The sequence below is a fragment of the Myotis myotis genome, unplaced genomic scaffold, assembly GCF_014108235.1.
Source record: "Myotis myotis isolate mMyoMyo1 unplaced genomic scaffold, mMyoMyo1.p scaffold_m19_p_2, whole genome shotgun sequence".
Classification (NCBI taxonomy): Eukaryota; Metazoa; Chordata; class Mammalia; order Chiroptera; family Vespertilionidae; genus Myotis; species Myotis myotis.
In genome coordinates, this window is record NW_023416324.1 from 98,713,252 (window position 1) to 98,841,151 (window position 127,900).

At 42.3% G+C, this 127,900-nt stretch overlaps 1 protein-coding gene across 8 annotated transcripts; it reads left to right on the forward strand.

The window, feature by feature from the left end:
• The first annotated feature begins 1,222 nt into the window (after positions 1–1,222).
• On the forward strand, positions 1,223–115,972 carry EIF2AK3 (eukaryotic translation initiation factor 2 alpha kinase 3). 8 transcript variants are annotated; one of them, XM_036347591.1, is made up of 17 exons: positions 1,223–1,346; positions 16,001–16,130; positions 42,870–43,064; positions 45,040–45,170; positions 47,342–47,573; positions 49,158–49,320; positions 53,434–53,574; positions 54,629–54,751; positions 56,046–56,275; positions 56,630–56,739; positions 59,661–59,783; positions 64,790–64,939; positions 83,783–84,560; positions 91,158–91,325; positions 104,448–104,549; positions 112,775–112,837; positions 114,806–115,970. In XM_036347591.1, exons 3-17 carry the CDS (start codon positions 42,885–42,887, stop codon positions 115,010–115,012), a joined length of 2,901 nt encoding a protein of 966 aa, XP_036203484.1. In that variant the 5' UTR covers positions 1,223–1,346; positions 16,001–16,130; positions 42,870–42,884; the 3' UTR covers positions 115,013–115,970. The 8 variants fall into 8 exon arrangements, with proteins under 8 accessions (XP_036203484.1, XP_036203480.1, XP_036203483.1 ...); XM_036347584.1 differs by lacking the exon at positions 1,223–1,346 and adding an exon at positions 1,488–1,798 and having other exon boundaries at positions 114,806–115,972; XM_036347585.1 differs by lacking the exon at positions 1,223–1,346 and adding an exon at positions 11,611–11,743 and having other exon boundaries at positions 114,806–115,012.
• The last annotated feature ends 11,928 nt before the right edge of the window (positions 115,973–127,900 follow it).

Consider the following 127,900-nt stretch of genomic DNA (forward strand, 5'->3'; position numbering starts at 1 on the left):
GTTTTGTTTAGCTTCTATATTTGTAACAATGTTTCAAACTGCAAACTCAGAGGCCAGCAGTGGCAGTGGGGAATGTTGGAGTCCTCCGTCACTGAAGCAAGCAAGCCTCATGTTCCCTTCAAGCTGCCTGGCTGCCGGCCACCATCTTGGCTGGCAGTTAATTTGCATATCGCCCTGATTAGCCAATGGGAAGGGTAGCGGAGGTACAGCTAATTACCATGTTTCTCTTTTATTAGATAGGATAGAATATATATATCTCTAGATATAGATATATAAATAGATAGATGAGATGAAGACTGAGAATTGTTGTTTGAATGAGAAATGGAGGCCTCAGCAAGAGCAATCTGGTGGATTCTGGGCATGAAAGCCTGACTCACGTGTTGAGAAAAAACTGAAGGCAAGTTGTTTAGAACAACTTGTAAGTTTTGCTGTACTTGTAGGAGCAAGAAAATGTGGTGGGAGATGGAGGGGGGAGTGGGCTCCTTTTGAATACACTGCTGACTAAACCACAACTCTCATCCTTTCACGCCTCTGCTCAAAAATCTTCAGGGTGTCCTTAACTGCTGCATGAGGTTCCAATTCCTTAGCTGAACAGTCAAATCTTCTCCAGTTTTGACTTTTGCAGTTTTCTCTCTTTCTTCTCCAAAGTCCAATGCCACAGCAGGGTCAGAAGGCTCAGGTTAAAGTCGCGATTCTGCTCCGTGAGGTTGGACCGGAGGGGAGGGGCGTGTGGAGTAGACAGGATCACCTGTTAGATCGCAGGCATCTCTAAGAAGCCTTACCTCTCAGCGCCCTAGGGACTGCACACAATATGGTGTTCTAAAACCGCTTCATCCCTTTCACTTCTAACCACACGAATTGTGCAGTCACTTATGTTTCCCGCCTCGCTTTTGCCTTTCCAAACACACCAGGCTTTAGAAGAGCCACTGTGGCAGCTCCTTTAAGGGCTTCCGCCTCGAAGCACCCGGCCCTCGCTTCCAACTCTTCCTGTCACTAGGGACTGACCTCTCCACAGTCAGAATTGGCCACGTATTAAGTGCCGCTTCCAGCCAATCAGGAAGAAGTTATCTCAGAGCTTTGAGGGGCATCCGCTTCCACCAATGAACTTCAAGTTTTCTCTGGCTAAGCGCTTCCGGAACAGGGCCGGGCCTCGGAGGGGACAGTACGATTTGATTGGCAGGCGTGATGTTGACAACCGGGGAAAGCCCACCTTCTGCAACAGGACCAGCTTGGATTCCCGGAGTGGCAGTGACCGCAGCCAATCGGAGAGTAGACGCGCGGAAAGTTTGCTCAATCGGTGATGTCCGAGGGAGACTGTCACTCAAGTAGCGGTGGCTGAGAGCGAGGTGAGACGTGGCGGGAGGACCGGGCTGGCTGTCAGGCCGTTGGGATCCGCAGCTCATCCCCGGCTGCTCGGTGGCTCAGGCCGGCAGGAAAGCGGGCGCCGGCGACTTCACCTCCATGCGCGCGCGCAGGGCCGGCCGCTGATGGAACGCGCTGCCCACTCGGGGCGGCTCGCGCGGGCGCCGCCGTCGCTGCTGCTGCTGCTGCTGGGGCTTGCGGCGCTGACGGAAGCTGCGGGGCGCGCCCGCGACCTACCCGCCCCGGCGGCGGAGGCGGCGTTCGGCCTGGGGGCCGCCGCGGCTCCTACCTGGGCCCTGCGGGTGCCGGCGGCTGGGGCCTTGACGGCGGCTGAGGTGACGGTGGAGGACGCCGAGGCGTTGCCGGCGGCCGCGGGCGAGCAGGAGCCGCGGGAGCCCGAGCCCGACCAAGAGCCAGAGCTGCGACCGCATGGCAGGTGAGGGGCGCCCACTCGGGGAAGCGGCTGGTTGGCGTGCGCGCGCCGCGAGGGTTCGGGGGCCGGGGTCCCCTCGGCTGCGGCCTCTCGCCGGCGGAGGACTGGCGGCGGCTGGGCGAGCGCGGGCCGCCTTCCCGTCGGTCCTGGCAGGTGTCTTAGGATGATCTCGGAAGAGCGCAGAGATGGGAAAGAAACGTTCCTTTCCCTCGATTGTTTTGGGCTTTTTTCTTACTCCAAGGAACTTTCAGCCCCCACCCCACCCCACCCTCTTTTCTTTCTTTCGTGAATCACCAGTTATCTGTGCTGGTGTGACAGCTGTTTTGGGAGAGGACTTTACGGAGAGATTTCTACATTCCTGTTTTTATTTTTTAAAAAATATATATTTTATTGATTTCAGAGAGGAAGGTAGTAGGAGAGAGAGATAGAAACATCAATGATGAGAGAGAATCACTGCTCGGCTGTCTCCTGTATGCCCACACTGGGGATGGAGCCCACCACCGCGCATATGCCCTTACTGGGGGTCGAACCGTGACCTCCTGGTTTATAGGGCCACGCTCACCACTGAGCTGTGCCAGCCGGGCTCTACATTCCCTTTTAGACAGAACCCTGTCGCGCCCCGGAGCAGGGGTAATGTCAGTGTTTCTCAGATTGAGATCTGGGGAAACCTGCATCAGAATGCCTGGGGATGCTAGTAAACTCCACCCCAGAGCCACGGAGTCAGTCTTTTTCTGGGTAAGAACCTCGAATCTGCAAATTGAACAAGCAAACCAGACAATTTTTGAACACACTAGACAAAGTTTAAGAGCTATGGGTAGATTCTTGAATTTTGGCAGTTTTGATATGTAGAGAATTTACCATATAAACATTTAATATAGGGCTGTCTTGGTTGAGTTGGTTAACCTCCTTAAAAATGATACTTAAAGACACATGTTTTAAAGCACTTTTCCAAGTCTGGACACAAATGTGAGGCACTTTAATGGTAAAGTATTTTGCAGACAGCTGTCTGAACACACCTGGAGAGAAAGTGATGTCCCATTTAGCAAATGGGATGATAAAAGCAGTGTTAGGTAAATTAAACCAGGGAGGGCTACAATTGTAGGTCACAAAGTATTGTAGGTTTATAACATACTGATTACTAGATCATAACAAATAGGTTTAATTTTCAGTTAATTATTGGAACCTTGATCTACGTACCTGCAAACTATAAATAGGATAATAAAAGTCTCACCACTTGAATGTTTATATGTAGATTTTTTTTTTTTTTAAATAGCAAATGTTTGACAATTTTCATAGGCTTTGCTAATTAATTAACTTTCCTGGAAGAGTTTTATCTTGAAACTTCTGAAGTGCCTGCTCAAAGTAAGTTCTATGAATTAATATGTTTCATTTTTCTTAGATTACAAATCCACTGCAGCAGGTACTTGTGGGTACTTACAAAGGCCCGCACAATGCTCTGGGGTTCCAGAGCATGGGCATATCCAGCCCTCCTGGAGGAGTGTAGAGTCTCGCCGCTAGGATTATGTGAGATGACCCATGACATAGAGCAGAAGCAGTGCAAATTAAGTGCCACCAGTGTCTGGAGGTTTTTGTGGTTTTCAGGAGGTTGGGTATAGGCGATGAGGTAGATGAGAAGATAAGCAAAAGCTGAGGCAGAATGAGGTGGTTCCTAAAAAGTGGTTAGAATTGTGATGGGCAGACATGGGATTTGAGGAAACAGCAAAGAGGCACGAAAGCTGGAAAATACATTTAGGGAAACTTTTTAAAAAAATATATTTTTTATTGATTTCAGAGAGGAATGGAAAGGGAGAGACAGAAACATCAGTGGATGAGAGAAAATCATCGATCTGCTGCCTCCCGCATGCCCCCCACTGGGGATCTAGCCTGAAACCTGGGCATGTGCCCCTGATCTGAAATCGAACTGTGACCTCCTGGTTCATAGGTCATTGCTCAGCTACTGAGCCACACCCCACATCGGCTGAAAGCAGGTATCTGGTTTGATTGGGTCCTATAATCGAAACACTGTTTCAACTCCAGCTCTGAGATCCCAGCTCACTGAAAGCAGGTTTCTGGAGTTTTGTTTAGCTTCTATATTTGTAACAATGTTTCAAACTGCAAGCTCAGAGGCCAGCAGTGGCAGGCGGGGAATGTTGGAGTCCTCCGTCACTGAAGCAAGCAAGCCTCATGTTCCCTTCAAGCTGCCTGGCTGCTGGCCGCCATCTTGGCTGGCGGTTAATTTGCATATTGCCCTGATTAGCCCATGGAAAGGGTAGCGGATGTATGGCTAATTACCATGTTTCTCTTTTATTAGATAGGATAGGATAGGATATTTCATGCCAGTCCCTTCTGGCCTACAAAATTTCTTTTGAGAAATCAGCTGACAGTCATATGGGAGCTCCCTTGTAGGTAACTAATTGCTTTTCTCTTGCTGCTTTAAAGATTCTCTCTTTGTCTTTAATCTTTGGCATTTTAATTAACAAGAGGTGTGGGCCTCTTTGGAATCACCTTGTTTGGGACTCTCTGTGCTTCCCGGACTTGTAAGTCTATTTCTTTCACCAGGTAGGGGAAGTTTTCTGTCTTTATTTCTTCAAATGTGTTTTCAATATCTCTCTCTCTTCTCTTTGTAGCACCCCCATAATGCAAATGTTGGCACACTTGAATTTTTCCCAGAGGCTCCTTGTACTGTCTTCATATTTTTGGGTTCTTTTTTCTTTTTGCTCCTCTGATTGGGTGTTTTTTGCTTTCTCATATTTCAGATTATTGATTTGATTCTCAAAATCCTCTACTGTTGAATTCCTGTGTATTATTCTTTATTTCAGTCAGTGTATGCTTAATTTCTGACTATCCATTTTATGTTTTCTAGTTTTATTTCTATATTTCCTATCTTTTTAAAAAATATTTTTATTGATTTTTACAGAGTGGGGGTTGAGGAGAGAGAAAGAGAGAGAAAAGTGGATATGAGTGCCTCCTGCATGCTCCTCACAGGATCGAGCCTACAACCTGCTCATGTGCCGCAACTAGGAATTGAACCAGCAACCTTTCAATGCATGGGACAGTGACCAACCAACTGAACCATAATGGCCAGGGCTGTTTCCTGTCTTTTTTGTTTATTTGTTTTGTTTTTGTTAATCCTCACTGGAGAATATTTTTTCCATTTGCTTTTCAGAGAGTGCAGGGGAGTGAGGGACAGGGAGAGAGAGAAATATCAATGTGAGAGAGCCACATTGATTGGTTGCCTCCCACAGTGGGAGCTGGGAGTGAACCCCCAACCCAGCTAAGTGCTTTTGACTGGGAATCAAAATCATGACCCTTGGGTGTGATGGACAAAGCTCTAACCATTGAGAAACACCAGCCAGGGCTGTTTCTTATCTCTTTATTGACATATTCACTGAGATCATTGAGGATCCTTGTAACCAGTGTTTTGAGCTTTGCATCTGGTCAATTGCTTGTCTCCATTTTGTGTAGTTCTTTTTCTGGAGTTCTGTTCTTTCATTAGGAACATGTTTCTTTGTTTTCTCATTTTGGCAGCCTCCTTACGTTGGTATTCACGTGTTAGGTGGAGCTTCCACATCTACCAGACTTGGTAGAGTGGCCTTATGTATTCGGTGTCTTGTAGGGCCCAGTGGCACAGCCTCTCCAGTCACCCAAACTGGGAGCTCCAGGTGCAACCCCCGCTTCTCCCACAACTGTGGGCTATGTATACCTTGTGGTGTAATTGAGCCTTGATTGTTGTTGGCACATCAGTGAGAAGGATTTACCAGCTACTTCTAGTGTCAGGCCTGGGACCACTAGCGAGAGGTATGGGGCAGGCTGGGGCTAGGTGCTGCTTGTTTGAGAGATTTTAGGAAAGTCTGAAACATAAGCCAAGCCAGGCCATTTATATGGAAACTAGTGGTCTGGTGCATGAAATTCATGCATGGGGGCGTGGGCGTTCCTCAGCCTGGCCTGCACCCTCTCTAATCTGGGACCCCTGGAAGGATGTCCTACTGCCAGTTTACAGGGATCAGGCCTAAACCGGCAGTCGGACATCCCTCTCGCAATCTGGGACTGCTGGCTCCTAAACGCTCGCCTGCCTGCCTGATTGCCCCTAACCACTCTGCCTGCTGGCCTGCTTGCCCCCAGATACCACCCCCACCAGCCTGATCACCCCCAACTCCCCCCCTGCCAGTATGCTCACCCCCAACTGTCCCCCACTGCCGGCTTGCTTACCCCCAAATGCCCCCCCGCTAGCCTGATCACCCCCAATTGCCCCCCATGCCAGTGTGCTCGCCCCCAACTACCCCCCTTGCTGGCCTGCTTGCCCCCAACTTCCCTGCCCCTGCTGGCCTGCTTTCCCCCACCTTCCCTCCCCACTGACCTGCTTGCCCCCAATGGCCCCCCTGCTGGTCTGCTCACTCCAAACTGCACCCTCTACAGTCCTGATCGCCCACAACTGACCCCCACTGATGGCCTGCTCACCCCCAACTGCTCCCCCGTTGGCCTTGTCACCCCCAACGGCCCTCCCACGAGCCTGATCACCCACAACTGCCATCCCATCATGGCCTGATCACCCACAACTGCCCTCCCCTCTTGACCTCTAACCGCCTGTACCTCAGCCCTGCCACCATGGCTTTGTCCAAAAGAATGTCTCCTGGAAGGTCTCCCAGTCTAGTTAGCATATTACCCTTTTATTAGTATAGAGGCCTGGTGCATGGGTGGGGACCGGCTGGTTTGCTCTGAAGGGTGTCCCAGATCAGGGTGGGGGTTCCCTTGGGGTGTGGGGTGGCCTGGGTGAGGGGCTGAGGGCTGTTTTCAAGCTGGCCACACCCCCTTCAGGGTGGGGGTTCCCGCTGGGGTGCCTGGCCAGCCTGGGTGAAGGGCTGATGGTTGTTTGCAGGCTGGCCATGTCCCCCAGTGAGGACTCTCACCCCATGGGGGCATGGCCAGCCTGGGTGAGAGGTTGAGGGCTGTTTTCAGGCTCGCCATACCCCCTTCAGTGTGGGGGTCCCCGCTGGGGTGCCTGGCCAGCCTGGGTGAGGGGCTGATGGCTGTTTGCAGGCTGGCCATGCCCCCCAGCGGAACTCTTACTCCATGGGGGTGTGGTCAGCCTGGGTAAGGGGCTGAGAGCCATTTTCAGGCTGGCCACAGCCCCTTCAGGGTGGCCATGCCCCCCCCCCTTACCCCCCCCCCCCCCCGCGACCCAGGCCCTCAGCCCCTCCTTGAGCGGCTGCCAGGGCAGGCTGGAAGCTTGGCTTCCTCCATCACCAGGGACAACCCAAGCCTCCAGCTTTGTGGCTTCCGCCATCTTTGTTGGGTTAATTTGCATACTCGCCCTGATTGGCTGGTGGGCGTAGTGGTGCCTGCGTATGCACTCCAGCCAGGCGGGAGCTTCCCTGGCATCTGTGCATTCAAGTGGCCATGGGGAAGCAACTTCCCCACCTTCTCCATGCAGCCCCTGGACCAGAAGCAAAAACCAAGAGTGCGGGGAGCACCAGGAATGCTGGGAATTGTAGTTCTGGTGGCAGACACGTTGTGGGATTGCCTAGACCAGTGGTTCTCAACCTGTGGGTCGTGACCCCTTTGGTGGTTGAACAATCCTTTCACAGGGGTTGCCTAAGACCATCCTGCATATCAGATATTTACATTACAATTCATAACAGTAGCAACATTACAGTTATGAAGTAGCAACAAAAATAATTTTATGGTTGGGTCACAACATGAGGAACTGTATTTAAAGGGCCAGAAGGTTGAGAACCACTGTCCTAGACACTAGAGCAAAGTGAGCCTGGAGCAAGTTACTCTTGCGGGTGGGGGATGGAGGGAAAGCAAAGGTGAGAGACATAAGTAAAGTCAGAGTGTCAAGGAAAAATTAAAAGGAAGATATCCTGCAACTTCTAGGAAATCTCCACCAATGGACTAAAGGGAAAAAAAAGACCTCTCTGTTCTGTGAGCACAAAACCAAACTGGGTTGGGGTCTCATACAATTCGCTCATATGATTGCGAAGACAGACAGAAACTCCCGGATTGGAGAGGGCTTCCCTGAGGGCTCCCAGTTTGGAGAGGGTGCAGGTCCCCACCGTGCATGAATCTTTGTGCACCAGGCCCCTTGTTCGTTTAGAAAGGAGAGTCTTGGCTACATCAAAAAAAGATTTAACCAAATCACTTAAAAAATTGTTTTTTCTTTTTGTTTTTCAAATCACATTTTTAACTTTGTGGATTTTTTTCCTTCCCCCAAAAAGGAAATATGAACCTTTAAAATAAGCAGTTGTTAATGTAGAAATTATCAAATCAACATAATGTTCTTGTGTCACCTGCCTGGCCATTGCATGGGAAATTTCTGCAGATAAAATTATTGTACTGAAGGAATTCAGCATGTACTTATCAGACTCTGATAAATTGAATTTAAATAGGCAGGTGTTCTGGGTAATTTAAGTCAAAGCAACCAGTTTTTTTAAAAATATATTTTATTGATTTTTTTATGGAGAGGAAGGGAGAGAGAGAGAAACATTGATGAGTGAGAATCATCGATCAGCTGCCTCCTGCACACCCCCTACTGGGGATGTGCCTGCAACCAAGGTACATGCCCTTGACCAGAATCGAACCTGGGACCCTTCAGTCCACAGGCCAACGCTCTAACCATTGAGCCAAACCAGTTAGGGCACAAACAGTTTTTTTTTTTTTTAATTGGGTGTTCATTTTGGAATAAGGTTAGTTTTGCTTAGTTGAGGGCATTAATCTGAACAATAACAGGATAAATGGCATCTTCATGAGATGTCTGGAGGAAATAAAAGCTGCACATTATAGTATGATAGTAGTTGCCACGTATATAAACTTACAGTTAACAGCATGATAGAATTATTGTTAGAAAACCTACATTTACACTTTAAAATTCTGTTCAGAACCTCTTATTTGATGCGTGACCTTAGACAAGCTAAAAACTTTTCATATTTTTCCCAGCTTTCTTCTTGTTTTTGTTTTATGTGAATACTAGTAATAGTATCTGCCTTATCAAGATTTGTTGATTCAACAAACATTAATTGCATTTTTATTTATTTATTTTATTAGGGGCTAGGCCAGGGGTGGGCAAACTTTTTGACTTGAGGGCCACAATGGGTTCTTAAACTGGACCAGAGGGCCGGAACAAAAGCATGGATGGAGTGTTTGTGTGAACTAATATAAATTCAAAGTAAACATCATTACATAAAAGGGTACGGTCTTTTTTGTTTTTAGTTTTATTCATTTCAAACGGGCCGGATCCAGCCCGCGGGCCGTAGTTTGCCCACGGCTGGGCTAGGCACTGTTAGGTGCTGAGGGTAAAAAACATGGACCACTGGGCTTGTCCTGAACTCTCAGTCTGACAGAGAGAATGCATGTTAAACAACTAACTATAATGAATGGATAATAGTGACATAAGAGCAGTATGAGAGTGAAAAGAATGGAAGTGTCAAGTTAGTGAGTTCTTGACTGTGATGCTCAGGACACTCTAGGTAGCAGGGGTGATGAAAGTGAGGGCACAGAGCAGTGGTTCCCAAGGCGGGGCTTCTGGACCTCTATGGATCTGCCAAAGTAAAAACGGGAATCTGTGAGAGATCAGTATTTTTAAAATAACCTGATGGAAATTGGACATTCATTTCATCTGTTTCTTCTTGCTTCTTGCTGAGGTTGTCGATTTTTTCCTCCATCCGGTTTATGCACTCTAGGACCCTTATTCATAGGCGTCAATCAGACTGGCAGGGGAGTGGTTAGGGGGTGATTAGGCTGGCAGGCAGAAGTGGTTAGGGGCAATCAGGCAGGCAAGCAGTTGGGAGCCAGCACTCCCGGATTGTCAGAGGGGGCGTTTGGGCTGGCAGTCAGAGATCCCCTAAGGGGTCCCAGATTGGAGAAGGTGTAGGCAGCGCTGAGGGACACTCCCCCCACACCCCCCAGTGCATGAATTTCATGCACCGGGCCTCTAGTATGTATGTATGTATGTATGTGTGTGTGTGTGTGTGTATCCTATCTAATAAAAGAGAAACATGGTAATTAGCGTATGACTGCTACCCTTCCCATTGGCTAATCAGGGCGATATGCAAATTAACTGCCAGCCAAGATGGCGGCTGGCAACCAGGCAGCTTGAAACTAACATGAGGCTTGCTTGCTTCAGTGACGGAGGAAACTAACGTTCCCCGCCTGCTTTGCAGGCCTCTGAGCCTGCAGTTTGAAACATTGTAATAAATATAGAAGCTAAACCAAACCCCAGAAACCTGCTTTCAGCGAGCTGGGATCTCAGAGCTGGAGTTATACATTGTTTCGATTATAGAACCCAAACAAACCAGATACCTGCTTTCAGCAGCAGAGAGAGGCCTCAGAGCTGGAGCCAGAGCTAAAGCTGGCCCAGAATAAGAAAAGAAAAAGAAAAAAAGGAGCAGTTGGGAGCTTCAGTCACCCGCGAGCCTGAAAACAGCCCTCAGCCTCTCACCCAGACTGGCCAGGCACCCCAGTGGGGACCCCCACCCTGAAGGGTGTGTGACCAGCTGCAAACAGCCATCATCCCCTCACCCAGACTGGCCAGGCACCCCAGTGGGGACCCCCAACCTGGTCCAGGACACCCTTCAGGGCAAACCAGCCAGCCCCACCCATGCACCAGGCCTCTATCCTATATAGTAAAAGGGTAATATGCCTCCCAGCACCGGGATCAGTGAAGCCGCCAGGCCTCCCAGCACTGGGATCAGTGGAGCCGAGAGGCCTCCCTGCACCGGGATCAGCGTGACAGGGGGGAGCGCCCAAACCCCCTGATCGCCCTGCTGCTCTGTGTGTGACAGGGGACGGGGCCACAACCTCCCTATCTGCCCTGCTCTGTTCGTGACCGGGGAAGGCGCCCAAACCTCCTGATCAGCCCTGCTCTGTGCCTGATACGGGGGAGCTCCCCAACCCCCTGATCGCCCTGCGGCTCTGTGTGTGACAGGGTGCGGCGTCCCAACCCCCTGATCGGCCCTGCTCTGTGTGTGACAGGGTGCGGCGCCCCAACCCCCTCACCCCTACGGGCCCTGCTCTGTGTGTGACAGGGTAGAGCCATAACCTCCCCATCGGCCCTGCCCTGAGTGTGACAGTGGTGGCGCCCCAACCCCCTGATAGGCCCTGCTCTGTGGGTGATAGAGGGCGGCGCCCCAACCCCCTGATCCGCCCTGCTCTGTGTGTGACGGGGTGGTGCCCCAATTCCCCTATCGGCCCTACTCTGTGAGTGATGGGGGAGCTCCTCAACCCCCTGATGGGCCCTGCTTTGTGCGTGATGGGGGGAGCTCCCCCACCCCCTGATCGACCCTGCTCTGTGCGTGACAGGGGGTGGCGCTGCAACCTTCCCATAGACCCTGCCTTGAGTGTGACAGGGATCAGTGCCCCAACCCCCCAATCGGCCCTACCCTGAGCGTGACTGAGGGTGGCATTGCAACCTCCCAATCCACCCTGCTCTGTGAATGACAGGGCGCGGCACCCCAACTCCCTAATAGGCCCTGCTCTGAGCCCGACCACGGGCTGCACGTAAGGATTGGGCCTGCCCTCTGTCACCCGGGAGCAGGCCTAAGCCAGCAGGGCGTTATCTCCCGAGGGGTCCCAGACTGTGAGAGGGCACAGGCCAGGCTGAGGGACCCCCCCCTTCCCCCCCGAGTGCACAAATTTTTGTGCACCGGGCCTCTAGAGTACATATAAAAGACTAGGTGTCCATCCATCTGACCAGTAGCTATGACATGCACTGACCACCAGGGGGCAGATGCTTAATGCAGGAGCTGCCATGATGCACACTGGTCATTTAAAAATAAACAGCACCACAGACCTGGTGCTAACAAACCAACATTCGGCTTTCCCCAAGTGGAACACAGGCCCTGCCACCACCCCGGAGCAACACCCCATCAAATCACAGCCAATGCTGCCAAGAACCCATGGTGCAAAATGGGGCCCACAGTACAGCCGGAAAATGGTCCCTGTGGGTGCCAGGTAATGACGTCATGTAGCAATGCCTGGTTTTCTCTCCTTAGCAATTAGCCTCCTTAGAGTTTCTTCAGCCCAGGAACCCGACTTGCTTTATAGCCAGGTGCAAACATTTCACACTTTAACCAAATGTCTGTGAAGCGTTTTCACTTTCCTCATCTCATTTGATCCTCATAGAAGTCCTGGAGTATGTAGATAAGAGACTCGATGGAATCCTATTTTCTTTTCTTTAGTAAGAAAACGGAGATTTAGAAAGCTTAGAAACTTGACCTGACTGAGAAGAAGTAAGAAATGGTGGACCTTGAAAATGACTTCAGGTTTTCTCACTGTGCAGAATATAGTCAAACACTGCTGCAGTTAAATATTTTACCCTTTATTCTCCCTGCATGATCTACAATAATAATCTGCTTTGTGTTGATATTTACTGCTGTGTTGCTGACAATTACCTGAAAGAGAATTTGGGGTGCTTCACTGGGCTGGAAAAAGTTTAGCTAAATCAGAAAGCAGGTCTAATTAAGCAAGTTTATTCTATAAATATAAAAGGCTAAGTTGACTCGCACATGCTCAATACATATAAAGCTCTCACTGGCGCCAGTCACATGAGTGTGTTTCGATCTGTCATTGTCGATCATAAATTTGGTTGTCCCTTCTATTAAAGAGAAAGGATGAATAATGACATTATAATATTTCTTCTAGTTAATTTCCTTTCAGTGTGCACAAATCCGTGCACTGGGACACTAGTATTGTAATAAGTATGTATGGTAGGTACTGAAAATATCGGGGGAGCACTTTGTGAAGTATATGACTGTCCACTACGCTGAACAGCTGAAACTAATACAAAATTATATTGAATGTGAACTGTAATTAAAAATAAAATTTTTAATTTTTTTTTGTTTTTTTAATCCTTACCCGAGGATTTTTCCATTAATTTTTGTTTTGTTTTTTAGAGAGAGTGGGAGAGGGAAAGACAGAGAGAAACATATATCTGAGAGAAACAGAGTGGTTGCCTCCTGCATGAACCCTAACCAGCAGGGCCCAGGGCAGGGAGGAGCCTGCAACCAAGATATGTGCCCTTGACCAGAACTGCACCTGGGACCCTTTGGTCTGCAGGCTGACGCTCTATCCACTGAGCCAAACCAGCTAGGGCTAAAAATAAAATTTAAAAAATATATATCACCAGGAAAAAAATTTAAAGTCAATGTTTCTTTGCTTTGAGCTGAATTATATCAAACTTAATATAGTAATTTTAGCTACTTCTTTCCAGAAATCTTGAATATTTTGTTTGGTACTTATATATTTCCCGTAAAGATGTGGGAATTCAATAGAAGTGGTGTTTATTGGGCAAATGAAATCATTTAAGACTTGAGACAAAATAAATTAACAAAGGAACTTTGTTGAAAAGGTTAGAAACGTGTGTGTGTTGGGGTAGGGTGTGGGGAGGGGGCAGGCAGAGCTGTGGGCCATACCTAGGCATGTGGACTTTATTTAAAGGGCAGATGGAGCATCAGAAGTTTACATGGTTTCTTTTGTGGAAACAAAACTGTTGGAAGAGCAGAAGGGAACGAGAATATGTCAGAAAGGCTTTTAAAGGTATTCTAATGATTAATGAGACTCTGTTCCAGGGCAAGGGCAGTGGTAATGAATAAGAAGGGAAAGATTTAGAAGAAGCTAAAGTAATAGAATCAAGAGTACATGATTGTTGTTTAAATGTAGAGTGTGAGGGAGCAGGTAGAGTTGATGTAAATGCCAAAGCAGGGTTGGGAGAGAGAGGAGCTGTAAATTCTGTGTGGGAGCTGTCATGTAATAGGTGAAGCTGTGGGCGTTGGAGAAACCTATAATTCCATGCCTGCTTGTTCATGATTGAGAGCAGGAATGCGAGTGAGGATGGGTGCAGGGGCTGGTGCTGTGGAATCCAGGGAAAGAGGAATGCCCAGAATGAGGAGCCGCACATTGTCACCTGCTGCCACAGGGACACATCTTACTGGGAGAATGGATCTGGCCATTGGGAGAGGAGGTCGCTGATGACCTTTCTGGAGAGGACCTAACAGTGCTTATTGTTCAGTCATCCAAACACTGCCTTAGGAAACTAAAGCAAGGTTAGGTGAGAGAGAGAGTTTACTGACAGAGTTGATCAATATGCCTTCTTCATTCAGGTAATAATAATATTAATTTCACTCTAAGAAAATAGTCCTTTCAGCTAAATCATGTTTGCCAAACGGGCCTTAATATGAGACTCACCTGGGGTACTTGTTAAGATCCTGTGGGTCTGGAACCTTTACTGGTTTGTACAGGCACTCCGCCTGACTTTTATGATCAGGGGTATTTGCCTTCCTCTAAGCTAGGTGAGCTACCCATACAGGCAGACCTGGGAGATTTTACGGGTTTAGTTCTAGACCACTGCAATAAAGTGAGTAACACAGTAAGCAAGTCATAATCAGGAGAATATGGTGTTCTGGAAACCGAGCTAAGAGTGTGTTTGATGGTGGGCAGGAGAAGTAGCTGATCAGAGGTCAAGTGAACTGAGACCTGACCACGGGGTTTTCAATGTGAAGGTGATAGGTGACTCCGGCAAAAACCTTTTCAGTGGAGTGGTAGAGACAAAAACTTGATTAGAAATAGTTGGATTTGGAGACAGAGTATATAACAACTCTTTCAAAAAATTTGCTCCAAAATGGGCAAGGAATGAATTGGAAGCTAGAGGGGGAGAGTGGTTGTGTGTAATCTGGGTTGGTTTTTATGTTGGAAGAAATCGTAGCAGATTGGACTACTGAGAGGAAAGGTCTGGTAGAGGAGAATAATTGATCTGGGGGCAAGAGGAGAGATTTGCAGGTGTGAGTCCTCATGTATGCATGAGGGAGAGATCTCTTGCCTAGGTGGAAATGGTGGTGGGGTGTGGGAGTGTGGACTGTTTCCCACAGTAACCGGAGGAGAATACTTGGGTCCAGGTGCAGATAAATGGATAGATGTGATGGTGTGAAACAGTCTTATTGGATTATTTCTGTTTTTCTCTGAAAAATAGGTAGCATAGTCCCTGAAATGCATGAGCTTGCAAGAGCAGGTGTCAGAAATTTGAGGAAAAATGAGAAATTTAATAGTCAACCTAGGACAGTGGGCAAGTGGATAGACCAGGGAAATGTCATATGATTGTTGAGCATCAGTAATAGCCCCTTTGAGGTTTGGTGATCATAATTAAAGTGAGACCAGTCAGCATGGTTATGTGTTTCTTTAGCCACATCCAACTGCACAGATGCAAGAATGAAAAAAGGCAAAAAGTTAAATTTAATGAGGGTTGGAGTTCTGCCAGTCAAGTGTGACATGCAGGAGAGGAATAGCGGTTGAAGGTGTAAGAAAGGAAGTGCTTAAAATGAAGGACTGTGGAATTTCAACTGGGTAAGAAAGAAGTGAAAGCATAATGGTAGTGAAGGTAGGTAATAGGATCAATATGGTTTGTAGGTTTGGTGCAGTCAGTGGTTTGTAGGAGTCAGGAAAGTAGGAGGTGAGTTGGAAAGGGGTTGTTGGCTCGGGATGTGATGCTTGAAATTTCATTGGGACAGGAAGTTGTGTTTGGCAATGATAAGGACAAGGGTCTGAACTTGGGAGTGACTGAGGCAAAGTAGACAGTTCACGAAACTGAAAGAATTTGTTAATAGTGACAGTAAACCAGGACCTAAAATCCTCATGGAATGGGGCTAGTGACCTGAGGGTCAGTAAACAATTGCTAGAGGGATAATAGTTGGAATAGTCTGATCCTGAGGATTTTTAGAGAGGAGAGAAAGAAAGTAGTCTGGGGACGGTGACAAGGTGCAAGGAATACACCTACCCTACCACTAGACGCAGCGGTCAAGGGTGTGGAGAAAACAGTTAATTGCTTCCAAAGCAGTGTTCTCAAGGAAAGCCAGATTTCATTAGAGCAAGAAGGAAAGTGAGCATTCAGGGAAGACTTCAGGATTGGGGAAGATAGAAGAGAACAGAGCAGAGAATGTTGAGTTTCATATGGGGATTACAGTGTGGGAATGAGGGGTTCCCTAGTAGTTTGAGACTTTTCATAAGTGATGTAAACAGATAAAGGACACAGTGCAATTATCTTGGAGGCTAAAGGCAGATAGTAGTGGCAGAACAGTAAGTGATATGAGGAGGTGGGCCTTGCTTCTCTCCTGCAAGTAGAAGCCTGGGAGGGGCTGGTTTTCTTTCAAGTGTGTGGAGTAGGGGCTCAATATCTTAGATATCTTTTAAAATTTTTCCCATTAATTTTTAAACTTACAGATCATTAGTGATTATCAGCACTTTAGATGGGCGAATTGCTGCCTTGGATCCAGAGAATCATGGTAAAAAGCAGTGGGATTTGGACGTGGGATCTGGCTCCTTGGTTTCATCCAGCCTTAGCAAACCAGAGGTAAGAATTTTCATTTAACAGAAAAACTCAGTTGTAATGAGCAATTGCTGATATTAATACTATTTATTTGCTTTTAGAATTGGGGCTCAGGGCCCCATTGCTTAGGTGTGAGGCCTGTATGCCTCTTACTATGTCCCCTTGGGGCAATTACTTTTTTGTTCCTCAGTTCCCCTGTTGTAATGAGGTAGATGATATTGATCACCTACTTCTTAGGGTTGTTTTGGACATTAAATGAATTAATCATATAAATGAATAACTAAGGATACTATCTGCTATATCAGTATAGCTCATTATTTGAGCTGTAACATGCTCATTTGTTATTCTCACATAGTCCCTAAATAATAAAATAAATATAAGTAACTTAACTGTGCTTTAATAGTTAGAAATACGAGGGTGGAACAAAAGTAGGTTTACAGTTGTAAGTATGCAAAACAGTTTCTTCTTTTTTTTTCAACATCGGTGTATATTGATTGGTTGCCTCTCACGTGTGCCCTCATCAGGAGTTTGAACCTGCAGTCCAGGTGGGTGCCCTTGACTGGGAATCAAACCCAAGACCCTTCAGGGCATGGGCTGATACCCTAACCACTTAGACACATTGGTCAGGGCCAGAGTTTATTCTTCATTATTTTCTATCTGAACAACTGTAAACCTACTTTTGCCTCTCCCTATACATGCTGCAAAACCTCATAAGTGATTCTTTCTGTACATTTTCCCTCCAGCGTGCATCCTTATTATAAGCATAATTCATCTGAAATTTTCTTGGAATGTAATTTTAGACAAATTTGGTTATTCCCAAAAAGAGGTTTGCTTCCAGAACTACTCTGCCACGTGACTCTAAGACTTGGGTAGGTGGCTTAGCCCCTCAGAGTGTTAGTGTCCTCATCATGAAAGTTAGGACATTGCCTGCCTTGAGGAGGTTAGGGGAATGCATAAATGAGGCAAGTATTTTCTCATGTTTAGTCTTGACTCTGATGGATTAGTCTCTCTTTTTTGGAGCTTTATTCTCCTGTTTAAATTATTTAAAACTAGAGGCCTGGTGCACAAAATTTGTGCATGGGAGGGGTGTCCCTTAGCCTGGCCTGCACCCTCTCCAATCTGGGATCCCTCTCACAATCCAGGACCGCTGGCTCCTAACTGCTCTCCTGCCTGCTTGCCCCTAACCGCTTCTGCCTGCCAGCCTGATCGCTCCCAACTGCCCTCCCCTGCTGGCCCGATTGCCCACAACTGCCCGCCCCTGCTGTGACCTGCCTTCTCCACGCGAGGTGGTGGAGACGCTGGGACCGGCCTCCTTCACGCCATGTGGAGCCACGGGACCCCTAGGCCTCACCACACAGAGCTGCTGCCTGGCCCCGCTTCTGCTGTGCACATGGCCATCTGGTGACGGCCATCTTATGGCGGCCATCTTGTGATGACATCGCTCGCGAGGACACAAGGACCACCTAGTCCCATGGTCGGCAAACTGCGGCTCGCAAGCCACATGTGGCTCTCTGGCCCCTTGAGTGTGGCTCTTCCTAAGCCTTCCGAGCACCCTAATTAAGTTAATAACAATGTACCTACCTATATAGTTTAAGTTTAAAAAATTTGGCTCTCAAAAGAAATTTCAGTTGTTGTACTGTTGATATTTGGCTCTGTTGACTAATGAGTTTGCCGACCACTGGTCTAGGGCAATGTAATAACCATTTTGACAAGTGTGACGTGGTATCTCACTGTGGTTTTGATTTGCATTTTATGATGATTAGTGATGTTGAGCATCTTTTCATATATCTGTTGACCCTGTGTATGTCTTCTTTGTAGAAATGTTTCTTCATGTCTCCTGCCTACTTTTTGATCAAATTGTGTATTTTTTTATTGAATTGTATGAGTTTCTTATATATTTTGGATATCAACCCCTTATTGGATATATAAGATGTCCCAAAAAATGTATACACACACTTTGAATAATTAAATACATCTCATTGAAAAAATTGGTCTATCAGCTATTAAAGTATATATACATTTTTTGGGACACCCTGTAGTATTTGAAAATATATTCTCCCATTCACTAGGTTGTCTTTTTGTTATGTTGATCATTTTCTTTGCTCTGCAGAAAGCTTTTTAGTTTGATGAAATCCCATTTGTCTATTCTTGCTTTTGTTTCCCCGATTTCAAGTAGTTTATTACCTATGTTTTATTCTAGGAGTTTTGTGATTTTAGGGCTTACATTTAAGTCTTTAATCTATTTTGAGTTTATTTTTGTGTATGGTGTAAGACAAGCATGTCAAACTCCCGGCCTGCAGGCTGCATGTGGCCCACAACGGATATATTTGTGGCCCAGCCAATATAACTTAATTTTTACAATATCCTGTTATACATAATTATTAATAACTAGAACTACAACATTCGCTAATGACTGATTACTATAATCATGTTGCATTCATTTCCCCAATGCACAGGCATACCATGTCTCTTCACTAATCCTAGCAGCGAATATTTTAGCAAAAAGCTCACTGGCTACCTTCTATGCAGAAGAATCCCAAGATCTCTTTGTATTATCGAGACTTAAACTTTCTACCTCACAGAAAAGAAAAAAGAAAATCTAAAGTTATTTAACCATTTGTGATAGCATGATGGGTTTACTACATTTTACTGCTGACCTGAGTTTGTGGAAGCATTTCTTGAGACTGTGTTAACTGTGTAGACATGTTGATGACAACAGCATTGTTCCCAGCAGTGTAATATAACCTGATGTACTGTACAGGTTCAGTAGTGTGATCCTTACAGGGATTTTCCTGAGGTGGGTGTTGTGGGTCTCATTTTGTAGAAGAGGAACGTGGAGAAATTAATTGCTTGGAGTCGCAAACAGATTAGGTGATAAAACTGGGATTGAACGTAGGCTTGCCTGACTGCATCCCATTCTGCCTGCTCTGGAGCCTTTTCCCTTCCCTATCTTGTCTGTACCTCCTTGCATAATCTTAGGCTGTTCATCTCGTACAGCGGATCTCAAACTTTATGGTTTCCCTTTACATTCTTAGAAATCATCGAGGGGTCCAAAGAGCTTTTTATCCCCCAGATTATATCTGTCTGTACTTAAACCATCTTAAAAATTAAAACATAAATTTTAAAAAGACTTACTTATTAATTCATTAAAAAGACCGTGGGCCCATTGTATGACAGCATAAACAGCATATTTTTATGGAAAAAAACCCTATATTTTCCAATACAAAAAATTTAATGAAAAAAGTGGCGCATTGTTTTACATTTTTGCAAATCAGTTTAATTTTTGGTTTAGCAGAAGAAAATTGGATTTTTGTGTCTGCTTCTGCATTTACTGTGTTGCATTGTTGTTTTGGTTGAACTATATGAGGAAGAAAATCCAGACACATCCTATATATTAAAAGGCTAATATGCAAATTGTCCCCTCGACCAGGAGTTTGACTGGAAGTTCAACCAGGGGATGGGGATTGTGGCCAATCACCCACGGCCCCTCCCTCCAGCCGCCCCCACCTCCGAGAGGCCCCCCATCAGGGGCGGGGCCGGCCAGACCCTACCTGTGCACGAATTTCAGGCACTGGGCCTCTAGTAAATATGAGTGGCCAGATTATTATGACCACCTGACGTTTGTAGGCAAATTAGCCGTACACTGCATTGTATGGGATATGGAAGCCGAAGGCCTGTTTGAACACCTTTGCTGTCTGCAGTTACCAAGATAAAACATCTCCAATTTGCATAGGAACACAAGGATTGGACAGTTGAGCATTGGAAAAAAGTCATGTGGTCCAATGAATCATGTTTCCAGTTGTATCATGCAGATGGTAGAGTGGGAATTTGGCAGAAACAGCATGAAAGCATGCACCCCACATGCATGAGTATAACCCTTCAAGCTGGTGGGGCAGTGTTATGGTTTGGATCATGTTTTCCTGGCATGATTTGGGCCCTTTAATTCGTGTGGAACAACGTCTGAATAGCACAACATACTTAAGTATCGTTGCTGATCAAGTTCATCCTATCATGTTGATGGCGTATCCCAATGGAGATGGCTTCTTCCAACAAGACAATGTGCCATGCCACGGTGCTCATATTGTGCAGGAGTGGAGACTGTACCTTGCTTAGGTGGCCCCCACAATCACCAGATCTCAATCCAATTGAGCATTTGTGGGACGAAGTTAAAAGAGCCATCAGGCAACTGGTTCCATAACCATCAAATCTCACAGAACTGGACAGTGCTATTCATCAGGCATGATGTCAGATTCCTCACATCACCTTTCAACGTGTCGTCAAGTCAATGCCAAGCAGAATCACTGCAGTATTGAAGGCAAAGGGTGGCCCAGTGAAGCACTGATGGGGTGGTCATAATAATCTGGCCACTCAGTTTATGTATATATCCCACATTCAAAGGCTGTTAAATCGCGTTGTTTACCCATATCTTCAGAAAAAAATTATTTCTGTCATGGCAAACAACTTGCCTCCCTATTTATAATGGTCTGGCCCTCTAAGAACTTCAGTGTGAAATTATAGCTAATTTGCCTACAAACATCAGGTGGTCATAATAATCTGACCACTCAGTGTGTGTGTGTGTGTGTGTGTGTGTGTATATACACTAGAGGCCTGGTGCATGAATTCGTGCACGGGGGGTGGGTCCCCTCAGCCCAGCCTGTACCCTCTCCAATATGGGACCCTTTGGGGGATGTCTGACTGCTGGTTTAGGCCCTATCCCAGGGATTGGGCCTAAATCGGCAGTCGGACATCCCTTTTACAATCCTGGACTGCTGGCTCCTAATCGCTCACCTGCCTGCCTGCCTGGTCACCCCTAACTGCCCCCCGCCCCCCACCGGCCTTATCGCCCCTCACTGCCTCTGCATTCCGGCCTGATCGCCCCTAACTGCCCCCCCTGCTGGCCTGGTTGCCCCTAACTGCCCCCCTGCTGCTGGCCTCATTGCTCCAAACTGCCCCTCCCCCACTGGCCTGGTTGCCCCACGCAGCCTGCTGTTCAGTCGTTTGGTTGTCCCTCACTAACCCCCCTGCTGGCCTGGTCATAGGAAGCCATCTTGTGAGGGTGTGAAGGTTAATTTGCATATTGCCTCTTCATGATATAGGAGGATGTAGGAGTTGGAAAAGGAAGGAGTATTTTTTGTACCCTTTTCAGATGATTTTGGTCATTTTTTTGATACTATATAAAAATAAGTGAAAGTTTCTTAAAGGTTAGTTGCACTATGGAATCTCAAACTGTATTGTACATTTTGTACTCTGTTGCATTAACATCCTTTGGTCTGTCTTGCTTTTTCCTCTTGCATGGTTTTCTACCATCATTTGGAAAATATTGATGGAATTACAAAGATCTTTTGAATATTGAAATATTTCCTCATAGAATATTTTAAAAAGCAGATTTATTACTCTCACCCCTGATCTCATCAAAAAAATCTTTTAAGTACTGGGAAGCTGTCAAGCTCACATTGGTGGATACAGGTTTTTCAAAATTCTAGTTTTTGTTAAAACTTGAATTTTATCATAAATGGTTTTGAAGTGAGACATTCACTTTATTTTTGAGAAAATGTCTGGGAAAAGTCAGTCTTATAACCATAGCTTTTCTCTCCAATGTCCAAGTGAAAATGGAGCTCCATGCTTTCCTCATATCTGCTTGAGTGTGTGGCCCACACTTTCTCATTAGTCAGCGGAAGGGTGAAATGTGTGTTCAGGTCACAATTTAATGAAATTGCTAACTGTTATTTCTTTGTAAGAACATTGTGAGCTAAACTGTCTTTTGTCTTCGTTTTTTGCTGTGTGCGCATGGAACACCAGGACTACTAGTTGGTGCTGGATCGAGTCGGGGCGCCAACAGTTTACTAGGTGTACCGGGTAATAATAGCGGATTTTGTAATCAAAGAAAACAGGATAATTTCAAGAGAAACATCAAAAGTGCTTTATTCAAAGTAATGTCCATCACTAGCTACACATTTCCCGCATCTTTCAGGTAATTTGTGGATACTGTCCCAATAGAAAGAACTTTCCTTGTTTTGAGTCAAACCATTCAGAGACCCAATTTTCCACTTCTTCGTATGTTTTGAAGTGCTGCTCAAAGTGTGTGTGCCATCCATCAGAACAAGTGGTAATCTGAAGGAGCACAGTCTGGTGAATACAACGGGTGGGTTAATACTTCCCAGACAAGATCTTATAGCATGTCTTTTACTGGTTTTGAAGTGTGTGATGGTACGTCATCATGAAGCAAAATTACTTTGCTGTGTCTTTTGGCATATTCTGGTCATTTCATGATCAAAGTGTGGTTCAAATTGATTATTTGTTGTTGGTAGCGATCAGTATTAACGGTTTCACCTGGTTTTAGAAGCTCATAATATACCACACCTTCCTGATCCCACCAAACACAGAGCATTGTCTTCTTTCCGAAGAGATTTGGCCTTGCAGTCGATGTTGACCTGGATCAATCCATGATTTTGTGCATATGGGATTCTCAAAATAAATCCACTTTTCATCGCCAGTCACAATTTGATGCAAAAAAGACTTCCATGCTTTTGAAGCAACATTTTACTGATGACTTTGTGGTTTTCTGTTTGTCTTTCGTTCAGTTGATGTGGCACCCATTTCCTTCCTTTAAAATCTTTCCCATTGCTTGTAAATGATCAGAAGTTGTTTGCTGAGCAACATTTAATCTTCTGCAAGTTGTTTTTGAGTTTGACACACATCTTCATCCAATAATGCTTGTGATGGTTGGTCTTCAAACTTTTTCGGTTGACCTGGATGTCTTTGTCTTTCATTTTAAAGCGTTTAACCAGCATTCACAAGTATCTGGAGATGGAGCATGTTCACCATAAGCTTCCCGAAGTATTCAGCAGAACTTTTCTTCAAAATAAAGTAATGAATTAAAACTTCCCGCAAATGCTCTTTTTCTGGCACGAAATTCGACATTTTTAAGTGTAAAAATATCTATGATGTTAACACCTTCAGCAGATTTGACATATGAAGTTTTGAAGCTTGTCAATACAACAAAATAGCATACATATCAAATCGCATATATATCAATATATGTGTAACTCCATCTATTGAAAAAAATCCGCATTATTAACCGATACATCTAGTAGTCACCATTGCTTTCACTCTATACAAATGTCACCACAGTGAAAATGCAAATGACAGCGTATTAAAACTATTTTACCTCTAAAAAAAATAAAATAAAAAAACCCCTATTTTACCTCTGCATCTCTTAAAGTGTCCACAGACCACACTATAATAAGTGCCAACTAGTATATAATCTACACTAATAATAGACAAATATGTAAATTGACCATACCTTCACAACACCCCAAGCCAATCAGGAGTGAGTATGCAAATTAACCCAACAAAGATGACGCGGCTGTGGGCAGTGCGCATGCGTGCAGGCACCAAGTGGCCTGGGGGTGGGGTGATGATGCAGGCGTTCCACACCACCCCAGCCTTTCCAGGCCTCTGGGCAACGTGGGAAGGCGGAAAGGTGACTCTGGGCTGGAGCAAAGGCAGAAAGGTGTCTCTGGCCAGAGAGAAGGTGGTGCCGGCAGCCAGGGGAAGGAAGGCCCATTCTTGCACGAATCTTTGTGCATTGGGCCTCTAATAGAAATGATAAAAAGATTTGTAATATTATGAACATGTTAACAGGAGAGGAATGTATTGTGAACTTGAGTTATCTGTTATTCAGCAAGGTGTGTGCTGCTCAGCATCTAGAAGTTGTGTTCAGAAGTTCGACAAAATACCACAAAGAGAGGATCAAAAGCTACTTTGGATGTATAGAGTAATAACTTTCTAAATGCATCTGATAAAATATTTTAGGAAGGTCTCTAAATTTTTGTGAGAAATGGTTAAGGGGTTGACTTTGTCTTTCTGAAGCCCAGCATTTGGTAGGAAAGGGTGGTGTAAGAAGGAGGGCTAGTTGCAGCAGGCAGAAGGAACTGGTGTGGGGATATAAAGGGGCTACCCAGGTGACAGTAAGTAGACCCTTGGCTTCATGTGGAGACTCTTGTATTAGAATGTCAGTTCCTCAAGAGTGGTATGAAGATAAAACTGATCAAACTCAAAGATGTATTCTCTGTGCAGTTACTAACTTAATGAGAAGCTGAAGGGTGAAGAATTTTATAGCCTGCAGCATGATTTCCAGCCCTCAGTGATAGAGGAATTGGTTATGGATTGCTTGCACTTTTGCAGAATTAACAGTCAAAGCAGTGCAGGAACTTTTTAGGTAGGAGTGACTAGAACTCAGGAGCTTGAGTTCCAGTGCGATTCTTCCTCTAACTGGCTTATGACCTGTCTAAATTATTCTTTAATTTCCTCATCTGTAAAATTATGGGATTGGGCTAATTCTCTAAAGATTGTTCTAACTTCAGGAATCAGCTGTCATCAAATACAGGAACACCCAAATAAATTATCTAGAGGGATTTTGGAACTTCCCTTTTTAGTACATTTAGGATTCTTTAAAAAGTAAAGTACAAATTCATTAGAAATTACCCTTAGGTGCACATCTTACTGCCTCATGGCCTACTCTGTTGTTGTCCATAACCTTTTCTGATCCAAAGGGCATGTGAAAATAGTATATCATGTTACTTTAGTGGTTATTTTGCTTATGTTAATAAAGAGTTCCCAGAGATTGATAGAGATTGACAATTCTATTAAAAACAAGTATTTTACATTATATTTAGAATGAATTGTGTACTGCAGGAAGTTTGAGATGCCTTAGGACACAGATCTGAGTTTAAATTTTTTTCTCTTAAGTAGGTATTTGCAAACTTCCTCAAAAGAATACTGGTATAAACTAAGCTAAAACTGTGTGTGTGTGTGTGTGTGTGTGTGTCTGTGTGTGTGTGTGTGTGTGTGTATTAGAATAAATGCTGAACCTAAGGCAGTGATTTTTAACCAGTGTGCCGCAAAAATTTTTTAAGCATGAATACCTGACTATTTAGTCAGAAGCATTGACCTTTTTTCTCTTAGGTTGTCAAATAGGAAAATGACAACAGCCAATAGAACAATAGCCATCTGGTGTGAATAAATCAAAATTATATCTATTTTTCTGTCAGATTGGCAAAAATATATATATTTTTGGTGTGCTGCAGATTTTAGTAATTAGTTTGTGTGCCTTAAGAGGAAAAGGTTGAAAATTGCTGACCTAGGGTGTACTCTTATTAGCATTTACAGATGTGCCCTAGTTTCTAGGCCTAGTACAGTGGGCCTTAACTTACGAGTGTCCCGACTAACGAGTTTTTTGAGATACCAGCTGTCTCTCAGCCGACTTTTTGCATTGAGTTGACAGAGTAATTTGAGTTAACGAGCTCCTTAACGAGCTCGGTCTCAGAACGAATTAAACTCGTAAGTCAAGGCCCCACTGTACTTTAGATAGTAGCTAAGAATTTTGTTTTTAATTTTCAGAAGGACCACCTGAGATGAAACCTGATTATCTTTCCTCTGGTAATTTATATGTAGATTCAACCTTCAAAAAGCATTTAGATTTGGCTATGGTCTTAAATTTTATTTTGTTTTGTAACATATCAGCATAGTTTTTCTTTAGGTCTCTGGGTGGCATTTGGACCACACTTTACCAAATCTTAGTAGGTACAATCTCCTTGAACTGTTTACTTCTCTATATCTTGGAACACATTCATAAATACAAAGATCTTTCTTATATTTACTTAGAATGCATATTATAATTATGTGTATATAACAAGTTTTTCCTTAGATGAATATCTTTATCTTTTCCTTTATGTAGAGATATATTTGTTTTTTGTTTCAGTTTTCTGTTAAATTGCCTGTCTCCCCTCCCCCCCTCTTAAAAAGAACAAACAACTCTAAGTCTATAGTTAGAGTTTGGGGGTTTGTTTTATTTTAGACTTGTTCCTCCCCAAGGGACACTGTGTTTCTGTTTCAGACAGGTGCAGAAACAGATAACCATGAAGCTGGAGCTCTCCAGCCTCCCCACCCACTCAGACTGCATTCATTAAGGGTCTTCCTGGGTGGGGGAGCCTTTGGAAAGAACACACTTTTTATGGTTACTGATTCATGGTTCACAAAAGAGTCCATTTAGTAAACCCTTTTGAGTATTGCTTTATTAAAATAAGTTTTTAAAGATTCTCAAATTTATGCCCTGGCCAGTGTGGCTCAGTTGGTTGGGCATCGCCTCATGCACTGAAAGATTACTGGTTTGATTCCCAGTTAGGACACAGGCCTGGTTTCAGGCTCAATCTCTGGGAGGGGCGTGCAGGAGACAGCCGATTGATCTTCTGCTCTCATATTAATGTTTCTCTCTCTCTCCCTCTCCCTTTATCTCTCTGTAAAAATCAATAAAAAAATCTTTAAAAAGAATGATTCTCAAACTTATACTGAAAGATGCCAGGTCATTTTACAGTTTTTATTTGTACATTAACTAGCATATATTCAGCCTGGCTATGTTATGTATGTGGTGGTTTATTGTGAAAAGTCAATGTCAATCATGTAGCAAGCCCATATTTAAATAATTGCTTCAGTTAATTGCTTTTTTTTTTAATTATAGGAATGAAGCATTGCTTTGATTCAGTTTTGTTTTATTAATCCCTTAGTGTGGCTGAAAGCAATGCTGTGAACCAAACCAATTTATTCAAGCTATAACCAAGTGAAAAATTGACTTCTCATGTACATTGCTTTTGTACTTCATAAATGTATATTAGTATAAGTAAAGGCAAAGATAGTTTCTAAAATCTGAATGTGAAAAGTATGCTTAAGAAATTTTAGTCTGGTAATTTTCCTTGGGGATTTTGTTTTGTAGGTTAAGTATAGGTTAAGGAAAGAAAGAATGAAACAATTATTTACTTGGTATTTCACTGCTCTTGGGCATTAATTAACAATTTTTGAAGATAATAAATACTAAATCACTTAATAGTTTGTTTTTTTCTTCTCCATTTACTTCTATTTGAAATTTACATTTCCTTTTAGGCATATCACATAGGGTGACTTCTTGCAGCTAATATTCAGATCTGCTAAAAGCTCTCATAAACCTGTATATTAGATCATCTTCCTCAGTCTTTGAGGTATGATTTCCCAGGAACACTGTTCTTTTAGCAGATAAACCTCCCTTACTCTCCCCATCATGGTAATTTAAACGTTTTCAGGGAAATAAAAAAAGTATTTTGTCAACACAATAATGTTGGGACTTTTTTAAAATCACAGCTAGTCAATTCTGGCATCTAGTAGTCTGGTCAGTTGCTCATTTTGATTTATTAAGAGTTACCATTTTATGTTGTATTCATTGTACATCATTTTTGAAGAATTGAAATATACAAAAATATGCCTGTTAATTTTCTTTCATATTGCTTATTTTTATGAGAAAGTACTTTATGATCCAGCAGAACATCTATATTATAATCAAAGGAGAATATTAGGGCTGATAGAGATTTCTGGTAAATCAAAGACTGGTAAAAATTTGATAGATTTGATTTTTTAAAATTGTTTTGAGACAGAGAGAGAGAGAGAAACATTGATTAGAATCATCGATTTGTTGTCCCATGTATTTATGCATTCACTGGTTGAATCTTGTATGTGCCCTGACTGGCAATTGAACCCTCAATCTTGGTGTATCGGAACGATGCTCACCAAATGAGCTACCTGGCCAGGGCCTGATATATTGAATTCTTACATTGAATTCATCTTTGTTTAGTTTTGAGTTTTTGTTTTTAAATGGATGTTGTGGATTCAGGGTTGGGAAAGAAATAATCGACATGGCATAGTTAAGCTTTCTACACCTTGAATTTACTTTTGGAGCAGCTATTTGAATTCTACAAGCTTCTTTTGAAATGTTTGAAATTTGGTGTTAAGGAACCATAGTTATTTTCTGAAGTTTTCTTGTAGGAAATAAAAGAAGCCTCGTGATGAATTTATATATTTTTGTTTTAATACTTTTGCTTAATAAGTATACATATACTGTATATGTATATCCCACGTTCAAAGGCTGTTAAATCGCGTTGTTTACCCATATCTTCAGAAAAAAATCACTTCTACTGTCGTGGTAAACAACCTGCTTCCCTATTTATAATGGTCTGGCCCTCTAGCAACTTCAGCACGAAATTATAGCTAATTTGCCTACAAACATCAGGTGGTCATAGTAATCTGGCCACTCAGTGTATATATCATGTACATATATATACATATATGGTATACACACACATACACACATATATGAAGTACATTAGAGGTTCAAAATAACAGCCCTGGCCCTAACTGGTTTGGCTCAGTGGATAAAGCGTCGGCCTGCAGACCGAAAGGTCCCAGGTTCGATTCCGGTCAAGGGCATGTACCTTGGTTGCAGGCACATACCCAGTGGGGGGTGTGCAGGAGGCAGCTGATCGATGTTTCTCATCGATGTTTCTAGCTCTCTATCCCTCTCCCTTCTTCTCTGTAAAAAAAAACAACAATAAAATATGTTAAAAAAAGATAACAGCCCTGGATTATTAAATGACATAACAACTATTGTTTGATTAGCACGTTATAGTTTGCTGAGTGATAGCAAACCATTCTTATTTAATCCTTAACATATCCTCATAAAATGTTCTTATTAACTCCCATTTTTTCAGAAAATTAGTCTCAAAATGGTTCAGAAATTTGTCTGACGGAGTAAAGGTGAGATAATGCTGGTGGGTGTTTCTCGGCATCTAGAAGGGTTCAGTAATCTGGAGAAGGCGCTGTGTGTAAATTAATCAAGAATCCAGAGACAAAACATAATTTTGGAAGGCATTTTGGGGAGCCAGAGAAGACTTAGCTAAAGGAACTAAGTTCTTCTGTCTCCTGGACCTCTTGCTTTTTATTAACACAATTTGTCCTAAGGCAATGGTTGGCAAACCGAGGCTCGCGAGCCACATGCGGCTCTTTGGCCCCTTGAGTGTGGCTCTTCCACAAAATACCACGTGCGGGTGCGCACGTACAGAGAACGTTGTGGAGTGAAAGAAGATGTAGTGTCGAGGATTGAGAAAGGTATGTTGAGATGGTTTGGACATATAGAGAGCATGAACGAAAGGAGATAGACGAAACAAGTATACAAGACGAGTGTGGATGGGAGAGTTGGAAGGTGTCGACCTCACCGAACGTACCTAATCAGATTGAGGACGTTTTTAGCAAAGGCCAGCTTAAGAGTACCCTAATTAAGTTAATAACAATGTACCTACCTATATAGTTTAAGTTTAAAAAATTTGGCTCAGAAGAAATTTCAATCGTTGTACTGTTGATATTTGGCTCTGTTGACTAATGAGTTTGCCGACCACTGTCCTAAGGCAAGGTAGATAGATATACACATCAAAGACCAGGGTTTAGTATACAGAATCCATTGTCAGATTGGAGGAACTGCCTATGGCTGTTCAGGTGTTTGTCCAGCAGGAGGCAATAACATGTAGATTGAAATGCCCTCAGCTGTCTGGCAGCAAACAATCATTTATACATCCTTTTCAGGTTTGGGGAAATCCCTTAGCCATTTCCAACAGGCAATAACATATATGATTCAGCCCTTGCTGAGTCCCCAAGTTCCATCAACCTTTTGATGAAACTCTTGCATTTATGACATGCTGGAATTAACTTCTGGCAGTGAGATTCATTGGACTTATGCTGGGGTCCAACCCCAGCAGGTCCAGGGGTTCCCAAAGGCGTAGACGGAGTCGGCGAAGAAGGAAGGACACGGAGACAGTGTTCAGTTGATCATCATAGCGAGGTTCTCTAGCCAGGTTCTAGCCAGGTTCTCCAGGCAGGTTCTGTTACCAGGTTCTAGTCAGGTTCTCTTGCCAATTTCTGTAGTCAGGTTCAGTCCAGGATCTTTTGCCATGTTCTCTCCAGCGAAGTTCTTCTGTCTCTAGTTCTGTGTTCTAAGCTCTGTATTCTAAGTTCTGTGTCTTGCTGTCTTGTTGCATCTGTATTTATACCAGTTGATTCAATCCTATCAGTCTCTATTACAAAGGTTAGGGCGTTTCTTATCTTCATTCCAGGGAGTAAAGATTATGTAGCTTAAGCACGATTGTTCGTAGTTAAAGTGATTAATTACCCGCCTGGCACTTAGTTAAGAGGTTTTATTCCCTCCCTAACTTCAGGGGAAAATCCCTACCTGGGGAAACAACCTTTCTCAGAGAGGAGACCTTGGTTAAAACACATAGTGCCAAGAAGGTGAGCAAACATATTAAGAACAATATGCCATATATTCCAGGTCCCTTGAAACAGCAAGGATGGACCGGCTCCCGGCAGACTTATTGATCTTTTGACTTATTTCTTATTTTCTTTACAATATTTTATTTTTTTTGAAATATCTCAATACTTACCAATGTATTTGTATTTCCTGTACTAATAATTATAATTCTTAATGTACTTTATCAAGAATAATTTCTCAGATACATCACATAGATAGCATGTTGGTGTGTGAATACTTTATAAATACTTATAAATACAAATACTTCCACAATTAGAAATAACTGGCTTATAATGCAAATGCCTCACTGAAACTACCCTTTGATTCATCCATCTGTCTCATTGAAAGTTTCACAGTAAAAGAGAATATCAAAAACCCTCTCTGGTTTTTTTTGTGTGTGTGTGTGTGTCTTTTCTTTTTTTTTAAATTTCAGAGAGGAAGGAAAAGGAGAGAGAGAGAAATATCAATGATGAGAGAGAATCATTGATCGGCTACCTCCTGCAGGCCTCCCACTGGGGATCAAGCCTGAAACCTGGGCACGTGACCCTAATTGAACCCTGGACCCTTCAGTCCTCAGGTCGACACTCAATCCACTGAGCCAAACCAGCTAGGGCTGTTTTGACTGTGGAGGTGTTGGGGGAGCAGGAAAAGGAGTGTGGGAAAAGCAGCAGGCCAACATATCACCAAAGTGGTAGAAATATTAATCAGTAATTTGGGGACCAAAAGACATAACCTTTTAAAAAAGTTGTGGAGACTGATTTTGAGGATTAAGTACAGTAAATTAATGTGAAGAATTTTGTAAAACGGTCAAGTGTTAGTTTTATTCCAAGGTTACATAGTGGCTGACAGAGTCAAGGAGGGGATCCAGGAGTGCGGTGGGAGGGAGGGGTCTGTGGGGTGATCATCTCGCTGTGGACATGTCTCCATTTCATATGTTGGATGCCTGCTGTTGCCTCACCACCTCGATTTGCAAAACCTTTTAACTCTTACTGCTTCTTGGCTTATACTTGGGATTTGGCTTTTATAACCATCAGCAGAGTGTATTCCTTTACCCTCCTTCTTGGTTAGGGAATACACTGGATACAACTTGTTGGATTTCAGAATGTTTAATGTTTGAGTCACTATTTGAGAAAATGCAAATCCAGCTTCCAAAGTGGAATGAGGAAAAGTTCTTTATAGAAAAATTCTAGCTAATAAATGTAGAAAGGATGATAGAATTAAAAATCTTTACTTTATCCCCTTTATTGAACTAGTAATCATCAATTGATACTAAAATGGTGAAAAGTTGATGGGACACTTTAAAAGAGGGAGCAGACTGACTCCCCTGAATCCATTGATTAACAGTAACAAATATGACCTAACACAGGGGTTGGCAAACTTTTCTGTAAAGGGCTAGATAGTAAACATCTTGGGCTTTGTGGGCCACATGATCTCTGTAGGTGTAGAATAGTCATAGACATAAATGGGTGACTGTGTGTGTGCCAATGAAACTATTTACCAAAACACACAGTTGATTTTGGTCCATGAGCTATAGTTTGCTGACCTCTAATAATAGTAGGAAGTTTACAGCACCATGTATGAAGTAGTCTTGTCAAAAAAATTGAACCTGCATCAGATCAAAGCTCCAGGGCGGATCTCACTTTTCTACAAATACTGGGATAAAGGAACCAGTTAAATTACATGCAAAATCTAGACTGGGACATTCTAGAGGAGGACTAAATATCTTTTCTCAAGTAAATCAGTGCACAAAAAAGGGAGTGGAAAGTGCTCTTTAGAGGAAAAAATTAATGTTAATTCTATTATATGTAATGTTGGTATGATAGTTATTTCTCAGCAATTAAGTATGTATAGGAGAAATAACATGATGTCTGTAACTTTAAATAAAATAACCTAGTAAACAAGTATATGGAGTGGCTAGGTGGAGAATAATTGAAATAATTAGCAAAATGTTGATAATTGTTGAAACTGGGTGATAGATACATAGGGGTTTATTATATTGTTATTTGTATTAAAATATTATGCCTTATCTGGTGTGGCTCAGCTGGTAGGAGTGTAGTTCCATACACCAAAAGGTCATGGGTTTGATTCCCGGTACCAGTCCTGGTGCTTGCCAGAGGCAGTCGATTTATGTTTCTCTGAGTCTCTCTCTCTCCCTCCCTTTCCTCTCTCTAAAAATCAATGAAAATATGTCCTTGGGTAAGGAAAATAAATGAATAAAATATGTATTTTATATTTTATATGTTTAAAATTTTTTATATAAGTTAACATGAAGTTGCATATACCCTGAAAAATGTATGTGTGGATGGTATGTGGGCGGGAGGTGGTGGGTTGCATGGTTAAAGGAATTTTTGTTTTTATTGCTGGTTATATTCATTTTAGTACTAGTACTTTCTCTATTTTCTCAGTTGAAGTTCCTTCTGCCACTTGAAAATAAGAGTTATTTTCACGTTCTGATTTCAAATAGTAGTCCCTGGTTACATGTGCCACTGATATTCATTGTGCCATGTAGATCTTGTTCAGAAACAAATTCAGTTTCTTTACCAAGTTGATTTGTGATTGCATGAAGATCTTGTCAGACCTTTTGGTACTAGTTTGCTAGCCAATGTGACAAACCTCTTACTTTAAAATTATGAACAGAAAAAACAAATGGGAAAAACACACAGAAAACAAGAATTTATGTTTATAAAATCGTTGACTGGGGAAGCAAGTTGCACAATTAGTTTGAGATGCAGAGCAGCAAATCAGAGCAAATAACTGCTTACAGGGACCAGTCTGTGGAATGTGAAAATGCATCAGGGTAACCTACATTTTGTTCCACCAAGGGATTTGCAGCTGACTATCTGGGTGACTCATTCCTATACTGGGAGAGTGAGGTAATGCTCTTGTGAGGGGTGATGTCATCTCTCCACCTGAACTGAATTCATGTACTGCTTCCTGTGGCTCTCAAGGAAAAGCACCATCTGCTTTCACATATGTAGCCTGCAAAATTCACACAGATTGGTGCAAAGGTTAGCATACGTGTGTATAACTTATAAGTGGCCAATTAGTGAAGAGCGGTGCTTTAAGGGTGAACTTTTAAAATCATAACCCAGATATACATGATGAATCAGCATTGAATCATAATGCTTTTTTGTTGTTGGTTTGGGTTTTCTACTTTTCTCATTGATTTAACTTTTCAAATAAGCCAATTTTTCACAATATGGTTTATCATATAAAATATCTTGGTGTTGCTTGGCTGGCGTGGCTCTGTGGTTGAGTGTCAACCTATGAACCAGGAGGTCACGGTTGGATTCCCAGTTAGGGCACATGCCCGGGTTGTGGGCTCAATCCTCAGTGTGGGGTGTGCAGGAGGCAGCCAATAAATAATTCTCTCTCATCACTGATGTTTCTATCTCTTTCTCCCTCTCCCTTCCTCTCTGAAATAAAAAAATATATATTTTAAAATCTTGGTTCTTTAAACCATATTTTTAATTGTAGATAAGTTTTCTTTTATATTAGGAGGTATATAGATCATCCTTAAAGCAATGATGAATTTTAGTCCATATTATTAGCTTGACTAGTAGCCCGGTGCATGAAATTCATGCACATTAAAAGGGAATTAATTAGCGGAAATATTTTAATATTGCTATTTGCCCTTTCTCTATAATAGAAGTGTGAGAGATGAGAGGAAATTAGTAGAATGTATATGAAAATAATATATAAATTTATTAATAAACAGTAACAAAAGGATATAACAACCGAGGCATGATATAAAAACAACGAAAACATGATATGAAAACAACAAAAACATGATATAAAAACAACAAAAACATGAAATAAAAACAACAGTGATGCAAAAAATGACTGATAAAGTGATTAAACCTATTCTAATACTAGTAGCCCGGTGCACAAAATTAGTGCACATTAAAAGGGAATTAATTAGTGGAGATATTTTAATATTGCTATTTGCCCTTTCTCTATAATAGAAGTGTGAGAGATGAAAGAAAATTAGTAAAATGTATATGAAAATAATATATAAATTTATTAATAAACAGTAACAAAAGGATAAAACAACAAAAACATATAAAAACAACAGTGATGCAAACAATGACTGATAAAGTGATTAAACTTATTCTAATATCTCCCTATACACCACATTAAGAGTGAAAACACTTTCAGAGTGTTTGACTAATTTCCCTTGTGATGAAGTATTTAGAACTTTAACGTCACATGCTCTTCGAACTCAAGAGAAAGCAACATACAGTGTCCCTACTAACGAGTTTTTCGAGATACAAGCCGTCTCTTGGCCGATCTTTTGCTTTGAGTTGCGAGCTAAAATTCGGGTTATGAGCCAGCTTCAGATACCCCACCGCTCGTTGGCGCAACGAACGTCACAGTGAATGCCACAACATCAGCCCAGCATCACGGGTCTCACTCGTTCACTGTTGATTTGACATACGAGTAATTTGAGTTACGAGCTCCGTCACGGAACGGATTAAACTCGTAAGTCAAGGCCCCACTGTATAACTGACCATGTGCGAAAATGGGTTCAGGTAGGAATATGCCTACTCTGTGGTTCTCAACCTCTGGCCCTTTAAATACAGTTCCTCATGTTGTGACCCCCACCCATAAAATTATTTTCGTTGCTACTTCATAACTGTAATGTTGCTACTGTTATGAATCATAATGTAAATATCTGATATGCAGGATGGTCTTAGGCGACCCCTGTGAAAGGGTCGTTCGACCCCCAGAGGGGTCACGACCCACAGGTTGAGAACCACTGGCTAGAGTTTGTCCTTGTGATTTATTAATAGTCATCACAAATGCTGACATCATGGGAAACTGTCATCTAATCAATTTAAATGGGAGCCCAGTGTCAGATGGGGACAAGTTAATTCTTGGAATCAGAACAACCTCTCCCTCTGCAGATCTTGTTAATACTTCAGCTTCGATAATGTTAGGTTGTAATCTTTTGATAATAAATCTGGTACCATTACAAAGACCCCATTTATTATTGAGATTTCTCAATAGCATGATGATTGCACCCACTTTCAATTTTAATTTATGACACGGCATTCCCAAGGAGTAATACTATTAAGAAATTTGATGGGAAAATTTTCCTTTTCAGCATCATCTGTGGAATCAATGGAATCATCACTCAAATATGTGTGAAAATCTCCATCGAGTAAATCCAAAATTTCATTTACTTTTTTAATGTGCTCATATTTTGGACAAAGAATTGCATGTTTAGATATATTTTTAATATTATCTATAGATACAGTATTTCCAAAGGTAGCTTCAATAATAGATCCATTACAAATCATTTCACAGGGGATTTCAATAATATCCATTCCTAAATGAAAACTGCTATCAAGTTTGCCATCTCCAAGTTTTACTAACCATCCACTATAAGCAGAATCCTCTGATCTCATATTTGTTGTAAGACACAACTTTCTGAAACATCCCCAAACGTTGCAGTACTTTAAACTCGTTTGTACTATGGCCGATCACATAGCATGCGGTACAATACTGAGACATTGTCGAAAATCCCCTCCAAGAAGGAGAACTTTCCCACCAAATACAACATTCAAATTTCTCTTAGTGTTCTGTCTATGGCGTTTATAGCATGACTGGATGCCATGGTGCATTCATCAATAATGAGAAGTTGGGCCTTTTTAATAGTTTTAGCAACTTCACTGTTTATATGTAGTCTAGAAATTGAAGTTTCATTTAGTGGAATGGATAATTCATATTGGGAATGAAAGGTGCTTCCACCGAGAAGTAAATTTCAGCAATTCCTGTAGACCCTGTGGGTAAAACAGTACCACCACGACCTCTAATATAATGTATTAAAACTTTATAAAGCTATATGCCTCCACGCTCTGAGGGCTGGTTCCTGCCTCAAACCTCGCCCTTACCGGAAACAGTTCGGTAAGGGCACAGCCCTTGGCAACGTGGCCCAGGACTCAGTGTGGCCAGGCTCCGAGGGCGGGTGCCTGCCTGAAACCTCACTGCCCTTGTGGAAAACAGCTTGGGGAGGGTGCAGCCATTTCCAAGACGACCCCTGCAGGATTGACTTCCTTCTGGTTGATTGAGCGTCAGTCGTGACGTTACACCCAGGGTTTTTATATAAATAGAAGATAGTTTTGTTTTATTTTGGAATTAGGAGCCATTGTGTTCCCTAAGGACCTGCTACTGCCTTAGGGGAAAAGAAGTTAATGGAAGAGGAAATAAGTCCAAACAAATGTTACCTTTGTACTATAGACCTATTCACTCCTCTTTTTTTTAGAGATACACATCTACTTTTCCTGTTTGTACTTGACTAGTACTACTGTCCACAGGGCTGGACAACCTGAAATGCCTATTCTTTTAACTTTATCATAATTTGAATTTACTATTCTGGTAAATACAATATAGAATACCTAACATAATATGGAAGGTAGAGACAATAAATACTTGATTTTCTAACATATGTAACTCAAAATGGGAGGTCATATTTGCTAAATACTACAGATTGTTATCATAGTGTTAACATAAGAAACATTCAAACCTGTGAAGAATTTTTGTGAGTTTTTTTGAGCCAAATTGTGGACAAATGCTATGAAGCAGAATCTCAACACATTGAGATAATGCTCTGGAGAAGTGCAGTTTTTCACTTACTTTATACATTAAAAACAAAAAAGGAGATGTAAGTGTGTTACTTGAAATCCATTGGTGATTGGTTAGGGATGTGGGAGAAGGCAAAGTGGGGAAACCTCTGGGATTGGGTAAAAAGTAAAATGATAGTACATCTTTTACTTAGGTGGGCACAGGATAGTTAACAGTCAACAATTAACTCAATAAGAATGAGGGGATTTGCAGTCTCTGCAGAGGCGTATCTATGCTTTGAGAGTCCAGAAAAAGAAAAATTACTCTGATATTCCAACAATAAATTATCGTAGATGCAAAATGAGAATAGACAGATTCAGTTAAGGTAAAGATTGACCTTTGTCAGGGAAGATACCAGCCAAGGACATGACTACCCACCATAAATTGTTTTTTAGTTAACTTCAGACCATCCTCTGTGGTTACTTTAGGTCTCTGAGTTTGCAAGGCTGCCAGACAGGCCCTGAGCTTGTCAGGTTAGCATGTGGCCCCTTTTTGTCCACAATAGAGTATGTATACTTTGATCTATATCTATATTTTTTTTTTTTAGAAATTTTTCTTTATTGTTGAAAGTATTACAGATGTTCCTTTTTTCCCCCCCTCACATTGACCCCTTCAACCCCTCTTCCTCACAGGCCTTCACTGCACTATTGTCTGTGTTCATAGGTTATGCATATCCTATATAATAAAAGACTAATATGCAAATTGTTCTCTTGACCCGGAGTTTGACCAGAGGGCAGGGCCAGCCAGCCAACCACTCGAAGCCCCTCCCCCTGGCCAGCTCAGCTTGATCTGCCCAATTGGGGCAAGCCAGCTGGACTCCACCCATGCACAAATTCATGCACCGGGCGTCTAGTATGCATAGAAATTCTTTGGTTAATCTCTGCCCATCCCTTCCTTCCCCCATATCTGTTCTTAGTGGCAACTTCAAGTTGAACAGTCAACAACAGACACAAAGAAAAGTTGCAATATTTTGAAAATAAAATCTGTTATCTTGTTATCAAGAAATATGAAAAAGTAAATATAAATAGGTAAATAAGTAATAACTGTAGATCTTTAGCCAGTGTTATGATGAACTTTGATTCAATGGCATAGCCTTCTGGCTTTAATTACAGAGTTCCTGCAAGGCTCCTGAGTGTCTTTGTTGTTAACCTTTTAATTGGAAATAATTTCAAACTACAAAAATTGCTCAAATAAAAATGGTCTCTCCCCAACCCTTATACACCCAAATTTACATACTGAAACCTCCTGCTTGCTTTATCATCTGAGTGCTTCTTTCTCTCCTTCCCTTCCCCTCACCCCTCATACACACTTTTTTCTTGAAACATTTAAAAATATATTAGATCTCCATCATGGCCCTTTACCATTAAATACTTTCTAATAGAGACATTCTCTTACATAATCACAGTACAGTTATCAATTTCATAAATTTATATTGATATTTTAATCTACCATTCATATTCTTATTTAATCAGTTGACCTAATAATGTCTTTTGTAGCATCTTCCATCTCTGTACATCTTGTCGTCCAGACTTTTGTCTTTTATGATGTTGACATTTTTGAAGAATACAGTCTCTCTGCCCTTTTATTTAAGAACTAGAGGCCCAGTACACAAAATTTGTGCACTCGGGGGGGGGGGGTCCCTCAGCACGGCCTGCGCCCTCTCACAGTCTGGGAGCCCTTGGAGAATGTCCAACTGATGACTTAGGCCTGCTCCCCATAGGAGTGCCGTGGAGGTGGGAGAGGCTCCCATTACCACCACTGCGCTTGCCAGACGAGAGCCCAGCTTCTAGCTGAGTGACGCTCCCCCTGTGGGTGCTCCCCAGGCTCCTAGCTGAGTAGCACTCCTCCTGCATTGAGCGTCTGCCCCCTGGTAGTCAGTGCGCATCATAGAGACTGGTCATTCCACCGCTGGGCCGAAACCGGCTCTCCGACATCCCCCGAGGGGTCCCAGATTGCGAGAGGGTGCAGGCCAGGCCGAGGGACCCTACCAGTGCACGATCAGGGCCGGGGAGGGACGCAGGAGGTTGACCAGCCAGGGAGGGATCGTGAGAGGGCTCCAGGGTGTGTCTGGCCTGTATCGTTCAGTCCTGATGGCCCGGACTCCAGCAAGCTAACCTACCAGTCAGAGCGTCTGCCCCCTGGTGGTCAGTGCCCGTCATAGCAAGCAGTTGAGTGGCCTTAGCATATCATTAGCATATTATGCTTTGATGGGTTGAATGGCCAACTGGATGACTGGACACTTAGCATATTAGGCTTTTATTATATAGGACTAGAGGCCCGGCGCACAAAAATTTTGTGCACTCAGGGGGGGAGAGAGGGGTCCCTCAGCCCGGCCTGTGCCCTCTCGCAGTCTGGGACCCCTCGGGAGATAACGCCCTGCTGGCTTAGGCCTGCTCCCGGGTGGCAGAGGGCAGGCCCAATCCCTAGGTGCAGCCCCTGGTCGGGCTCAGAGCAGGGCCGATTGGGGAGTTGGGCCGCCACCCCCTGTCATGCACAGAGCAGGGCAGATTGGGAGGTTGCGATGCCACCCTCAGTCACGCTCAGGGTAGGGCCGATTGTGGGGTTGGGGCACCGCCCCCTGTCACACTGAAGGCAGGGTCGATGGGGAGGTTGCGGCGCCACCCCCTGTCACGCACAGAGCAGGGCCAATCAGGCGGTTGGGGCGCTGCACCCTGTCATGCACAGAGCAGGGCCCATCAGGGGGGTTGGGGCTCCGTACCCTGTCACGCACAGAGCAGGGTCGATCAGGGGGTTGGGGAGCTCCCCCCTGTCACGCACAAAGCAGGGCCCATCAGGGGGTTGGGGAGCTCCCCCCTGTCACGCACAGAGCAGGGCCAATCAGAGGGTTGGGGAGCTTCCCCCTGTCACTCACAGAGTAGGGCCGATAGGGGAGTTGGGGCACCGCCCCCTGTCACACACAGAGCAGGGCAGATCAGGGGGCTGGGGCGCCGCCCTCTATCACCCACAGAGCAGGGCCGATCAGGGGGTTGGGGCGCGGCCACTGTCACACTCAGGGCAGGGCCGATGGGGAGGTTATGGCTCTACCCCATCACACACAGAGCAGGGCCCGTGGAGGGTGGGGGGATTGGGGTGCCGCACCCTGTCACACACAGAGCAGGGCCGATCAGGGGGTTGGGGCGCTGCACCCTGTCACACACAGAGCCGTAGGGTGATCAGGGGGTTGGGGAGCTCCCCTGTATCAGGCACAGAGCAGGGCTGATCAGGAGGTTAGGGCGCCTTCCCCTGTCACGAACAGAGCAGGGCGGATAGGGAGGTTGTGGCCCCGCCCCCTGTCACACCTGAGCAGCAGGGCGATCAGGGGGTTGGGGAGCTCCCCCCTGTCACGCTGATCCCGGTGCTGGGAGGCCTCTCGGCTCCGCTGATCCCGGTGCTGGGAGGCATATTACCCTTTTACTATATAGGATAGAGGCCTGGTGCACGGGTGGGCCTGGCTGGTTTGCCCTGAAGGGTGTCCTGGATCAGGGTGGGGGTCCCCACTGGGGTGCCTGGCCAGTCTGGGTGAGGGGCTGAGGGCTGTTTTCAGGCTGGCGGTGACAGAAGCTCCCAACCGCTCCTTTTTTTCTTTTCTTTTTTTTTTTTTATTCTGGGTCAGCTTTAGCTCTGAGGCTCCAGCTCTTAGGCCTCCGCTCCTGAAAGCAGGTATCTGGTTTGTTTCAGTTCTATAATCGAAACAATGTATAAAAATCCAGCTCTGAGATCCCGGCTCCCTGAAAGCAGGTTTCTGGGGTTTTGTTTAGCTTCTATATTTGTTACAATGTTTCTTAAACTGCAAGCTCAGAGGCCGGCAAGGCAGGCGGGGAACGTTGGAGTCCTCCGTCAGTGAAGCAAGCAAGCCTCATGTTAGTTTCAAGCTGCCTGGCTGCCGGCCGCCATCTTGGCTGGCAGTTAATTTGCATATCACCCTGATTAGCCAATGGGAAGGGTAGCGGTCGTACGCCAATTACCATGTTTCTCTTTTATTAGATAGGATAGGATTGAAATTTCCTCCTTCTGTGCTTGTCTGGTGTTTCTTGTGCTCAGATGCAGCTTGTGTATACTTGGTGAGGATTCTGCATAGGTGATGTGTCCTCCCCTTAGAACAGTGGTTGGGAAACTGTGGCTCACGAGCCAAATGTGGCTCTTTGGCCCCTTGAGTGTGGTTCTTCCACAAAATAACACATGCGGGTGCGCACATACAGTGCGATTGAAACTTCATGGCCCATGCGCAGAAGCCAGTATTTTGTGTAAGAGCCAAATTCAAGGGGCCAAAGAGCTGCACGTGGCTCGCGAGCCAAAGTTTGCCGACCACTGCCTTAGGGCATCAGGGATGTTATTAATTTTGGTCACTAGTCAAGGTATTGTCTGAACTCTTCCCTATATAATTACTGTTTATGAAATTCTTGTAAATAATAAGCAGTGTGTGGGGAATACTTTAAGACCATTCAGATATCTTGCTTCTCATCAAAATTTTCACCTAGATTTAATTCCATTGCTGATTTTTGACCTGATTCAATCTTTACTATGATGATACAAAATGCTAATTTTTCCAGCTGCAGCCCTCCTTTCATATTTACCGGTAGAAACTTGGCATTTTATTGCAATAAGAGTCTTCCCTTTCCCCCATATATTATTTATTTTATCTATTATCAGTATGGGCTTGTGAATTCCTCTTTTTCCCTAATGATTTATAATTTAGTAGTTAATTATTTTGGTATTTAAACTCTTCCAAATGTTGCTGGTGGCATGCTCCCATCTTTTTTTTTTTTTTTTTTTTTTTTTTTTTTTTAGTTAAATTACATTTGTTCTTTCTAGAATAATCCGATGTTAAAGGCTGATCTTTTATCTACCCAGTCCTGGTATCAATCAGTTGTGTGAGAAGCCTTGGTTCCTTTGGTGGGGATTGGAATTAGATAACAAAATCTGGGCACTAGATTTGAGTGCATTATTTTTACAGCCACTTTATAAACAAATGTAAGAACATAAGCATACCTGGTAAATATTTCTTAGAAGTACAATAAGCACTTTTTGAGGATGTAATGGTGTCTCAGTTTGTATAGTACAGCAATAAGTTAAATACAGTTCGCTTTCCTTATGATGGGCACTTTCACCTTAAGTCCTTCTTGGTAAAGGGTGTGCCCCAGCAATAAGCATGGTTAACTTTCAGGTTTAGGTTTTGCTCAAATATTGCATTCTCAGCAGGGTCTACCCTTAACTCCTCACTGACTGGCTCTTCCCCCTCCCACATGCACATTTTCCAGTCCCCTTTATCTTATTCTATTTTTTCCTTCTGGCATTTATCACCTAAATTACCTTATAATTATTCATTACTTTGTCTGCCGACACTAGAGTTTGAGCTCCAGAATGGCAGAGATTGTTTTTATTTTATTATTATTTATTTCGCTCATTGGTGTCCTCTGTCATAAGCAACAGAATAGTATCTGGCACATAGTAGGCCCTCAGTAAACATTGTTAAAGAGGAAGAACAACTGAGAACATAAACTCAGTAAGTTACCAGTTGGTTTCCAGGCTTCTAGCACACAGCTGACTTGAGAAAGTAAGTACAAAAAAGGATGGGCTACTGCGTGAATCAATTTGTGTTCTTGGATCTGAGCCTATGACTGCAATTGGCCTGGATAAAATAGGCCTGGAAAGTACTGCGTATGCTGTCCCCTCGCTAGAAAATCTACATTAGCATGTCAATCACTATAAGAACCCCTGAAGTAACCTCTTCTTGAACTCACTTGATCACAGAACTCTCTTGGGTAACTCACATATCATAAGGACACTCCTGGCAAACAGTTGGAGAAAAAGCATACTGGAGAACTGCATGGAGGCCCCTGGAGAGGTGGCAGTTCTTGTTAGTTGCTTCTGTTTGTTGGTGAGCTGTGCTGCTTGAGAAGGAAGCTAGAGTCCCTCTAGCTCGTAGTTACTCCTCTTATAGTGAAGGTCTTTTTCAAACGTAACTTTTATTTTAGGTTTTCGGGAATAAGATGATCATTCCTTCCCTGGATGGAGACCTCTTCCAGTGGGACCGAGACCGTGAGAGCATGGAAACAGTTCCTTTTACAGTTGAATCACTTCTTGAATCTTCTTACAAATTTGGAGATGATGTTGTTTTGGTTGGAGGGAAGTCTCTCACTACCTATGGACTCAGTGCATGTACTGGAAAGGTGAGTGAAAATACTGAATTTACTTGGGGAGAAATCAGAATAAATTGTAATAGAAGTAGTTTCTTAAACTATACTATTACTATTTGAGGTTTATTAAAATTTCCCCCAAGGATATCATTTGGTGTAATAAAAGAACTATAGAGAAAGTGGAATGGGGAAATATTATTAAGAGAAACTAGCTTTATCCAAGATAACAGAATGCAGAGCAGAGCCAGGACAGCAGAAGCAAGACAACAGGTTCTTCTATGTGGTGGTGCACTTATTGCACATTATTTTGAACTCCTCACAGTATTCCTAAGGGTTACATATTTTTGTTTCCATTTGGATGGATGAAGAACCCTCCGAAGATTAATAACAATCATAATAAGAATAATGTACCACTTATTTCTTTATCTAGTTTGATCCTATAATAAGAGGATCCAAGAAGAAAATTGTACTTATGTTAAAGTTGAGAAAACTGAGACTTTAAAAGGGTCAGAAACTTTCAAGGTCAGATTTGACTTGATCTGTCTGGTGACAGTCATGCTGATAAGCCCTAGACTTTGTCCGTTATTAGCTCTTAGGATGTAATCATAATCTCCTTCTAAAATTGCATCTTGCGCCCTAGCTGGTTTGACTCAGTGATAGAGCATCAGCCTGCAGACTGAAGTGTCCCAGGTTCGATTCCCATTAAGGGCACATGCCCGGTTGCGGGCTTGATCCCCAGTAGGGGGCATGCAGGAGGCAGCCGATCAGTGATTCTCTCTCATCAGTGATGTTTCTATCTCTCTGTTCCTCTCCCTTCCTATCTGAAATAAAAAATATATATATTAAAAAAATAAATAAAAAATAAAATTGTGTCTTGTAATTAAAATCCATTATTAGGAATGACCAATTAAAAGCATCTTTTTTAGAAAGGTAAAATCTTTTTTTAATCCCTAACACCTTGGTATGTGACTGTCTTATATATAGACTTAAGATTAAAACAAGGAAAAATAGAAAAATTATCTTTTGACCCTTGAGTTTTCCACACTTGAGCGATTCCCTGTGTAAGTGTTAGGTCCGTAGTACTTGCTGCAGATGCTTTCTACTTCACCTCCTGATACTGCAGTGCATTGAGAAGGCCTTGAGTCCTCTGTGTATTTCAGTGTTCCCTGTAAACACTGCCATGAACCAGATCCTCAGGTCTCTGATTTGATGTGCTTTCGCAAAATTCTGGTATTCTGGTAGGTATGCTTTTTTCTGTTAGGATTTTAGTTTGGTTCATACTAAGATTTTTCCTTTTTCTTTTAATGAAGATTTGAAGGAAGTACTTTGAAATACTGCAGCTATTAGAAGAGGTTCAAATTTTAAAAAACCAACTACTTCTGTAATATGGAAACTCTGAGGTGGATATTTTTTAATTCATCTGAAATTGTATTGATGTTGTTAAGATATCAAAACTGGTTACTCATTTCTTTTATTTCTTTTATTTATTTATTTATTTATTTATTTATTTATTTATTTATTTTACCCATTTCTTTTTGTATATTCCATGGAATGCTCCAAGTAAGACTAAAATTATCTAAGTCCTTAAAATCATTCCCTGGAATATTCATTGCTGCTTTTATGATTCTAAATAACTAATTTTAGGAGTTGGTAATCTACGATGCTTCTTAATATTTGGGTGCTTCTTCCATACTTTTTAAAAAAACATAAATTAGAGATTCCTTTAATGGCTCTGGCCTCCTGTAACTTGTATTTTTTAAAACTAATTTAAAAAATATTTTTATTGATTTCAGAGAGGAAGGGAGAGGGAGAGAGAGATAGAAACATCAGTGATGAGAGAGAATCATTGATCGGCTGCTTCCTGCATGCCCTCACTGGGGATTGAACCCACAACCTGGGCATTTGCCCTTTACTGGATTCAAACCCAAGACACTCCAGTCCACAGGCCGACGCTGTATCCACTGAGCCAAACCAGCTAGGGCTAAACTAATTTTATATGTTTTTTCAGGTGAGGTACATCTGTTCAGCATTGGGTTGTCGCCGATGGGATAATGATGAAATGGAACAAGAAGACATCCTGCTTCTGCAGCGCACCCAGAAAACTGTTAGAGCCGTCGGGCCTCGCAGTGGCAATGAGAAGTGTGTATTCAGATCCTATAGCTGCTAGTGTTATTTAGAACCACACCGAGACTAAACCTACTCAGAGTTTTCTTTGAAGATTTTTTTGAACTCTTTGGGTTCCCTAGAAGCATACTATTCTTTTAAGAAAAATGTAAGCCCTAAATTAAAAATGGCCTCATGATTATTAACAAATTCTGTACTGGGCTTCTCTCCATATGCTTAAGGATATGGTAACTAGAAGGAGTCTCATACGATGATGATATATGAGTTTAGTTTTAGGTTAATGATAATTTTCAGAGCAAGCTTACTGATCAACATTTTTTCAATGCAAAAGTCTCAAGAGAAAGTTAATGTGCTTTATTTCAGCCCTGACCATTTTCACTCTGAGTTCTTTCTGTTATGTAGTAGTTTCATAGTTTTTCCAATTACCCTGATTTTAAAATAATATTTTAGTCTATTTTCTTCTTAAAGTATGAAGATATAATTTATTTGGTAAAAAAAAAATTTTTTTTCAAATAATGAATTCCTTATATAATTTTTACTTTTAAATATGTGATTAAAAATAAGATGGTTGGGTAGTTATGCTGTTCTTAAATTACATATATGTGTGATTTTTAAAAACCTAATATTTATTTTTTAATATTTTTTTATTGATTTCAGAGAGGAAGGGAGAGAGAGAAACATCAGTGATAAGAGAGAATCATTGATTGACTGCCTCCTGCACACCCCACACTGGGGATTGAGCCCACAACCTGGGCATGTGCCCTTGACTGGAATTGAACCTGGGACCCTTCAGTTAACAGGCTGACCCCTATCCACTGAGCCAAACCAGCTAGGCCTAAAAACCTAATATTTAAATGTTAAATTGCCTTTGTAGTACTAATTTTTGATCCCATTTTTATCTTTGGTAAGTGAGCCAGATTTTCGTTTCTTTTTTTTTCTTCTTGTTTTAATCTTCACCTGAGGATATTTTCCCATTGATTTTTAGGGAGCATGGAAGGGTGAGGGAAAGAAAGAGAGAAACATCGATGTGAGACATCAGTTGGTTGCCTCCTGCACTAGCCCTGACCAGGGCCCGGGTCAGGGAGGAGCCTGTAACCAAGGTACATGCCCTTGATAGGAATCGAACCCGGGACCCTTTGATCCGCAGGCCAACACTATATCCACTGAGCCAAACCAACTAGGGCTAATCCAGACTTTCAAATTTATATATGATGCAGTACAATTCATTTTCCTTTCCTGAAAGTTGTTTTCTCTAACTCATTTAAGAATGCATTTTTAAACATTTTATTTTCTTATATTCACTGGACTGTGAGTAACGTTTTATATCTGCTGGCAACCTAACCTTTTGTATTCTTGATAGGATTTTGCTTTATTATTATTTTTTTTAAGTGCTCGAGTGCTTGCCGGTTGCTCAGCTACCATAGGAACAGATGTTCAAATTAATTAGAATTTTGAGTCAATATAAAGGAAGAGCCTGGGGGTCTAAGACCTATGTTCCTTAAGTATATATTTTTTAGTAGATGTAATTTTAAGGCCATTTTATATGTAAGTGACAAGATATTATACTGTTAATAGTTAAGTGATTTTTCTGTAAATTAAATATAGAGGGAATATTATTATTATCACTTTATGGATAAGGACATTGAAACTCAGGAAAGGGTAAGTGACTTGCCAGCTCTCAGTCAATAGAGATTGGAGGTAAGGTGTGTGACCTTCAGGTATACTTGGTCACATTGCCTTTCAGGACATGTTTTCACATAAACTTAAAATTGATGTATTCATTTTGCCTTTTACATTGGCTTATTGGGAGATACTAATTTCTCTACACTTGAATGAAATGTGCCCAGACTTGAATTAAGAAGTAAGTCCGACTGCATGCTGCTATCCCATTTTAAGATGACTTTGATGTGTTTTAAGAAAATCATCCTGATTTGGAATTGTGAACATTTGTTAATTTTTGAGAGAAAATCTGTCCCATAGCTGATGTCAGATCACAACTTTCCAAACCCTGACAAAGTTATGCCCTCTTGTGGCATAAATTAGCAGCGCTTCTTTCCTGAAGATTGTGTTGAGTTCTTTTTCTCATCACCAAATCTTAATGTTTGCTATTTCCCTGTAGATAAGTTATTTATTTGGCTCCCTCTTTTCAAGTGTACATTTCTAAAACATGTATTTGTAAATTTAAGGTGGAATTTCAGTGTTGGCCACTTTGAACTTCGGTATATTCCAGACATGGAAACTAGAGCCGGATTTATTGAAAGCACTGTAAAACCCAGTCAGAACAAAGAGTCTGAAATTATCTCAGATGTGGAAGAACAGGAAGCTGCCATAGTGGACACAGTGATAAAAGTCTCTGTTGCGGATTGGAAGGTTATGGCCTTTAGCAAGAAGGGAGGACATCTAGAATGGGAATATCAGGTAACTAAAACCACTGAGAATTTATGAACTGTTTCTTCCTTTTTCAGTTTGACCAAACATACTGGGTAATGGGAAACGATGCCAATTTGGATTTTATCTTGTTCTCTATGCATTAAGAAATTTGTGGTTTTATACCTGTTAGAATGGCTATTATGAAAAAGACAAAAGAAAGTTATTGGTGAATGGTGTATAACAGTGTATCTATGTGCACTGTTGGTGAGAATGTAAATTGGTGCAGCCACTGTGGAAAACAGTATGTAACTTCCTCAAAAATAGACCTGCTATATGATCCAGCAATCCCACTTCTGGGTATATTACCAAAGGAAGTGAAAGCAATATCTCAAGGAGATATTTGCACTCTCATGTTCACTATAGCATTATTCACAGTAGCCCAGATATAGAATCAGTCTAAGTGTCCATTATTGGATGGATGGATAAAGGAAATGTGGTGTGTATTTTTACAGTGGAATATTATCCAGCCTTAATAAAGGGAATCCTGTCATTTGCAACATTAACACGTTAAGTGCCCAGCCTGTTTTGTCTTCCGGATGGAAAGTATAGTGCAGTGGTTCCCGAACTTATTTGGCCTACCGCCCCCTTTCCAGAAAAAATATTACTCAGCGCCCCCTGGAAATTAATTTTTTAAAAATTTTAATAGCAATTACACAGAAAGATATATGTATTAATGTTTCTACCTTTTTCGTAAAATATAGTAAAGAAAGGTGTAAATTAGAAACATTGAAGTTTGAAATTATGAAACTATTTATTGAACTCAGAATAGAAAGGTAATACAAAAAAAGTTAAAACAAATGCACTTGTGGCCATCACCGCCCCCCTGGATCGCTGCAGCGCCCACCAGGGGGCGGTAGCGCCCACTTTGGGAATCACTGGTATAGTGTCAGTCACCAGTGACTGACTGGGCACTTAATGTGTTAATGAATCTGGAGGGCATTATGCCAAGTGAAATGAACCAGTCACAAAAAGTTTAATACTGCATCATTTCACCTATATGTGGGATCTAAAAAAGTTGAAATTATAGAAGCAGAGAGTAGATTGTGATTGCCGTGGCCTAGGGGAAGGAGAAATGGGGAGATGTTGGTCAAGGGTACAGAGTTTCAGTTATGTAGGATGACTACATAACTGGAGATGTAATGTATAGCATGGTGATGAGTGTAGTTGGTAATTCTGTATTGTATACTTGAAATTTGCAAGAGTATAGATTTTTTAAGAAAAAACTTTCTAGCTTTATTGAGTATAATTGACAAGTAAAAACTATCTATTTGGTTTGTACATTGTGCTGATTTGATATACATACACATTGTGAAATTATTACCACACATACAAAATAACTGTGTGAGGTGATAGGTGTGTTAATTAGCTTAATTGTACTAATGATTTCACAAGTATACATATATCAAAATATCACATTTTGCTCTATATATACATTTTTGTCAATTATGCCTCAATAAATCTAGAAAAATAAGAAATTTAAAACAAATTTGTGATTGTAAATAGTATTTTAGAAGTTGGAATACATAAAGAATGCTTCAAATTATTTTAAACTTTTTTTCCACTTTTGTTTAGTTTTGTACTCCCATTGCGTCTGCCTGGTTGGTGAAGGATGGCAAAGTCATTCCCATCAGTCTTTTTGATGATACAAGTTATGCATCTAATGATGGTGTTTTAGAAGATGAAGAAGACATTGTAGAAGCTGCCCGAGGAGCCACAGAAAACAGTGTTTACTTGGGTGAGTGTCTCTCATCTAGTGATAATACAAATTGATATCTAGATTTGATTCCTACACTGTGCTGATAGTAATTTTAATTCCTAAGTACAGTCTCTGCCTTAGGTTACCCTGAGATTTATACTTTGGTTTCCATTCATGCTATTTTGTTTCACTTAACCCAGCGGTTCTCAACCTGTGGATCACGACCCCTTTGGGGGTCGAACGACCCTTTCACAGGGGTCGCCTAAATGCATCCTGCATGTCAGATATTTACATTACGATTTATAACAGTAGCAAAACTATAGTTATGAAGTAGCAACGAAAATAATTTTCAGTTATATATATGCATATATATGCAACATTTCTAAGCCTTCCTATATAGGTCCCAGAGAGGAAAAAAAAGCTATAGCAATTAAAAGTTTCAGAACTGGTTAAGTCAGTGGTTCTCAACCTTCCTAATGCCGCGACCCTTTAATACAGTTCCTCATGTTGTGGTGACCCCCAACCATAAAATTATTTTCGTTGCTACTTCATAACTGGCTTCTGGCTGAGCAGGGCTCACACTATGGGAGCACACTGATCACCATGTTGCACTGACCACTAGGGGGCAGACGCTCAACTCAGGAGCTGCCCCCTGGTGATCAGTGTGCTCCCATAGTGGGAGCCCTGCTCAGCCAGAAGCCAGGCTCATGCTGGCGAGCACAGTGGTGGTGAAGGGAGCCTCTCCTGCCTCTCTGGCAGTGCTAAGGTTGTCCGACTGCAGGGAATGGGCCTAAGCCATCAGCAGTCAGACATCCCATGAGGGCTCCCGGACTGCGAGAGGGCACAGGCCAGGATGAGGGATCCCCCCAAGTGCATGAATTTCATGCACTGGGCCTCTAATATATATATACTAGAGGCCCGGTGCACAAAATTTGTGCACTCAGGGGGGAGGAGGGTCCTTCAGCCCGGCCTGTGCCCTCTCGCAGTCTGGGACCCCTCGGGAGATAACGACCTGCTGGCTTAGGCCTGCTCCCAGGTGGCAGAGGGCAGGCCTAATCCCTAGGTGCAGCCCCTGGTTGGGCTCAGAGGAGGGCCGATTGGGGAGTTGGGGGCGCCACCCCCTATCATGCACAGAGCAGGGCGGATTGGGAGGTTGTGATGCCACCCTCAGTCACGATCAGGGTAGGGCCGATTGGGGGGTTGGGGCACCGTCCCCTGTCACACTGAAGGCAGGGTCAATGGGGAGGTTGCGGCGCCACCCCCTGTCACGCACAGAGCAGGGCCCATCAGGGGGTTGGGGCTCTGTACCCTGTCATGCACAGAGCAGGGCCAATCAGGAGGTTGGGGCGCTGCTCCCGTCACACACAGAGCAGGGCTGATCAGGGGGTTGGGGCGCCGCCACTCTCACACTCAGGGCAGGGCTGATGGGGAGGTTATGGCTCTACCCTGTCACACACAGAGCAGGGCCCGTGGGGTGGGGGGGTTGGGGCGCCGCACCCTGTCACACACAGAGCCGCAGGGCGATCAGGGGGTTGGGGAGCTCCCCCCTATCAGGCACAGAGCAGGGCTGATCAGGGGTTTGGGGCGCCTTCCCCTGTCAGGAACAGAGCAGGGCAGATAGGGAGGTTGTGGCCCCGCCCACTGTCACACACAGAGCCGCAGGGTGATCAGGGGGTTTGGGCGCTACCCCCTGTCACGCTGATCCTGGTGCTGGGAGGCATATTACCCTTTTACTATATAGAATAGAGGCCTGGTGCACGGGTGGGGGCTGGCTGGTTTGCCCTGAAGGGTGTCCTGGATCAGGGTGGGGGTCCCCACTGGGATGCCTGGCCAGCCTGGATGAGGGGATGATGGCTGTTTGCAGCTGGTCACACACCCTTCAGGGTGGGGGTCCCCACTGGGGTGCCTGGCCAGTCTGGGTGAGGGGATGATGGCTGTTTGCAGCTGGTCACACACCCTTCAGGGTGGGGGTCCCCACTGGGGTGCCTGGCCAGTCTGGGTGAGGGGCTGAGGGCTGTTTTCAGGCTGGCGGGTGACGGAAGCTCCCAACCGCTCCTTTTTTTCTTTCTTTTTTTTTTATTCTCGGCCAGCTTTAGCTCTGAGGCTCCAGCTCTTAGGCCTCCGCTCCTGAAAGCAGGTATCTGGTTTGTTTCGGTTCTATAATCGAAACTCTGTATCAACTCCAGCTCTGAGATCCCAGCTCGCTGAAAGCTGGTTTCTGGGGTTTTGTTTAGCTTCTATATGTTACAATGTCTGAAACTGCAGGCTCAGAGGCCGGCAAGGCAGGCGGGGAACATTGCAGTCCTCCGTCACTTAAGCAAGCAAGCCTCATGTTCAGTTTAAGCTGCCTGGCTGCCGGCCGCCATCTTGGCTGGCAGTAATTTGCATATCACCCTGATTAGCCAATGGGAAGGGTAGCGGTCATACGCTAATTACCATGTTTCTCTTTTATTAGATTGGATGGCATGATTTCAAATTACTGATATGTCCTTAAAGTCTAAAACTTTCCACATTTGTATTTGTAGTTGCAATTTGTTCCTCCCTTAAAGATTATGTTTATTGATTTTTTTAAAAAGACATGGATGAATTTTTAAAAATATATATTTTTAATGATTTCAGAGAGGAAAGGAGAGGGAGAGAGAGATAGAAACTGCCGGAGTCCAACCCCAGCGGGTCCAGGGGTCCCCAAAGGCGTGGACGGAGTCGGTGAAGAAGGAATGACACGGAGATAGCGTTCAGTTGATCAGCAGCCTAGCCAGGATCTCTAGCCAGGATCTCCAGCGAAGTTCTGGTCTGGATCTCCAGCCAGGTTCAGTCATCAGGTTCTAGTCAGGTTCTCTTGCCAATTTCTGTAGTCAGGTTCAGTCCAGGATCTTTTGCCATGTTCTCTCGCTAGGTTCTGTCTCTAGATTCTGTGTAGGTTCTGTGTCGAGGTTCTGAGTGTAGGTTCTGTCTTCTTCTGTCTGTGTTCTAAGCTCTGTATTCTAAGTTCTGTGTTCTAAGTTCTGTGTTCTAAGTTCTGTCTCTTGCTGTCTTATTACATCTGTATTTATACCAGTTGATTCAATCCTATCAATCTCTATTACAAAGGTTAGGGCGTTTCTTATCTTCATTCCAGGGAGTAAAGATTATGTAGCTTAAGCATGATTGTTCGTAGTTAAAGTGATTAATTACCCACCTGGCACTAGTTAAGAGGTTTTATTCCCTCCCTAACTTCAGGGGAAAATCCCTACCTGGGGAAACAACCTTTCTCAGAGACCTTGGTTAAAACACATAGTGCCAAGAAGGTGAGCAAACATATTAAGAACAGTATGCCATATATGCCAGGTCCTTTGAAACAGCAAGGATGGACCGGCTCCCGGCAAGAAACATCAATGATGAGAGAGAATCATTGATCGGCTGCCTCCTGCATGTACCCCACTGGGGATTGAGCCTATAACCCAGGCATGTGCCCTTGACTGGAATTGAACCTGACCCTTCAGTCCGCAGGCCGACGCCCTATCCACTGAGCCAAACCAGCTAGGGGTATTTTTTTCTTTGCATTTATAGAACTTATCTGAAAAATAAAAATAAAATTTTGGAGTGCTTCTGGACAGTTGAAGGCCTTTAGTATAATAACTTTTGAAAAACCCTGAATCTAATTTTTGAACTAGTGTTGGTGGTCAGATACAAATTTCTTTAAGCTCTGTCAGTGTGTTATCCACCACTCATTCTCAATGAAATGCAAGAATTTGAAAGATTTACATGTCACACATGTTTTATGATAATATTTAACTGAATTGTTAGCAATGTCTCTGGAATTATAAGTGTTTAGGTTTCCTGAAGGAGAATGTTACTTCATCTAAGTTACTAATCTCATAAGAGTACATAGACTTCTTTGAATTTTCCTACTGAGTTTTCCAGTAATGACTGAAAGTTGTTATTCAGTGAGAAACATTGTATGGACCTTATGTGTAACTTTCCTCCCATATTTTTATTGAATAGCCTTTGGGTCCTTTGAGTGCATCAAGCATAATTCTCTGAGAAGAGTTGTATAATACATGAAAGATAACTGGAATTAATCTAATATTATTAAATCAAAATGAGCTTTTTTGAAAAAGAATTAGTGGTGTTTGATTCCAAGCATAATTAACAATATTCTGGTTGATTCAGGAATGTACAGAGGCCAGCTGTATCTGCAGTCATCTGTCAGAATTTCAGAAAAGTTTCCTACAAATCCCAAGGCCTTGGAATCTGTTAATAATAAAAATGAAATTATTCCTTTGCCAACAATCAAATGGAAACCCTTAATACGTAAGTGAATTGTAAACTTTTTAAAAATTTATTAACATGTTCACAGGGCTGATCATGATGTCTTTGCCCTAGTTTTGACTGTCACAGAGATGACAACATTATATTCTCTGATAAACTAGAAAGATATTTCAGATGTTAATGCATTTTTTAAATCCTCACCTGAGCACATATTTACAGAGAGGAAGGGGGTGGTGGGAGAGGGAAACATTGATCAGTTGCCTTCCCTATGCACCCCAACTGGGGATCAAACCTGAAACCCAGGTATGTACCCTGACCAGGAATCGAATTGGCAACCTTTCATTGTACAGTATGACACTCAACCAACTGAGCCACTCTGGCTGGGCAGATGTTAATTATTATTTATTTTATTTTATTATTTTTTAATGTATATTTTTATTGATTTCCGAGAGGTAGAGAGAGAGAGAAACATCAGTGATAAGAGAGAATTATTGATAAGCTGCCTCCTACACTCCCCTATTGGGGATCGAGCCTGCAACCTGGCAGGTGTCCTGATGGGAATTGAACTGTGACCTCCTGGTTCATAGGTCAGTGCTCAACCCCTGAGCCATGCTGGCTGGGCAATGAATTTTAATTAGCATTTATAACACGATTTCATGAAGCAGCAGTTGCTTCGCTAGAATGCAATGTTAATAAAATAATTTCTCTGTACAATTTAGAAAAACTTTTAACCATTCACCAACCGTGCTTGTGTGTCAGCTCTTAACCTACCTATATCAAGAATATTTATGAAAAAATTATCTGGTCATATCATATTTTTTGAAACATTTAATGAATTAAAATCAAATACTAGGCTACCTACTTTCTTCAGTTATCTTTTTGTCCCTTATGTATATTTTTTATCACATGCTTTTAATTACTTGTTTATAAGATTCGTCTTCTCTACAAGACTGCTTTTTAAGGGAAAGAACCTTGAGCCATTTGTTTGACTTCCATATTTGAATTAAACTGTGGTTAAATAGCTGTTTTTTTAATGAATGAGATACCTGCATTTTCATGAAAGTCATAGCGGTTAAGCTTTTACATTTTCTTTTAGATTCTCCTTCGAGAACTCCTATCTTGGTAGGGTCTGATGAATTTGACAAATGTCTTAGTAATGATAAGTTTTCTCATGAAGAATACAGTAATGGCGCACTTTCAATCTTGCAGTATCCATATGGTAAGTGTGATTACGCTTGGATTGAAAATGCTGTTTTGTTTCTAATTTATTTTATGTATTAATTTGAAATTAATTAATAGAATTCAAATGAAAAATAGTCATTTGAGGGGTAGAAAATAAAATACTGTGAAAGGCAATATTGTGAATGTTGGCGAAGGTGTAAACTCCAAAGTCAGTTGCCAGGGTTCAAATTAGTTTTGCCACATACTGAGATGGGCACCTAACTTTACTGTCTTGGTTCCTTCATCTGTAAAACAAGGATGGTGACCCTCGTGTCTGTTTCTTGGGGTGTTGTGAGATCTAAGTGAGGTAATGCACATACAGTGTTAACACTGTACCTGGCAAATAAGTATTCAGTAAGCATTAGTTCTTCTTACTAGTTATTATTCAATTATCAGCCTGTATAATGTAGTCAATATAAAATCAGTCAGTATAATGAAGAAAACAGGTGTTTGCATAGAGCTATGTGAAAATGCTGTAAAATGAAGTTTTATTTTGTTTGCAGATCAGATTATTGCAAAAGTCAAGAATAGGTGACCCTTGGCATGAAATACATTCCTATGTATTTAAAATTAGGATATATTTATATACGAAAGTCTTTTGAACAGTTAGATATAAAAAAGTCCTCAATCTGCATTAGACAAAACATAGATTCCTCATCAGTAACCTTAGATGCTAGGACTGGGAAATGATTGTAGAACTTAAATTGATAAAAACAAAACAGAACAGAGGGCTCTGAACTAGAAACAGCAGCCTTTATCTGATTTGATCAAAATTCCGGGTTAGAGAAAACTGTGTAATCTGCCCACAAAATTCAATATTGGAGACAACTCAGCGTGGAATGAACCAAGGAGTATAATAGAGATGTTTTCCTTCCAGCCTGTGAGGAATGATTCATGTTAAAATCTGGCATTTGATTGACACTAAATGAAAGTAAAGTTTAAAATCCTTCAAGGAAGTTAAGTACTGTCTAATTCTTTTCTTGCATTTAAAGGATTTAATTATTAATGAGGTAATCAGTGGGATGCCCCTTACATTTTTTTCTAGTTTTATTATTCAGTATAAAGAAAATTTATGATGCTTATGGAATAAAGGAAAATATATTTGCATAATAAAAAAGAAAAAATCAGATAAATGAGGCTATCAAATGTGTTAAAGAAGAAATGAGACTTTTACAAAAGGAATTAATATTATAAGTCATAGGAAAATTGATAATTTTTAGTAAATAAAGATGAATCTACTTTGGTTTATCTTTTTAAAAATTAAAACAACCTTTTAATGTTTGTTTTTGCAGATAATGGTTATTATCTACCATACTACCAGAGGGACAGGAGCAGACGGAGCATAGGGGGCACCCAGATCACAGTCCGAGTTCTGAAGAGCCCAGACTACAGCAAGAATGTCCGCAGAAAGGACCCTGTTCTCCTCCTACACTGGTGGAAAGAAATAGCCGGGACTATTCTGTTCTGTATCATAGCAACAACTTTTATTGTGCGCAGACTTTTCCATCCTCATCCTCACAGAGTAAGACATATTTTAGAATCTAATTTATTTCAGCGTTGGGAGTTTCAAAACCTAAATGTGTGTATTTGGGGGGTACATTTACTTAAGTTTTACTATAAAGTCATTGTTTCCCACATGCTGTTTCCACTTCCTTATCTTTCGTTTATTCCTCAACCATTGCAGTCTGGCTCCCATCTGTTTCATTTCCTTTCCATTTCATAAGGTAGATGTGATATTTTGTGTTCTTATAATGCTTTTCTTTTTCTCAATATTATTTATTTATTTTTCAATGTTATTTTATAGCTTAAGGTAATTAGCTAACTTTAATTCAGATTTGTACTAATAGTGATGTCTCCCGTTCCCCCACCTTATCAGCAAAGGAAGGAATCTGAAACTCAGTGTCAAACTGAAAGTAAATATGATTCTGTAAGTGGAGAAGCTAATGACAGCTGGAATGACATAAAAAATTCTGGATATATATCACGGTAAGAGTCTTGTCATAAAATATGTATGTATGCTGTAGCTTCTGGTGGCAACTATTTGGATCTAAGAAATGACCTACAAAGTAAGATCTTGTTTAACTATTTTTTTAATGTGTGAATAGGTAAATAAAATGTAGACTTAACCCTTAAGTCACTTAAACTTACTCAAACGAGCATTGACCTATGAACCAGGAGGTCATGGTTCAATTCCGGTTGGGGCATATGCCAATAGAGGGCGTGCAGGAGACAGCTGATCAATGATTCTGTCTCATCATTGATGTTTCTATCTCTCTCCCCTTCTCCCTTCCTCTCAAATCAATAAAAATATATATTTAAAAACAAAAACAAAGTGGTATGTACCCTAAAATGGATGGAAATAGAGTGTTACAGAAGTTTAACTGCTAGTTTTTTTAAAAAATATTTTTTTATTGATTTCAGAGAGGAGGGGAGAGGGAGTGAGAGATAGAAACATCAATGATAAGAGAGAATCATTGATCGGCTGCCTCCTGCAGACCCCACACTGGGGATCGAGCCCGCAAGCCAGGCACGTGTCCCGACGGGGAATCGAACCATGACCTCCTGGTTCATAGGTCGATGCTCAACCACTGAACCATGCTAGCTGGGCTTAACTGCTAGCTTCTTAAAGTAAAATTTACTAAGTGACCAATGAAGGGTAAGGGTTTTAAGACCCTTGTTAATGAAGATGCTGACTATTGTGTCAGTGGCCAGCAGTACCAGTAGGCAGTGCAAGAAGGGGTGGAGAACGAGGGATCCAACAACTCCCGATGGGTAATCTGCTATGGAGCCATTCATTGTTTATTCAGCATTTACTCTGAACACTGTGCAGGGCAGTATTTCAGGCTTTGAGAGAAATAGAAAGATTGAGCCTATCCTGGAGAAACTTAAAAATCTATGGGGGAGGTAATACTGGGTAAAAAAAACAAACATATGAGAAAAAGTCATGAGTTACGTGACTAACTCTGGTTGTGATGATTCAAGAGGGCATCATAAATGAGGCCACATTTAATATATATATATTTATATATATATAAATACATATATATAATTTATTTTATTTTTTTTCAGATAAGGAGGGAGAGGGAGAGAGAGAGATAGAAACATCAATGATGAGAGAGAATCATTGGTCAGCTGTGAGGCCACATTTTAATTGAACTTTAAATCATAAGTAAGAGTTAGGTGGATAGAGACAGGAGGAGGAGTGAGGTATGGTGTATAAATATATTTGTAAGGCTGTTGGGAAGAGAATTAGAGTAATGTATTCTAAAGTTGAATGACTTAATTTTCCTTTAATGTTACTCATTTTGAAGAGTAGAGCTGATTTTTTTTTTTAAATATAGGAGCTGTGTAATAATACCTAATGTATGTTGAATGTAAACTATATTATTAAGAGTACGTGTTCTGGATTCAGTCCTGAATTCCAGTCTCAACTTTTCGTTTATCAGTTGGGACCTTAGGCAAGCTGGTGCATATATTTATAGAGTCAATAAGCATATATAAGATGTTTTTCTTTTCAGAAGATATATCCATTTTCATATGGGTGTTTTCTCCAACATAGGAAAATAATTCAATTGGCCCTCCAGGAGTATGACATGAACTTCATGGGCTTTTGCAGTTGGGGAGATGGATTTGTACTGAAGTACCTTGACTAGCTATTTTTAGGGGGTACATATTTTTACTCTTCATTCTCTGTGAAGGTAATTGGTCCATGGAGGGTTAGAATCTATTACCCTCTACTCCTGAACTCCATATTCTAACCAGCTGAGCCAACTACTAAATTAACTTGAGTGTGCTAATCATAAAGTAGTAAATTTAGCCTTATAAGAGATATAAAATATTATCTAATTCAACTCTTCCTCCATGTGGCTGGAAGGTTAACTTTATTCACTAATTAATTCATGCATTATTCAGTAGATATTTATTTGCTAGACCTTCTATTTGCCAGGTAAGCTCATGCTCTGAAAATACAAAGAGAAATGAGAAGGTGCTCCTGCGTACAAGGCCCCCACAATCCAGTGGCAGTGGGAGAGTGAACTGCATACAAATAACTGCAAAATGTTGGGATTAAGTTTAAATAGTTCAAAGTACTGTATGCAAAGTGCTGCAAGAACATTAAGACTGGGGTGTGTAGGAAGGGCTTACAGAGATTAGCAGAATGAAGGAAGAATAGTTTCATAAGTACAAAGAATTAGGCCATCCCAGTGGAATAAATAGCACAAGCAAAAGCTCTGATGTTGTGAGAGGGCATGGTGCAAAGTTGGTTAGAATATAAAGTGCAGGTAAGTGAGGTCAGGCACCAAAGTGGGAAATAGGCTACAGTGTGGAGGTCCATCTGTAAGTAACTGATGGTGAGTTAGCTTCTGTCTGAATACTTTTAGATATGAGCATACTGACTCATGAGGCAACCCAGCCCATTACAGATAGTTTTGGTTCCTAGGGCAATTTCTGGCTCGAAAAGTACTTAATTATAATAGGATTGATTAGATTTGTTCCATAAAACTATCAGGCACTGACATAAGATTAAAATACATTTTTTAATTGCATACAGAATACCACAGGAGGTAAAAGGTTAGAGAAGTAAGGATAGAATATTTTGGTAGATGATAAAAAATATTGGATAAGACAGAATGGTACTACAGTTGCTTTAAGAACAAGGGATTAACAAGTGATTCCCAATGAAGCAGAAACTTTTATATTTTTATAAATTTTCTAAGGAAAAAATTAGAATGTGTTTGCTTAATTTATACAAACAGAAGAACAAAGAATGCAATTAGTAGAATTTACACTTTTTATTAATATGTTCTATCAGATTTTCTGAATTTATACATTTTAAATATCATAAAATAAGATTGAACTGATTATTACCATACTATAAAATGTAAAACTACTTAATTAATTTTTTTTAGATACCTAACAGATTTTGAACCAATTCAGTGCATGGGTCGTGGTGGGTTTGGAGTTGTCTTTGAAGCTAGAAACAAAGTAGATGACTGCAATTATGCTATCAAGAGAATTCGTCTCCCCAACAGGTAATGTATGGTACTTTTAGTCAACTTGGAGTTAGAACTGTATAACTTAATCTATAGACAGTATGTCCTTCTTACTATACTCCAGAGAAACTATAGAAAACAGTTTCTAAACTACTGAATCTTATGTTCTAGTGCTACCAGGTAACCAGTTGTCTAAAAGATGTGATCTACTTTGGTTGCTTTGAATCTACTTTTTAAAATATGCCTTTTTTTTCTTTTTATTTTTAACAACTCAGAATTTTCCTGTAGTAATTTTAATAACTATAGATTTTAAAACTTAGCATCATTTAAAAACATCTATATTTATTGTGGAAAATAAGGAAAAGTATTAAAACAAACATTTTCTATTTTTTTTTCTACTCAGTAATAACCACTACTAACATTTTAGAGTATTCCTTTTGATTTTTTTTCTGGTCAATCCAGTATAGTTTCATCTCTTGCATTGTGTCCTCAACATTTTCCATGTTAATAAGATACTAGTATTTTATTAAAATGTTAAAATACGTTGAAAGTATTTTATAGCTGGATAATAGTCCAGTTAATACATGTGCCATATTATGTTTAACCATTTGTTATTGTTCAACATTTACGTTTCCAATTTGTGCAATTAAAAATAACTTTTCAGTGTTCATCTTTTATATAAATACTAGAGGCCCAGTGCACGAATTTGTGCACCAGTGGGGTCCCTCAGCCTGGCCTGTGAGATCGGGCCAAAACTGGCTCTCTGACACCCTCCAGGGGTCCCGGATTGCAAGAGGGCACAGGCCAGGCTGAGGGAACCCACCAGTGCACGATGGGGGCTGGGGAGGGACGCAGGAGGTTGGCCAGCTGGGGAGGGAATATGGGAGGGCTCCAGGACATGTCCGGCCTGTCTTGCTCAGTCTGGATCAGCTGGACCCCAGCAGCAAGCTAACCTACCAGTTGGAGTGTCTGCCCCCTGGTGGTCAGTGTACGTCATAGTGAGCGATTGAGCGGCCTTGGCATATCATCATCTACACTAATAAAAGAGAAACATGGTAATTGGCGTACGACCGCTACCCTTTTCATTGGCTAATCAGCGAGATATGCAAATTAACTGTCAGCCAAGATGGCGGCCAGCAGCCAGGCAGCTTGAAACTAACATGAGGCTTGCTTGCTTCCGTGATGGAGGATCGTTGGAGGAAACCAACGTTCCCCGCCTGCGGCTGCAGGCCTCTGAGCGGGCAGTTTAAGAAACATTGTAACAAATACCGCCGGACTTCAGCCAGCAGATTCACAACATTGTAAGCAAAGGCCAGAAACCTACTTTCAGCCACGGAGGCCTAAGAACTGGTGCCAAGCCTCAAGGTAAAGCTGGCCAGAATAAAAAAAAAAAAGAAAAAAAGGAGCGGTTGAGAACTTCAGTCACTCCCAGCCTGAAAACAGCCCTCAGCCCCTCACCCAGACTGGCCAGGCACCCCAGTGGGGAACCCCACCCTGATCCAGGACACCCTTCAGGGCAAACCAGCTGGCCCCACCCATGCACCAGGCCTCTACCCTATATAGTAAAAGGGTAATATGCCTCCCGGCACCGGGATCAGCGTGACGGGGCAGTGCCCAAACCCCCTGATCGCCCTGCTGCTCTGTGTGTGACGGGGCGGGGCCCCAAACCCCTGAGCAGCCCTGCTCTGTGCCTGATAGGGGGGAGCTCCCTCCCTCCCCCCACGGGCCCTGCTCTGTGTGTGACGGGGTAGAGCCATAACCTCCCCATCGGCCCTGTCCTAAGTGTGAGAGTGGCGGCACCCCAACCCCCTGATCGGCCCTGCTCTGTGGGTGATAGAGGGCGGTGCCCCAACCCCCTGATTGGCCCTGCTCTGTGCGTGACGGGGTGGCGCCGCAACCTCCCCATCGACCCTGCCTTGAGTGTGACAGGGGACAGTGCCCCAACCTCCCAATTGGCCCTACCCTGAGCGTGACTGAGGTTGGCATCACAACCTCCCAATCTGCCCTGCTCTGTGCATGACGGGGCGGCGCCCCAACTCCCCAATCGGCCCTGCTCTGAGCCCGACCAGGGGCTGCACCTAGGGATTGGGCCTGCCCTCTGCCACCTGGGAGCAGGCCTAAGCCAGCAGGTCGTTATCTCCCGAGGGGTCCCAGACTGCGAGAGGGCACAGGCTGGGCTGAGGGATCCCCCCCCCCCAAGTGCACAAATTTTTGTGCACCGGGCCTCTAGTATATAATAAAGAGGTAATATGCAAATTTTCCATCACTCCAACACACAAGGTGGCTGCCCCCATGTCGTCAAAGATGGCCACAACAAGATGGCCAGCAGGGGAGGGCAGTTGTGGGCGATCAGGCCAGCAGGAGAGGGCAGTTGGGGGTAATCAGGCCTGCAGGGGAGGGCAGTTAGGGGTTACCGGGCCGGCAGAGAAGGGCAGTTGGGGCGGACCCAGGCCTGCAAGGGAAGGCAATTGGGGGCGATCAGGCCAGCAGGGGAGGGCAGTGGGGGGCAATCAGGCTGGCAGGGGAGGGCAGTTAGGGGCAATCAGGCAGGCAGAGTAGCAGTTAGGTGTAGATCAGGCTGTCAGGGGAGTGGTTAGAGGGTGATCAGGCAGGCAGGCAGAAGCGGTTAGGGGCAATCAGGCAGGCAGGCAGGCAGGCAGGAAAGCGGTTGGGAGCCAGCAGTCCCGGATTGTGAGAGGGATCCCAGATTGGAGAGGGTGCAGGCTGGACTGAGGGACACCCCCCACCCCCATGCACGAATTTTGTGCACCGGGCCTCTAGTCATCATTATCATATTATACTTTGGTTGGTTGAATGGATGACTGGACACTTAGCATATTAGGCTTTTATTATATAGGATTTGGTCATATCTTTTCCTTGGGACAGATTCCTAGAAGTAAAATTTCTGACTCAGAACAGCGTGATATTTAAGATGATGAGCTTTCAGTAATATCTTCCTTTCCACATATTATAGAAGGTCCTATGGACTCTTTCCTTTTTTTAAAAAATTCTTATTTAATTTTATTGGGATGACATTGGCTAATAGAATTATATAGGTTTCAGGTGTGCATTTCTATAATGCATTATCTATATATTGTATTGTGTTTTCACTACCTCAGGTCAAGTCTCCTTCCGTCACCATTTATCCCCTTTATTGTCTTCTACCTCCCCTACCCCCCCTTTCCCTTTGATAATCACCATACTGTTGTCTCTATCTGTGAGTTGTTGTTGTTCTTGTTTGTTTGCTTAGTCCCTTCACTTTTTTCACCCAGCCCCCAAACCCCCTTCCCCTCTAACAGTTGTCAGTCTGTTCTCTATCTATGAGTCTGTTTCTGTTTTGTTTGTTAGCTTATTTTATTCTTTAGATTCCACATATGAGTGAAATCATATGGTGCTTATCTTTCTCTGACTGGCTTATTGTACTTAGCATGGATTCTTGATTAAATGTGCACTAATTACTGAGCTGTCCTAACTGGTAATTGGATGTTTATCCAACAGATAGGGACATGGGAATGGGATGGTTTGATACTGTGGAACTAATGCCTTCCTTTGGTGTATAATTGTTGAGTAGTTTAAATATTTACATGTGCAAGGCACCACATAGGAAAGGCTTCTGTATTCAAGAACCTGTAACCACTTGAGGATTTTGTATATGTACTCAGATAATTACAATGCACGGAAGATTGTGACCCATAACTTGGCTAAGTAAGTATCTTCTCATGGAAAAAGCAAAAATGTAGCTGAATGGCAGTCAAGGAAGACAAGCTTTATTGGGGTAGTGACATCTGCGCTGAATATTCAATAGTATTCTTTCTGCCCTAGTTTGTTTTGCTCAGTGGATAGAGCATTGGCCTGCGGACTGAAGGGTCCTGGGTTCAATTCCAGTCAAGAGCACATGCTTGGGTATCAGGCTCCATCCCCAGTAGGGGGCATGCAGAAGGTAGACGATTAATGATTCTCTCTCATCACTGATGTTTCTACCTCTCTCTCCCTCTTCCTTCTTCTCTAAAATAAATAAAAAAATATATATTTTTTAAAAAAAGAGTAGCCTGTCCCTCAGTAGCCAGATGCGTAGGGGAGGGATGGCCAAGTACATGAAGAGGCCTGAGCAAAGGCTGTAGGCAGGCACTCAGGTGGTAAAGGACCAGGGAGTGTTCTGGCAAGGGTGGAGCAAAAGGTGAGAAGTGGGGGTGGAAGAGAGGATAGAAAAGATGGTTTGCAGCACCTTAAATGTCAAGCAAAGGAGTTTAGATTTTATTTCATAGACAGTTGTGCCTTTGAACAGAAGAATGATGTGCTCAAAGTGGAGGTAACTGGAGAGGGTGTATAGATGGCTGATGTGAGGAAAAGGTCATAGATGAGAATGTTAGTTGAAAGATTTATTTTTGTATAAGTTTAGTCTTAAGATACAGAACATTAGTGGGGACAGATGAGAAAGCAATGAATGTAAAGAATTGAAAAGGAGGAGCTAATCGAATTTCATAACTAGCTGAATGTGAGGACCTAGAAGTTGAATTCAGAAGCATATCAGGATTCTCAGAGAGGGGACAGCAACCACAAAGCACAGGAGAAAAGTGGCAGTAGCTGACCATCTCCTGGGGCAGGAAGAGAATATAACTTGTACTTAGGTTGTTTCAGGTGAGAGCGGGATCCTTAGAAATAATGAGATTACATCCATCTGAAAGCTGTCCCAGTAAACTTCAAATCCAGATGCTTTTAACTACGTTAAACTTCATTGCCTGTGATAGTCATTGGTTGAGGCTTGCTTTAAACAAACTTACTGGGAGAAGCTATTCGGATTGTAAAATGTTCCCTGTTGGGTGGTCGTTCTCCATCCTCCTGAGCTCTGTTTTCTGAACACTTGACTTTGTTCCTATTCACCCTCTTATTCATTAAAAAACATTAAGCAATAATCTTTAAAGGTCTGTAGTCATCTCATTTTTAGTGAGCCAGGACAGCTTTTTTTATTTTTAAATGAAGCAATAGATGTGCTTATAGCAAAAAACAAAACAAAACACTAACATGTCCTCTTTACTTTTTTTAAGGGAATTGGCTCGGGAGAAGGTAATGCGAGAAGTTAAAGCCTTAGCCAAGCTGGAACACCCAGGCATTGTCAGGTATTTCAATGCTTGGTTGGAAGCACCACCAGAGAAATGGCAAGAAAAAATGGATGAAATTTGGCTGAAAGATGAAAGGTAACATTGTTAGACATAGACTCAAAAACTAGTATATCCTTTCAGGTTAGTTTTTTGTTTATGCAAACAAGATATTTCTATAACTTACAGATGATTTTCTAAAAAATAACAGCAGATTACTGTTCTCATCATGTTTTGGAACGTTCTCTTGTCACTTGTTAGGTGAAAGTTCATTTAGTATTTAAACATGAATTTTTTTTCCTTTTTTGTCCAGAACATGAATTCTTTTATTAAATTTATTAGGCTGACATTGGTTGATAACATTATATAAGTTTCAAGTGTACAATTCTATAATACAGAATCTGTAAATTGCATTTTGTGCTCCCCACCCAAAGTCAATTCTTCCTCTGTTCACTATATACTTGACCTCCCTTTGCTCTCTTCATCCTCCCTCTTCCCCTCTGATAATCACCCTTCTGTTGTCTGTGTTTATGAGTTTACTGGTTTGTTTTGTTTGTTTATAGATTTGTTTTATAACTCCAGATATGCATGAAATAATATGACCTTTTCCCATCTGATTTATTTTGCTTAGTGTGATATTTTCAAGATTCATCTATGTTGTAGCAAATGGCAGCATTCCATCCTTTCTTATGGCTGAGTAGTATTCATTGTATATATGTACCACATCGTCTTTATCCAATCATCCATTGAAGGGCACTTCGATGTTTTCATGTTTTGGACACCGTGAATAATGGTACAATGAACATAAGGGTACATATACCTTTATAAATAAATGTTTTCAAATTTTTCAGGTAGACACACAGAAGAGGAATTACTGAGTATGGTAGATCTATTTTTAAATTTTGAAAAAATTGTTTAATTATAGTTTACATTCAATATTCTGTATTAGTTTTAGATATACAGAATGATAGTTAGATAATCATGTCTAGTCTTAATTTTTTGGATATCTATTTCCTGTAATAGATACATTCCCACCAGCCTTGTATGAAGGTTTCTTTTTTCTCCACATCCTCTCCAACATTTTTTATTTCTTGTCTTACTGATAATAACCATCCAAACAGCTATGAGATGGTAATTCATTTTGGATTTGATTTGAATTTCCCTTACAGCTAGTGAAGTTGAGCATCTTTTCATATGTGTGTTGGCCATTTGTATGTCTTCTTGGGGAAAGTGTTCAGGTCCTCTCCCCATTTTTAATTGGATTATTTCCTTGTTAAGTTGTATTATTTTTTTGTGGATTTTTTTTCAGTTTTTATTGTTGAAGGTATTACATATGTTCCCTTTTTTCTGCTATTGACCCCTTCTAGCCCACACCCGCTCTGCTGCCCCAGCCCTGGCCTTCACCACCCTATTATCTGTGTCCATGGGTTATGCATATGCACATACAAGTTCTTTGATTGATTTCTTCCCACCCACCCCTACCTTCCCTCTGAGACTTGACGTTCTGTTCCATGCTTCTATGTCTCTGGATCTATTTTGTTCGTCAGTTTATTTTGTTCATTAGATTTCACATATGAGTGAGATCATGTGATACTTGTCTTTCTCTGACTGGCTTATTGGCCTTGGCACAGCGGTTCTCAACCTGTGGGTCGCGACCCCTTTGGCAGTCGAACGACCCTTTCACAGGGGTCGCCTAAGACCATCCTGCATATCAGATATTTACATTACGATTCATAACAGTAGCAACATTACAGTTATGAAGTAGCAACGAAAATAATTTTATGGTTGGGTCACAACATGAGGAACTGTATTTAAAGGGCCAGAAGGTTGAGAACCACTGGCTTAGCATACTACTCTCCAGGTCCTTTCCATGCTGTCTCAAAGGGTAAGAGATTCTTCTCTTTTACTGCTGCATAATATTCCATGGTATAAATGAACCACAGCTTTTTTATCCACTCATCTACTGATGGGCACTTGGGTTGTTTCCAGATCTTAGCTGTTGTAAATTGTGCTGCTATCAACGCAGGGGTGCATACATTCTTTCCGATTGGTGTTTCGGGTTTCTTAGTATATATTCCTAGAAGTGGGATCACTGGATCAAGTGGCAGTTCCATATTTAATTTTTTGAGGAAACTCCATATTGTTTTCCATAATGGCTGTACCAGTCTGCATTCCCACCAGCAGTGTACTAAGGTTCCCTTTCTCCACATCTTCACCAGCACTTGTCATTTGTTGATTTGTTGATGGTAGCCTTTCTGACAGGTGTGAGGTGATACCTCATTGTTGTTTTCATTTACATCTCTGATGATCAGTGACTTTGAGCATTTTTTCATATGTCTGTTGTCCATCTGTATGTCCACTTTGGAGAAGTGTCTATTTAGGTCCTTTGCCCATTTTCTAATAGGATTGTTTGTCTTCCTTTTGTGAAGTTGTATAAGTTCCTTGTATGTTCCTTGTACATATTTTTGCATGTACCTGTGCAATTAAACCTTTATCAGATGTATCATGGCCAAATATGTTCTCCCATACAGTGGGCTCCCTTTTCATTTTGTGGATGGTTTCTTTTGCTGTGCAGAAGCTTTTTATTTTGATGTAGTCCCATTTGTTTATTTTTTTCTTAGTTTCCTTTGTCCTAGGATGTATCTGTAAACATATTGCTATGAAAGAGGTCTGAGATTTTGTGGCCTCTGGTTTTTTCTAGAATTTTTATGGTTTCCTGGCTTACATTTAAGTATTTTATTCATTTTGAGTTTGTTCTTGGGTATGGTGTAGGTTGGGGATCTAGTTTCATATTTTTTCATGTACCTGTGCAATTTTCCCAACACCATTTATTGAAGAGACTGTCTTGACTCCATTGTATGCTCTTGCCTCCTTTGTCAAATATTAATTGAGCATAACGGTGTGGATGGATTTCCGGGATCTCTTTTTTTGTTTCATTGATCTATATGTCTGTTCTTGTGCCAGTACCAGGCTCTTTTGATTACAGTGGCTTTGTAATAAAACTTGACATCTGTTATTGTGATCCCTCCAACTTCTTCTTTCTCAAGATTTCTGTGGCTATTCAGGACCTTTTTTGGTTCCATATAAATTTTTGAAGTATTTGTTCTAGATCTGGGAAATATGCTGTTGGTGTTTTATTAGGGATTGCATTGAATCTGTAGATTGCCTTGGGTAATATGAACATTTTAACAATGTTAATTCTACCAATCCAGGAACATGATATATTCTTCTACTTATTTATATCTTCCTCTGTCTCTTTTTTCAGTGTCCTCTAATTTTCCGAGTACAAGTCTTTTACTTCCTTGATTAAATTTCTTCCTAGGTATCTTAATGGTAAATTGGATTGTTTATTTAGTTTCTCTTTCTGAGAATTCATTATTGGTGTATAAAAAGCCATTGATTTTTGGGTGTTAATTTTGTATCCTGCTACATTGCCAAATTCATTTATTAAATCTAGTAGTTTTTTGGTGGAGTTGATATACACTATCCTGTCATCTGCAAATAATGACAGTTTTACTTCCTAAATGGGGCTTTGGTGCTCACTGAGTCTGCCCCCTGAATGTGTCCCTTATGGATCTGAGGAGTTGTAATCTGGATGGTCCCACTCTGACTACTGGGTACACTGGCTCTTGGATCTCTAAGGAGGTGCTAATGTAGCCTTTTCCTGAGGCTACCCAGCAGGAGCCACGGAGAGATCTGCAGATTCCTCTTCTTTGTTTGGGGTTTGGAGGTGCCCAGATGAGGCCCAGCTGTGAAGCAGTGCAAGCTGCTGTGGGGCTTGGGCCTTCTTTTGGAAGTTCTGGGTCTCTCTGACCCAGCTGCAGTTTGTTATGTAATTTTCATATTGCAAAGGGCCAGGCCTTTCATATGCAAAAGCCTCTGCGCACAGCTTGGGTGGGGCGAGGTCTCAGGGGATCAACAGGGCAGAGCAAGCAGCTATGGCTGATCCTCAGCCCTACCCTAAGAGGCCCTGCATCTCAGTGTCCCGGAAATCACTGCCAGCACCTCTGAGAGAAAGCCGCCCTTGAGTTCTGACCGATGCCAGACAGTCCAGTTTCTCCCCATATGAGTCTGGGTCCCCAGAGACTCACCCAGAACTGGAGTTCAGAGCAGTCGGGAGCTTGAGACTCCCTCCCGATTGAAAAAGACAATCGTCCTCAGTTGCCAGTCCTTTCCATGTGCGCCTCTGTACCTCTGCACTTTACTTCCGCACCTCCTCTGAGTCTCAGTGTGCTTTTCTCTTTCCTTCTAGTTGTATAATTTCCACTCAGACAGCCTTCCTGTGGTTCTGGATGATGTCCGTTTTGTCTTTTAGTTGTATTTTTGAAGTGGTTGTGCGAGGCAGCAATTTCCGATGTTTACCTATGCTGCCATCTTGGTTTCTCCACCTATTCTCAATCTCTTAATGGGCTTCGAAAATTTCACCGGGTGTGGCAAGGTGTTTTTCATTAGGGTGTGGCAATTGCTTCTCTCCCAGGCAAAAGCTGCCTAGATGGTAAAGGTCTGCTGGAGGAAGATGTCCTCTGCAGTAGGAGGGAATGACTTAGCATAAGAAACCAGAGTGTCTGCCTTTGGAGCTCTAACCTTAGAGCTCCCAACCCTGACTTTTGCTCACATAGGTCCATTGTACTCTGCCCTCCCTCTGCTGGATTCCACGATGAGTGGCTGCACAAGACATTTTGTGTGTTGGCCCTTTACGAGGGTTACTGCATTTCCTGCTCTCTTTCCCTGGCATACAGCAACCCTGCTGCTTTTCACAGCCAGTTCTGTGGGCACTTCTCAGTTCTGGTGCTCTGGGCTTGGGAACCCAACGTGAGGTTTAGACCCCAGAGTTCTCAATGGGGACCCCCTCACCCCCATAGCTGAGAGAACCCTCTGGAATTTCTGCTACTGACCAGCCCTCTCATGCTTCTGCACTTCCTACCAAGTCTCTATGCGATTTCCACTTTCTGTCCTTGGTTATGAAGATTCTCTCCAACTAGTCTACAGTTAATTATTCAGGATGGTTTTTCTTTATTTTGGTTTAATTCCAGATTGGTTCTGGGATTGTGTAAGTGTAGCTTCCACTTACTCTGCAGCCATTTTGGAATCTCTCTAGTTGTATGAGTTTTTAAATATGTTTTGGATATTAGCCCCTTATCGGAGGTGTTATTTACAAGTATCTTCTCTAATTCAGTTGGATGTCTTTTTGTTTTGTTTATGGTTTGTTTGTTTTTTTAGTGTCCTGCAGTCCTAATTTATTTGTTTTTTATTTTTCTTCTTTTGCCATTGGGCTCTCTGAGACCAAGATCTTTAAATTTAGTATGTGTATTTTCTTCTATGTATTTTATTGTTTCAGGTCTTATTTTTAAGTCTTTAACCCATTTGGAGTTAATATTTATGAATGGTATTAAGTAGCAGTCTAGTTTCATTCTTTTGCATGTAGCTTTATAATTTTCCCAACCATTTATTGAAGAGACTCTCTTATTTGCATTGTATTTTTTTGGCTCCTTTGTTGAAAATTAATTGCTGATATACATGTGGATTTACTTCTGGGCTCTCAATTCCGTTGGCTTGTGTATCTCTTTTCTGCCAATACCATCCTGTTTTGATTATTGTAGCTTTGTAGTATAATTTGAAGTCAGAGAGTGTGATACCTCCAGATTTGTTTTTCCCCTTCATAATTGCTTTTGCCATTTGGTATCTTTTGTGGTTCCATACAAATATGATGATTCTTTTGTTCAATATATTTTTTAAAATGCTGTTAGGGTTTTAATGGTGATTCCATTAAATATGCATATTTCTTTAGGTAATATTGCCATTTTAACTATGTTGATTCATCCATGGACTATCTTTCCATTTCTTTGTCTTCTTTAATTTATTTACACAATGTTTTGTACTTTTCAGTGTATAGTTTTTTATATCTTTTGTTAAGTTTATTCCTAGGTATTTTACTATTTTTATTTGTGATTTGAAATAAAATTGTTTTGTTAATTTCTTTTTTTAATATTTTATTATTAGTATATAGGAATACAACAGATTTTTGTATTTTGATTTATGTATTCTGCTACTTCATTGTATTTATTTATTGTTTCTAATACTTTTTTGGTGGAGTCTTTAGGATTTTCTGTTTACTGAATCGTCATGTATAAAAGGTGGCAGTTTTATTTCTTCATTCCCAATTTAGATGACTTTGATTTATTTCTCTTGTCTGATTTCTCTGGCCAGGACCTTTAGTCCTTTGTTGAATACATAGTGGCAAGGGTGGGCATCCTTGTCTTGTTCCTGATCATAAAGGAAAAGTATTTAGTTTTTCACCATTGAGTATGTTATTAGGTGAGGGTTTGTCACACATGGCCTTTATTATGTTGAGGTACTTTCCTTCTACACCCATTGTATTGGGAGTTTTAATCATATATGCTTTTTATATATTTATTGATATGAGGATTTTTATTCTTTAGTATATGTTTTGCAATAAATATTAATGTTTCAAGAAAAATGAATTTAAATATAATATTACATGCAATAAACGTTAATATTTTAAGAAAAAAGATTTTAAGTATGATATTATCAAAACTGTACTAACATAGTATAATACCACAAAAGTTGTAGGAAATACTAAAAATCTGCAAATAAAAGGATTACTTCTATTATATTCTAAAATATTTTTTTTCTCTGGCTCTATTTTTGTTCATCAGTTTACATTGTTCATTATATTTCACAAATGAGTGAGATCATGTGATACTTATCTTTCTCCGACTGGCTTATTTCGCTTAGCATAATGCTCTCCAGGTCCATCCATGCTGGTGCAAATGGTAAGAGTTCCTTCTTTTTTACAGCAGTGTAGTATTCCATTGTGTAGATGTACCACAGCTTTTTAATCCACTCATCTGCTGATGGGCACTTAGACTGTTTCCAAATCTTAGCTATTGTAAATTGTGCTGCTATGAACGTAGGGGTGCATATATCCTTTCTGATTGATGTCTCTGATTTCTTCAGATATATTCCTAGAAGTGGGATTACTGGGTCAAATGGGAGTTCCATTTTTAATTTTTTAAAAATATATTTTATTTATTTTTTACAGAGAGGAAGGGCGAGGGATAGAGAGTTAGAAACATCAATGAGCGAGAAACATCGATCAGCTGCCTTCTGCACGCCCCCTACTGGGAATGTGCCCGCAACCAAGGTACATGCCCTTGACCGGAATTGAACCCGGGACCCTTCAGTCCACAGGCCGACGCTCTATCCACTGAGCCAAACCAGTTAGGGCATCCATTTTTAATTTTTTGAGGAAACGCCATACTGTTTTTCACAGTGGCTGCACCAGTCTGCATTCTCACCAGCAGTTCACGAGTGTTCCCTTTTCTCCGCATCCTCTCCATCACTTGTCATTTGTTGATTTGTTGATGATAGCCATACTGACAGGTGTGAGATGGTACCTCATTGTTGTTTTGATTTGCATCTCTCAGATGATTTGTCTTTGAGCTTGTTTGCATATGTCTCTCGGCCTTCTGTATGTCCCTTGGCCTTCTGTATGTCCACTTTTGAAAAGTGTCTATTTAGGTCCTTTGCCCATTTTTTGATTGGATTGTTTATCTTCCTTTTTTAAGTTGTATGAGTTCCCTTTAATTTTGGAGATTAAACCCTTAATCAGAGATAACATTAACAAACATGTTCTCCCATGCAATGATCTTTCTTATTGTCTTGTGGATGGTTTCTTTTGCTATGTAGAAGCTTTTTATTTTGATGTAGTCCCATTTGTTTATTTTCTTCTTAATTTCCATTGTCCTAGGAGCTGTACTGGCAAAGATATTGCTACAACATATGTCTGCTATTTTGCTGCTATAGATTCCTCTAAGATTTTTATGGTTTCCCGTTTTACATTTAAGTCCTTTATCCATTTTGAGTTTATTTTTGTGTATGTGTAAGTTATGGTCTAGTTTCATTTTTCTTTACATGTATCTGTCCAATTTTCCCATCACCATTTATTGAAGAGACTGTCTTGACTCCATTGTATGCTCTTGCCTCCTTTGTTAAATATTAATTGAGCACAATGGCTTAGGTCGATTTCTAGGTTCTCTGTTCTGTTCCATTGATCTATATGTCTGTTCTTGTGCCAGTACCAGGCAGTTTTGAGAACAGTGGCTTTGTAATATAGTTTGATATCTGGTGTTGCGATCCCTCCAACTTTGTTCTTCTTTCTCAGGATTGCTGCAGTTATTCGGGTTATTTTTTTATTATTATTATTTCATATGAATTTTTGTAGTTTTTTCTAGGTCTGTGAAATATGTCATTGGTATTTTAATAGGGATTACGTTGAATCTATGAATCTATAAATTGCTTTGGGTAGTATGCACATTTTAATGATGTTGATTCTACCAATCCATGAACACAGTATATTCTTCCAATTGTTTATGTCTTCCTCTATCTCTTTTTTCAGTGCCCTGTAGTTTTCTGAGTACAGGTCTTTTACCTCCTAGGTTAAGTTTATTCCTAGTTATCTTCATTTTTTTGGTGCATAAATGAAATTTTTTGTTTGTTTCTCTTTCTGTGAGTTCATTATTGATATATAAAAAAGCCATAGATTTCTGGGTGTTAGTTTTGTATCCTGCTACATTGCCGAATTCATTTATTAATTCTACTAGTTTTTTGATGGAGTCTTTAGGGTTTTCTATGTATATACAATATCATGCCACCTGTGAATAATGACAGTTTTACTTCTTCTTTTCCAATTTGGATGCCTTTTATTTCTTCTTCTTGTCTGATCACTATGGCTAACACTTCCAGTACTATGTTGAACAGGAGTGGTGAAAGTGGGCAGCCCCTATCTTGTTCCTGTTCTTAGGGGAAATGGTTTTAGTTTTTGCCCATTGAGTATGATGTTGGTTGTAGGTTTGTCATATATGACCTTTATCATGTTGCGATATGCTCCCTCTATTCCCACTTTGCTGAGAGTTTTTATAAGAAATGGGTGCTGTGCCCTAACAGCTTTGGCTCAGTGGATAGAGTGTCGGCCTGCGGACTGAAGGGTCCCAGGTTCGATTCTGGTCAAGGGCATGGACCTTAGTTGTGGGCATATCCCCAGTAGGAGGTGTGCAGGAGGCAGCTGATCTATGTTTCTCTCTCATTGATGTTTCTGACTCTCTATCCCTCTCCCTTCCCCTCTGTAAAAAATCAATAAAATATATTTTTTAAAAAAGGGTGTTGGATTTTGTCCAATGCTTTCTCTGCGTCTGTTGATTTGATCATGTGATTTTTGTCTTTCAATTTGTTTATGTAATCTGTCACGTTTATTGATTTGCGAATATTTTACCAGCATTGCATCCCTGGAAGAAATCCCACTTGATCATGGTGTATGATCTTTTTAAAATATTGCTGGATGGAATTTGCTATTTTGTTGAGGATTTTAACATCTGTGTTCATAAGGGATATTGGCCTGTAATTCTCTTTCTTTGTAGTGTCTTTATCTGGTTTTGAAATTAGGATAATGCTGGCCTCATAAATAGAGCTTGGAAGTGTACCTTCCTCTTGGATTTTCTTAAATAGTTTGAGGAATATAGGTGTTAATTCTTCTTTGAATGTTCAGTAAAACTCCCCTGTGAAGCCATGTGGACCTGGGCTTTTGTTTCGTGGGAGTTTTTTGATTATTGCTTCTAGTTCATCAGTTGTTATTGGTCTATTTAGGTTTTTTATTCCTCCTGGTTCAGTTTTGGGAGATTATATTTTTCTAGGAATTTGTCTATTTCATCCACATTGTTCAGCTTGTTGACATATAGTGTTCATTGTATTTTACAATCCTTTGTATTTCTGTGGTGTCAGTAATTCTCCACTTTTGTTTCTGATTTTATTTAGTTGTGTCCTCTCTCTTTGTTTCTTGATGAATCTGGCTAATGGTTGATCAATTTTGTTTATCCTTTCAAAGAACCAGATGTTGGTTTCATTGATTTTTTTAATTGTATTTTTAGTCTCTCTGTTATTTATTTCTGCTCTAAGCTTTATTATTTCCTTCCTTATACTTACTCTGGGCTTTTCTTTTTGTTCTCTTTCTAGTTCTTTAAGTTGTAGGGTTAGTTTATTGCTGATTTTTCTTATTTTTCAAGGAATGCCTGTAGTTCTATGAATTTCCCTCTCAGGACTGCTTTTGCTTTATCCCAGACATTTTGGGTTATTGTGTGTTCATTTTCATTTGTTTCCAGAAAGTTTTTGATTTCTTAATCTCATTGGTAATTCATTCATTGTTTAATAACATGCTATTTAGCCTCCATGTGTTTGAATGTTTTTGGGTGTTTTTACTGTAGTTGTTTTCTAATTTCATTCCACTATGATCTGAGAAGATGCTTGATGTGATTTCAGTCTTCTTTAACTTGTACAGACTTGTTTTGTGTCCTAACATGTGGCCTACCTTTGTGAATGATCCATATGCACTTGAGAAGGTATATTCTGCTGTGTTGGGGTGATATTTTCTATAAATGTCAGTTAAATCCACCTGATCCAGTGTGTCCTTTAGAGTCTCTGTTACCTTATTAACTTTTTGTCTGGAAGATCTATCCAGTGATGTCAGAGGAGTGTTAAAGTCCCCTACTATGACTGTATTGTTGTTGCTCTCTTCATTAATGTCCTCTAGAAGTTTTTTTTTTTACATATTTAGGTGCTTCTATATTGGTTGCATATATGTTTACCAGGGCTATATCCTCTTGTTTGATGATCCCTTTAGTATTATGTAGTGACCTTTGTTGTCTCCTGTGATGGCCTTCATTTTGAAGTCTATTTTGTCAGATATAGGTATTGCTACTCCAGCTTTTTTTTCTTTTCCATTTCCATGGAAAAATTTTTCCCATCCCTTCACTCTCATTCTCTGTGTGTCTTTTGAGGTGGGTCTCTTGTAGACAGCATTTAGTTGGGTCATGTTTTTGTATCCATTCAGCTACTACACCTTTTGTTTGGAGCATTTAATCTACTTACATTAAGGGTTATTATTGATAGGTACTTATTTATTTGCCATTTTAATTCTATATGGCTAGGTTTCTCTTTCTGTTTCTTCTTCTCATTACAGCAGTCCCTTTAGCATTACTTGTAATGCTGGCTTGGTGGTGATGTACTCCTTTATCTTTTTTTTTGTCTGGGAAGCTTTTTATTTGACCATCTATTTTGAATGATAGCCTTGCTGGATATAGTAATCTTGGTCTCAGATCCTTGCTTTCCATTACCTTGAGTGCTTCATGCCATTCCCTTCTTGCCTATAGAATTTCTGATGAGAACTCAGGTGCCAGCCTTTTGGGAACTCCTCTGTAGGTAACAGTTTTCTTTTCTCTTGCTGCCTTTAAGATTCTCTCTGTCTTTAATTTTTGGCATTTTAATTTTGATATGTCTGGGTGTGGGCCTGTATGCTTTCTTGCTTGGGGTTCTTTGTGTCTCCTGAACTTGTGTGACTTTTTCCTTTACCAGGTTAGGGAAGGTTTCTGCCATTATTTCTTCAAACACATTCTCAATTCCTTTCTCCCTTTCTGCGTCTTCTGGCACACCTGCTATTGTAATATTGTTAAGTTTCATGTTGTCCCACATTTCCCTTAAGCTGTCCTCCTGTTTTTTAATTGTTTTTTCTTTCTGTTTAGTTCTCTGATTGATATTTTCAAATCTCTCTTCTAATTCACTGATTTGATCCTCAGCTTTCCCTAGTCTGCTGTGTATTTCTTCCAATGTGTTCTTCATTTGTGTTATGTCATTATCTCTGACTTTTTTTTCCATAGCTACTATATCTCTTTTCATGCTGTTGAGCATCTTTACCATCATTGCTCTGAACTCTTTCAGATAAATTTCTTATCTCTACTTATCTCTTCTTCTGGTGAATTCTCTAGTTCTTTCAATTGGGGGTTGTTTCTTTGTCTCCTCATTTTGGCTGTCTGTTTGGGTTTGTGACTGTGTATTCGGTAGATCTTCTACATCTCTCATCTCTAGTGCATGGTAGTGTTAAAGGCTGAGTATTGTAATTAGATCAGGCAAAGACTCAAAGCCTCCAAGAGACCGCCTTTGCCTACAGACTGTTAGGATTCTGATTTGAATTGCCCCCAGGCAATCCTCCTTAGGTGTGGGGCAGTTGCTTCTGCCTGGAGGCTAATTGTTATTTTTAATCTATTAAGTGGTCTCAGGGCAAGGGTTTTCCAATAGGGTGTGTCTACTGTCTTCCCCCCAGGCAAGGCAAATGTCTCTGTGGGAAAGATGTCCTTTGCTGTGTGAGGGAATGACTCAGCCCAGGAAACTTGTTGTGTGTCTCTTCTGAGCTCTACCCTTCAAGTTCTCAGTCCTGGGTTCTGCTCTCACAGCTCCAATCCACTTCACCCTCCCTCTGCCAGAGCACAAGGTGGGTGGCTCCACAGGGAATTTTGTGTGTTGGCCCTTTAATAGGGTGCCTGAATTTTTAGCTGTTACTCCTGGCAGACAGCACCCCTCTGCTTTTCACAGCCAGATGTTATGTGGGTACCCTTCTCAGTTTTGGTGCTCTTTGCTGCAGGGCCCAGCTTGGAGATTAGATCCCAGAGTTCTCAGTGGCACCCCCTCCTACCCCCCCACAGCTGAGATATCTCTCCGGGACTTCAGTTGCTGTCTGTGGGCGCCCAGCCAGCCCTTTCGTGCCTCTACCCCTCCTACCAGTCTCTATGGGGTCTCCACTTTTGGTCCTCAGGTATCAGGTTCTCTCCTGTGAGTTTTTTGTTGATTATCCAGGAAGTTTTTTGTATTTTAATTGTAATTCCAGTTTGTTCCTGGGAGCATGTCCGTGCAGCATCCACTTACTTTGCCACCATTTTCAATACTCTCCTTTAGTTTGTTAATGTGGTGTATTAACATTGATTGATTTTCATTTAATCCTTTTGCCCTGGAATGAAACCCACTTGATAGTGATGTATGATCCTTTTAATGTATTATATTGTACCTGTAGCCCGGTGCACGAAATTCATGCACATTAAAGGGGAATTAATTAGTGGAAATATTTTAATATTTCTATTTGCCCTTTCTCTATATAGAAGTGTGAGAAATGAAAGGAAATTAGTAAAATGTACATGAAAATAATATATAAATTTATTAATAAGTAAATAGTAACAAAAGGATATAACAACAACAGAGGCATAATATAAAAACGACAAAAACATGATATAAAAACAACAAAAACATGTTATAAAAACAATAGTGAAGCAAACAATGACTGATAAAGTGATTAAACTTATTCTAATATCTCCCTGTACACCACATTAAGATGAAAACACTTTCAGAGTGCTTGACTAATTTCCCTTGTGATGAAGTATTTAGAACTTTAACATCACATGCTCTTCGAACTCGAGAAAGCAACATATAACTGATCATGTGCAAAAACGGGTTCAGGTAGGAATATGCCTACTCTGTCTAGAGTGTGTCCTTGTGATTTGCTAATAGTCATCGCTAATGCTGGCATCACAGGAAACTGTCATCGAATCAATTTAAATGGGAGCCCAGTGTCAGATGGGGACAAATCAATTCTTGGAATCAGAACAACCTCTCCCTCTGCAGATCCTGTTAGTACTTCAGCTTCGATAATGTTACGTCGTAATCTTTTGATAATAAATCTGGTACCCTTACAAAGACCCCATTTACTATTGAGATTTCTCAATAGCATGATGATTACACCCACTTTCAATTTTAATTTATGACACCATATTCCTGAAGGAGTAATACTATTTAAGAAATTTGATGGGAAAATTTTCCTTTTCAGCATCATCTGTGGAATCAATGGAATCATCACTCAAATATGTGTGAAAATCTCCATCGAGTATATCCAAAATTTCTTCATTTACTTTTTGAATGTGCTCATTTTTTGGACAAAGAATTGCATGTTTAGATATATTTTTAATATTATCTATAGGTATAGTATTTCCAAAGGTAGCTTCAATAATAGATCCATTACAAATCATTTCACAGGGGATTTCAATAATATCCATTCCTAAATGAAAACTGCTATCAAGTTTGCCATCTCCAAGTTTTACTAACCATCCACTATAAGAAGAATCCTCTGATCTCATATTTGTTGTAAGACACAACTTTCTGAAACATTGCAGTACTTTAAACTCGTTTGTACTATGGCTGATTGCATAGCATGCGGTACAATACTGAAACATTGTCAAAAATCCCCTCCAAGAAGGAGAACTTTCCCACCAAATACGACATTCAAATTCATAATTTCTCTTAGTAATCTGTCTATGGCGTTTATAGCATGACTGGATGCCATGGTGCATTCATCAATAATGAGAAGTTGGGCCTTTTTAATAGTTTTAGCAACTTCACTGTTTATATCAAGTCTAGAAATTGAAGTTTCATTTAATGGAATCAGTAATTTATATGGGGAATGAAAGGTGCTTCCACTGAGAAGTAAATTTGCAGCAAATCCTGTGGACGCTGTGGGTAAAACTACCACCACGACCTCTAATATAATATATTAACACTTTATAAAGATATGCCTCCACACTCCAAGGGCCGGTTCCTGCCTCAAACCTCGCCCTTACCGGAAACAGCTTGGGGAGGGCGCAGCTGTTGCTAAGAGGACCCAGGACTCAGTGGGTCCACGCTCCAAGGGCCGGTTCCTGCCTCAAACCTCGCCCTTGCCAGAAACAGCTCCAGGAAACAGCTCCGGGAGGGCACAGCCATTGCCAAGACAACACCTTCAGGACTGACTTCCTTCCTGTTGGTTGAGCTTTGGTCGGTCGTGATGTTACACCCAGGGTTTTTATATAACTACATTTGCTAGTGTTTTGTTTAGGATTTTTGCGTCTGTATTTATCAGAGATATTGGTCTATAATTTGTGTGTGTGGTATCCTTGCCAGATTTTGGAATCAGAGTAATATTTTTAGCTTCATAAAAGGAGGTAGGAATTTTTGCCTCTTTTCCAAATTTTTGGAAGTGTATGAGGAGGATATGTAATAAATCTTCTTTGAAGGTTTGGTGGAATTCACTAGTGAAGCCATCTAGTCATAGACTTTTATTTTTAGACAGTTTTTGATGACTGTTTTAATTCAGTCTGTTTAGAATTTCCAGTTCTTCATGATTCAGTCTAGGAAGTTTATATAGTCCCAAGAACTTGTCCATTTATTCTAGGTTATTGAATTTGATGATGTACAGCCTTTCGTGGTATGCTTGTATAGTCTTTTGTATTTCTGTAATGTCGTAACTTCTCTTTCATTTATGATTTTGTTTGTTTGAGACTTTTCTCTTTTATCAGTGATTTTTGCATCTATAGTTAGAGGTTTGTCAATTTTATTAATTCTTTTAAAGAATCAGTTCTTGCATTATTTTTCTATTGTCTTTTGTTTTCTGTTTAATTCTGCTCTAATTTTTATTTCCTTACTTCTACTGGCTTTCAGCTTTGTTATTTTTCTATTCCTTTAAGGTGAAATGTTAGGTTGTTTATTTGAGATTTTTCTTGTTTCTTGTGGTAGGCCTGTAATGCTATAAACTTTTATTTTATTACTGCTTTTGCTCCATCCCCCAAATTTTGATATTTCCTATTGTCATTCTCATTTGACTCTGTGTATCTTTTGAGCTCTCCTTTTATTTCTTCTTTTACCCAGTGGTTGTTTAGTATCATGTTGTTTAATGTCCACATTTGTGGTTTTCTCAGCTTCCTTTTAGCAGTTGATTTCCAGTTTCAAATTTTTATTGTCAGAGAATATGCTTGGTATAATTTCAATCTTCTTAAATTTGTTGAAATTAGTTTTGTGCCCCAACATAATATGGTCGGTCTATCCTTGAGAATGTTCTCTGTGCACTAGAGAAGAATGTATAATCTGGTGTTCTAGGATGAAAAGCTCTGTAAATATTGATTATGTTCATTTGGTTTAATGTGTTATTTAAAGCTGTTTTGATTTTCTGTTTGGATGATCTATCCATTGTTCTCAGTGGGGTTTTAGTTCCCCTATTATAATTGTATTTTTGTCAGTTTCTCCCTTTAGTTCTGTTAGTAGTTGCTTTATATATTTTGGTGCCTCCAGGTTGAATGCATACTTATTAATAAACATTGTGTCTTCTTGGTGTATTGTCTCCTTCATCTTTATAAAATGTCCATCTTTGTCTCTTGTTACCTTTTTTATCTTGAAATCTATTTCGTCTGATATAATTATAGCTACACCTGCTTTCTTCTGGATGCCATTTGCTTGAGTATCATCTTGCACCCCTTCTCTTTGAATCTATGTTTGTCTTTGCAGTTGAAGTGTGTCTCCTAAAAAACAGCAAGCATATATAGTTGGGTGTTTTTAAAAAACAAAACAAAACAAACCATCCCACTACTCTGTGCCTTTTAATTGGTGAGTTCAGTCCATTTACATTTAGGGTGATTATGGATGTATGAAGCTATCCTATCTCCATTTTATCTTTTGTTTTCTGGTAGTTCTGTGTCTCCATTGTTTTTTTTTTTTTTTTAATTCTTGTGTTCCTGTTATTCTATGATTTTGTCCTCTATTTCCTCTCTTTTTACGTTATGTGTCTCAGTTCTGGATTTTTTAAAATATATTTTTTATTGATTTCGGAGAGGAAGGGAGAGGGAAAGAGAAATATCAATGATGAGAATCATTGATCGGCTGCTTCCTGCACACCCCCCTACTGGGGAGCGAGTCCACAACCAGAGCATGTCCCCTTGACCGGAATCAACCTGGGACCCTTCAGTCTGTGGGCTAATACTCTATCTACTGAGCCAAACCAGCTAGAGCTCAGTTCTAGATTTTTACTGAGTTCTTCAGGTTAAAAATTTCTGATTGGTTCTTTTTTTTATAGTTTCAGTCTCTTTGGTGAGGGACTCTTTTTATCTGTTGACTTTATTTCTGTGCTCTTTGAATTACTCCTCTGAATTTTCTTGTATCTCGTTGAGATTTTTCACACCTGCAATCTTGAATTCTCTGTCACTTAAATCATAGACTTCCAAGTCTTTAAGTTTATTTTCTGGAGATTTTTCATTTTCTTTCTGAACTTCATTGTTACCTTGGTTATTTGTTGTGATTGATAGATTATTTTTCTGCCTTGGAATTTATGGAAATGAAATCTTTTTTTTTTTAAGTATTTTACTCTTCACTGTTTAGCAGCAGGTTGATAAGTAGATGTCTTTCTTTTGTTTTCCAGAAGGTGGTGCTGAAGCACAAGTTTTAATTTTTTCTTACCCGTCTTTAAGGTTATCTATAGGGTAGTGTGGCCTTGGCTGTGAAAAAGCCCATATTTCTGAGGAGGTGGGCGGTGCCCTTATGAAGCGGTTGCCCTGGTCTCCAGGCACCACCCCTGTGGTGGGATGTGATGGGTCTCTATAAGTCTCTTGGCCTTGTTTCCATTGCCTTCTCTCTGTAGCAAGAAGTTGCAGGTGGAGCCAATCTGAGTGGACAATGCTACTACCAGGGCCTACAGGATTTGTCGGGGAGCATCTGGAGGGGGAAATAGGTTCAGGTATCTATGGCTTTTTTCTTTTTGATGGGTTTAGCTGCAATGAGTATAAGACCACTTAGACTGGAAAGTTTTTCCTGACCTTTGGTGATCTGCCGAGTGAGGATTTTACTGCTGGCAGGCCAGGGGAGGACCAGTGGGCAGGTTCCTGAATCTGGAATCCTCTGTCTGATGATGATGGGTTTGGAGTGCTGCCACCTGTTGCACTGTTTCTCTGCCCCGACCCTGGGCTCATCCTCATGTGTGCTGGCCTAGCCTCCATTGCTGTCTCTGCCTTTTCAGTGTGCCCTGTGGGAGCCCCTCCCACCTTCACCCTTCACTGGTAGTGTGTCAGCTGAGGCCCTGCAAGTGCCTGATTGGGTCTGCAACTCTAATCTTTATCCTTCCCCATCCTGTCTCCCCTGTTCACCTGATACGCTCACCATGGTCAGATGTCTCAATGCATGGATCTTTCAGGTGTGTTTATGTGTTGAGCAGAGAAACGGTCATTTGTTGATTATAGCTGTCCATTCTGTTGTAACATCATAGGACTCTATGAATTGTAATTCACTAGGAGTTTACCCCTGTAAATCCTTTCTCAATGAGGTATTATATGCTTTCGTGTACATATTTTATTTATTTTCTTTTTTTTACATGTTTTTATTGATTTCGGAGAGGAAAGGGAAGGGAGAGAGAGAGATAGAAACATCAATAATAAGAGAAAAACATTTATCAGCTGCCTCCTGCACGCCCCCTACTGGAGAGCAAGCCCGAAACCCAGACATATGCCCTGAATCTAATTGTGACCTCCTAATTCATGGGTTTATGCTCAACCACTGAGCCGCACCAGCGAGGCTGTCTACATATTTAAAACTTTTTATTCCATTTTTAGTACTTAACAATTTGCGATTCCTTTTTAAAGTAGCATTTAATTGTTTGCAGTTAAAAATACATAAACTTGTGCAGCCTGAAGATAATTCTTATGTAAAATGTGCTGTGGAAGAGGGAAGGGCCTTTTAAAAACTACTAAATGAGAACAAAGAGGAAGCAAATTGCAAATAGACTGTTTACCAATCAGGTGGAATAAAATTACTGCCTTAAAGTAGGACACAACACTTGCTACAGTGACACGTGATATAGCCAGACCATGGAAGGAGCCCGTGAAGTGGCCTCTTGTCTCCAGGCCTGTGAGCTTCGGCCCTGATGGGACCGGGGCTTCAGAGTCACGGCCACCAAGGGTTCCTGCCCTTGGTTTTCCTTCACTGCTGTGTGTTGTACATAAAGGCTGTGACCGTTCCTGTGTGACAATCCCAGATAATGGTTCCAAATATAAATTAATGTCTTAAATTAAGCTTTTTAGAAGGAATGTATGTGATGTGATGTTCTTTGTCTCGTAGCATGTTTTCATTTTAATCTGTACATGGCTTGTGTTTTGGTAACTGGCTTTATTGTAGTTCAAGCTTTTAAAACAAAGGGTGTATTTCACATAATTTAATCAACACTTGTTTACTCTCATCCTTTTGTATTTCTCCCACTTTTAGCACAGACTGGCCACTCAGCTCTCCCAGTCCAATGGATGCACCATCAGTTAAAATACGCAGAATGGATCCTTTCTCTACAAAGGAACATATTGAAATCATAGCTCCTTCGCCACAAAGAAGCAGGTCTTTTTCAGTAGGGATTTCCTGTGGTCAGACAAGTTCATCTGAGAGCAACTTCTCTCCACTGGAATTTTCAGGACTAGGCCTTGGAGACACCAGTGCGTCAGTGGGTGCAGTGCACAACCTCCAGGACAGCTGCCTCACAGACTGTGATGTGGAAGATGGCACAATGGAAGGCAGTGAAGAGGGGCACTCCTTTGAACTTTGTCCCTCTGAAGCTTCTCCTTATGTGAAGTCCAGGGAGAGAACCTCCTCTTCCATAGTATTTGAAGATTCAGGCTGTGATAATGCATCCAGTAAAGAAGAGCCCAAAGCTAACCAACTGCACATTGGCAACCATTATGCTAATAAACTAACTGCTGCCCAGCATTCCAGTAGCAAATCTTCGGAACCTAGTTTGTCTATTTCTCTTTCAAGACCAACCACTTTAAGTCTAGATCTCACTAAAAACACTGCAGAAAAGCTGCAGCCCAGTTCCCCAAAGGTATATCTTTACATTCAGATGCAGCTGTGCAGAAAAGAGAACCTAAAGGACTGGATGAACAGCCGGTGCAGCATGGAGGAAAGAGGGTGGGACACGTGCCTGCACATCTTCCTGCAGATCGCAGAGGCGGTGGAGTTCCTGCACAGTAAGGGGCTCATGCACAGGGACCTCAAGGTTGGTACTATGGAACCTCACCCACGGGTTTCAAGCTGACGTTTTATGCAGTACTTGCAGTATTTGTCACTTTTTAATGGAAGTACCCTAAGAGTGGAGGAGAGTGAAGGCATTGGGAGCAGAGATCTGGAAATGTAAAAATAAGAAATCCCATGATTTAAAAAACTCAGGCAGGCCTGTGGTTGAGCATCGACCTATGAACCAGGAGGTCGTGGTTCGATTCCTGGTCAGGGCACATACCCAGGTTGTAAGCTTGATCTCTTATCTCTCTCTCCTTCTCCCTTCCTCTTTGAAATCAATAAAATTATATTTAAAAAATAAAAAAGATCTCAGGCAAATCATGAATTCTTTATAATATGTTTATGTTTGTTTTACAGTAAAAAGCATTCCCAATCTTCTGATGAAAAAATATCTTATGTAAAATTCAATACCATTTTCTATGGCTTTGAGTAACCCTGGCACAGATTACCGTAGGGTCCTGAAGTAGCACACTGAAAGGGAGTAGCACACTGAAAGTGGAAGGAGAGCCAGAGGTCCCTTCATTAGCCAGCTCTGAATTAGGGCCAGTTGCCATTCTTTTTGCCCCTGTTCCTGAACTGTTCAGGTGTTGGGGAAGGAGGTGAGAAGCTGGATGATAAAAGGTGGCGAATGGTTAGCCACATGATGTTTGCAGCTCTAACACCTTTGATTCTGTTTCAGTAATGAATATTGTAGCCATGCAGTATGCTGCATTACCAAAGATTCCTACTAGAACATGCAGTGTGTCTTCAGTGTATGCTTCTGAAATACCTCTATGGAACTTTTAGTAACTAATTTCTGCCATATCCCATATGCTCATAGTGATCATCATAGTAAACATAGATGTGTAGTGAATACATAAATATTTTTCTCATGGAAATTGCTTAAATTCTTGAGATTTGGACTCATTTTAGGTGTTTTCAGTTTTGTTTTATGTAACCACAAACTTGTTTCAGGCACCAAAGTAGCTATTTGGATGAGTAATTTTCTTTTTAAAGTCAGCAGTGGGTTTTTAAATCTTTGAATATATTTTTAAGAGTTTGGAATAATAGGAACTCAAATTAGAAATAATTCCTATTTTCTAAAGTAATTGTTGTTGAATTATACTTAATCAGCACACTCTGGATGTGGCCAGAACTAATTGCCAGGAATCATTCTGCATGAGTGAGAAGTTCAGAGATGGTTGGTTTTGGTCGGAGGGGAGAAGACAACTTCCATGAGGTTAGATGCCCCTAACTTGAGTGAGTTTTGGCTATTGGAATATGGGTACAGTTTTATCATTTGGTAGGAACTGGTTATCTAATGTGCACATTCTTCTTGTACTGAACACTTACTGTACAACCAAAATGTTACGTTGAAAGCCATGTAATTGTGTTCTTACTAATTTTGAATATTCTGCTGATATTACAGTGTTTATGAGGTACTAGAGGCCCAGTGCACGAAATCTGTGCACTTGGTCATGCGGAGCCCTCAGCTCAGCCTGTGCCCTCTTGCAGTCTGGGAGCCCTCAAGGGATCTCCGACTGATGGCTTAGACCCGCTCGTGGGCCCAAGCTGGCAGTCGGACATCCTTAGTGCTGCGGAGGCGAGAGAGGCTCCCACCACCGTCACTGTGCTTGCCAGCCATGAACCCGGTTTCTGGCTGAGCAGTGCTCCCCTTGTGGGAGTGCACTGACCACCAGCGGGCAGCTCCTGTGTTGAGCGTCTGTCCCCTGGTGGTCAGTGCGTGTCATAGTGAGCAGTTGTTCTGCCTTTCGGTCGATTTTCATATTAGCCTTTTAATTTATAGGATTGGTGAATATTTGTTTAATGCTACAATGTTGTCTAAAGGTTTTTCTTGTATTTCTTTGTGCACTAAAAAAATTTCAGGAAAATTAATTTTCTCTAGTTTTTCTAGATATCAAAAAAGTATTCTTTTGGAAAGGTGAATTTCTCTTAAAGATTTCTAGTGAACCAGAAAGAAATTCTCCCAATAATTTTATTCTTAGTCAAAAAGCTCTGTGTCCTGTCCATTCTGACCTAAGTCTTTGAGCTCACTGTGAAACCTCTTAAGCCCTCTCCCCTTTTTATATTTTGGTCACATTTTTGTCATCAGCGCTCGCTGCCCCCTGATTCTTCCAACTGACTTCTAATCTTCCCTTTACTCAAGTTGCACTGGGTTTTTCTCAGTTGCTTAAATACACAGTGTTCTCACAGAACCTGGTGTTTCTCCTTCATAATCCTCATCACAGTTGTATTATTTATCCCCTGGTTTCCAAAGGGGCAGAAGCCATGTCTTTTTCACCTATTAAATCCTTAACACAATGCCTGATGAATTCTATATGCTCATATAACTTTTTTTTTATTATTCTCTTGTTTGCAATAAAAAGCACTTATAACAATTTAATCAGAAATGAAATGTATTGGCTCATGTAACTGAACTGTCCAAGATTCAAGTAAAGTTTCAGTGATGTGGCCAGAATAAGGTCTCCCCTCTCCTTGCCCTGTTTCTTGTTTCCACTTTCAGGCAGGCTTTCCCTTCACACTCTCAGGACAGCTGCCACTATTAGCGGACTGCACATTTTAAATCTTTTTTTTTTTTTTTTTTTTTTTTTTTAAATATATTTTATTGATTTTTTACAGAGAGGAAGGGAGAGAGATAGAGAGTTAGAAACATCGATGAGAGAGAAACATCGATCAGCTGCCTCCTGCACATCTCCCACTGGGGATGTGCCCGCAACCAAGGTACATGCCCTTGACCGGAATTGAACCTGGGACCTTTCAGTCCGCAGGCCAACGCTCTATCCACTGAGCCAAACCGGTTTCGGCAACATTTTAAATCTTTTGGAGTGATGAGATAGGGCGTGGGAAGAAAGTATCCCTCTTCCCTACCATTGACCAGAAGTCCTGAGTTTCCTCCTAACTGAAAAGCCAAGGACATATACCCATTCCTAAACCAGTATCCCGGTCAGGGGGTAGGATTATGCTGATGGTTTATGCATCCTCAGGATGTGCAGTCATGGGTTGCTGCACAGTTGGGAAGGGTTCCTGAAGTCCAGTCAGGATGCTTCTGGTGAAGTGCAGGGGGATAGATGCTGGAGAGCCTAAAAATTAAAAAAAAGGAAGTCTATTACGGTGTTCAGTAATAACACCAGATGATGGGAGGACAGGAGCAGTAAAATTTAAGGCAGCTCTCTCACAAGGTCATTTGTGGGCGAGCAGGAGGTTATTACCATAGATTTTGGTTATGTGCAATAACATCATTGCTTCAAAGTCACAACTGTCTAATAGCATTTTAGAGTTTGGGAATAAAGTATTACTTGTCTGGCAGGATTTGAAGCCTGAGGAAATACAATTTCCTGAGCTAAGTGGCTATCTTTCCCTCATTTTAAGGCTCTAAATGGTGATCCTGTTAGCAGGGGTGAGAGTAGGCTCTGAAGGAAGATGATAGAGTTCATGTAGCGGACTTGAGTTTAAGGACCATGAGAAACTTGGTTAGCTCTCTCTCTTCAACAGTTGCATGTGAGAGTTTATAACTCAGACCAGCAGCCTTGGAATACATGAGAGCATGTGGATATTAGAAGAGGCAGCATTGGTTGCAATTAAGAGCTCTTATTCTCTGTGATAGCCTGCTTTTTCCCTCTTGGACATAAGCCCAAAATCAGTCTGTTTTATTCATTTATCAAACAGTAGTGATTAGCTACCATAAGGCACATGCTATACTAAATGCTGGACCTGTGGTATTGAAGCAGACATCCTCTTCTCATGGAACCAGACTGCCTGAGTTTGAATCCCTGCTCCACCACTTACTACCTGGATAACATTAGGCAGTTTACCTAACTTCTCTGGGCCTCAGTTTGCATGTCTGTAAAATGAAAGACTAATAGAACTAATAGGGCTGTGAGTATTGCATGAGTTAATAGTAGTAACCAGCTTAGACTGGCTCCTGACATATTTTAAGTGCTATATATGCATTTGATAGTATTGTTACTATTATTGTAGTCATCACTTCAGTTATAAATGTAGAGAAGCTTGCCTGGGGGAGAATATATAGAATAATAAGACTGAGCATTAAATACCTTGGGCCCTAGGTAATGTGAGTCTCTAAGTGTCTAAGTAGATGGTGTTTGCTCATTCATGCGCTAAATGGCTAAATGTAAATGCTGATCCCTATGCTAGCTTTTCTTTTTTTTTTTTCAATTAAATATTTATTGTTCAGATTATTACATTAGTTACTCTTTTTTCCCACCATAACTCCCCTCCATCCAGTTCCCACCCCACCCTCCGCCCTCACTCCCCACCCACTGTCCTCATCCATAGGTGCACCATTATTGTCCAGTCTCTTCCCTCACCCCCACACCCCTTCCCCCCCTCCCCCAAGAATAGTCAGTCCATTCCCTTGCTATGTCCCTGATTCTATTACAATCACCTGTTCATACTGTTCATCAGAGTATTTATTCACTTGATTTTTAGATTCACTTGTTGATAGATGCGTATTTGTTCATAATTTGTATCTTTACCTTTTTCTTCTTCCTCTTCTTAAAGAATACCTTTCAGCATTTCATATAATACTGGTTTGGTGGTGATGAACTCCTTTAGCTTTTTCTTATCTGTGAAGCTCTTTATTTGGCCTTCACTTCTGAATGATAGCTTTGCTGGATAAAGTAGTCTTGGTTGTAGGTTCTTGGTATTCATCACTTTGAATATTTCTTGCCACTCCCTTCTGGCCTGCAAAGTTTCTGTTGAGATATCAGCTGACAGTCGTATGGGTACTCCCTTGTAGGTAACTGAGTTTCTTTCTCTTGCTGCTTTTAGGATTCTCTCTTTGTCTTTTGCTCTTGGCATTTTAATTATGATGTGTCTTGGTGTGGTCCTCTTTGGGTTCCTTTTGTTTGGGGTTCTCTGTGCTTCCTGGACTTGTAAGTCTGTTTCTTTCACCAGGTAGGGGAAGTTTTCTGTCATTATTTCTTCAAATAGGTTTTCAATATCTTGCTCTCTCTCTTCTTCTGGCACCCCTATAATTCAGATGTTGGTATGTTTGAAGCTGTCCCAGAGGCTCTTTACACTATCTTCGTATTTTTGGATTCTTTTTTCATTTTGCTTTTCTGGTTGGGTGTTTTTTGCTTCTTCATATTTCAAATCTTTGACTTGATTCTTGCGACCCTCTGGTCTGCTGTTGGGAGTCTGTATAATATTCTTTATTTCAGTCAGTGTATGCTTAATTTCTAGTTGGTTCTTTATCACAACATCGAGGGTTTCACCAGTCTTCTTGAGGATCTCACTACATTTATCGGCAGTCTCACCAGTCTTCTTGAAGATCTCACTACATTTATCGGCGGTCTCACCAGTTTTTTTGAGGGCCTTGTTAAATTTATCAGCGGCTTCTAGACAGTTCTTTAAAGACCTTAAAAGTGTGGTTTTGAACTCTATATCCAACAATTTGCTTTCCTCCAATTCTGTCGTTTGTGTCCTGTTTCTTTGTCTCGGCATTTTATGCTTCGCTGTGTCAATAGAGTGCCTTTCTGTGCTGTGTCCCAATTACCTGAGGTAGACACTCTTGGTGCACCCCCTTGTGGGCTTTGTGCACAGTCTTGTTGTAATTAAGCCTTGATTGTTGTAGTTATCACTGTGAGGAATTGACCTCCAGGCCAATTGGCTGTGAGAATCAGCTGTGTCTGCAGTGGGAGAACTTCTGTGCTGGAGACACCCCTCTGGGGCTAGACTTGCTTCGATGAGGTTTTGGTGCTCACTGAGTCTGTCCCCTGAGTGTGTCTATTATGGTTCCACGGAGCTGCAAACTGGATGGTCCCACTCTGACCTGTGGGCTTCCTGGCTCCTGGATTTCTAGGGAGGTGCTAATCTAGCCTTTGCCTGAGGCTATCCAGCAAAAGTCTCCCTGCAGGGCTTGGGCGGGGCGGGTCCCACAGGATCAACAGGGCGGGGTTAGCAATTATGGCTGCTCTCTGTCTTGCCCTCAGAAGCTCTGCTTCTCAGTGTCCCAGTAATCCCTGCAAGCCCCACGGAGAGAAAGCTGCCCTAGGGTTCTGAGTAATGCCAGACAGTCCCGCTTCTCCTGTTTGAGTCTGGGTCCCTAGAGACTCGCCCGGAACTGGAGCTCAGAGCCTGAGACTCCCACCCGATTGAAAACGACAACCACGCCCTCAGCCGCCAGCCCGCTCCGCATGCACTCCGCACCTTAGTATTTTACTTCAGCACTGCGCCTCCTTGAGTCTCAGTATGCTTTTCTTTTCCCTCCTAGTTGTAGAACTTCCACTCAGCCAACCTTCCTTTGGTTCTGGATGATGTCCGTTCCATCTTTTAGTTGTATTTTTGAAGTGGTTGTTCGAGGCAGCAAACTCCGGTGTTTACCTATGCCGCCATCTTGGTTTCCTATCTAATTCCCTATGCTAGCTTTTCTTTACTCACAGCACTTGTCCAGCATGGAAGGATCAGTGGTATTTTCATATCAACTCATTTTAAAGGGAAACATACCTGAGAATATCTAGTTTCTTGTATTTATTTTCTGTTGTCATTTTAATTCCCTTCACTTTCCTTTTCTGTATATATCCATTGTGCTTTTGTCTGTTTTATTTTTTTCCAGCCTTCCAACATATTCTTTACAATGGACGATGTGGTCAAGGTTGGAGACTTTGGATTAGTGACAGCAATGGACCAGGACGAGGACGAGCCGATGGTTCTGACCCCAATGCCAGCATATGCCCGGCACACGGGACAAGTGGGGACCAAACTGTATATGAGCCCAGAACAGGTGAGTGTTTTTGTTTTTCTTCTTAATTAAAAACAGATTTTTAGTTAGTATGACAGCAAGCTAGATATCTCCATCTATGTTCTACTTAAAATACCCAATAAAATGAAATCTGAAAAGTATGAAAACTGGTAGTAGAGTTCCACATGCAGTACAGCTAGGGGACAGTTTCTACAACTTGCATTGGGGATGGATTAAAAACAAACACAATGCGTAAAACATGCTCAACCTTTAAACCATAACCTAACAGCAACCAGAAATTTATAGAGACTTTGAACCCCTCCCATACTTAACTCCAGTTCACCTTATGTAAATGGTGTAGGAACTGTTTTCAAATGAATTAGAGCCAGAGGTACTGTACTGAGCTGTCCTCTATAGTAATTCACAGGCAACTGCCAGAATGTACTGTGGCAGGAGATAAAGGCTGGAATATCTTGTCTGTGGATGCTGAGTCTCCCACAGAACAGGACAGGACAGAGCCTGGAAGAGTGGTGGGAGCAGACTGTCCTGAGGGGCTTCAGAATAGCATGCCCAGTCACCACCAAGATAATGATATTCACAAGCTTATTTATGCTTAAATCAGCCATTCTCAAATTTTGTGGTCTCAGTGTTGTGGGTGGGAAACAGGGATTTCGAGAAAAGCATTTTAAGGACCCATGCAGGGGAGATTGTGGTGTGGCAGGATGGTTTTTTATTCTGATGCAAAATCAAAAGAGTTCCCCTCCTGGCTTCCCCATGTCCCACCTGCCTCCATCCTGCCATGGTAAAAGTCCCACTGTCACGGCCAGCCTGACAGGTTGAGCCGGGCTGAGGCAGGGAGGTGGGAATTGAGAAAAGAAAGAAAGACAGGAAAGCGGCATCAGGAGGACAACAGCTCTCGAGTAACTGAAGCAAGTTTATTAGCCACACAATCCTATTTATACACAACACACTGAATAGGAGGTCTGTCAAGAGGAATGTATTCTTTGTTCTTCTTAATCACTAAGGGAGAGACACAGCAGAAGGACAAGTTCTCAGTACAGCATATCTCAGTAAATAGTTGCAGACTTCTTGGTAAGCCATGAAAGGCTGTTCTCATTCTACAAAGGTTGCTCTTATTCTACTGATAATCGCCATCCAAACAAGTCTGGGAAAACTGTGTGGGTAAGGGTCCCAGCCTTGCTAGCCCCTTCAGGTGCAAGGACCTTGCCAGCTTACATCTGGCCCCCAACATCCCACCATGTCTTCAGCAGGGCCAACACAAAAGCCAGTGCCCAGAGTTTCTGCTTCATAGTCCTTTGGAGCCCAAGCAATCTGCAACAGGCCTCAGGTGGCCACTAGAAATGCATAGTTGCGTGCTCTCTGACGGGAGAGATGCAAACAAATGGGGTGAATGTGGGTCACAGAGAGAGAGAGAGCGAGTGAGAGCGAGAACAGGATGGTGCGCTTTGTTCTCTTGGGATTTTAACCAGGAACTTTTTCAACTTTCTAAGATTTCCAGGCTTCTGATGGGTCCAATGATCCCTTTCCCAGGTTACATTGACAGGCATCTAGGAACAAGCATCTCCCCCTGCACCTTTTTGACTTCATTGCATATGTGCTTATCTCCCTCTGTTCCCCCTCCATATACAATCCAGTACCGGAGGAGAGAAGGGAGGGATGTTAATCTCCTTGTAAGGACAATGCTACAATTCCTTGGGGTGTGAAGCTGTAGCTTCCTATTGAAGCAAACAGGCTCATGCTTCCCAGTTGACCATGCTTACCAATGTCTGACTTCGCTTGCTCTCTTCCTATTAATAACTAGCTAATGATGGTAGCATCAGTACCTGTTTATACATGTAAATATGATCGAAAACCCAAGAGTTTTTCTTAATGGGATTTTATTTATCAGTATTTGCCATATTAGAGATTAAAACTGAAAAATGTATAAAATTTATTAATTTAATAATATTAAACCTATCTTATCCCAAAAATATTTTTATGATATTTCCCAAAACAAAAAAGCATTGTTGAGAAGAGTGGCATTTGTTTACATTTTAACAGATCTCTTTAATATCTGACTTAAAAGAGCTAGATTCTCCTATCTGACTTGCATTCAATTTGTTGCAATATGTTATTTTGTGTGAAGTGAAGGAAGAAAATCTGACCTCATACAGATATGTAGTTGGAAAGGGAGGGATGTTTTAATAGCATTTTCAGGGAATTGTGGTTATTCCTATTAGATAGTACATCAGAATTCAATAAGTGATAGTTTCTTAAAAGTCATTTGCCCTATGGAATCTAAAACTATATTATTGAACTTTTTTACTCGGTCAATTTAATATCCTTCATTCATTTTGCACTTTTTAAAAAATCCTCAACTGAGGATTTAGAGAGATAGGAAGTGAAAGGGGGAGAGAGAGAGAGAGAGAAGCATTGATGTGAGAGAGAAACATTGATCAGTTTCCTCCCACACATGCCCTGACTGAGGATCAAACTCACAACTGAGGTATGTGCCCTGACTGGGAATTGAACCCATGAACCTTCGGTGCACGGGATGGTGCTCCAACCAACTGAGACACACTAGTCAGGGCTCATTTTGCCCTTTGAATGGATCTTTTACCCATGCAGGGAAGCTAGATGAAAAATATACTAGGCTTTATTTATAGTTGGTATCTGAACATCCTAATATATAAAGAGCCAGGGTCCGTCACTACCGAACAGATGACCAAACAGGAGGCTGCCTGGGGCGACTAGGCCTGTGGGGGTGGGGTTGGGGGGGGGGGCAGTGAGGGATGACCAAATGACTGGGCCCTGGGATCTCTGGGCCCCGGCCAGGGTGCGGTGGAATACTGGGTCTGCTGCGATTGAACGCGGTAGGAGGTGGGAGGAGGGAGGTGGGCGTCAGTCTGGGTCCCACACGCCAGGAAACTTTCTCAGACTTTCTTGGTGCTGGGACTGGATGCATCCGAGCTCACAGCAGGCTCCGCGGAGGTTCCTGGTGGCTGAGGGTGGAGAACTGGAGTGCGGGTATGTGGGTGTGTGCATGAGCGTGGACCCGAGCGACAGACACACACTCACACGCCTGCACCCACACAGGGCCCTCGTCCCGTCCGTGCCACCCACGCCTCCCTGGACTTTACCCTCCAGCCTGGATCTTTCTGGTCCCGTGCCCAGTGGCCTGTCCCTGCCTAACGTTTCTCAGTAACACAGAGTGCGGGATTCGGGAGTTAGAACTGGGAGCACAACGTGGTCTCCCCACCATCCACTGTCCCCGCCCTCCCAGGGAAGGGGACAGGGAAGGGCACCGGGGGCTCTTACCACTCAGGGCTGGCGGAAACGCAGCCAGAGGGAACATGGCCGAGCTGCCCCGCCCGCCCGAGGGCTGGCCCCGCCCCATGTGCCCTGCCCCAGCTCTGGAGCACAGGGGCGTCCGGGCGCGCCCCTTCCCCGGCTGGGAGGGTCCCCGCTAAGCTTCCACCTCCTTGGGAAACTTTGCTTTTCCAGCTCTGTCCCTGCGGGAGAGTTGTAGGGACGCTGGATCCCTTTCCTTCCTTCGGAAGTGCTCTGAAAAGCACGCTGACAGCTATGCCGGGAAGGGGTCGCTCAAGTTCAGCAAGAGTTTGCGATTTGCCTAAGGCGCGTTGAACAGTTTTCTCTTACCCCATTTGTGGGAGTGTAATCTGATTTAAAACCAATGGACTAAACAAACAGGAGCACTTTCTAGAAAGTCAATTTGGAAATGTGGATCAAAGTTCAAGTGAATTAGCTTTGGGCCAGGAGTTCCATGTCTGAATGTGTCCTAAGTAAACAGTCAAATAAGCAGTTAGGTTTCCTGTAGTTGTTGATGCCAGGGGAAACCGGAAACAACCTGCCCCACCATATAGGATTAGTGAAATAAACCATAGTAATGTCAATTAGTCAGGGATAACACTGTAGCCATTAAAAATTATGTCTGTACATCCAATTCGTTGACATGAAAAGAAGGCCATAGCTAAATATTAAGTGGAGGGCAAGGGGAGAATGCATGTATATTTATATGTATGTATATTTTATATGTCAGGGAAATAATAGTTTTAAAAACAGTGATTCTTCCTGAGCTCTGCAATTGTGAGTGTTAGCCAATTGTGTTTCAGGTGTGACAGGTGTCCTTTGGTGTCTCATACTCACAGACATCCTTGCCTGTGGGACAGCCTGAACCTTTGCTGCACCTGCCTCTCTCTGCTGTGGCAACGGCCCAATCAGACATTCCCTTTTATAGGGCTGGTTTCCTTTTCTCCTTTGCCCAAACCACACCTTTCCAACAAAAGAATATTAACCAAGCAATCCTAACAAGTTTTGTTGCCGACTGCAACTTATGCCCTTTTACGCAAATGTTGCTTTCAAGCCTACCAGGTTGTATTTCAAAACTTTTATTTTTCTGCAACTTGACCATTTTTTATTCGCTTAAAATATTCTGGAGTATTTTAAATACATATTGAAAAGTAGAGAATAATATAACAAATACTTATCTATACTAATATGCTAATTAGCCCAGACATCTTCCGGACATCCTTCAGGAAAAAGCCATGGTGGCGGGGGCCAAGGCAGAGGCGGTTAGGGGCGAGCAGACTGGCAGGGGAGAGTAGTTAGGAGCGACCAGGTTGGCAGGGGAGGGCAGTTAGGAGCGACCAGGCCAGCTGGGGAGGGCAGTGAGGGGCGACCAGGTCTGCAGGGAGGGAAGTTAGGGGCGACCAGGCTGACAGGGGAGGACAGTTAGGGGTGACCAGGCAGGCAGATAGGTGAGCGGTTAGGAGCCAGCTGTCACGGATTACAAGAGGGATGTCCGACTGCCAGTCCGACTGCCAGTTTAGGCCTGATCGCAGCAGTTGGACATCCCTTGAGGGGTCCCAGAATGGAGAGGGTACAGGCTGGGTTGAGGGACCGCCCACCCCGTGCATGGATTTCGTGCACCGGGCCACTAGTTTATTAATAAATGAATTAAAATAAGATATACTTCTTTTATTGGGGTACCCTCTTCCCCACTGGGTGCTGAGGGTGGGGTTCTTATGATATCTCAAGAAAAAGACTTCTGAGACTCACACGGGAGGATGAGTACTTTTTGTTTGTGTGGAATTACTAGTATTTTTCTGTGTTTCTAAAGTCCCATTTCCCTTAATCCAATTTAAAAGAACTGTACCTGGGGTTTCAGTAGAACTAGAAGCAAAGCCAGTGTCCAGAGTTTCTGTTCCATGTTGCAGCCAGGTCCGGTTCAGCATCAGGCTAGTCCATTAGTCCATTGAGCGTGTGTGTGTGTGGGAGTGGAGGGTGGGAGGCAGTCACATGGCCATGGGCCTTGTAGACAAATTCAGGGGAGCAGAAGTTGGGCTCAGAATTCAGGGGAGAGAGCCCCATAAACCAGGAGTTAAGCACAACATACCAATAGCACAAGAGAGCAAGAGAGCAAACTCCTTTTGAGGATTAAATATCCCAAATCTCATGCCCTTGCAGTGGCCATGCCCATTTTGGCCAATGACCTGTTCCCAGGTGTGACTGACAGACAAATATCTTCCTGTGGGCATCCCAGCTTTACTTGGCATGCCTATAATGGCTGGCCTCCCCCTTTACTCCTTTCCTATCTATCTCTCTATATAAAACCCTAATATACAAATAGACCGAAGAGCGGAACAACAGAACAACCAAACAACCTGTCACTATGACGTGTGCTGACTACCAGGGGGCGCGCATGGAACATGGCAGGCATTGGCAGCAGGCAGCAGAGTTCAGAACATGGCGGGCATTGGCCGTGGCGGGATGGTGGAGCAGGTGAGCGGGGGCTACAGACCAGGCGTGGCACTGGTCGCTGTCGTTGGGGCGAGCCTTTGGTGGTTACTGAAAATTCTTTGCTCCGGCGCACCATGGCCCTGCCGGGTGCTTGCACCTGCTGCTGGAGTCGGCCCCGCTCACAACTGTTGCAGCTACTGCTCACGCCTGCTGCTGGGGCTCAGCACCAGGCCCAATTGCTCGGTGCCATCAGAGGGTGCGAGCGGAGGCTGCTGGTCCCGATCACCCCTCAGGGCTTTTCCACCTCCCCCTGCTCCTGGGGGGCAATCAGGGCCAGCAGCCATCTCTTACACCTGCTGCTGGCAACAGCCCCACTTGCACCCACTTCCGACGCCAGCCCCACTCACACCCACTGCCGGCACCCAGCCCCAGTCCCGATTGTTTTTCCTCCCCATCTCCCCCAGGCACATTACCTTTACCTTCCTCACTCCTAAGCTCTAAGGGCCCTTTCTTTGCTTCTGTAACTTGTTTCCTGAGCCCATTTCTTCTATCTCTGTGACTTTTTAAATAAACTTACTCTTATAATTTAAAAAAATACATGATACATATGGCAGAGATTGTAATTCATAAGAGGTTTATTATGCATAGTTGATTACTTGCAAGCAAAAGTATCCAAATGGCTTGAGTAGAATAAATCTATTGGCCTGAGTAATTGAATCACCATATCATTTAGTCAAGTGATGTGGCCAGACCCTGGCAACAGGAGAAATGAAAACTGTATGAAATATCAAAATACTGGAAATACATCTTCATTTCCATGTGAATAAAGGCAGGAAGGAAGAACCATAAAGTATCAACAGTCACTGCTTCTGTATAGAAGCTTTGAAAAATATTTTGGAGTTTTCTGATTTTTCTGCATAGGTATGTATCAGAATTGACATTAAAATATTTGTAATAGCATTTTTAAAAATTCATCATTATTCAAGAGGCTAGAAATATATCTTCACACTTTAAGTATTATGAAAACAAAATAGGAATGACTAAATAAAAGGCATTCTACCTGGATTCAGGCGAGTATGAAGGGCTTACTATCCCCCAACCCTATGTGAAATAGATGACTGTCCCTCCACTCTCTGTCAGGGTCTATCACATTGTACTGTTTATTATATATATATATATATATATATATATATATATATATATATATATACACACATACATACATACAGGGTCTATCACATTATACTGTTCATTTTATACACACACACACACACACACACACACATATATTTATATATATATATACTAGAGGCCCGGTGCAAAAGAATTTGTGCACTCGGGGGGGAGGGGGGTCCCTCAGCCCGGCCTGTGCCCTCTCACAGTCTGGGATCCCTCGGGAGATAACGACCTGCTGGCAGAGGGCAGGCCCAATCCCTAGGTGCAGCCCCTGGTCAGGCTCAGAGCAGGGCCGATTGGGGAGTTGGGGCGCCGCCCCCTGTCATGCACAGAGCAGGGCTGATTGGGAGGTTGCAATGCCACCCTCAGTTACGCTCAGGGTAGGGCCGATTGGGGGGTTGGGGCACCGCCCCCTGTCACACTCAAGGCAGGGTCGATGGGGAGGTTGCGGTGCCACCCCGTCACGCACAGAGCAGGGCCAATCAGGGGGTTGGGGCGCTGCCCCCTGTCACGCACAGAGCAGGGCCCATCAAGGGGGTTGGGGCTCCGTACCCTGTCACACACAGAGCAGGGCCAATCAGGGGGTTGGGGCGCTGCCCCCTGTCATGCACAGAGCAGGGCCAATCAGGGGGTTGGGGCGTTGCCCCCTGTCACGCACAGAGCAGGGCCCATTAGGGGGTTGGGGCGCCACCCTCTATCACCCACAGAGCAGGGCCGATCGGGGTTGGGGTGCCGCCACTGTCACACTCAGGGCAGGGCCGATGGGGAGGTTATGGCTCTACCCCGTCACACACAGAGCAGGGCCCGTGGCGGGAGGTTGGGGCGCTGCACCCTGTCACACACAGAGCAGGGCCGATCAGGGGGATGGGGCGCCGCACCCTGTCACACAGAGCCGCAGGGCGATCAGGGGGTTTGAGAGCTCCCCCCTATCAGGCACAGAGCAGGGCTGATCAGGGGGTTGGGGCACCTTCTCCTGTCACAAACAGAGCAGGGTGGATAGGGAGGTTGTGGCCCCGCCCCCTGTCACACACAGAGCCGCAGGGCAATCAGGGGGTTTGGGCCCTGCCCCCTGTCACACTGATCCCAGTGCTGGGAGGCCTCTCAGCTCCGCTGATCTTGGTGCTGGGAGGCCTCACGGCTCCGCTGATCCCGGTGCTGGGAGGCATATTACCCTTTTACTATATAGGATAGAGGCCTGGTGCACGGGTGGGGGCCGGCTGGTTTGCCCTGAAGGGTGTCCTGGATCAGGGTGGGGTCCCCACTGGGATGCCTGGCCAGCCTGGGTGAGGGGATGATGGCTGTTTGCAGCTGGTCACACACCCTTCAGGGTGGGGGTCCCCACTGGGGTGCCTGGCCAGTCTGGGTGAGGGGCTGAGGGCTGTTTTCAGGCTGGCGGGTGACTGAAGCTCCCAACTGCTCCTTTTTTTCTTTTCTTTTTTTTTTATTCCGGGCCAGCTTTAGCTCTGGCTCCAGCTCTGAAGCCTCTGCTGCTGAAAGCAGGTATCTGGTTTGTTTGGGTTCTATCATCGAAACACTGTATCAACTCCAGCTCTGAGATCCTGGCGGGCTAAAAGCAGGTTTCTGGGGTTTTGTTTAGCTTCTGTATTTGTAACAATGTTTCAGACTGCAAGCTCAGAGGCCGGCAAGGCAGGCAGGGAACGTTGGTTTCCTCCATCACTGAAGCAAGCAAGCCTCATGTTAGTTTCAAGCTGCCTGGCTGCCGGCCACCATCTTGGCTGGCAGTTAATTTGCATATCTCGCTGATTAGCCAATGGGAACGGTAGCAGACGTACGCTAATTACCATGTTTCTCTTTTATTAGATAGGATATATTTTATTGATTTTTGAGAGGAAAGGAGAGGGAGAGAGAAACATCAATGATGAGAGAGAATCACTGATCAGCTGCCTCCTGCACGCCCCACACTGGGGATCGAGCCTTCAACTCAGGCACATGCCCTTGACCAGATTGAACCTGGGATCCATCAGTAGATGCTCTATCCACTGAGCCAAACAAGCTATGGCCACTGTTTATTCTTTTCTTAGCATTCTTAACTGTCAAAGTAAGTGTTTTTCTTCCCCTCTAAAATAATAATCTATCAGAGAAGGGACCTAACTTATCTCTTCTTTTTCTTTATCCCCAATACCTAAAATAGTGCCTAGAATTCCACATAAATGTTTGGTGGATGAGTGAATGTGAATGTCAGTGAAAAAAAAACACCACATAAGTAGTCATGGCCATCCCTCTTTGACACTGCTGGACTGACTGTATGTACTTTGGCTGTGGCTGACGTGTGTGTGTGTGTGTGTGTGTGTGTGTGTGTGTGTGTGTGTGATGTGTGTATACATATGTGTAAGTGTGTGTTTGTTGGAAGTAATGTTGCCATCGGAGAAAGGAAGAAAGTGATACCATATTTATTATTATAGAAGGTACTAGAAAATCAAGGGTAGCTATAGACATTTTGTCATGGCAGTGTATGGTAGTTAAAATCAGGGAGTTGAAAATGGACGTCTTAATTCTCTTAATAAACCTCTTATTATTCTTCAGTATTCTTTTTGTTGTTGTTGTTAATCCTCATCCGAGGATATTTTTTCTATTGATTTCTATAGAGAGTGGAAAGGTGGGAGGGAGAGTGAGAGAAACACCAATGTGAGAGGGACACATCAATTGGTTGCCACTGTCTGCACCCCAACTGGGATCGGGGATCAAACATGAAACCCAGGTGCATGCCTTTGACCATAAATCAAACCCACAACCCTTCAGTGCTCGGGCCAGTGCTCTAACCACTGAACCACGGCAGCCAGGGCTATTCTTCAGTATTTTTAAGTATAGAAGCTGTCACTTTATAAAATACTAGAGGTCCAGTGCATGAAATTCATGCACGGTTAAGGTCAGTCCCTAGGCCTGTACAAAGATTGAAATGCGAGTGTCTGACACAGAAGGGCAAGTCCCAGCTGACCTCTGGGCCCTGGGCAGCATCTGGGCATCCATGCCCCTGCGCGCCCCCCTCTTCCTGAATCATGGTGCACAAGTCTCCACGCGGAAATGTGGTGAGCACGTCTGGACGCTGCAGGCCGGGGTGCAGCGTGGGCCTCTGGGCCGCCCAGTGGCGCCGCATGGAAGCCAGTCAGCGTGCTCTCTCCCAGCTGGCCTCATAGACCAGCTCCTGTGCAAACCCATAGGGAACCTGACCGACGGCTGCGGCTCAGCTCACCCAGAAGAGGCTGTGCAGGTGCAGGGCGCCCGGCACCTGAGCACATGGGCTTCCCCGGTGCATGAGCCCTGGCATCCCGGGGGAGGGTAGCAGGGGGAGTGAGAGCGAGCTCGGCAGACACCCTGCATTCTCACCACACCTCCATCCCCGTCACTCCCAGGTAGCAGGCAAGAGGGCACAGCACATCGCTGCCTGTCGCCCCCCTGGTGGTCAGCGCACATCATAGCGAGTGGTCGAACTCCTGGTCTCTCAATCGAACAACCACCTGAGGGGACAGTTTGCATACTAGGCTTTTATTCCATAGGATTGCTTTGAAAAGTCTCTCAAAATACTTTGTATGCATTGTCTTACCCAAGCCTCTGAGGCTGTACATTGTTTTAAAATATTTTTTATCAAAGTTCTTAATTTTCTTATTTTTCTAGGTTCTTTCTAATGAGCAAAGACCACGGTTACTTTGTTCTTGTTGTAATTAGCAGGAAACGCAGGTCATGTTGTAGTAGTATTCAGTGTTAAACAATTAGTTAAACTATGAAAGAATGTCTTTTATTCTGCTCCCCTTCAGAACTGCACTTAATTTCTTAATTTTTAGACGTTCTGTAAAGGTCACTTTGTGTGTATTCATGAGCCGTATTTGTTTTTTAAATGTATTTAATGCATTTTCCCCTTCATATGTTTTTTTTAAAATATGTTTTTTATTGATTTCAGAGAGAGAACAAGACAGGGAGAGAGAGGTAGAAGAAAGAATCATCAATTGGCTGCCTCCTCTGCACACCCCCCTCCTGGGGATTGAGCCCACCATCCAGCTTTGTGCCCTGGACTGGGAATCGAACGGTGACCTCCTGACTCAGGGACCAATGCTCAGTCACTGAGCCACACTAGGCTTTCCCTCATTGCATGTTAATCTATCCTCTGTGTAGGGAATATGGGAAATACAGGAAGGTATAAAGAAAAACTAAAAATTACTAATGAACATTCTGAAACATTCGTCATTTCCTTTTTTGTAATACACAAGATGTATGTGTGTACATATCTATACTAATAAAAGGGTAATATGCTAATTAGACCAGGAGACCTTCCAGATGTCCTTCCAGACAAAGCCATGGTGGCAGGGCCAAGGCAGAGGTGGTTAGGAGAGAGCAGACCTACAGGGGAGGGCAGTTGGGGGTGAGCAGCAGGCTGGCGGGGGGGTGGGGCAGTTGGCAATCAGGTCAGCAGGGGGGCGGCATTTGGGGGTCATCAGGCCAGCAGGGCGGAGCAGTTGGGGGCGATCAGGCCAGCAGGGGGTGGACAGTTAGCGAGTTAGCGGTGATCAGACCAGAAGAGGGGACAGTTGGGGACGATCAGCAGGCAGAGTGGTTAGGGGCAATCAGGCAGGCAGGCAGGTGAGTGATTAGGGGCCAGCTGTCCTGGATTGCAAGAGGGATGTCCGACTGCCGGTTTAGGCCCGATCCCTGTGGGGCCTAAACCGGCAGTCAGACATCCCTCGAGGGGTCCCAGATTGGAGAGGGTGCAGGCCGGGCTGAGGGACACTCCCCACCCCCACCCCCCGCAGGAATTTCATGCACTGGGCCGCTAGTGTCTTAAAACATTTTTATCTAATTTTAGAAAAAAAAATTGGGATTCTCATCTGCAAATATTTGAATATAATATTAAAATGTGAGCATTTCCCACATTATTGAGTGTTCTTGGAAAACCTTTTGGCCACATGGTATTCTCTATGTTAAGCAATTTATTCAATATTTGTTTTGAACATTTTAGTTACTTGTAAATTTTGCTTTTGGGAATATTACTCAGGTAAGACCCCTTGTGCACAGACCTCTCTTAGATAACTCCTTGTGCACAGATCTCTGCCTACATTTCCATCTTTCCTAAGGTTGGTGGAATTAATTATGGCCATCAAGTGGGAGTAAACACTTATTGCCAGTTGCTTTTCATGAAGGTGTGTTAGTTTATATTCAACAAATATTGTATGAGGATGTCTTTTTCTCTGTACTCTGTAAGCTCTGTTGTTGAACCCCAGGGATAAGAGGTAAGGGGTGAGCGGAAGGTGATGCAGGTGGTGTGGACTTGGAGACTTCCCATCTGATGCTCTGTGTTCTGTAAGCACAGAGGCAGGTGGCCTGTGAGAGTGCCCAGGGAGACAGGCAGCAAGCGCTGTTGAGAGAGGTCTGTGAGGGTTTATCATCCAGGCTGCTCCCTGTGACTCCCCATAAGGAAATGCTGATGTGGGTCACAGAGTGACACCTTCTTTAGTTTGCCAAATGTCAAGTTAGGGGCCCAAAGTAAATTTCACAAATAAAAGAGCTCAACTCAGTCGCGCAAGGTCACCTTAATTTGAATGAGGCTTAGTTTAAGAGTGCTTCAGTTGTAATTCATGACTTCATTTTAACAAATAAGTATTTATTGAGGGCCTTCTCTGTACTTAACCCAGTTCTGGGTGGTGGGAATACAAAAGAGGCAGGTCCCTTCCCTGCAGGACTTCATCTCCTAGTTGTGAATAGGAAATATGCACATGAAACATACAACTAGGAATGCAGAGTGGCCCATAATTAAGTGCCCTAATGAAGGCTAACCATAGTTGATTAGTGGTTTGGAGTAATGAAGATTTTCTCATAAAAATGGGTGAGGACTAAGATGGTTAGGAATAAGAGATCTGCTTTAGATAGTGTTCACTTTGAAAAACCTCACCTCAGGGTAGTGGAGTAGCTTTTACTGCTTCCACAAACCTTTCCAGCATCCAGAGGCTCCAGGGTCCTGCCAGGCCTGTTTTACTGATGCATATCTTGAGTTGTCCTGGCTTCCCTTCTGTGATGCTGACTAGGTTAATTACTCTGCTGTAGTGAGTTGAAGAAAAGAGGCTTGTGAGATTAACTCTTTGCTAACATTTTTGTACCTACAAGTACATTTAAACCAAGAATTGACTAAGTCAACTTGGGGATTCACCAATACCATATTATCGATTGTATTATCTCTGTTAATATTTTTCTAACATTTCTTGTTTATGTGGGATTTTTCAGATTCATGGAAACAACTACTCTCATAAAGTGGACATCTTTTCTTTAGGCCTCATTCTGTTTGAGTTGTTGTACCCCTTCGGCACTCAGATGGAGAGAGTCAGGGTAAGTTCTCCCACCTCAAAAATGGTGGAAAAATAAAATAGTCTTAAATTTACAAAAGAATTTAAATGGGGAATAAGTTACCCTTTTGGGGGGTGGGGGGGTGGGGAGGGGGAGTAAATTATTCTTAACACCAGCAGATTGGTTAACTACAAGTGAAGTAGGTAATGTGAACTATAAGGGAGGATTTTTAGACAGTTTGCTTCCATTTAAAGCTCAATCTTAAAAAATTATTTAGTTGAATTTTTGTTCCTTATTGTTACTAAAATTGATCCTAACTTAACAGTATCTAGTACTGAGTGACTAAGTGCAGAGTGAGGGGAACCATGGGTGAGAGTGGTGGGAGGCAGTGGTGGCGGCAGTGGGTGGTCACAGGGGACTATTCCGGAGGACAAATTGCCACTTAACTCATACACTTAAAAGCTGGCAAACTAAGCATACTCACTTGTGTTTTTTTCCCTTTCAAACCACGGCCATGGCTTTTAAGGAAGACAGTACTGAAAGTGTTTATAAGTACCCCTGTTCCAGCCTTCCCCATCATTAAATGGTCACCCTCAGCTTTTGTAGCTGCTGTCCCTGACGTTAACTTAAACTTAAGCTGTTTCCAAAACTTAAGCTGTTATCACCATTTCTTCATCAGTTTTAGACCTTACTTATTGATTCCTGGCCATGGTAGAAGAGGTTGTAGGTCTCGCAGATAGCCAAAGGACTCATATCTTCTAACCATTAGGACCTGCCAGAATGAGTCAATTTCAGAACATCCTGAAAGCCTCCAGAAAGGGATATTAAACAGGCCCAACCTATGTAAAGGATCAGGAATCATATGGCATCAAAGGACCCCACTAAGAATGTAAAAATAGTTTACAAAATGGAAGAAGATGTTTGTGAATCATATATCTGATAAGGTTCTAGTCTCCAGAATATATAAAAAACTATTACAATTCGACAACAAAAAGACAATTCAATTTAAAAATGAGCAAAGGACTTAGACATTTCTCCAAAGAAGGTTTACAAACGTCCAATAAGCACATTATTACATATTAGGGTCATACATTTCAAAGCTACAATGAAGTACTAATCCATTCCATATTGGATGGATATAATAATAATAAAAAATATAACAAGTGTTGGCAAGGATGTGGATAAATTAGAGCCTTCATATATTGCTGATGGGAATTTAAAATTGTACTGCTGCTGTGGAAAACAGTTTGATAGTTACTCAAATAGTTAAACATAGAGTTACATATGACTCAGCAGTTTCACTCCTAGGTATACACCCAAGAGAAATGAAAACATATTCACACAAAAAATGTGTACAAAGATGTTCATAGTAGCATTTTTATAATAGCCAGAAAGTAGAAACAACCCAGCCAGCTAATGAATGGCAAAACAAAATGTGAAATGTGGTATGCCCATACAATGGAATATTATTCAGCCAAAAAAGGAATAAAGTACTGATCTATGCTATAGCACAAATGAACCTTGAAAACATTGTGCTAAGTGAAAGAAGCCAGACACAAAAGATCAATATTGTATGAATTTTTTGACATTTATATGAAATATACAGAATCTATAAAGACAGAGTAGATTAATTGTTCCCAGGGGTTGGGGGTAGAAGGGGTAGAGAGTGACTGCTTAATGGGTATGGGGTTTCTTTTGGGGCTATGGAAAGGAAATGTTCTGGAATTAGGGGTGATGGTTGTACATGTGAATAGAATAAAAAGCACTGAGTTATATACTTTTAAATGAAAAGGTGAGTTTTATTTCAGTTTAAAAATGTAAATAAAAAACATGTAACTGTGTAAAAACATTTTGGTTATATGAAGTCAGTATTTCTCTTAGCCATGCAATTATTATTCTGGCTAGATCATGTATACTCTTTTTCTTTCTGATGCAATTTTTTTTTCCAGAATTGCCTTTTCTCAATTACTTAGTTTCCTATGAACCTTGGTTGCAATTTTTAACAAATGTTCAAAATCTGTCAAATATCAAACAGTATTTTCTCTACTTCAATATAGCTTATTTATTTACCTATCTATCACTCGGGAAAGTGGGTGAGTAGGCAGGAAGGCAGATAGATAGATAGATAGATAGATAGATAGATAGATAGATAGATAGATAGATATTTTTTCCTGTAGTCTTCTCCTCAAAGCCTTTGTCCTTCACTCTGTTCTGATTGCCCCTAGATCTTCTATAAGTCTTCAGCCAAGGACATACTTTCCTACCCTCCTAGCCTGGACCCCTTGTTTCCTGGATTCCAAGTTTTTTCCCTTTTTCTTGCATTACTCCCTTATTTTGCTAGAGCACACTCTGCAATAAATGCCTCAGAAGGAATATATGAGAGATACATTTTTAGAGTCACCAAGTATGTGAAAATGGGATGGCGGCATAGGTTAACGCTGGAGTTTGCTGCTTTGAACAACTACTTCAAAAGTGAAACCAAAAAACGGAAGGGACATCACCCAGAACCACAGGAACGCTGGCTGAGTGGAAGTCCTACAACTAGGAGGAAAGAGAAACGCATACGGACACTCAGAGGAGGCGCAGTGCTGAAGTCAAATTCTGAGGTGCGGAGTGCGCGAGCGGGCTGGTGGCGGAGGGCGTGGTTGGCGTTTTCAATCGGGAGGGAGTCACAGACTCTGAGCTCCAGATCCGGGCGAGTCTTTAGGGACCCAGACTCAAACGGGAGAAGCGGGACTGTCTGGCTTCGGTCAGAGCGAGTGCAGCTTTCTCTCTGAGCTTTGCAGCGGGTGCTGGGACTCAGAGAGGCAGAGCCCCTGGGGACAGGACTGAGAGCCGCCATAACTGCTCTCTCCGGCCCACCCTGTTGATCCTGTGCGACCCGCCCCGCCCAAGCCCTGCACACAGGCATTTGCCGGATAGCCTCAGGCAAACGCCAGATTAGCACCTCCCTAGAGGACAGAAGTTCTCTCACTGCTGACACAGCTGATTCTCATAGCCACTTGGCCTGGAGGTCAAACCCTCCCTGGAATTAGCTACAACAATCAAGATTTAACTATAAGACTGTGAACAAAGACCACTAGGGGGTGCACCAAGGAAGCATAACAAAATGCGGAGACAAAGAAACAGGACAAAATTGTCAATGGAAGATATAGAGTTCAGAACCACACTTTTAAGGTCTCTCAAGAACTGTTTAGAAGCCGTCGATAAACTTAATGAGATCTACAAGAAAACTAATAAGACCCTCGATCTTATATTGGGGAACCAACTAGAAATTAAGCATACACGGACTGAAATAACGAATATTATACAGACTCCCGACAGCAGACCAGAGGAGCGCAAGAATCAAGTCAATGATTTGAAATGCGAGGAAGCAAAAAACACCCAACCGGAAAAGCAAAATGAAAAAAGAATCCAAAAATGCGAGGATAGTGTAAGGAGCCTCTGGGACAGCTTCAAGCGTACCAACATCAGAATTATAGGGGTGCCAGAAGATGAGAGAGAGCAAGATATTGAAAACCTATTTGAAGAAATAATGACAGAAAACTTCCCCCACCTGGTGAAAGAAATGGACTTACAGGTCCAAGAAGCGCGGAGAACCCCAAACAAAAGGAATCCAAAGAGGACCACACCAAGACACATCATAATTAAAATGCCAAGAGCAAAAGATAAAGAGAGAATCTTAAAAACAGCAAGAGAAAGAAACTCAGTTACCTACAAGGGAATACCCATACGACTGTCAGCTGATTTCTCAACAGAAACTTTGCAGGCCAGAAGGGAGTGGCAAGAAATATTCAAAGTGATGAATGCCAAGAACCTACAACCAAGATTACTTTATCCAGCAAAGCTATCATTCAGAATTGAAGGTCAGATAAAGAGCTTCACAGATAAGGAAAAGCTAAAGGAGTTCATCACCACCAAACCAGGATTATATGAAATGCTGAAAGGTATCCTTTAAGAAGGGGAAGAGGAAGAAAAAGGTAAAGATACAAATTATGAACAACAAATATGCATCTATCAACAAGTGAATCTAAGAATCAAGTGAATAAATAATCTGATGAACAGAATAAACTGTTGATTATAATAGAATCAGGGACATAGAAAGGGAATGGACTGACTATTCCTGGGGGGGAAAGGGGTGTGGGAGATGCGGGAAGAGACTGGACAAAAATCGTGCACCTATGGATGAGGACAGTGGGTGGGGAGTGAGGGCGGAGGGTGGGGCGGGAACTGGGAGGAGGGGAGTTATGGGGGGAAAAAAAAGAGGAACAAATGTAATAATCTGAACAATAAAGATTTAATTTAAAAAAAAAAAAAAAAAAAAAAGTATGTGAAAATGTATTTTTTTTCATCTTCACACATAATTGATAAATTGGCCAGGTTCCAATTCTAGATTGGAAATAATTTCCCTTCAGAACCTTGAGGGCATTGACTGGCTCATGTAGCTTCACAGCGCTGCTGTCCAGAAGCTGATACCTGAATTGTTTATATGGGATGTTTGACCTGTTTTATTTTTCTTTCTGGAAGCTTTTAGGGCTTTACCTTTATCAGTGCTGTTATGAAATTTAGTCCTCACTGACCTTTTTTTCTCCCCCTCACTTACTGTGCTTGATACTTGATAGGTCCTTTCAGTTAAGATATAAATCCTTCAGTTCTAATAAATTTTTTTAAAAATAAGTTCTTCAATTTTTCTGTTTCCTTTTCCTGAAATGCCTGACTTTATCTTAAATACCTATTATTTTTTTCTTCTATTTTCATCTTTCTGTTTTTTAATATTGTTCTTTGCAAGAGTTCCTTAACTTGCCCGGCCGGTGTGTCTCAGCGGTTGAGTGGTCACTGGTTCGATTCCCAGTCAGAGAATCAGTGTTAGGAATTCTTTCTCATCATTGATGTTTCTATTTCTGTCTCTCCCTTACTCTCTGAAATCAGTAAAAATACATTTTTTTAAAATATATATTTTATTGATTTTTTACAGAGAGGAAGGGAGAGGGATAGAGTTAGAAACATCGATGAGAGAGAAACATCAATCAGCCGCCTCCTGCACACCTCCTACTGGGGATGTGCCTGCAACCAAGGCACATGCCCTTGACTGGAATTGAACCCGGGACCTTTCAGTCCTCAGGTCAAAGCTCTATCCACTGAGCCAAACCAGTTAGGGCAAAATACATTTTTTAAAAAAGAATTCCTTAACTTGTTATTTCAACTTTTCTAATTTTTTATTTTGACCATCCAGTTTTTATTGTTCAAGATTGTTCCTTTTTAATAGCACTTTACTCTTTTTACCTGGATTTTGTATCTTATCATACACCTCAGTTGTGTGTGTATGTATGTGTTTTAAGTTTTCTTCACCCTGTATTGTCTCTTTCTTCTGGGTTTTTAATTTTTTTTTAATTAATAGAGAGCCACAGGAAGTTGCAAAGATAATACAGAGAGATTGAATGTGCTCCTCACCCAATTTCTCCTAATGGTTACATCTCACATAAATTGTAGCACAATATCAAAACCAGGAATTTCACCTGGGTACAATGTGTGTGTGTAGATCCATGTTATTTTACCTCAGGGGTAGATTTGTGTAACTGCCACTGCAATGTAGACACAGAACTGTTCCATCACAGAAACTCCCTCCTGCTCCCCTCATAGTCACGCTTCCCTCCTTGCTAAAATCACTAACTCTGGTTTTTAATGATTTTTTTTATCATGTTGATAATCCTCACCTGTTCATTCATATTTAAGACTAGGGCTCTCAAGTGGAGACTGGAAGGACTTCACTGTAAGGGCTACAATTCAGTTCTTATCTTTGATATAGTAGAGAACTCCAATTCAATGTCTGTAGGCTTTCTAGAACCATTTTCTCCGGAGAAGTGTCTCTCGTTCTCCTGAGGAGAAAGTGTGGGTGATGGGGATGTGTGCAGCTCTGCACCTCATCCTGCTGTTCTGTGCCCACCACAACGCATGCCTCCTTTCTGCTGAGTACTCCAAGTCTGGACTTTCTTGGTTCAGTTTCTCCAGAGAATAAGCCTCATATGTTTACATGCGATGTGTCACTCTGTGTACATACTTTCAGGTCATCCACTCCCTGTTTATTGGCGTTATCCCTGTAGGCAGCCTGGCTTACCTTCCTCTCTTCTGCTGAGGTAGTTGCTATGCTTCCATCCACTTTCTCTCTTCCACACATTTGACTTTTCTCCCAGTGCACTCATCCTTATAGACTTAGTATACATTTTACATTCTGTTACACTTGTTTTAGTGCAAATGTTTACTGAACATGTGGTAGGAAATATGCCGTGTTGAGCCAGAATCTCTCCGGAGTTCTCTAAATGCATATGAAACAGACCATTTTATGATTTGAACAAGGCCCTTTTTAAATAAATTTTATTGAAGCACAATTTACACACAGTAAAGTATAACCACTTTAAGTGTACAGTTTGATGAGTTTTGACGAGTTTATATTCCCATGTAACCACTACTACATTCAAAACATGGTCCATTTCTATTACCCCAGGTTTCCTTTGCTCTTTCCCAATCAGTCCCTACCACCATCCCAGGCAGCTGCTCAACTACTTCCTGTTTTTTTCTAAAACTTCATATAAATGGAATCTTTCAAAACATACTCTTTTGTGTCTCCCTTTTTTGACTCACCAACAAGTTTTTGAGACTCATGCATGTTACTCAGTGTATCAGTAGTTCATTCATTTTTATTAGTGAAATTCCATTGTATGTATACCATAGTTCATGTATCCATTTACCTATTGAGAACATTTATGAATAAAGATGCTGTGAATATTTGTGAACAAGTCTTTTGTAGACATGTTTTCATCTGTCGTGGGTGCTGACCTAGGTAGGATTGATAAGCTGTGTGGGAAGTGGTTTACATTCAGAAGCAAGGGCCAGTTTACATTCCCTCACAGGCGTGGGAGAGTTCTGGTTCTTTAACATCCTTGCCAACACATATGTTTCAGTTCTGGAATTAGATAGTGGTCTTTTTTCAATTCTAAGTTTTAAATAAAAAACTTTGTTTTAAAATATTATATAATTAAAAGTTGATTCAGTGAGTTCAGACTCCAGCGTTTACCTGCACTCAGTTTGGTGTGATCCACCTGTTAGCACATGGAACCCTTTTCTGTGGGCCTGCGGCACAGGCTCGTCTGGTTAAGTTTCTGTTTTCTTTAGTGGGAAGTAACAAATGACAACCTAGTTCCACTTTTCTTTTTTTTAAGTACACTCCAGCTTCTTTCTTTCTCTCTCTCTTTTTTTAATTTTAATTTTTTTTATTTTTATTGAATTTATTGCAGTGACATTGTTTGATAAAATTTTACAGGTTTCACATGTACAATTCTACAATACATCATCTATATATTGTATTGTGTATTCACCCCAATTTATGTCTTCTTGCACCACCATTTATCCCCCCCTTTTTCCCTCTCCTACCTCCACGCACCCCTTTTTCAGCTTATTTCTTAAGAAATATAAAGACTTATTTGCTTTATTTCATTTATAAAAACTGGTTTTGTCTAAAGGGGACATATGTAATACTTTCAACAATAAAATATTATTTAAAAAAAATGAAACAAAACAAATTTTTTAAAAAAAAGTTAAGATGAAAAAGCAAAAAATAAAGTATCAGGTACTGATTTAACCTCATTTAATTCTCACAGTTGTATAGAGCGGACCGTATTGTCTTTGCTTTGTAAACAAGGAAACTGGAACATGAAGAGTAATAATTTATCTGAAAACTTCCCAGAGAATTTTAAAAAGCTTAGTTTTATATTCAGTACTTAGCATAATTGTTTGGTTTCCATCACTCAAAAAAATAAAAAGGAAAAGAATATGCTTTTTTTAAAAACCAAGTGCAGAGATGTTAGGAGCTGATAAGAAAGGTTATCCACTGAAGGACACTGAATTCCTGAGAGCTGAGTTACTTTGGTACTCGTCAGCCTGTGCTCAGCCACAGGCCAGGTGTTGGCATCATGTGCATAGTTCAAGTATAATTACACCTGAGTGATTCTGTGGTTTTGGTGATTGGATGGTGTGTGCACGTGGGCCCAGGAAATACCGATGTGTAGGTTACCATCAGGAAAAGCTACTGATGAGTTCTCCACCGGTTAACATTCACCCTCTCTCCTTGGTCAAGCCTCTAAAGCAGTGGTTCTCAACCTTGGAACCACTGCTCTAAAATATCAAAAATACTTCATGTTTAAATAGATCTATATATCAAAATAGATTTAAAGATAAGTAACACCTTTTCTCTTACTTTTCTTTCTTTTTAGGTCTTAACTGATGTAAGAAATCTCAGATTTCCACCACTGTTTACTCAGAAATATCCTCGTGAGGTTTGTATAATTCTCATCTTTTATTTTCTTTAGAATCATATTTAGAACTTACAGGGTCCCTAGCGGTCAGTTCATCAGTTGCCCCATTTTACTGATGAAGCTACAGGTGTAGGGAGGACAGGAACCTGAGCCAGAGCACCATCTTATTAAAACAAGACTGGAGCTCCTCAGGGCCGTGGGCTGTGCTCCCAAGCTGCTGGCGTTCTGCCTGTGGATTGTAGCCACCTTTCCCTTCTACAGGGCTCACCTCCAGGTGGACCTCGCAGGACAGTTGCTATTGTTACCATGCCATTAATGGCTTTATCTTTGTGAATTTGGGAGCGATCTTAAAAACTGGCTTCTTTGGGGTGGGGGCATTAGGTCCTACTGATTGTGTGTTGGAGTCACATGGCTCAGAGTGCCACAGTAGAATGTCAGGAGAGGGGGTGGGACATAAGCTAGTCTTGTATGGTGAAAGTTATGTGTGATGAACCCTTGGCGGTTTCTTTTTTCAGCTTTTGTTTATTTTTATTTCATAAAATGTTTTGTCCACATACCCTTTAAAATTTACAGATTGATTACTCTTGAATTTTCTTAAATAATTAAGTTGAAGTAAGTTAGACTTAATCATCGATTGAAGTTTAAATTTATCTTTCAGTATTATAAGTATAATAAAGGATTGCATTAAAATGAATTTTATAATAATAGATACTGGTACACTAACCTAAATGAAATATATTTTTATTAAAAATCATTTCATTATATATTTTGCAGATTTAATGACTCAATTAAATGAGAATATGTTACATTAAAGGGGTTCAAAAAATTCTTAAAGGTGTCAAGTGTTGATCTCTGGCGTAGTTATATTTGAATTGAAATTTTTATTGAGATGATTGTACATTCATGTGTAATTGTAAGTGAATTTGTTTCTAAAGTCAGATTATGTGTGTGTTTCAAGGATATGATTTAGGACTCTTTATTACATCTTATAACAAGCAATTACCTACAGTGGCCCATATTTATTTGGAGCAGGAGTTGGCCAAGTCGAGCCTGCTGCCTGTATCTATACTAATAACAGAGGAATATGCAAATTGCCCAGGATGCCGTCATGTAATGACCAATCAGGACGGGGGTGGGGCTGCGGTGGAGAACTCTCAGCATGCCTGCGCCAGGGGTCCAAAGGGTGTGGAGAGGAAGGGAGAGCAGATAGGCAGTTAGGGGGATCAGGCCAGGAGGGGAGCGCAGATAGGCAGTTAGGGGGATCAGGCCAGGAGGGGAGAGCAGTGGGGCTCAGCCTGGCAGGGGAGAGCAATTAGGAGGATCAGGCCAGAAGGGGAGAGCAGTTAGGCAGTTAGGGTGATCAGGCCAGGAGGAGAGAACAATGGGGACCAGACTGGCAGGGGAGAGCAATTAGGAGGATCAGGCCAGGAGGGGAGAGCAGTTAGGGGCATCAGGCAGGCAGGCAGGTGAGTGGTTAGGAGCCAGTGGTTCCGGATTGCGAGAGGGATCCCGGATTGGAGAGGGTGCAGGCCGGGCTGAGGGACCCGCCCCTCCCCTGTACAGAAAATTTCATGCACCAGGCCTATGGTAAATACATAAAAGCCTAATATGCAAAGTGTCCCCTCAGGAGTTCGACTGACCAGGAGTTCGATCGCTTGCTATGATGTGCGCTGACCACCAGGGGGCGGCGCGGAATGAAGGCAGGCCCCGGCTGACAGCTGGCAGCCGCTAGGGACCCTACCTATGCACGAATTTTGTGCACTGGGCCTTTAGTTTTTGTAATAAAGTTTTGGGATCCAGCCATGCCCATTTGTTTGCAATCTGTCTGTGGCTGCTTTTGTATTGCAGTGGCAGAGCTGAGTAGTTGCAGCAGAAGCTGGCTTGCAAACTTAATATGTTTACAGAAAAATTTTGCTGACTCTTGAACTAGGGGACTGTTTAGTGTTCTAAATCTGACCCATTTATCACAAAACAATTTTTATATTTCAGTATATGATGGTTCAAGAGATGCTCTCTCCATCCCCCATGGAGCGGCCTGAAGCTGCACACATCATTGAAAACACTGTATTTGAGGACTTGGAGCTTCCAGGAAAAACTGTGCTCAGGCAGAGGTCCCGCTCCGTGAGTTCATCAGGAACAAAACCGTCAAGACACTCCAGCGACTCCCGTAGCCCTTTGCCAAACAGTTCGCCTTAGGTTGTGGCTGTGCCCTAACAGATGACACAGAATAGTCTCTGCTTAGGAATGTGGCTTTCCAAAATTGTAGACTTGAGAACTTTGTTCTTTGCTCAGTTTTATTTTGGACTACTTTTTCTAAGTCAAATTTAAACTGAATTTTGGGGCACAACCTAATTTGAGCCAACTCTTGATTTTTGCTGTCCTCGAGGAGAGAACCATCACTAAATCACGTGTGGTCCTTTTTCTTGGTGGGTCTCTTGAAACTGGCTGGCCACGCTCTGTAGCCCTCACCTGTTGCCTGACGAGGTCAAGCAATCCCTAAAATTAATAGATATTTTTATAGCACAGAATCATGAAAATCCCTACATACTGTAGCTACATTGTTCTAGAAATACGCTTTCTAGAGATACTGCTGATTTTTAAACTGATTTCCAAAAAGCTGACTCCATTTTTGTCTCAGTGGGTAAATCAGAAATCTGCACTATTTGGGAGGACAAGTAGCACAAACTGCACAGTGGTTTACGTCCATAGCTAGTTCTGTAGTGGCCTCGGTAGCATCATAGCTGTTTCTCAGATGGCCCAGGGAGGGTGTAAGAGCTTGTGCTTTACCTCCAAAAAAGGGAATGAAGCTTTTATGTAAATTGGTCAAAAGTTCTGGTTTGGGGATGAAAAAAGGCCGTAGTAAGAAATGGATCACATTTTACAGTTAACTTCTTTACTTATGGACTTTAAACCGAATGAAATCTTAAGTGTCTTATATGTAATTCTATAGGCAGGTTGTTTTCCAAAACTGATTATAGATAACAGTTTAATCATCTAACTTGTTTTTATTTTCACTGTAAATATGTTTATTTTTTATTTATAAAAATTCTGAACTCAATCCGTTTGGGTTGGTGGTATATAGAACACACTTAAGTGTGTTAACTATTGTGACTTCTTTCAAGTCTAAATGATTTAATAAAACTTTTATTAATTACTTATGGTTGACTCTGATTTGGGGGAATTAGCCCCAAATGGTAGTTTTTCAGATTTATAAAATATGATTCTGCATCTGAGGCGGGTCATAAGCCTACCCTCAAACTCACTCCTAACCTGTTCCAAACCCGTGTCTTCTCTGTTCTTTTCCAAAGATTTGACCAGGGCCATGTCCTTTTCAGAACCCAAGGGCTGAGTCCAGAGATGTGTGCTGAGCCCCACTCGGCTGGACTGAGAACTGAAGAGGACCCTGCCCCGGAGGGACACCTCAAGGCCAGGGCGTGGCCTTGCTGGCTTTGCTGATGCCACTGTGTGTCTGATGTGTGCCACATGAAGGTCCGTGGCATGCTGGGTGACTAGTACAACCTAGCCAGACAACCTTTAGGTCAAGGTGCATGCTTACTTTCATTTCTCAGACAGGTAATGTCGGTCTCACAAAGTTATGAACAGTTTTCAAGCTGGAAATCATGTCACAGACCTTCACTCCTCAGTGCAGCCTGACCATCATCTTTGTCCCCAGGCTCCGTGTGGCTGCCGGCCAGCCATCCCACCTCTCTTCTCTTGGTCAGCCTGCTCCTGTTGCTGCTCCCCTACCTTCTTTCTTCTTCACCCCCTCCAATTACCGCTGCAGACCCTGCAACCCTCACAGGTACCCTGAGGGCTGACCTTGGTAGGTGTTAGGATAGCTGTTCTACCTGTGGGGAGGCCCAGGTCCAGAAAGGTGCTGGGTTTGCCCCAGATCACAAAGCCAGCAAAATCAGAACTGGGACCAAACCCCTGGTATTCTGACTCCCGGTCAGAGTTTTGCCTACTCCCTGTCCCAAGCTGTCTAAGGATTTGCAAAATTTTTGCACAGTATAGTCAGTCCTGCCTTCATTTTCATTCTGCCTGTGCCTTCACTGGCCTCAGGAGGAAAGCAGGCACAGGAAGTTCAGGACTGGACCAGCAGAACCTAGCGAGTCTTTGATGGCAGACAGAACAGTGTGTTCTCACCCAGAGCTCTTCTGCTGACTCCAGACCTACTCTCCTCTCAAGTCATTGTTTTTCTGGCATCTTTCTGAGCCCTTCCCTTCACACTTGCCTCTCCTTCGAGCACTTTGTGCCTAATAACACTTACCATGGTCAAGACCACAGTAATTGATGTAAGTCGGCTTCTTAAATAGCTGAGGTCCCAGGGGTAGGGGCATACCTTGTGATGCCAGCAATGCCTAGCATAAATCCCGGTCCTGGATTACATATTTGTGGAATTGAATTTGGAGAACATAACTCTGACATAGCTCGGGAAATAGCTAAATGAGGAATGTGCCGGTCACTGCAATAAATATTTGGCAAAGGTATAAGGAGAAAAGGTGTTTAAAAATTCCAATGCTAAAAACAGACAAAGGCTCAAATCTTGAACATTTTCTAAAGGAAGGAGATCTTATGCTTTAATTTTTTGTATGTGTTTTGTTTTTGTTAATCTTCACCTGAGGATATTTTTCCATTGATTTTTAGAGAGGAGGGGAAGGGGGGGGGGCGGCGAGGGGGAGAGAGAGAGAGAGAGAGAGAGAGAGAGAGAGACAGAGAGACATACATCTATGTGAGATTGCTTAAGGAGACTTCCCCCTCCTGGACTCTGCCCGGCTGAGAAGTAGCTGCCACTAGGTGGCTCATTTTCACCTTTTCCCACAAGAAGTAAACATTGAGGGCTGAAATAAAAACCTTACTCCCCCCTGTCAGGTAATCCCCTCCTCCAGACACAAGGACAGCATGACAGTCATGTCTAGAGGTGACTGACCTAAACATACCTACCAAGTCCCACAATGTTTTTGCCATGAACTGCCTTTAAATTCTTCAAATGGGCAATGACTTAAAACAATAAAAATGGGAGCGGTGTACCCAGTACTTCTGAAAGGGCGAGTCATCGCGGGGCCTACGTGGGCTGGCCGCCGGGCCCCATGAGGCACAGCCTGACCACACTGCTGGCGGCCTCGGGCACCAACTCCCCAGCCCACGGCGGGAGCCCGGCGCAGGCCACCCGCCCGCCGGCCCCGGGACCGGACCCACGCGGCAGCGGCGGGGCGGGGCGTGTGCCCTTGCCCGAGGAGAAGGAGGAGGAGGCGATTGCCGGCGCCCCCAGGGACTAGATGGAGGATGTGGACTTCCTGTCTGGGCTGGAACTGGTCGACCTGCTGGACCGCCGGCAACCGGACTGGCCCCTGGAGCCCGGGCTCAGCTCGCCCTTGGGGGGGCGAGGACTGCACCCTCCATCTTGCCCTGGGTCCTCCATTTTTGGGCAGAGCCATGTGCTTGGTGGGGGCTTCTTCCCCGAGGCCCAGGCCTCTGCTGGCCACACCCAGGATTTCTCTGGACTAACCAATGATAATCAAGGGAAGTGCACACCATCAATATGACCACATCCTGTGTAACAAGACCCTACTTGCGCCTGGCCAATCGATGGGGCCCACAGTCCCCTCCCCTGCCCTTACTATAAAACCCACAATCCCATCAGGCCTCGCTCTCTCTCGGCCACTTGGCTTGCCGTTGTGTCGGTGAGTGTGGTGGATGGGGAGCTCAAGCTAGCTTGAAATGAAGGACTCTTGGCTTTTGCATCGGACTCGCTGGCTCCCTGGTGGGCCCTTGGGAATCTTGAAATCTGGGCACAACACTTCCAACAGTCGTGGGTCCCTACTCCCTGGGGAAGGTTTCGGGGGAGGGCAGGAGTTAGGAAAGCATTCTCAATAGTGCCAGCACAGAGAAATAGATGAATTTGAGAATTATTTTTGAGGAGAGAGGCTGGGACACTGGAATTAACTGAATACAGGTGAAGGAGAGGAAGATGGCTCCTGGTTTGTGCTTGACCTTTAATAGAGGACAGGTGCTCTCTTGTGAAAATAGTGAGTTCACAGAACTGTGGTGAAAACTTGGGGCTTTACTGAATAGAATGGGAAGCCCTTGAAAGTCTGTGAGCTGAGGAAAGATATGAGATGCTGAGATCACTGCGGCAAATGAGGAGGCAGGTGACTGGAGAGAGGAGCCAGGACAGAGAAACAGGCAGAGGCTTCTATCCAGCTAGAGGTCGGGGGACCCCAGCCATGTCATTGGGAGCCCAAAGACATCCTGGGACTGGTGGCTAAAGGTCTGCTGGTCTCCAACAGCCAGAGGCCACCCTCTGGCATTGCCTTTTAGTGTGGATTTTTTTTAATTAAATTTAAAAATTTTTAATTTTTTTTTTTGAGAGAGAGGCATTGATTTGTTCTGTCACTTATTTCTTCATTCATTGGCTGATTCTTGCATGTGCTCTGACCAGGGATTGAACCCGAAACCCAAGTGAATTGAGACGAGGTTCCAACCAACTGAGCTGCCGGCCAGGGCTAGTGCAGACTTCTGAAGGATTTCTTCAGGGCTGCTGCAGTGCGTGGCTGGGCACATGCTGCCTTCTGAAATGACGTGAGCTTTCAAAAGGCACCCAGAGATATTGTCAGAAACAAGGGCAGGGGAATGTGGGTGGGGAGAGGATTGGAAACAGCTTGGGGCCCAGGGAGGAGCCTGGCAGAATTTTCACTTCCCAGGAAGGTCACATAGCTGCCTAGAGAAGGTTTGAGAGGTTTGATACTGAGAAGTAATGAAGGGGGAAAGGGTGTTCTTTCTCCAAAAGAATTTTTTGAAGAAAAACTCAGGGTAATGACTGAGTAAATGAAGGGTGTTTGTACAATGGATATTATGCAAATGAGTGACAGTGTAAATCAGGGGTCCTCAAACTACGGCCTGTGGGCCACATGCAAATACAAATATTGTATTTGTTCCCGTTTTGTTTTTTTACTTCAAAATAAGATATGTGCAGTGTGCATAGGAATTTGTTCATAGTTTTTTTTTAAACTATAGTCCGGCCCTCCAACGGTCTGAGGGACAGTGAACTGGCCCCCTGTTTAAAAAGTTTGAGGACCCCTGGTGTAAATGGAATGATTGTCTGTGAAGCAGCTACCTGGTAAATGACAAGACTGCAAGTTGCAGAGGAGCTTGACTAGCATGACTGCAGCCAGAGGAGACATTTCTCTCTGTGTTTAAATGAAATACTTGCATGGGCATAGAGCGTTTACAAGTATCCACACCAAACCCCATACTGGTTGCCTTGGGAGAGTGGAATTGGGGGAGGGCTATGCGGGAGATGAAGGTTAACTTCAACATGCATTGCAGTCATTGTTTGACTTCTTCCAACTCATGCACTACTTGGGGATTAGTACTATTACATTAATAAAGTGAAAAAGGAAACCAATAAACCGCATCTACAATATTTTAATGGATCTCATTTTTGTATCCTGCTTTATAATTTAGAAGGATTTAATGTCTCATTTAATTCTAACAGGACCTCTGCAATTCAGATATTTCCACTGCTGTTTTTATATGTGAGGAAACAAGACAATTATTAAAGGAACTAGAATAGCATAATAGGACACTTATAATAATCCACTTACCATTCCATCACTCTCTTTGCATAAAAGTTCTCACTTTGAATTCCCTTCAATCCAGAGGGCATTTTGGAGGAAGGAGGGAGAGGTAGGGAGATCCCCCTGGCTCTGCAATTACAGCCTGCTGTTCTGTTTACAGCTTTCTCTGAGCTCAGTAATCTCTTTTCTGCACAGCAGATAACTCGGGTCGAAGATCAAGGGATAAGATAGGTAATGTTTAGCATAGAAGCTGGTAAGTACTAAGTACTCAATAAGTAGAGGTTTAAAATTAACTCATAGCCTTAGTTTCTTCAACTCTAAAATAGGCATAATTGGTCAAGAGTTATTCTGGGATTAAATAACATTAACTGGTTTAAAGATAGACAAAAATGTAGTATGTAAGCAAATCTATGATTACAACATGTGGGAAAATAGAAAGAACCCCTGGCTGTTACTGCTGGGCATTCAATAAATGGAAAGGAAAGAAACAAGAGGAAAGAAGAAAAGAAAATCTCATAGTAAATTAATGCGAGTATATGCAATATAAGTACGATATATGAAGCCTCATGGTACTGCGAAAATGTAGACGTTGACTGGACATTTGACAAGGCTGGCATTTGATATGTGTGAAAAGTGTTATGCTGATATGAAGGCAAAGTAATCTAGAAATGTCCTATGTTATACTGAGGGGATTGGGGCTCCCGTGCAGGCGGGTGTGTGGGTGTGTGTGTGCGTGCTCTGGGAATTTATCCTTTCTTCTAGGGCTTTAACCCTAAGCTGTCGGTCAACAAGTAACCTGAAAATCAGCCCCCTTTTGACTCGGAGGTTTGTCAGGCGCAGCCTGGCAGGAGGGTTTGGGGATCAAAGCTATGCAGCTGGGGCGGGGAATCCTCCCGGATCCCGGATCCCGGATCCCGCTCTTGGAGCCACTGGAAGCCCCGCCAAGAGTTAGTGCTAAGACCTGGCCAAGAGGAAGAACTTAGACTGGCCACGTGGAGGCGACAAGACACTGAGGAAAGACTGGGGTGCCCTGGGCTTTGAGGGGACTTGGTATCACAGTTAGTCCCCTGGGCAGAGGCAGCGAGTGCCAGGGACAACGTAGGTGTGGTGCTGGGTTGGGGGACACTGCACCCCTGGAGGAGTAGGTGGACGGGAGGAGCCGCGCCCTCCGGTCATCAGTTACTACCGATCCTCCACAGGGAGGTAGGCTCCTCCGTGGGAGGCAAACATTCATGGACGGCCCCGCCGCATGCCAAGCCACTGTACGTCCATGAAATCTCATCTAGCCCTCGCAACAACCTGGGGGATATTATCATCCCATTTTATAGAGAGGAAGCAGAGGCTCACAGAAGATTTATCGCAAGGTGGATAATTAGGCAACTCACAGCGAAGTGTAAATATTTATGAATGAATGAATGGAAAAAGCTCCACCATAACTTTTCCGCTATTCGTCTGGGGATACAAATGTGAGCAACAATGGGATCCCATTTCTCCACTATTACCTGGAAAATTGTTGAAATGTTTACCTGTGTGAGGGAAAATGTGATGAAAAAACCTCTTCCACAGAGGGAAAGATAGAAACATCAGTGGTGAGAGAGAATCAGCTGCCTCCTGCAGGCCACACACTGGGGATGGAGCTCGCAACCCAGGCATGTGCCCTTCTGGGAATCAAAAACCTGACCCCCTGGTTCATAGGTCCTCGCTCAACCACTGAGCCATGTCATCTGGGCCTGGTTTTTCTGTTGTTGTTTTGTTTTTTAAGCTTTGTCCTTTCTATTTTAATTTTTCACGGTGAAAATTTTATATCGGATAGGCATTTCCTGTATCTTTATGGAATCAGTTCTCTAAATAATCTTACCTTTCTTCTACAAAAGAAGGCAAAAAACCATGATTGAGAATAGTCCAGCTATGCATGAAGTGACCAGGAACGGAGAATGTAGTATGTAAATTCTAATTTCATAGGAGCTCTTTAATACTGCTTTTCTGGCTGAAGTTGTCCATCTGGTCTTTGAATGTTAATGTCTGACTAATTAGGTCACTGCCTAAATTAGTTTCCTCTTGCCCCACTCACAATACTTTCTCTTGCATATGGGGTCGTGATATTATATAAAGGAAGAATATTGGAGATATCCTATATTTTATATGTAGGTTTATGTATTGTTGGGGATGTTTTTATTGTGCTGTTTTAGACAAAATAAAAAATTTATGTTAAGGCATAACGTTCTTAACCCAGCTAATATTGTTTACAAAAATTCCATATGGCAGTGATACATTATCCTTGTCCCAAAATATTTTTAGATGTTGCCAAGCTTATTAAAATCAGTGTAGTTTTTACCCAATGTAAGCAATAATGTAAAATATGAGAATAGTCTATAGGATGATGGTCTGTGACTCAGAAATCTGGGGGGGGAAACAGTTGTTAAGACTCTAAAGAAAAGCTAAAAATCTTAAATTAATGAAATCACCTTTTTGCTGCTAACGAAACTTTCTGATTTATAGTTGAATTTATATGATAATCTAGGGTAGAGTACATTTTTCATCTAGTACCAGTTAAAGCACCACCTTAATCCTGAATATTCATGAGTTTATGAACAATGAACTTTGAGTAACTCTTTTCCTATTTATATACCCAAAGTTGAATAATTATGAAAGCACCCTGACCAGTTTGGCTCAGTGGATAGAGCATTGGCCTGCGACTGAAGGGTTCTAGGTTCAAGTCTGGTCAAGGGCATGTACCTTGGTTGAAGGCACATCCCCAGTGGGGGGCATGCAGGAGGCAGCTGATCGATGTTTCTCTCTCATCAATGTTTCTGACTCTCTATCCCTCTCCCTTCCTCTCTGTAAAACATCAATAAAATATATTTTTAAAAAATAATTATTATGAAAGCACTGAATTAGATCAGAAAAAAAGGGGAATAAAATACACAAGTTCTGCACACAAGATCTGAATTTTGTCCAGGTGCTAGACCTTAATAATAAAACATTTTTTAAGTTAAAAAAGAAAAGAAAAAACCTCTTTCATATATTGTGAAGAATGCAGACGGGGATGCATTTCCACGAACTTTTTGGTCAGTATCTGTCTAAATCTGAAAGCTAACTTCCCTTGACATAACAATTCCCCTTTTGGAATCAGTTCTTCAGAAATAAGCGCACGTGATAACCTTAGTGGGAGTGGCAAGTAAAGGGATTATTTCTTTAAGTGTGTTCTGTTACCCTGCAGCAGCCGAATGGGGAGGAGGGGGCTAGCCACTCTGAGTCCAGTGATCACTGCCCCAGGGTGTCTTCTGAGGGGAAGGCTGCAGGTGAGTACTGCCTACCTGCAGAACCTGCAGGGGTGCTGGCTAAAATGCACAGGGGAGGGGCTTTCCCCAAGATTTAAAGAGTGGAAAAGCTTTAGGGGTGTTTGCCTTGGGATCTACATTTTAAAAAAGCTCCCTTCATGATTCTAAAGCACCACTTTTCTATCTTGATAGAATATTAGACTACTGGGCCTTTTTAAAAATGGCAATATCCAGGCTACACCCCAGCCCTATATATCACAATCTCTGAGCGTGGGGCCCAGGCATCAGCTTCTTTTAAAGCTCCCAGGTGATTCCCAGGTGCAGTCAAGACTAAGAACCACAGGCCTTGCCACCTATAGTGTGGCTGCTGGACCAGGAGCACTGGCAGAAACGCAGACTCTCAGTCCCACCCCAGATCTGCTGGATAGGAGGTTGCATTTCAGCCTCGCCCCAGCCTGCCTGTCACGATTGCAGGCTGGAACTCCTGGGTTGGAAGCAACAAGATGAAAAGTAGCTGGGCCATGGACAATTTACTCCTATCTCCTGAGCAACTCCTGTGGGAAAGGGGCAGTTCTAGAGAAAGCTATGGCTCTTCTTTCACATCCCTAAAATCCAGGCAGGCACAGTTGAGGGAGAACTGGCCTGAGAACAGTTCAAGCGCAGACTATCTGAATGAACTCTAGGTGGATTAAACGCTGAAAGTAAATCAACAATGTGAGGCATCTGGTAAAACTTCAGATTCCAATAGGTTGCACTCTTTGGTCTCCATCACCTCTCACTGTAAATCAAAACAGGTCTTCCCACCTCTAATCTTGAACCAACTCATGCTGACATGAAAAAGAATATTTTACTGCACAAATATGGCCATGCTATTTATTCTATTTACCATCCTCTGAAAGCCCCTGGCCCAACACTCAAAAGTCAAACTCATGAGTGTTGACATAGGAAATGTCCAAACCGGTAGGAAATTTTTATGAGTTTAGAATCAAACTGACAACAATGCCAGAAGCAAGATCTCAGATAATCCAGAGAATGACAGTTTTGCAACTTCTTTTATAAATTTGAAATTAAGAAAGAAAGTGAGGAAGATTACATGGAGGTGGGGGCACCAAGGCAGGGGGTGCAGCCTCAGGTCCCTCTGATTGGTCGTTATGGTGTCACAGGGTGATGACCATTTGCATATTAGCCTTTTATTATGATAGTACTGGAAGTCCTAACCACAGCAATCAGACACGGAGAAGAAATAGCCCTAGCCAGTTTGGCTCAGTGGATATAGCATCAGCCTATGGACTGAAGGGTCCCGGATTTGATTCCGGTCAAGGGCACATACCTAGGTTGCAGGCTCAATCCTTGGCCCTGGACAGGACATATGTGGGAGGCAATCAATCAATGTGTCTCTCTCACATCATTGTTCCTCTCTGCTTCTCCCCCTCCCTTCCACTATCTCTAAAAATCAATGGAAAAATATCCTCGAATGAGAACTAACATAATAAAGAAGAAATAAATGGCATTTAAATTGGAAAGAGGTAAAGCTGTCTTTATTTGCTTTATAAAATGATGCTGTATACAGAGGACCCTAAAGATTCCACCAAAAAACTACTATAACTAATAAATGAACTCAGTAAAGTAGTGGGATACAAAATAAATATTCATAAATCAGTTGCATTTTTATATGCCAATAATGAACTATCAGAAAGGGAAACTAAAAAAACAATCCCACTTATAATTGCTTTAAAAAAATACCTAGAAATAAAGTTAACCAAGGATGTAAAAGACTTGTACTCAGAAAATTATAAGACCTTGAAGAAAGAAATTGAAGAAGATACAAAAAATTGAAGCTTATACCATTTTCATTGATAGGAAGAAATGGCATCATTCAAATGTCCATAACACCCAAAGCAATCTGTATATTCAATGCAATTCCTATCAAGGTACCAATGGCATATTTCACAGAACTAGAACAAATATTACAAAAATTTTTATGGAACCACAAAATAATAAATTCACCATAGGAAAACACGGTTATCACATGGAAGGTGTACTACAGGGATAATAATTATGCAGATTAAAAGGTTATTTTTGCTTATTAGGTTAGAAAATCTCTTAGATTTTTGTAATCCTATATAATAAAAGAGAAACATGCAAATTAACTATCCCTCTGCTATGCCCAAGCCATGCCCACAAGCCAATCAGGAGCAAATATGCCAATTAACCCTACTAAGATGGCGTCGGCCACGGAGCTGGAGCGAGCAGGAGGCTTGGTTGCCCCCAGCGATGGAGGAAGCCAAGCTTCCCACCTGCCTTGGCTGGCCCTCAGCTCTGCTCAAAGCTACAAAGTTTCAATTATAGAAGATAAATAAATCCCAGGAAAAAAAAAAGAAAAAAAGGAGAGGCTGGGAGCTTGGGTCACTGGGGGGTGTGGCCAGCCTAAAAACAGCCATCAGCCCCTCACCCAGGCTGGCCAGGCACCCCAGCAGGACTCCCCCACCCTGAAGGGGCTGTGGGCAGTCTAAAAACAGCCCTCAACTCCTCACCCAGGCTGGCCACACCCCCATGGGGTGAGGGTCCCCCCTTGGGGGCTTGACCAGCCTGAAAACAGCCATCAGCCCCTCACCCAGGCTGGCCAGGCACCCCAGTGGGGACCACCACCCTGAAGGAGGTGTGGCCAGCCTGAAAACAGACATCAGCCCCTCACCTAGGCTGGCCAGGCACCCCAGTAGGGACCCCCACCCTGAAGGGGGTGTGGCCAGCCTGAAAACGGCCCTCAGCCCCTCACCCAGGCTGGCCAGGCATCCCAGCGGGACCCTCACCCTGATTTGGGACACCCTTTAGGACAAACCAGCAGGCCCCCACCCATGCACCAGGCCTCTATCCTCCTATATAAAAAAAGGTAATATGCAAATTGACCCTAACAGCAGAACGACTGGGAATGACTGGTCACTATGACACACACTGACCTCCAGGGGGCAGATGCTCAATGCAGGAGCTGCCCCCTGGTAGTCAGTGCATTCCCGCAGGGGGGGCTCTGCTCAGCCACAAGCCAGGCTGATGGCTGCTAGCACAGCAGTGGTGGCGGGAGCCTCTCCTGCCTCCTCAGCAGCACTAAGGATGTCCGACTGCAGCTTAGGCCTGCTCCCCCCTGGCAAGTGGACATCCCCCAAGGGTTCCCGGGCTGCCAGAGGGATGTCTGACTGCCAGCTTTTAGGCCCGATCCCCAGGGGAGTGGGCCTAAGCCAGCAGGTGGAGATTTCCCGAGGTGTCCCAGACTGTGAGAGGGCACAGGCCAGGCTGAGGGACCCCTCCCCTGAGTGCACAAATTTTTGTACACCAGGGCTCTAGTATTGCATGGTTGTGAAGACAGGAGATAGGCACCTTCATATACTGTTGATGGAGTTATATTTGGATACAATTTTCTCTGTGAAGGAATTTGACTATTTTCTATCTATCTATCTATCTATCTATCTATCATCAAAGAATTTTGAAAATGTCTTTCTTTTTGACTTAGTAAAGCCCTCCTAGTACTAATCAAAATTAGCAAGAGATCTTAGAAATATTTATCTTAGTAGTGATAATAAGAATAAAATTTAAAATATCTAAATGTCCTGCAATAGGGAAGTAGTTGGAAATATTATGACACTCCAAAAGTGAACCAATCACCATTTTAAAAAATGGGTTTTATTACTTTTACCATGAACCAGACACAGAACTAAAAAATATATGTGCATGATTACACTGTGAGACAAGTACTATTATTATCTTCATCCAATTCAGATGAGGAAGTGATAGCAATTAACTTACGCAAAAACATACAACTACTGAATGAGAACCAAAAATCAGATATGTTTTTTGACACCCTTAAAAAATCTTTAAAAAATACTGAGGAAAATGTTTATAATCTAATAAGAAAAAACAGTGAAGATATAAAATTATATATTCAGTTTGATCTCAACTATGTAAAAATTTGCTTTTTAAAAAAATTAAAAGGAGCCCTAGCCAGTTTGGTTCAGTGGACACAGAGTGTCAGCTGGGAGCCTGAAGGGTTCCAGGTTCGATTCTGGTCAAGGTCACATGGCCAGGTTGTGAACTCCATCCCCAGTAGGGGGCCAGTAGAAGGCATGCAGGAGGCAGCCAATCAATGATTCTTTCTCATATTGATGTTTCTATCTCCCTCTCCCTCTCCTTTCCTCACTGAAATAAATAAAAATATGTTTAAAAAAATTAAA

What these genes read in the sequence shown, in the direction of transcription:
- EIF2AK3 (XM_036347584.1), top strand. Translation starts at nt 1,488, where the DNA reads ATGGAACGCGCTGCCCACTCGGGGCGGCTCGCGCGGGCGCCGCCGTCG. An exon ending in AGAAAACAGTGTTTACTTGG is followed by an intron (nt 49,321 to 53,433) that starts GTGAGTGTCTCT and finishes TGGTTGATTCAG; the next exon opens with GAATGTACAGAGGCCAGCTG. An exon ending in TCCATCCTCATCCTCACAGA is followed by an intron (nt 56,276 to 56,629) that starts GTAAGACATATT and finishes CCACCTTATCAG; the next exon opens with CAAAGGAAGGAATCTGAAAC.